This window comes from Dasypus novemcinctus, chromosome 9, assembly GCF_030445035.2.
Source record: "Dasypus novemcinctus isolate mDasNov1 chromosome 9, mDasNov1.1.hap2, whole genome shotgun sequence".
Lineage (NCBI taxonomy): Eukaryota > Metazoa > Chordata > Mammalia > Cingulata > Dasypodidae > Dasypus > Dasypus novemcinctus.
Window position 1 is genome coordinate 121,964,265 of NC_080681.1, and position 141,004 is coordinate 122,105,268.

General features: G+C 54.8%; 1 protein-coding gene across 2 annotated transcripts; it reads right to left on the reverse strand.

Annotated features, from left to right (window-relative positions):
* Positions 1-20,366: 20,366 nt before the first annotated feature.
* On the reverse strand, positions 20,367-69,608 carry DISP3 (dispatched RND transporter family member 3). 2 transcript variants are annotated; one of them, XM_058304417.2, is made up of 21 exons: positions 69,113-69,608; positions 51,506-52,598; positions 50,866-51,085; positions 39,671-39,807; positions 38,656-38,790; positions 38,059-38,219; positions 36,668-36,807; positions 34,900-35,048; positions 34,517-34,678; positions 33,560-33,721; positions 31,205-31,318; positions 30,355-30,491; positions 29,104-29,288; positions 27,120-27,250; positions 26,865-27,037; positions 25,892-26,018; positions 25,196-25,341; positions 23,425-23,584; positions 22,840-22,953; positions 22,334-22,500; positions 20,367-21,547 (listed from the first exon to the last, which is right to left on the reverse strand). In XM_058304417.2, the coding sequence occupies exons 2-21, from the start codon at positions 52,593-52,595 to the stop codon at positions 21,185-21,187; spliced, it is 4,173 nt and encodes a 1,390-aa protein (XP_058160400.1). In that variant the 5' UTR covers positions 52,596-52,598; positions 69,113-69,608; the 3' UTR covers positions 20,367-21,184. The 2 variants fall into 2 exon arrangements, with proteins under 2 accessions (XP_058160400.1, XP_058160399.1); XM_058304416.1 differs by having other exon boundaries at positions 23,421-23,584; positions 69,113-69,586.
* Positions 69,609-141,004: the final 71,396 nt, after the last annotated feature.

Sequence of the window (141,004 nt, forward strand, 5' to 3'; positions counted from 1 at the left end):
TTTCTTGTTGATATACTCTTTCAGTTTCTGTTTATCTGTGAATATTTTGAACTCTCCATCATTTTTGAATGCTAGTTTAGCTGGATAGAGTATTCTTGGTTGGAGATTTTTTTCCTTTAGTACCTTGACTATATCATACCACTGCCTTCTTGCCTCCATCGTTTCAGATGAGAAATCAGCACTTAATCTTATGGAGTTTCCCTTGTATGTGATGGTTTTCTTTTCTTTTGCTGCTTTTAGAATTTTTTCTTTGTCTTGAGCATTGGATAATTTGACAAGTATATGTCTTGGGGTGGACCTGTTGGGGTTTATGACCAGTGGAGTGCGCTGTGCTTCTTGGATATGTACATCTGTCTCTTTCAGTAGATTTGGGAAGGTTTCATTCATTATTTCCTGCAACACTCCTTCTGACCCCTTTCCCTTCTCTTCTCCTTCTGGAATGCCTATAATACGTATGTTTGAGCGTTTTGCGTTATCATTCAGGTCCCTAAGTCCTATCTGGATTTTTTCTACCTTTTTATTGACCACTTCTACTATCTGTTTGATTTCCAATGCACTGTCTTCTACATCACTAATTCTCTGCTCTGCCTCTTCTAGTCTGCTGATATTTGCTGCAAGTGTATTTTTGATTTCTTGAATTGTGGTGTTCATTTCCATCATATCTGTTATTTTTTTGCGCATGTCTGCAATTTCCCCTCCAAGTGTTGTCTTCACGCTGTTAACCTCTTTCATTACTTCATCAAATTTGTCAGTGATAAATGTTCTGAGATCTTTCATTGCTTGTGCGAAGTCCTGCCCCCCTTCCTGATTTTCAGTTTGTTGATTGGATTCAGCCATGTTTTCCTGATTACTGGTTTGGTTTGTAGATTTTTGTTGCTGTCTTGTCAACATTTTTTCTTGACGGGTTTAATCAGTTCCTTAGCTTCTTTGTCTAGTCTTGGAGATTAATTAGCTGTTGTTTTTGCGTAAGTGTTATATCTTCTCTTTGTCACTTTGTTCTTCTTATTCCAATTTCTTATTGCTAGTTAAGCTCACTTTAAAGGAAAGTATTAGTGCTGGGGAAAGTCAATTGTGTAAGGAAGGAAAAAGTGTGAAGTAGTATTGGTGATATATGTTTACAAAGCAACAATATGAGTTCTGGGAGGATGGAGGTTAGATCATGTAAATTGTGTAGAGTTATAGTAGTAGGAAAGTACCTATAATGAGGTAGACAACTGAATATGGGAGGAATGTGGTACGTACTAAGAGGCTATTGTTTTCGTGAGAGAGGGAAAGAGAAAAGAAAGGTAATAGTTTCAGGGACGAATACCAGATGGAAAACTAAACAAAGGTATTAGAAATTAAGAGTTAGACACTTTGTGGATCAAAGAAAGGGAGATGGAATATAGGAGAGATAGCAGATGGTGGAGGATATCAAGTTGTAGGGGAAAGGGGATAGTGTAGATAGGCTAAATCTATTCACAGAGAAATGAGGCAGTGGAGGGTGAGGAAACCCAGCAAATGTGAGGTATTTCCTGTAGGACCTATTGTATTGTTAAGGTAAAATAGTATAAGAAGAATATTGGGGACAAGAAAGAGAGGATTGAAAAAAAAAAAAAAGAACAACAAGAACAACAATGACAACAAAAAATAAAAAAATAAAAAATAAAAATAAAAAAAACAAAGAACAGAAACCCCGCCGCCAGGCTCGGCTGGGCTCAGCTGGGCTCCGGTCCCCCGCCCGCCACCCGCCACGGCTCGGCTGGGCTCGGCTGGGCTCGGCTTTCCCGCCCGCCGCCTGGCGCGGCGTGGCTGGGCTCGGCCCCCCCGCCCGCCGCGGCTCAGCCGGGCTCGGCCGGACTCGGCTTCCCCGCCCACCGCCCGCCGCTGCGGCGCAGCGCAGCTCAGCTCTCCCGCCCGCCGCCCGCCGCGGCACGGCTAGGCTCTGCTGGGCTTGTCTCCTTCGCCCGCCGCCCGCCGCGGAACAGCGTGGCTCGGCTCTCCCGTCCGCCACCCGCCGTGGTGCTAGCTGCCTCGGCTCCGCCTACCCAAGGAGGGAGTCCTCCACACGTAGCTGGGATCTCCGTGTATATTTCACAGATGGATCCTCTCTGTTACCTTCCCTCCAAATCGATGTCCAGACACCTCCGGACCAGGAAAAATCCCGAAACAGCCGGTCCCAAAGAGTCTCCGACGCCTCCCAGCCGATTCCCCCCAGGAGCTAGTAACCGGGAAGTTCACTCAGCCGCCATCTTGCCTCCCCCTCCTGAAAAGTCCCAAAATATATCTTATAGACCAGTCCTTTCCATTACCTTCCCACCAAATCGATGTCCAGACACTTCCTGCCCTGAAAAAATCCTGAAAAAGCCTGGTCCCGGAGAACCTCCAGCGGTGCCCAGCTGCCTCTTCCCAGGAGAGACGGCCAGGCAAGCTCACTCAGCCACCATCTTGCCGGAAGAGCCTCATTTCTTCTTATAGCAGCATAGTATTCCATCATATGTATATACCACATTTTGTTTATCCATTCATTGGTTGATGGACACTTGACTTGTTTCCTTCTTTTGGCAATTGTGAATAACGCTGCTATGAACATTGGTGTGCAGATGTCTGTTTGTGTCACAGTTTTCAGTTCTTCTGGATATATTCCTAGTAGAGGAATTGCTAGATCATATGGCAGTTCTATATTTAGCTTCCCAAGGAACTGTCAGCTTGTCTTCCACAGAGGCTGCACAATTTTATAATTCCAGTGAAGGAGTGTTCCTATTTCTCCACATCCTCTCCACACTTAACTGTTTTCTGTTTCGTTTTGTTTTTCATAATGGCCATCCTATGTGGTGTGAGATTATAGCTCATTGTCTTTTTGATTTGCATTTCCCTAATAGCTAGTTATATTGAACATTTTTTTCTTCCGCTTTTTGGTCTTTTGTATTTCCTCCTTGGAGAAATGTCTGTTTAAGTCTTTTGCCCATTTTTAATTGGATTGCTTGCTCTTTTATTGTTGAGTTGTATGATCTCTTTATATAGAATGGAAATCACACCCTTATTGGATATGTGGTTTCCAAATATTTTCTCCTGTTCAGTGGGCTGCCTTTTAACTTCCTTGGCAAAGTCCTTTGAATCACAAAAGTATTTAAGTTTGAGGAGGTCCCATTTATCCATGTTTTCTTCCATTGCTCATGCTTTTGGTGTAAGGTTTAAGAATTCACCACCTACCACCAGGTCTTGAAGAAGTTTTCCTACATTTTCTTCTAGGAACTTTATGGTTATAGATTTTATAGTTAGGTCTTTGAGTAATTTTGAGTTAGTTTTTGTATAAGGTGTGAGATAGGGGTCCTCTTTCTTTCTTTTGGCTATGGATGTCCAGCTCTCTCAGCACCATTTGTTCAATAGACTGTTCCATCCCAGCTGGGTGGGTTTGACAACCTTGTCAAAAATCACTTGGCCATAAATGTGAGGGTGTGTTTTGAACCATCAATTCGGTCCTACTGGTCTATGTGTCTATCTTTATGCAAGTACCATGTGGTTTTTACTACTGTAATATGATTTAAAATCTAGATGTGAGAGTCCTCCAATTTCACACTTCCTTTTTAAGATGTTTCTGGCTTCTTGGCAACCCTTACTCTTCCAGATAAATTTAATAATTGTGTTTTCCATTTCTTTAAAAAACACCAGTGAAATTTTTACCAGGATATTATTGAATCTCTTTACTGAGTAGAATTGATATCTTAATGATACTTAGGGAAGCGGACTTGGCCCAGTGGTTAGGGCATCCGTCTACCACATGGGAGGTCTGCGGTTCAAACCCCGGGCCTCCTTGACCCGTGTGGAGCTGGCCCACGTGCAGTGCTGATGCGCGCAAGGGGTGTCCCTGCGTAGGGGAGCCTCACACGCAAGGCATGCGCCCCATAAGGAGAGCCGCCCAGCGCAAAAGAAAAAGTGCAGCCTGCCCAGGAGTGGTGTCACACACACAAAGAGCTGATGCAGCAAGATGACACAACAAAAAGAGACACAGATTCCCATTGTGTCTCTGACAAGAATACAAGTGGACACAGAAGAACACACAGCGAATGGACACAGAAAGCAGACAGCTGGGGCAGGGTGGGTGGAGAGGTGTGGGCAAGGAATGGGAGAGAAATAAAAAAAAATTTATTGAGATCTGCTTTGTGATCAAACATATGGTCTATCCTGGAGAAAGATTCATTGAGCACTTGAGGAGCATGCATATCCTGCTGTTTTGGGGTGCAATGTTCTGTATATGTCTATTTGTCTTAGTTTGTTTGCCATATTATTCAAGCTCTCTGTTTCTTTATTGATCCTCTGCCAAGATGATCTATCCAATGATGAGAGTGGTGTATTGAAGTCTCAATCTATCATCAGAAATATCTATTTCTCCCTTCAGTGTTGCCAGTGTTCGCCTCATGTAATTTAGGGCATCCTGGTTAGCAGGAACAACCATTTATGGTTGCTATTTCCTTCTGGTGAACTGCTCCTTTCATTAGTATACAATGACCTTCCTTGTCTTAATAATAGCTTCACTTTCAAAGCCTATTTCATCTGATGTAAGTATAGCTACTCCAGCTTTTCTTTTCTTTTTTCTTCTTTTTTTTTTGGTTACTGCATGCGTGGAATATCTTTTTCCAGTCTTTCACATTCAATCTATTTGCATCTTTGGGTCTAAAGTGAGTCTTTTGTAGACAGCACATAGATGGCTTATATTTTCTTATCCATTCTGCTAATCTGTGTTTTTTGTTTGGGGAGTTTAACCATTAACATTTAATGTTATTACTGTAAAGATCACCCATTTTTATCTCCAGGTTTTATCTGTCATATCTTGTTTTCACCACTTTTTTTTACATTTTTACTGATGTAATCTTCATTTCTAGACTCTCTTCCAAACCTCTTTCTCCTGTCTTTTCTTTTCAGGATGTAGCACTCCCTTCAGTATTTCCTGCAAAGCCAGTCTCAGTTTCTGTTTATCTGTGACTATCCTAAACTTGCCCTCATTTTTGAAAGACAGTCTTGCCAGACATAAGATTCTTGGCTGGCAGTTTTTCTCTTGCAGTATCTTAAATATATCTTACCACCTACTTCTTGCCTCCATGGTTTCTGATAAGAAATCAGCACTTTACCTTATTTGGCATCCCATGTACGTGATGAATCTCTGTTCTTTTGGTGCTCTCAGGATTCTTTCTTTATCTTTGGTATTTGACACTATGATTAGATGTGTTTCAGAGTAGGTCTTTTCGGATTTATTCAGATGGGAATATGGTATGCTTCTTGGATATGGATATCTTATGTCCTCATCAGGATTGGGAAATGTTCCTCAAATATTCTTTCTGCCCCCTTTCCCTTCTCTTCTGGCACACCCATGACACATATGTTTGCACATCTCTTGTCATCATGTAGCTTCCTGAGACACTCTTAATTTTTCCCCATTCTTTTCTTTATCTGTTCTTCTGTATGTTTGCTTTCAGAAGCCCTATCTTCAAGCTCATTGATCCTTTCTTCCGCCTCTTCAAATTTGCTGTTATATGCCTCCAGTGTATTTTTTTAAAAGATTTATTTTATTTATTTCTCTCCCCTTCCCCTTGTTGTCTGCTCTGTTACCATTTGCTGTGTGTTCTTCTGTGTCCACTTGCATTGTCAGGTGGCACTGGGAAACTGTGTCTCTTTTTGTTGCGTCATCTTGCTGCATCAGCTCTCCGTGTGTGCAGCGTCACTCCTGGGTGGGCTGCACTTTTTTCACGTGGGGTGGCTCTCCTTGCAGGGCACACTCCTTGTGCATGGGGTTCCCCTACACAGGGGTGCCCCTGTGTGGCACGGCATTCCTTGCATGCAGCAGCACTGTGTGTGGGCCAGCTCACCACACAGGTCAGGAGGCTTTGGGGATCAAACCCTGGTACAGTGTATTTTTAATTTCATTTACTGTGCCTTTCATTCCTGTAAGACCTGCTATTTTTCTATGTATGCCTTCAAATTCTTCCTTGTGCTCACCCAGTGTCTTCTTAATGTCCTTAATCTCTTTAGCCATATAATTGAATTTATTAAGGAGATTTGTTTGGAAATCTATGATTAGTTGTCTCAACTCCTTCATGTCTTCTGGAGGCTTAGTTTGGCCCTTTGACTGGGCAATATCTTCCTGTGTCTTGGTATGGATTGTAATTTTTTGTTGGTATCTCAGCATCTGATTTGCTAGATGTATTTATTCTTGGGCCTTTTTCTCTCTTTAGTCTAGGGTTGTCTATTTTATTGGCTTTGTGCTTCTTTGATACTGGTTCAACTTAATTTGGTATGTTATAGTGACTCATATTGAGCCAACCTGAATTTTTTCAGCTTCTTTTCATTGGTTTCTTGCCCTTTCTCCCTTGCTGGTTGCAGAACAGGAGCTGAGGATGAGGTTGGCACTGTAAGCCATGGAGGCTAAAGCTGCCCACATTGCCCTAGGAATTGATGAAGCTTCTCCCACCTCTTTTCCCTGCCAAGAGTAGGGGCAGAGCCAGAGCCATGTGCAGTAATTCAAGCTGTGCAGGCTAAGTCCATCTATAGTTGCCCAGAGGGACTGATGAAGCTCCATGCCTCTTCTTCCCCTGCCTGGGGTGGGGATGGAGCCATAGGTGGGAGCAGCAAACTAAGCCATGAGAGTAAAAACTGACCACAGTTACCCAAGTGAACTGATGAAGCAGGTGTGGGAATGGAGACTCCCGTGTGCCCAGCAATCTAGTCCATGCTGGTCAACAGAGCTGCAGTTGCCTGGAGAGGCTAAGGGAGCACTGTCCCTCCTGCCCTGTCGGGGCAGGGGTGGAGCCACAGGAGTGCATGACCCTCTAGTCTGTGCAGGCTGAAGGTGCCTGTTTTTGCCCAGAGAGGCTGGTGCAGGTTCCCCCAGCTTCCTCCCTGCCAGAGGTGGAGCTGGAGCCCAGGCTAGGGCTGCAATCAGACTTGGGTGGAAAGAAGCTGGTCCCTACCTTCACTGTGATTTTCAATCAGCCCTGCTTCCCCTCATTTGGGGAGCAGAGCTAAAATGGAGGCTACCAGCCTCTTTCTGACTTGGACAGGTTCAAACTCTAGCTGTTCTTAGGACTGAGCTTTAGCCAGCCAAATTTACTAACCAGTAGCTGAAATCAGTGCCCAGCTGTCTCTTCCTCCCCCGTTTTTGGAAAAGGGAGCTTCCGACTTCAGTCAGGGAATAGCTCCCAAGACGGCTGGCTTGGGTCACCAGCAGGGAATGGACCCTGGCCTCCAAGGCATGGAGTCCTCTACTCACGAATATTCACTGCAAATGGGCAGTCTCCTCCTTCCTTTCTTCCACGGATATTGCAGGTTGCTCTTCTTGTCTCCTGGGCCCCCCAAACGGGTGCTTAAGATAACTCAGTGATTACTAACTGCACTGTAGGACAAGCTGGCTCTTGGAGTACTTACTCTGCTGCCATCTTGCCCCTTCCTCCAACAGCATGCCTTTATTTATTTACTTATTCCCGTGCCCCTCCCCCCCCTTGTCTGCTCTCTGTGTCCATTTACTGTGCATTATTTTGTGTCTGCTTGTCTTCTCTTCAGGCAGCACTGGGAACTGATCCTGGGACCTTCCAAAGTGGGAGAGAAATGCTCAATCTCTTGTGCCACTTCAGCTTCCTGGTTTGCAGTGTCTCTTATTGTCTCTCCTTTGTGTTTCTTTTTGTTGCATCAACTTGCTGCGCCAGTTCTCATTTGGGTCAAATTGCTGCATGGGCCAGCATTCCTGTGCGGGCCAGCACTCTGTTCGGGCCAGCTCACTGTGTGGGCCAGCACTCCATGTGGACCAGCTTGCCCTCACCAGGAGACCCCGGGAATTCAACCCTGGATCTCCCATATGGTAGATGGGAGCCCAATCGCTTGAGTCACTTCTGCTATCCCCAATACTATGCCTTAAGATTTACCCATGTTGTTGTATATTGGTGGCTCATTCTTTTATTACTGTTTAAAACTCCTTTGTTTGAGTAAACCATAGTTTATTTATCCGGTGATGAACATTTGGGTTATTTTCAGCTTGAGGTATTATGAAGAAAGCTGTGAACATTTTAAAAAAAATTTTTGTTATTCTTTTTTGTGTGAACATTCTTGTACACATCTTTTGATGGAGAAAACCCTCATTTCTGCTGGATATATACCCAGGAGAGGAATTGCTGGGTCATAGTGTTTATGTATTTCCAAAGTGGTTGTACTAATATATGGTCATTTTTAGAAAAAATTATTACTCTTTCCTGATTTTGTCTTTCTATATTCGTTTGATCAATGAAGATGATATTCTGGGTGCAGATTCTATTTCAATAAAATCGTGACTTCAGATTTTTAGGTTAGTCTATGGATCAGAATTGATTAGATGACTATTCCCCATTCACTCCTGCCTAGAAACAAGCATTTTTCTCTCTCGGGTCTTTCTTCTCTTTGTTTACCACCGTGATTGACGCCTGTACTGGAATCTGAAGGAGATGATGTGGGGCTTAGAATGAATACCCACCCTTCCTTCCTCCACACTTCAGGCTGGAATGTTCCAGAGAGAAGAAGCTGGCCCAGGGGAGACAGAGGCACGGACTTCACTCCAGTGCGTGGAAGAGACCTGGGAGCTCCAGACACTCACAGGCAGTTAAAAGTCTGCAAGAGGCTCGAGGCTCCAAAACTCGCGAGGGGCGTGGTGGAGAAAAGAGCAAGCTCCTTCTCTTTTGTTCTTCTCCCTCCTTGCCTTTTCTCCAGATTTTTGTGATTTATGGGATCGACTGCTCATGTGTAGTGTTTGGATAGTTTCAGACTGAGACTGCGTTGCAGACAGCTCAGCCACCTCCGGGCACACACGGAACCTTTTGCAGCCTGTCCCAAACCTCGATCCATGCATCACAGGACCCAGGCCCAGAGTTTGCTTCACATCGGGGCTCTCTTCTCTGACGCATGACACATGACCTTGGGTCGAGAGGTTTCCCGTTACAAGATGACCCTTCTCTCCTTTTATTTTTTTTTTAAGATTTATTTTTTATTTATTTCTCTCCCTTTCCCCTCCCTCCCCAGTTGTCAGCTCTCTGTGTCCACTCGCTGTGTGTTCTTCTGTGATCACTTCTATCCTTAGCAGCAGCATTGGGAATCTGTGTTTCTTTTTATTGCATCATCTTGTTGTGTCAGCTCTGTGTGTGTGTGGTGCCATTCTTGGGCAGGCTGCACTTTCTTGGTGCTGGGCAGCTCTCCTTACCGGGCACACTCCTTGCACGTGGGGCCCTGCGTGCATTAGCGCTGTGCATGGACCAGCTCCACATGGGTCAAGGAGGCCCGGGGTTTGAACCGTGGACCTCCCATGTGGTAGGCGGACACCTTATCCATTGGGCCAAGTCTGCTTCCCATCTCTCTTGTTTTTAATACTAGGTCACTGTCATTCATTTCTTTCCTCTGGACTGCCTTTTCCTTCTCTGCTTCTTCTCCTCCCACCTCCTCTTGTGTGCTATACTCTTTGTCTTTTTTCTCCCCCATACTCTTTAGAGAAAACATCTCTGGATCCAAAACAGCCAAATTGGCTTGTGTGGAGAAAAAAAAAAAAGAGGTTTCTGTATTCTCTTAACATAGAGCCAAAGGGCCTTATAGCCCCTTTAGAGGCAGCAACAGAGATGAGTAACACTTTGTGATCATGAACTGAGAGCAATCAAAGTTGTGCCAAAAGGAATCACAAACCTTCCACCCTGCCTTTCTGAGCTGGGGTCAGGGGTTGGACTCTTGGATGGGCTGAGGGCAAAAGCACTGAAAAATTAGAAAGAGGAGAGGAGAACGTATTTGTGGTTGTAGCTTTACTCGGGTCCTTTGGCCTGAAGAGATGGGGGTCAGGTAGGCACGGTGGGACAGGAGGGGGTGCAGTGCTCCCCCTGGGGCCCTGGGAATCTTGGAGGGTAACAAAGGTCCTTGGCCTGCCCCGAGGGGCTCTGAGTGCCACCTGCAGGCCTAGGGTTGAGAGCTGTGCTGGCCTCAGCTCATTTACTGCCCCATCCGCCATCGAGACTACCTGCAGGCCACGCAGGAACTGAGCTCCAAATTGCCACAGCTGCAGGATTCTCCCCTTGCCCACCTGCCCTTTGGCCTAAGGAGAGACACCATCAGCACTTTCCTTGTCTATGCAGATCAATAAGGCCGTTGGATATGACCTCAAGTTCAGTTATAGCTTCAATTATGGAATCAAGAGACCATTATTACACACCTCCTCTTACTTAAAACACTGGCTGGGGACTGGCAGAGACTGGACCTGGGGGAAATCATCAGCCCGCTAATTTGAAATCAATTTAAAGTGCATTTGCTTAACAGCACGAGCACCATGCATTATCTATAAATTGTTCATTTAGTTGAATGTCACACCAGATTTTCACTTTATAAATTGCGTTTTTGGGTTGCCAAATAACACTTGCTTGCTTTCTCTCTAAAACAAAGCTTGAAAATCCTTTCTTCCAATCTGAGCCTCCGCTACTCACAAGACTTGGTGTTAGAAATAACTGGGGCAGGAAAGAGAAGCCTCAAAGAGCTGGCACACTGCGGTCCCTAGAGCCTGGGACCACCTGCTCCGGTGACAATCTGGGGAGGAGGATGAAGCAGAGCGGTGGGCCTGGCAGAGCCGACCTGCCTCTGCTCTAGCACCACCTGGCCCGGGGCAGGAGGTGGCCGTGCTCTCTTCTCTGCGGGTCGCTGCCTTGCTCTGGACCAGAAGGCGAGAGCACGTGCCCGAGAAGCAGCTTTCCAGGATACGTGAGCTCAGCGTGGCTCAGAGCCTTTATATTTTCCACAGCAACTGCCATGGAAACAAGGTTGTTGGTGCACACGGCTGCCTTTTCACTGGGGACAGGGCACCCTCAGATGGGAGCCAGCACTGGGGGACCTTTGTGGGTAGGCAGGGACCCTCTACATCAAACCAGCCCAAGTCCATCAGCCTCACCTGAGCCAGTTCCCTGCCGGCGCCTCTGCCGGATACCAGTGCCCAAACGTGAACATGGACCCTCCCTCAAAATACGTGCTGGCAAATCAGCATGAGCATTTTTTTTTTTATTTTAATTTTTTAAAATTTATTTCTCTCCCCTTCCCCCTGCCGCCATTATCTGCTCTCTGTGTCCATTTGCCGCGTGTTCTTCTGTGTCCGCTTGTATTCTTATCAAGCAGCACTGGGAATCTGTGTCTCTTTTTGTTGCGTCATCTTGCTGCGTCAGCTCTCCGTGTGTGCAGCGCCACTCCTGGGCAGGCTGCACTTTTTACGCACAGGGCGGCTCTCCTTATGGGGCACACTCCTTGTGCATGGGGCTCCCCTATGCGGGGGACACCCCTGCGTGGCACGGCACTCCTTGCGCGCATCAACACTGCGCATGGGCCAGCTCCACACGGGTCAGGAGGCCCTGGGTTTGAACCCTGGACCTCCCATGTGGTAGGTGGACGCTCTATCAGTTGAGCCAAATCCACTTCCCATCACAGGCATTTTTTGTGCCCTCACTTTGTGCCCAGCTCTGTGCTCAGTGCAGTATCAGCCTTGCCTTACTGAGCCCCCAGCTTGCAATGCTGAGAGGTAGGTGGCCTCTATGGTGATAGATGGCCAATGACCAGAGTGACTCCCTTTTACAGAGCGACTTTGCAGCTCCTCTCATCAAGAGCAAGAGCCTGCTTCCCACCATTTCCGATTGGCTGACCCGCAGCTTGTTTTGACAGTGGAATGCAGGAGAAGCAAAGCTCTGCCAGCTCCAAGCCCGGGCTTCAGGAGCCCCAGGATTTCCACTTGCTCACCCGAGACCCTTGCCGCTGCCCTGCGACCAAGCCTGGGCTCGCCTGCTGGGGGACAGGAGACACGTGGGTCTGTGGCCCTGTCCCCCCAGCCGGAAGACCAGGCAAGCCTCCCCCGACGTCGAGCCAGCCAGCTGACCTACGGTTGCCCACAGACACACAAGGGGCCCTACCGTGATCAGGAGGACCATCCGGAGGGGCCCGGATTAACTGGTGAGCCCACAGCATTGTAAGTGAAACAAACGGTGCTTGTTTTAAGCCACTAGGTTATTTGTTTATTTATTTTTACGCTGCAGAACTTGTTTTTTGATTGTGGCATATCATACCTATAGCCTAAGCCACTAAGTTTTCAGGTGGTTTGTTACGCAGCCATAAATAACTGCTACACTGACGCTCTGAGATGTTACGTGGCTTGGACAAGGTGGCACAGCTGTAGGTGGGACCCAGGCAGCCTGATGGTCAATGTGCCATGTCATGGATGTGCCCCAAGGGTGTCAGGTTCTGTCAAGATGTCCCCGGGACATGGGCCTCAGAAGGCCCTGAGGTTCAGTGATCTAGGGGACACAGTGGGAGAAGACTTGCCTCAGCTTCGCTGCTTGCCGGGAGACACTGGGAGAAGTCACTTAGCTGGGCCGTGCCTCAGACTTCTCCTCTGCCTGGCGGGGTCGTGGTGGAACTGGTGAGTCCTGGATGCGCTCACCTCTTGTGAATTGCGGGGTGCTGTGTACATTTGAGGGAGCCTTTCTCCCTTTATTGGTATAATATTATCAATGCCCTCTGTCCCCTTGGATACCCCTGCACCACCGAGGCTCTCCAGGGTCACTGCTCCCTGCGGGGGCAGTTACCTGCAGTGGACACTGGCTTTGGAGTCAACCAGGCCTGAGTTTGAATCCCACTTCTGCGTGAAGGTGGGTGAGTCACGTCCTGCTTTGTAAAATGGCTCCACCTCCCTTCCAGGGTGGGAGGTGGGGCTGAAGTGAGCTCATGGACTGGGGGGGGGGGCGGGGTACCTCCCTCCCCTTGCCTGCCCCTCCCCTCCTGCCCCCTGTAGGTTTTCACCAAGACATCAGCCCTGGAGGCGGACAAGCAGGCAAGAGAGTGGAGTGGCTGGGTTAGCCCGGCCGGCAGCTCTTGCTCACCGAGCCAATAAGTACCCAGCATCTCCATCAGGTAGGCTTCTGCAGAAGGGAGGCCCCATTTGTCTGCAGAAGAGGGGGCAGGGAGGCTGGCCGGCCAGGGATGGCAAGGGAGGCCCATGGGAGAGAAAGGTGCTGGGCTGACCCCTTCCCCTGCAGTCAGGCAAGGCCGCCCCTCTCCCCAGTTGCGATGAGATAATCCCCACTCCAAGATGGGCAGACTGAGCCTGGGAGGGGTGGACAATGTATTCAGTCAATAAATATTTACAGTGAAAAGACTGTATGCCAGGAACTGGGACACCCAGTCTTTGCTACACAGAGAGCAGCTGGTGCGGAGAGAGAGACAAAGAACAGGGCATTAAAAATACAGCACTCAGGAAGTGCAAGGCCTGGCGGGCAGCCACTGCAGGAACTGAACGGAGTTCAAGAAGTTTGGCTAAGCTGAGGCCTGGGGCACGACGTGGAGGCGAGAGAGGCGGCCTGGAAAGTCGTCCGTGAGTTCCCAAAGGGCTCTGAAGGGTCTTAGGAGCCCCAACTTTATTCTGGGAGTAATGGGCGATGCTTTAGTCGGCCATTACTGCAGTCAAGCTACATAAGCTCCCCCCAAACGCAGTGGCTAAAGCACCACTCCCTGCGGGGCTGGCTGGCGGAAGCGGACCTGTGCCAGGACAGGCTGGGCTCCGGGTGAACACTGTCCAGTCTGTTCCACGCGTCTCCGGCCTCCAGGACGGGGCCCTCTGGCGCCTCCTGGGAGCATGTTTGCAGAGTGAGGCTTCTAGAAGCTCGAGAGGGCAGGTCCTATGGGCTAGGCACATTTCCAGCCTTTGCGGGCTCCCCTCCCGCTGACATCCCAGCAGCCAAAGCAAGTCACATGGCCAGGCCAACCTCAGCGGGGCAGGAAGACGTCTTCTGCCCACAGCGGAAGCGGGAGGGCAGGAAGAGCTCCTATTCACTGGAGGGTTTTGCGGCTCCAAACACATAACGGTGCCCAGAGTTGGACGAAATCGGTTTCATAGCAAAGGTGATAGCAGCGATGATGCTTCAGCAGGTGCACCCTTGGTAGACCTTCTCTCCTCTAAAGCAGAACAGTCCCGCACAATGGGTTTGGTTACTCTATTTAACAATGAGCAGGGAAGCGGATTTGGCTCTGTGGATAGAGCGTCCACCTACCACATGGGGGGTCCAGGGTTCAAATCCAGGGCCTCCTGACCCATGTGATGAGCTGGCCCATGCGCAGTGCTGATGCGCGCAAGGAGTGCCCTGCCATGCAGGGGTGTCCCCCACATAGGCTAGCCACACGCACAAGGAGTGCACCCCGTAAGGAGAGCCGCCCAGTGCGAAAGAAAGCGCAGCCTGCCCAGGAATGGCGCTGCACACATGGTGAGATGACACAAGCAGATAATGCAACAAAAAGAAACACAGATTCCCATGCCGCTGACAAGAATGCAAGCGGACACAGAAGAACACACAGTGAATGGACACAGAGAACAGATAACTGGGGGGGGTGGGGAGGGGAGAGAAATAAAATAAAAATAAATCTTTAACAACAAACAAACAATGAGCAAACAGGTCCAGAGGGTAAGTGTCTTGGCCATAATCACACAGCTAACAGGAGCCGAATTAAGACACAAACCCCCGTTTCTATGGCACCAATCCAGGGTGGCCGTGGAGCCCACGCTTCCCCTTACCCTGTGCCACCCTTGCCAGGGTCTGCTCTGCCTGCTCACCTCCAAGGGGGCAGGCAGCAGGCAGCAGCTCCCCTGATGCTCCCCGGAGGTTCTGGGTGGAACTCTCCCGCTGCAGAGCAGTTGACCACCCCATGCCCCTGCTCAGAGACGATGGGCAGTGGGGCTGGCACTGGCTTGGTTCCAGACCACTCCAGCAGGCACGGGCTGATGCCTCTGGGCAGCCCTGCCTCCCTGCTCTCCTCCTCGTTGCTCCCCCTGCCTCCGCTCCGCCCTCCTCCAGCCAGAGCGAGATTCCTAAGGAGCAAATGAAGTCCACCCTCCTCCAGCCAGAGCGAGCTTCCTAAGGAGCAAATGAAAGCCACGCCTCTCCCCTGCCTGAAAGAAATTCATCTAGATAATACATTTCTATGGACAAAAAAAATCCAAGAAGATAAGATTTCTAAGAAAAAGTCTCCCTCCTGCAGCCGCCCACCCTCTGCCTAATCCCCCACCCCCAACCTAGGCAAGCACTGTTTTGGTTTCTTTTAGTGTTTTTTGTGTTTCTTTTAGAGTTCCTTAAGGCATATACAAGCAAAAATGAAAATATATTCTTTCACCCACCCATCCTTTTACTTAGAGGGTAGCTTATTTTACATGCTGTTTGCAATTTTTAAAACCTTCACTATATCTTGGTGATTTTTCCATATCGACACACAGAAAGCATCTTTGTTCTGTAGTCCCTGCTCCAGAGTATCCTCTTGTCTGAATGGACTGACTGTAATTTAGCTCATCAGCCCCCATACTGATGAACATTTAGGGGCGCCAGTCCTTTGCTATTCCAGACACGGCTGCAGTGACAACCCCTACACTTTGTCAGCGTAAATTCATCTGTTGGAGAAAGTCCTAGAAGTGGGACTGCTGCCTCAAAGGGGTTGCGCGATTGTAATTTTGATGGTTGCTGTCAAATTATCCTCCCTCACAGCAGAACCAGTTTACCCTCCAGCCAGCAACGTGCAAGAGAGCCTGTTTCCCCGGAGTCTCGCCAACAGAAGATCAAACTTTCAGATTTTTACCAACTGGAAAGGCATAACATGGTCTCCTTCGCTTCCGCTGGGTCCCCATTCCCCTCGGGATAAAGCCTGGGCCCTTTGGGCAGACTGGAGCGAGAACACAGCACTGGACTTTCTCCAGGGCTTCTTGTCAGCTGGGGTGGTGGGCGTGGACACAGCTCACCACGGCGTGGGTGAGCTATCATGGGACTTGATGCTGCAGCAAAGTGCCATGAGAGGGAAGAGGGAAGCCTTCACGGAGGAGGCAGCATCTGAGCTGAACCTTGAAGAGCAGGTCAGACTATGACAGGTGTCACTAGGGGAGAGGTGAGGGGGGACATGAGGACATAGGCCAGAATGGGGAGGGGGAAGGGATGGGGAAGGGAAGGGGCCCAGGGTGGCGAGACCACTGGGTGCCTGGAGAACCAAGAGGCAGAGGAGACTGGAGGGGCTTGGGGCGAGGTCACCAAGCACCTTGGGTGTTGTGAGAAAGAGTCAGGGCTTTAGCCTCTAAAAGACAGGATACAGTGAAGCCTTTGCGGAGGGTACGTGGGCTGGGGGAGGGAGATGGTTTGGATAGGACTCTGGATTTCAAGTGAAAGAAAACCGTATTTAAAGTGGTTTAAGGAAAAAGGGAATTGATTGGCTTGTGTAAGTGAAAATTCCAGGGTGAACAGATTCAGGCATGGCTGGATCTAGGGGCTTAGGCAACGTCATCTTAAATATGCCTTTCTCCCTTGGCTCTGCATTCCTGTTTTGGGCTTCCTCCCAGGTAGGCTCCAGGCTCTCCTATAGCTTAGACATTTCAGCCAAAGGAGTGCACATTTTTCCCAATAATTCCAGCACAGAGTCCCCAGGGGGACACCGACTGGACAGAGTGGGTCAGGGGTCCAACACTCAGTCGTTTGCCGTGACCAGGAAGAGGGAGTGCACTGCTGGCCAGACCCGAGCCCGTGCCCCCCACCTGGAGGAGGTGTAATGGGGTGGGCGTGGCCACAGCTTCACCTGCACCACAAGGGCTGGGGAGGAGGAGAGTCCTCGAAGAAAGTTCAGGACGTACAGAGCAGAAGAAAGAAGAACAGGCTTGTGGGGGGACATTATAAAGGGGACGGGGGGGGCGGAGTCAGAGGAAGGGAAGCCAAACAGGAGGCCGGATAGAGTCGAGGAAGAGAGGGTGGAGCCTCCCTGCCTGGCAGCTGGAAAAGGCGCCCTTGGCGCTCCTCCCAGGAGCGGCGTGCGGCGAGCGCCCCCTGTGGCCGGAAGGTGCACTGCACGTGCTGCTGCAGCCTGCTCCCGGGGCTGGGGGCACCCCATCTGGGCAGACTGGAGGGCAGGGCTGGGCAAAGCCTCGGGCCCTGACGCCCACCCAGCCCCCGGGGCTCATGTTTTAAGTCCCCTCTGACTGGCTCCCGGAGCCTGGCGTTTCACAGGATTCCTTGAGCCTAGAATGTCAAAGGCAAAGTGTGCTGCCAGGCGGGAGGGAGCTCAGCTCTGAACGCTCTTCCCGGCAACTTCCTCTACGGGGACCGCATGCTGGTGTGAGGGCCCTGTGCACAAGAGCGCCCCACACGCTTTGCTTGGCCCTCTCTGGGTTCACCTGGTGGTGGTGGGTGTGTCTGGGTCCCGCAGGGAGGAGAGCCAAGCTCCTGGGGCGGCCAGATGGCCCTCGGCCCGCTAGTCAGCCCCTTTCCTGCCCACTGCCCCAGGAGGGTGCCAGCCTTTGGCCCCTGTAAGAGCAACGAGTGGCCTGTTCATCGCCTTCAAGTCAGCCTGCGGGGGGTGGCCTGGTGAGAATCAACTCCCCAGCAGCAAGGAAAGTTGTCCCCATCCTTTAAACCCTAGCGCCAAAGCCGCTTCCCGGGAGCCCTCTGCCGGCCCTGCCACGCGGCTCTGCGTCCCGATCCCGCACTGAGACCCCACCCCAGGTCCTCTGAGTGGCGGCTTCTTCTTCCAGCAATGCTTTCCTTAAGGTTCTTTGCCCACCTCGACGTCAGGTCTGTGAGGCTGGACTCCGGACCTGGAGCAGGGTCTGGCTCACTGAGGAGTCACGGAACGAATGAATGACAGCCCACAGCTCCAAGGGCAATGGGAGGCTGGTGGGACGTGGGTGATGACGAGGACCAGAGGCGCACGGGGGAGGGACAGCCTGTGATGGCAGCCCTGGGGGCACCAGGACTCCAATCCTGGCAGCTTGGCAGTGGAAGGAATCAGCCCCGATGGGGGACTTTACCCCCTGCCCCACTTTATAGTTGATTAGGTTGAGGTTCAGAGATGTTTGTTGACTGGCTCAAGGTCACCAGGCAGGGCTGGAGCTAAGACTTAGACACTGGGCTCCCCTTTCCTCTCAACATAGCATGCTGGTGGGTGGCTGCAGCTTGGGGAGAGCCTGGCCTCAGCCTGCCTGCAGCTGGTAGCTCCTCTTAGCATGCTGGGAGGCTGGCGGGGAGACCGCACAGGCTCAGGAGTCCTTGGCCCCCGGTGGCATGGGGAATCTCAGCTCAGTCACTCACAAGCTGTGTGACCTTGGGCCAGTTACATCACATCTCTGGGCTTTTGTTTCCTTAGCAATGAAACAGGACAAACTTCCCCCCTCTCTGAAGGCTGCAATGAGGATTCCTGTGTATGCAGAGGGCCTGGGACACTGTTGGCACTACAGAAGAACCAGCTCTCAGACTCCGAGGGAAAAGGAGAAGCGGGGCCTCAGGGGACCTCTGCAGGTGATGGGGACCCCTCCCGCCCAGCTCAACTCATGCCCTCCATGCAATTCTCCACCACTGCAGCTGGCTGAATGCCCGCACAATCTCACAGACTCCAGGTTAACTGCTGTGCCCGAGCTAATGAAGAGTGTCTCATTAACGCTGGGCAGAAGCTCATTAAGACTATGAGCTGTGCAAGGCTGCAGATGAAGGTCAAGGGTCTTTTCACGGAGTTAGTGGCTCTGGGACACTGCGGCACCAATACTCACAGACAAGATAAAGGGGACCTTATTTGCAGGCAAGTAGCAGCCAGTTGTGTGGCCACAAGGCCCCTGGGCTCCCAGAGCCTCCCACATCCTTCCCCTGGCAGGGTGCCCTTGCTCTCCCCTTCCCTCTCTGGGCCCTGGGGTGCTTCTCTGTGAAACAAGTGACCTCGCAGGGCGGTGATGAGGCCCGTGGGAGGTGTACAGACATGGGGGGAGGCCTGGACACCCTGGGGATGGCGACCGTGACCAAGGTCTCCTCCCCCACCCTCCATAGTCCCCGCTGTGGACAGGCCGCCACCTGCCCCCGCCCCCCAACACTGAAAAGACGGAGGCCAGAGGGAAGGAAGTCTGTTTCTTAAAAACAAGGAAATGGGCTAAGTGAGGTTGCTTTACAAATGGGCATGCAAATTATATGTAAATGCCTCACCTCCACATTAAAACTAGGTTACCCGGAGGGTCTCAGGGCAAGGACTTGGAGAGGCCAGGCGTCTTTTAAGCCCCTTCAGGGGTGTTTTGTTAATTTGCCAGTTCCCGCTCCTCTCCCTCTCCCTGCTGCTGGCCCCCGTCTTCTCGCCCCAGTCCTCCTAAAGCAAGTCATTTTGAAGCCCCTGGCAGAGGGCCAACCCCACAGATGTGGCCTCCCCGACAGAAGGGCTGCCTGAAGCCAAACCTCCCTTCAGCGGGCGGCTTCGCACTGGCGAGCCCTGAGCACGCCCTGGGCCCCCACCGGCCCTCTTTGCACATCCCACCCCTCCCTGCACACCCTGCCCCCGGCCCTGCCCTCCTTTCTGGGCCTCTGAGGGCTCAGGCTTCACAGATGAGGACTGGGAGGTACTTACGTATATTTCATCAATACAGGAGTTTCCATTTCAGATTTTCTAAGAACTGGCCTCCTGGATTTGACCACTGATCCTAAAACTGTCATCACGCTTGTTAGACTTGTGTCTAGTGGCTGTGCACCGTGATGGTGGAAGCTGGCTGGGTTGAAAGCCTGGACGCCCCTGATTACCAGCTGCGGCCTGGGCCAGTCGCCTAATTTCTCTGAGCCTCAGTTTTCCCACGACATCCAAAACAGGGATGGACAACCTATTCCTTAAGAAATGAGGGGAGCGGGTGTAGCTCAGTGGTTTGAGCGTCTGCATCCCATAGGTCCCAGGCTCATTCCCTAGTACCTCCTTAAAAAAGAAATGAGCTGAAAGGCAGTGGACTCTGCAAAGAACATCTGGCTGGCACAGGAAGCGCTACCTGCCACCTGCTACCACTAATTGCTGGGTTGAAGTCTGTCTTCTCCATAGCTAGTGTCCCGAGGTCTGACACTCCCTTGACAGGTGCTTCCTGAGCACCTACTCCATGCCAGGTGGGCAAAGGAGGCAGGGAAACAGTGGCACCACTCACAGGTGACCAGGCAGGAGACCTCCTTGACTTCTTCCCAGCTTTTGGGCCTGCCATGGCCCCAGCTCAGCCTGTGTCCAGCTCAGTAAAGCCCAGGGGGCCAGGTCTGCTCCCAAAGAAAAAGTCAGTGGCTGGCACAAGGCCAGGCACACAGGAAGTGCTAAGGGTGTCCCAGCCGTGGGGCAGGGGAGCCCCTTAAGGAGCGTCTGTGGAGCCCTGCCCCTGCAGTGCTGCCCTGGAGGGGGCCCTGACCTCACACAGGGTCCACAGAGCCCCCCACGACCTTGTTCCCAGGAGGGTCAGGCACCTCCCACCCTGCCACCTCTTTCTAGGCCCCGCTCCATGCTTTGTGCCAGGTTCTGGCCACGCAGCATGCCAACACTTGGTTGTTTCGATTTTAAGGACACGACAGAGCCAGCGGTGCTTCCAATGCTTGTGTTAATGGCGGCGGCTGCAGTTCCACATCACTTTGAAGGAGCATCTGCCGTGAGCAGGCAGCAGGCACAACCAGCTCCTCCCCCGCAAAGGCGTCCCAGCACCCCAAAACCACCTCCAGAGCTGGGTGGGGGCAATGGGGGCTCAGATCTTTGAGGAGGGTCTTCGAAGAGCCCTTGTGGCTGGGGCCAGGGGCAGGACATGCAGACCCCAAGCCGGGTCCCTCTGTCCTCCCTGGCCAGTTCTGAAGGGACCGGGAGGGCAACAGGACCACCCAGCGCTGGCCGCCATAAAGCTGAAGGGAAGGATGGGGTTGGGGGGGCAAGGGCTGGGGGCCCCTGTCCTGAACCCACTGTGCTCTTCCTGCAAAGTCCCTGGGGAGCTCGAGGGCTTGGACCCAGAAGCCCTGGCTCGGCCATCAGCCCAGCTCTAGGTCACATCGTTGCCTCCTGGTGCCTCAGTTTCCCCGTCTGTAGAGTGGGACCCCTGTAACACCCACACCAGAAGGCTGCTGTGAACACTGAGGCAGTGTGCCAAGTCCCCCTGGCTCTGTGGTGACAGGGTGGGAGACAGCTGGCCTCTTCTGTGAATGCTGCAGCCTGGCAGCTGGCATCCGCCCCAGGCCTGGCTTCACGGGGAAGGGACATCAGCTCCCACGGCGGGCTGCGGGGCGTCTCCCGGCCCAGGCCGGGCACAGACCTCGCCGAGCAGTGCAGGCCTCCGGGGCTGGGGACCGAGCTCCTCATCCCACCAGCTGGACCAAAGGTGCGGGGTCAGTCGCCAGGGCTGGACCAGTTGCCGGGGCTATAGGGAGGTGCCGGTGGGCAGGGGGATCTTGTAGCCGCTCCGGAGGAGCAGGAGGCAGGCGGCCAGCCCCAGGGCCACCGCCAGGAGCACGGCGCCCAGGGCCTTGAGGAAGGAAGTCCGGGTCCGGGTGAAGGCGCTGGGGGCCATGATGCCGAGCAGGGCGGTGCTGACCGTCAGCGTGTACAGGATGGAGACGCCCGTGTTCAGGGCGACGATCTTGCCGAATTTGGCAAACGGGGCGATGATGCAGAAGAAGAGGGGCACAGTGGCAATGACGGTGGTGAGGGCACTGGAGACGATGGCCACGCCCACGTGCCGCACGGCCTCCAGCGTCCGCCACTGGCGCTGCGAATGGTGGTCCTGGGGGTGGGGGTGAGAGCGCCAGCTGGGGGCCCCGGCGCCTGACACGCCAGCAGGACCCCGCTTCCCGCCCTGAACACAGCCCCTCCCGAGGCCAGCCCTGCCCGGGGGGCCTCCAGCTCCTCCCCCATGAACGGGCGAGCTGGGCCCGTGACAGCATCGCCCGCCCAGGGCTGCTGGGAAGAGGACCTGGCTCCCGTACAAGGACGCGTGGTGCAGTCAGAGCTACTTAAAGGCCGAGGCGACGATGGTGACTTACATAGCAGGTCCTTGTAACAGGGAGCCCCGTTTGAACTGACTTTGTTCTTTTAGCCAAAAGCAGTTGAATGTGTAACTCATTTAAATTTTACACATGTTTTCCTAGCAATACAACTCCAAACTTCGGGAGAAAGTCTTTTCCAGACCCGGGGCTGGTTTAGGCACTGAGTATTTGAGTGTGTCCTCGGAGTTCTGACGTGAACGGCCCACCCTGGTCCCCGGGCTGGAGAATGAGACACAGACTCGGGGGAAGGGAAGCAGGGAGGGCCCCTGGGTGCTGCTGGGTCCAGCTCCTTCATGGCTCACTTGGAGGGACTGAGGCCGGGCAGGGGTGGCATCCAAGGCCCCCCATGTTCTGTGGCCGAGTTGGCCTTAAAATTGGGGTCCCTTAGGGGCTTGGAAACTAGCCCTGCGGAACAGCGACTCCAAGTCCATGTCCTGGCTGGGGCCTGGTGTGGGGAGTCCAGCTGTCCTTGGGGGTCCCACCTGCACCGAGGACTGGGGGGAACAGGCAGGCAGGGAGCTCACCTCGGCCTGGTGGGGGGGCAGGTTCTCTCCGGCCAGCAGGTAGCCTTCGACCAGGTGGACACAGTAGTCCACGGAGGAGCCGACGAGGATGGACAGGGAGATGGCTTCCACGGCGCCCATCTCCCAGCCGCTCCAGTACATGATGGTCACCACGAGGCACACGATGCCTGCAGGGTGGCAGGAGGCAGAAGCGGGGTGCAGTCACCTCCTGGGGCTGGGTTAAGTTCAGAGGGCCCCAGGGGAAGTCAGGAGCCCCACCTCCGGTGACAGAAGGGACTGAGGGCCAGGACTGCGGAGGGGAGCCCTGGGGCAGAGAAGGGGGCAGCAACCCTGCAAACTGGGAGCTTCCTCCCAGCTGGCTTCCCTCGGGTGCACAGACTTGTGGAGAAGCCAAGAGCAGTCCTGAGCAGAGGCCTTTTTGCCTGGGTGAGGCGTGGCAGTCAGGGAAGCAGAGAAAGCAGCCTGTTCCTGTCCCCGCCGGCCTGATGTGCCCTCCTGCCACCTACCCAAGATGCTCAGGAGCACAGGGAGCAGGAGCAGGATGTGGGTGGTGAACACGGCTACCGCAGCCACGCAGATGAGCAGGGAGAGGACCAGCCCGTAGAGGGCGCTCTGCACCCCTGGAAGGTGAGAGAAGAGGGGTCCTCAGCAGAGCTGCGGGGTGCGCTGCTGCTCCTCCCTGGGCCCACAGTCTGTGGCCCTCTGGGTAAGCCCCCTGACCGCTCTGTGCAGGGGGCTAATACCTGTCCCCACTAGGCCTTGCCTGGAGTTCAGACGAGAATGCAAGTCAAATCCCGGGCACAGGGCTGGCCACCTAGAGGCACTCAAGAGACAAAAGCTGCTCTAAGGCCCTTTATTAGAACCGTTCGGGTGGCCAAATTCAAGATCGGAGAATGCAGCCAGATGCCCCTGGGTCGTCCTGGTTTCTCTGGGGCCCTTGGCCAAGGCCAAGGAGGCAACCAGCATATGGCTGGGACAGGTCCTGCCTGCTGGCCCTGCCTTCTGCCCCTGGTTCTGTCTCCCTGCACTGCCTGCCTGCCCCGCCCCCCAGGACCCTGGGACCCCAGAGTAAGGGCTGGGGGCTCACTGGCCTATGATCTCCATGAAGATCTGCTTCCAGTGCTCGCAGGTCTGGAAGCCATGGCGCAGGGCCGAGCCCTCGGGCACTGTCTGCAGCTCCTGCTGCAGGAAGCTCTCCCAGCGCAGGTAGTCCGAGTAGGTCTGGAACGAGGACTTGCCCTTGTACGTGGTCTGTGGGGGACAGGAGCCAGTGAGGCAGGCAGGGCGGGGCCGGTCTGCTCTGCAGCAAGTCCAGCCAACCCCCAGCCACCCACAAACAGAGGCGTGACAGTGAGTGGGTGTGATGGATGACCCCATCTCCCACCACCTCCCACCAGCCTCTGGGCGCGTCACGTGACACCTACAGCAGCAGCTGATATACGTGCAGCCAACGTCCCTGTCCCCAGCCCACGGAACCCTGCCCTAGTTCCCGAACGCCCACGCTCCCCCACCCCCTCCTCTGCACGGGCTGCATGCTCTCCCTGCACAGCCGACTCCTACACGTCCTTCAAGGCTTGCCAGGGTGTGGCCTCCTCCAGGAACCCTTCCTTGACACCTCCAGGCTGGGCCTCCCTGGGCTCTCTAAGCCGAGTGCTCCCATATAATAGCTCTTGTCATGCTGGGTGTTAACTGCCTGGCTGCCTGCCCGACTCCTGGCTGGACTGCGAGCCCAGAGTGCAGAGGGTGGCCTGTCTCAATACCTGCTAGGGGGGTGACCAGGGACGGTGGTGAAAGTGGCATTCACACACCCTGGAACTTTTATAGTTCGTATCTCACTACCCAGTTCTGCCCTGTCTGTGTATGTCTGAGTGTGTGGAGGGGGAGTCATCTTGGAAGGGGCTCGCTGAGGGTTTGGGGGTCTCTGGGACCCTCCTACTTGATGGCCAGTGGTCTGGTTGCCTGTGCACGAAGTGCCACAGGTGGCGGGAAGGAAGGCAGTGCCGGGGTCAGCCAGGAATCACCTCTCACTAGGAACCTTCTCATTATTCTCATTCTCAAGTGCTGTCGTGTGCTGGCGCATTGTTTCTTCTCAATAACTGCTAGAGGGAAGGCAGGGATCTTTAACCCTCACTTATAGATGCGGAACTTGAGGCCAGACGGATGCCCTTTTGCTCAAACAGCACAGAGGCGCAGAGCCACGACTAGGGGGTCCGCCTGGAGGCAGCAGGGGTCCACCTGCCAAGGCTCTCGGGGCCAGGCCATGCAGCTTCCTTTGGCAGAACCCGGGGAGTGTCAGGAGGTGACAGGGGCATCGTGTGGTGTGTGGAGCTCCCCTCCCCGCCCCCACCACCCTGGGGAAAGCCTGACATTGGGGTCCATGGATGAGAACCCAGGAGGTCAGGGCCAACGACAGCGTCCTCGGCTTTCAGCTGCCCCTAGAGTCCGGAGGCCACAAAACAACATGGAGCCTGGGGCCGGTGGGGGAGGGATGGTGGGGGGGACTGGCAGGGAGGGCCAGTGGGGGGCCTGCAGGGAGGGAGGTGGGGGACCTGCCTGGTGGGATGGTGGGGGGGCAGCAGGGGAGGAATGGTGAGGGCCGGTGGGGGGCCACTGGTGGGGAGGGCCGGAGTACAGCAGGCAGCCCGCGAGGCCAGGAGAGCCCTGCTCTGCCGCCAGGTCACTCTGGCTTAGCCCTGGATGCCGACATGCTCTCACTGTAACCTTGTGTGAGTCGCTTCACCCCTTCCGGCCTCGGTGCCCCTCTGAAAAGCAGGCCTTTGATCTGTGGCTAGGGTGGGGGTCCGAGGGGACAGGAGTGAGGCTGCACTGTGCACGGCCCCCGCCCAGGCCACCGGGGCTCACCGACTCGAAGGCCATGGACACCCAGTGCACGCGGCCCTCCTGGACGCCCACGGCGCCGTGGGACAGCTGCCCCGGGAGCAGGTTGGGCTCCGGCAGCGCCTTGCACTCAGGGTGCAACATCTGCAGGAAGGCGGAGATGCTGTAGCCTGCAGGGAGGAGGAGGTGCGGGTGGGGCCAGGGGCAGGGGGGCGGCTCCCGGCACGGTTCCCACCACTCACCCTCCACACGTGTGCTCACTCTTCATGAGTGAGTGAGGGGCACACGCCCTTCCCCCCCACCTCCCAGATTTAAAGTGTCGGCGGCCACTACCGACGTCACTGTGGAAGACCTACGGCTCCCATTTGTCCTCAGGGTCAAAAATGACATTCTGTGCCCTCAGGAAGCCCTGGTGGGGCCCCACCCAGGTTAGCTGGGGGCCAGGACAGGCCTGGCCCCGATTCTGGAACAGCTACTGCTGCAGGCATGACAAGCAGGTGCCCAGGTGGCCCCACGCCAATCCCCGTTCACGCACAGCCCACTCTCATGGGGGATATTCGTACCCACACCTGCCCCCGCCCCGCGCCTGTGTGGACAGCCAAGCAAAGACACGGGTCTGCAGGGCTGTGCACACTGGGCCGCGGCCTCCCCGACTGCCCTCCCTGCCTGAGGAACAGGCTACCCCTCCCCTCCAGGGGAGCACCACCCAGGCCAACTCACCTGAGGGCAGGCACTGGGCCCCACCTGGCTTCACCAGGTCCGTGTTCCCTGCGATGGCTTTGCAGAGGCGACACAGGTGCCCAATCTCTTTGAAGAGGTCAAAGCTGCTGTCGTAGATGACGCTGCCCTTTCCCAAGGGAGACACAAGCCGGCCCGGGCCGCTCAGTGAGATGGGGACTCAACTTTGGGCCCTGCCTCACTGGTGAAGAGCCTGCGGTGGCTCCCTGCTACCAATGCCGCCACCAGCCCGGGCCCCCCTGCAGGGGCCACCCACGCTCCCCGCCCTGCCCCCACTGGTACCTTCTGCTCCCATCACTGCCCACCCCTGCTCTGAGCTGCTCAGTCTCTCCCACGTGCTTCCCACCTCCTGTTGCCTGGACTGTCAGCTCGTCCCCTTCCCATCAGCCAAATCCTACCTCTCCCCTAGGGTCTGCCCCACCCTGAAAGCCTCAGGCTCCTGCCATCTTGATCGACCCACAGAGCCCCATGGGCAATTCCTCTACACCCGGCTAGGGCAGGAATGGCTTGCCTGTCCGTGTGCCCACCAGGCCTTCCTACCAAATCCTGGGCACTGAGGACAAGCTCCCTTCTAAACCCCCAAGTCCTCCCTCCCTTCTAAAACCCCAAGTCCAGCGCGGGACCCACGCATGCGGAACAGGGCGGGAGGCCAGAGTGGAAAGCACTGGAATGGAACCAAGGCCGGGAGCAGAGCTGTGGGCACATACCAGGGCAGACGGGAGGGGGAGGCAGGGGCCACACAGCCGTGGTTCCCGCATCTCTGCTCCAGCCCCTAGTGAGGGGCAGCCAGGCCGGGCCCACAAACGCACCCGGATGCCTGGGCGGTTCTCAGAGGTCAACCCTGCTCAAGAGCCCCGGGGCCCGGGCTGGGGGCGTCACTCAAGGGGCCAGGAGGGGCGGAGGGGCGCCGGGGCTGGCGCTGGCTCCACGTCGTGCCCGCGGCAGGCCTCCGTACCGGGTCCCCGAGGACGTGGTTGTCGGCCTGGCGGGTGCGGTTGAGGCCCGCGATGCCGAAGACCACAAAGACCATGGCTCCCGTGTCCACGAGCGGCCGCACGGCTGGCTTCCCGCAGCCCGTGTTCACGCAGGGGTTGAAGCCGAAGGTGGCCGAGAGGCGAGCCTTGGGCGCTGCAGAGAGGAGCCAACGGCTGTCAGGGGAGACGGGGGGCCCCGGCTCCCCGAGCCCCGCGGCCGTGCTCCCCACGGGTACCTTTCTCACTGGGCACATAGAAGAAGCCTTTGGTGGGCCCGTCGGGGTAGGAGCTGAGCAGGCAGCCCGGAGGTGCCACACACATGCGCCCGTGGAAGGGGGGCTTGTGGGACTGGGCAAAGTACAGCTTCCTGTGGAGGGAAGGGAGGCGGGCGCTGAAGTGGGTGGGCTGGGCGGCGGCAGCGCAGGCGAGGCAACCCTGGCCACCCCCAGGGAGCTGGGAGTGGGCAGGGGGTGGATGTGGTCTCCGGGCCCCTGGGGGATTCCGGCTCCGGCTGGGGCTGTGTGAAGTGCCCAGGGCTGGTGCCTGGAGCTTGGCCCTGGCAAGGCATTCCCCTTTCAGGGTCTCGACTTCCTGTCTGTGGCATGGGGCCTGAGGGAGCCAGCAGACTTCACTGTCTTCCAAAGGGTGTAAGAGTTCAGGGAGCGGCCCCAGGCCAGGCTTGGGGGGTCCCTGCTCAGGAAGTCCCAGTCCCATCTCAAACTGAAGAGTGGTGGAGCCTCAAGATTCTGTATGAAGCCAGGGTTCTAGGGCCAATACCTTGCTAACCACTGGACCTGATGGAGCTCAAGGTTCTTTCTAGAATGTTCTAAACTCATCCAGGCACTGTGACCCTGGTCCCTCCATGTGCACAGAGGGAGCCCAGCTGTCGGCTCAGGAAAGGGCAAGTAGAAGCGCCCACCCCCAGCTCCTAAATCAAGGTGCCCAGGCTACAAAGGGCCCAGAGAGCACAGTCTTGGCCATGTTGCACTCCTCCACCCCAAGCTGAGTTCAGCTTCATGTGGGTGCTTCGAGACCCTGAGGCCAGTTTCTGTCAGAGACGATACCCCTGCGCCCGACCACGGCATCAGTGCAGGGCCCAGCCTGCTGCTCCCCTCTTCCCCACCACTCTGACCCCTGGACCGTTTCCCTCGGAGAGCTCATCACTCTGTCATGCCATTGCTGTTTACTGGGGCGCTGTCTCCTGCTAGGCAGCCCGAGGGCGGGAACCCCGTCTGCTTTGTTCACTGCTCTATCCCCAGCACTAGCCTAGTGCCAGGGAAACAGTCGGCACTCAATGTTTGTTAAAAGAATGAACGGATGGAAGAGTATACACAGCCTCCAAGATAAATGAATGGAGAGCCGCATTTGGAATGTGGGGAATGAAATCTGAAGAAAGATGCCCCCGGCTGGCTTGGACACCCACCAAGGCAGCCCCTCATTCAAAAAATACTTTGGGTGCCCTTACTTCACGCCAGGCATTAGACAGGGTCTAGTGCGTAAAAACAACAGACGCAGCCCCTTGCCTCGTCACCCTTACAGACTAAAGGAGACGGGATTAAATAAATATTTTAGGATCGATGATAAATTCAAGTGTAGCTAAGTGCCTTGGACGGGAAGTGCCATGTGTGCTCATTCATTCTCAGCAGTTTACTGAGCAACTGCAACATGCCAGGCACTGTGCTAGGTGCTGGGGACACGGTGTCACCCAAAACTGCCAAGGTCCCCACTGCAGGAGGCGACTGTGCTCCTGGGAGAAGATGGATGTGATTTCAGAAGCAATGGGGTGAGGTACTTGCAGAGACTGGGCGTTGTTATTCTAGACTGGAGAGGGCGTTCTGGCCAGGGACAGCCTCTCCAAGGAGGTGACTGTGAGCTGAGACCTGAAGCCTGAGAAGAAGCCAGCCACATGAGTGGCAAAGAGAAGGGCAAAGGCCAAGATCTGAGATGGAAGTGTGCTTGAGGAGAGCAAGACGGCCACCATGACTGTGGCGGAGCCATCAAGAGGGAGAGGCAGGTGGTGGGTGGGGGGCAGATCACGGGCCTGTCATCTTTGCCAATGTCCCCCGCTCTCCAGCCCTCGGCTGAGAACTATCAGAACGGGCGTGTGGAAGTGGGAAGGGGCTTCTTCAAGGTGTCTGCAGGCCCCTCTCACGAGAAAGAGGAGAGGGCCAACGAGTGGGCCGGCTGGTGGAAACCGGCTTATCTGCAAGGCTCCGTTACCGGGTGTGCTGCTGCTCCTTGGCAGCCACGAAGAAGCTGAAGTCGAACCTCCAGCCCCGCTTGGCGTCGCAGCCCAAGGTCGTCACCATCCACTTGCGGGCGGGGCTCGCCGCCTGGAGCAGCCCTACTGTAGACATACAAGCGGTCAGCTTCCTGGTGAAGTTACCGAAAGGCGCTCTATACACCTAAGCAGTGGATTGACAGAGACAAGACATGTGACTCGGAGAGGCTGCCTCGGCCGGGCCGTCTCAGGCTCCATCCCCGCCCTCTCTGAGTCCCCACCCTGTCCCAGCCCTAGAAGGCCTGGGTGCAAGCTTAAAGAGTGGGCAAATCTTCCCTCTTTCTGAGCCTCATTCCTTCCTTAGTAAACGTTCCTTGCGCGTCTCTCCTGCAGCAGGCTTGGGGCCAGGCTCTGAGGGCCCAGCAGTGAAAAGCTGACAAGTGTAAGTCCTGCCCTCATGGAGCTGGCAGTTAGGGCGCTTCACATTCTGCTAAGGGCTTGGATTACTTAACTAGGATGATGAGACAGATAAATGGCTGGGGGGACGGGTCAAACTGAGCAAGGCGGCAGGACAGGGCTCTCTGCCGAGCTCTGAATGAGGACGAGGGGGTCAGCCACGCCCTGAGCTGGGAGGAGAGCTTTCCAGGTGGTGGAACAGCAAATGCAAAGCTCTGCGTCAAGAAAGGCCACTGAGAGAGCCTTTCAGATGGAAATAGAAGTGTCACACAAATAACATGAGTTGACCTATGCAACTGTCTTGTGGGGGGGGGTTCTTGGTTAAAAAATGCAAATGATCCCTGTGAGGGAAAAGCTGGAAGCCTGGGATGGCTCTCAGAGACCCTTTTCTGGGGCAGGAGCAGCTGTCAATCGCTACCATTCACTAAGAACTTCCAAGGTCCTGGATGTCACCCACAGAGCAGACCTGACCACACCTGCCTCCCAACAACCCTGGCTGGTGCTTCTCACAGCCCCACTTTACAGCTGAGAAAGCCGAGGCTCAGAGAGATGAAGTCATCTGCCCAAAGATACACAGCGTAGAAATGGCCAACCCGGGACTGGAGCCCAGTCCTCACCGCTGTGCGGCAGGGCCCTGGGATGGGTCTGGCTGATGGGGTGGGCTGGGGTCTCACCTGCCTGCAGCAGCTCTGTCCTCACACACCCTGCCTCCCCTGCCCAGCATGGCCCAGGACCCACCCCCGTGGCACAGAGCACCCTCGTAGTGGGGCCTGCTTCACAACAGTCCAGCTCACCTGGAAGGAGGGCACCTCCCCGTCCCCGGGGTACACGGTCTGCCAAGGGGCAGGCAGGCTGGCGTTGAGGGAGAACCTGTAGACAGCTGGGTGGCCCTTACTCTTCGCCTTGGAGACGTACACAGTGCCCAGGGAGTCTAGAGGACAAACGAGGGAAGGATGAGGGGCTGCAGTGGCATGGCCTCAGGTCTGCTGTCTGAGGAGCTAAGCCCTGGCCGAGGCTCATCTCGGAATGCTGGAATTGACGCTCTCTACCAGATCAGGCACATGGCGATGACAGTGGGGGAGCTGGTGGCGGTCGCCAGGACGGGGTGGTGGTGAGGATGGAGGGAGGGAGTGACGGAAGTCATGGTAAAGACACAGTGTGATGGACAAGGGTGGTGGCAGAAATGCCAGTGGCGATGGGGTCAATGGTGTGCAGGGTGGGGCTGGGGCTGGTAATGACAATGGTGGGACAGAGGTGGTGACAATGGCCACGGGGTGATGAGGACATAGAGAACTGCTGCCCCTGCATTTCCTTGCGGAAGACCCTGGCAGGGATATGCCCCCTCCCCAGGATGCTTGGAATGGACCGGGCATGCAGGACGGGTTCATGGAACGCTGGAGATGAGGCTGGGGGGTGCAAGGAGGGGATCCCATCGTCTGGCCCAGCAGAGCCAGTGGGACGGCAGGCTGAGACCCTGTGTTCACTCTGAGCTCACGCCCCCATCTCCCACCCGCTCACCCAAACAAAGGCTCGTCCTCTGTGAGGATGAATTTAATCTGCTCCCCCTACGTAGCCCCACACCCTAGCACCAAGGGGGATTTCCCCACCAGCCCCAGCCCCTGCCAGGCCTCGCTCCCCACTGACCCTGCTGCGTGGCCTCGGGCCGGCTGGCCCAGGTTACCCCCGAACCTCGCTGCTTCTTCTCCAGGGAGGTCCGGATGTTGCTCTGCAGGCTGTGGGGCTTCTCCTGGAACAGACCTACCCCCCGCGAGCATCACGGAGGGCGTCCTGAGGGCGGGGGCGCGGGGAGGGGGATGGGCAGAGGCTGGGCGCTGTGAGAGCCTGGCACCAAGGGCACTGTCAGGGCCTGGGGTCCGACAGAAACTGGACAGAAGTGAAGAAAAATCAACTCCTGAACGTACAGGAATCCTGAGCCGAAAGAAAGGCCCCTTTACCCCTACCCAGAGAAAGGTGCCCTAAAGCCTGCCTGCTCGTCCTCCCCAGCCCTCTCTTCTGCCAGTTGGGGATCGAGCCAGACCTCCCCCACAGGGTGGGTGAAGGGATAATGAGATGTGACAACTCGGGCACTGAGCAAGGGGCCTGGCCCGGGATGAATGCTCAACAAACAGAACAAGCAGGAGCAATTAGAAAGGGAGTGTCATCGCCAGCAGAGATGAAGGCACTCCTGTTTTGCTCTAAGCATTGTGGACCAGGGGCTTGGTTTTGTTTTTAATGAGGAAAACTTTACACCTTCAAAAATTTAATTCTCACCACAGTCCTAGGAGGTTGTTATTATTAATAACTCCATTTGACAGAAGAGGAAACAGGTTCAGGGAGGTGAAGTGACTAGCACAAGGTCACATGGCTTGGAAGTGAGAGGCAGAATGATCCCCAGGATCTGGTCTTGCCTGCCCTTACAGCTGAAGCGTTCTGCTACAACCTCAAGGGGTCCCGTTAAGAGGTACTTTGGAGAGACAAGACCCGTTAAGAGGCACTTTGGAGAGATAAGAGGTACGAGGGTCTGGGAACTGGACTCCAGCTGGGGTCCTGACTTCCCCAGACACCACCCAGGTGCTCCAGGACCATCCCAGGGTGTGTCCACCTAGGAGATGGGAGCGTTTGCGGCTGCCTGCCTCCAGGCCCTGAGGGATGGCGGGAGGCGTGGTAGCAATAGGGATACCTAGGTGTAATCCGTGTGCCCAGACAGGCAGGGAGAGGAGTTTGGGATTGGCCGGGGCCAGCCCCAATTTAGCAGAGCCTCTGGGGGCATCTCTCTGAGCTGCAGTCGATTATCATGCACTTGACTAATGCCATTAAAAGGGGAAGGCCAGGTTCATCCGAACACCACCCTAATTAAGTGCAGGCAATTAGAGCACTCGGCAGATCTCCCAAGAGCTGGAGGCACTCACCCAAGCATCTTCTTTTGGTTCCTAAATGCCCAGCAAGCTGTGTGCCCTTGGGTCAACCTTCCAGGCCCCTGCCCTGACCTCAGGCTCCCCCCTCTGCAAAACCAGGGCCTAGAGCAAACTGTCTCTAAGGCAGGGGTTTTTAACAAGGGGTCCGTGACTTGAATTAAAAATTTAAAAAAAAAAACAACACATTATTCTTGTGGGGATGTGTTAGTACAGGTGTGATATATTTATTAAATAATATACAGTATAGTGTGAAATTAGTAAGGAGTCTATGATTTTCACCTGAATGGCAAAGGGGTCTGTGGAACAAAAAAGTCAAGAACCCCTGCTCTAGGCAAGGATACACCTTTAATTCGCCCCCTGCTCATCCCTGACAGCCACCCCGACACTGAGTCCTCTCGACCCCACGGCCAACACCCGGACCCTGACCCCAGTCCCTACCAGCCCCCACCTAGACAACTGCACCAGCCTCTACCTGCTCCCCAGGTAGCCTCCACCCTGGTCCTCAATCCCCCTCCAACTAGCAGCCAGACAACCCGACCACAGCCCTTCTCTGGCTGCCAGTGACCTTAGACCAGCAGGCCCTGGCCCAGCCACCTGGCCAGCCTCGCCTCCTGCCACTGTCCCCTCAAACTAGGCCTGGGCTTTGCCAGCTCTGGTGCTTCCCTTGCTTGGCTCTTTCCCTTTCTCCCCTCCCAGCCTGGCTAACTCCTTCCCATTCTTCGAATCTCAACTTATATGCTACCTCTTCCAGGAAGCCTTCTGTGATATGCTTCCAAGGCACCCTGTGTTTCCTCCACCAAAGCTTGGATCTATTATTACCATAGCCAGTGTCTCCCACTGGAATGTGAACTTCTAAGCTCAGGAAGCCTGTCCCTCCTGTCCGCTGTGGTCTCCCCAGAGCCAGCACACAGAAAGCGTTTGTTTAAGGAACTGTGGAAACACTGAAGCTCAGAGGTTAAGTGATTGCTGAGGTCACACAGCAATGTGAGCCCAGGCTGTGCATCTCCCAGGCCAACAGTCCTGGAGGCCTGGACTTCAAAGAGGGTAGGGGACCGCAGGGGACACCCTGGCCAGAAGCCCTCACCTGAACAGGTGATGCAGGAGATGCCCTCGGCGCTCAGGTTGTACTTGAGGTCCAGCAGCACCTGGATGTTGGTATCGGGCCGGAAGAGCAGCGGGGCGCGGCTGGCGGGGCGGAGCCGGCTGGCGAACACCAGGGACAGGACGAGAGTGGTGACGAAGAGGCCTGCAAGGGCAGCAAGGTCACAGCCGGGGCCTCGGGGAGCCCTGGGAAAGAACTGTGCACTTTGTGGGGGGCAGGGACCAAAGAAGGGTGCCGCAAGGGCATGGGCCAGCCTGTGGGCGGAGCTTGCTAGGGATGGAACCTCCAGGAACAGCGTGACGTCACTCTGGGACTGGATTGGAAACTAACTCTCTGGACAAGAACCAGCCCCACCTCAGAGCACTTTGCGAAGGGCAGGTGCGTCCACTGGCTCATGACAGGAGCCCCTGAGGGAGGTGATGACGGTGGGGGTGGTGACGACACAGCTCACTGAGCACTTTCTGCATGCCGGGCACTGGGCTAGATTCTTTACATACATGATCTCATTGAGTCCTTCCAGTGGCCTAATTATGTATGTAGGTACTATTAGTACCCCCATTTACAGAAGAGGAAACCGAGGCTCAGAGTGATCAGTAAAGCCAAGTACGTGGTAGAACTGGGATGCAAACCCTGCCCAGCTGGCCTAATGGCAGGGCCCACGCATTAACCACTCTGCTCCATGGCTACTGCCCAGCACGACTAGCACACAGTAGGTGCTCAATGAGTAACATCTACTGCAGGACCAGCTCCATTCCCACAGGGAGAAGGCGAGGCTCAGAGAGAGGGAGAGACTCCACCCCAGGGCTCTGAGTTCTAGCCCATCTGCAGGAGCGGGCAGTCCCCCAGGCCTGCGTGTGCTTTGAGGGAAGCGGACCCCACTCCTCAGGCACTGGGGTGGAGCTCCGAGGCAAAGGGGAGGGAGAGGGAGAGTGCACTCACCCATGATCACCCAGCGGCTCTTGACGGCCGACCACAGGACCCAGTGGTGCAGCAGCTCCTGCAGCTGAGCGATGAGCTGGCCCCGGCTGCCCCTGTCGGGGGCAGGCTGCAGGCCCATCGGGGGCACAGACACCAGGGACACATCTCCCAGCTCGAGCAACACTGCCAGGGCAGAGCAGTGGCCCATCAGAGGCCCGGCCCAGGCCCGAGGCAGAGCCCACCCTGGTCTCCGCCCTCTCTGGGGAAGCCCACAGGCCATCTCCTCCAGCCCCCTGCCGCAGCACCAGCCTGCCTTCAGACCGTCATGTGAGAGCCACCTCCCCGGGCAGGAGCGGCCCCGGGGCTCAGCAGGGTTGGCAGGCCAGGCCTGGGCCAGCTCTCACCTGGATCCTCCTCTACGTTCAGCAAGGGGATGTCGTCGTCCAGGTAGGGCAGGGGGCCCTGGGTAGGGCTGCCCCCAGCCCTCTCCGGAGCGGCAAACACATCCCCAGGGAAGTGCAGGGAGCTCTTGCGGCCGCACTTCTGGTGGCAGCTGTGGAGAGGGGAGGAGGGGTGAGGCCAGAGGGTCCCAGGTATCCAGGAGGGCAGGGCAAGGTCCCAGCCGTGGACCCTGTACCCCGCCTCACACAAGGCCTTCACCTCGGCTTCCCGGTGGCCTGACCAGGACTGCTCTGAGACTGTCCGAGCCCGGGCCCTCGGGTGCCGTTCTTCCTCTGGGCAGATGAGTGGTGATAACAGCCACGTCCCAAGGAGGGCAGGGACGTGCAGGGGCCTGCGCCTGGGGGCGGCAGAGCTGCGGAATCCCCCTCTGCCGTCACAGGGCACCGCCTCGCGCTCTGGAAGCCAGCAGGAGGGGAAGCAGGCCCGGGCTGGGCGTGCGGTCAGTGTGGCCGAGGCCTCGGTGGGCGTGCGTATGAGGGGCTGAGTCTCGTCAGGGACACTGGGAGAATAACCCACGCGGCCTCCACCTGGCGGGCACAGCATGCCAGGCCACGCGCTACGTGCTTGACGTGGACCATCTCACTCCATCTGCCCGAGTCCTAACCTACACAGTGACTGTGCCCCTTTACAGAAAAGGAGACTGGCACGCAGAGAGGTCGAGGAAGCTGCTCAAGGTCCCACAGCTGCTAAGCGAAGAGGCGGAGCTTGGAGCCCATGCCCGAGAGCCTCTGTAGAGCACCCAGTCCACGGCCCTATCCCGGCTTGGTGTCTTTGTAGAAAGTGGAAAGGCGCCCCTTCCCAGGACGCTGCCCCTATGTCATGAAACCGTCTTGGTAAATACACAGACTTGCACGTCCACAGTGCATCGGCAGTGCCCTGGCCAGGCCCTCTGGTGCAGTGGCCAATCCCCACCACCCCACAGGGCCACCCTGAGCTGTGGAGTCAGTCCTGGGCCCATGTCTAGGCTCCTCACTGGGCTCCTGGCTCCCTCCTGCCCGGACATGGCTCACCCTGGTCAGGTGGACATCATCCCAGCCCTGCCCCCTCCGCTCGAACACTAGCGAGGTTCCTGCCACTGTGTGCCCTGCCCACGCCCATCAGCCCGCAGTACTCAATTTCCAGCGGCCACCAGGCCCGGCCACCATCCCTCTGTTAGGCCTTCTCTCCCTCCACACCTTCCCTGGGCACTGCAGCAGCAGCCCTGGGCTGATGACCTATTTACCTTGGCACAGGACGTCTACATCTAAGCTCATGTCCCCACCCAGACGAGAACGTTGAGGACAGTCGACGTGGTGGCTAAGAGCACGGGCTCGAGTCAGACGTCCTTGGGTGTAAACCCCAGCTCCGCGACCTACTCAATAGGTGACCTTGAAAAAGCTGCCAGCGCCGCTGAGCCCTGGTTTCCTCATCTGAAAATGGGCACGGGAAGAGGCCCGGCCCGGGCTCTCAAGGGGAGGGCTCAATAGGAGCTGGCAGGAGGTGCTCGGCCCACTTGCTGGCACGCGGTGGCGATCACGGATGGCTCCTGCCAGGCAGGATTAGTTTCTCTCGCCCCTGTCCGCTAACAGTGCTGAGCATGGAAGGGCTCAACGACAATCACAAAGGCTCTTGGAAGAGAGGGTGGAGCACTGAGCAGCCCGGAAGGGCTGTGGCTGGTCACTCAGTGAGGGTGGACCCGGCCGCACCACTCCCCGCCCTGCCCGCGCTCACCTGGTCTGGCAGGAGCTCTCCAGGGGCGCCATGTAAAGGCTCCAGATGCCCAGGGCCGCAGGCATGGTGAAGAGCACGGCCAGCCAGCAGCAGGACACGATGAGAGACATGAACAGGCCAAAGTCATGGACGGCCGGGATCTGGTGACGAGAGGTCAAGGGGGAAGTGGTACAGCTCAGGCCCGGAATCCAAAAGCACCGGGCCTCAGCCCATACCCAGGCTGCCGAGAAGGCCGGCCCTGGCCCAGAGAGGGCACCAGGAGCCCAGGGCAGGTGCCGTGCGGGCAGGGCAGTGAGCAAGGGTCTCTGCCTGTAGGGTGGAGGCTGTGGCCTGCGTGGCAGCGCACTGCCCGGACAGGGCCCAGCAGCAGGTGCTCAGTGACTGGCCCGGCATGCACAACGGAGGACAGAGGAGGCAACTTCCCATCAGACAGACCATGTGCTAGTGAGCGGGAAGGGGCCATGGGGTACATCCAGAGGTGTCCCAGGGACCTGCCAGGGATGCATCCGGGGGAAGAAAACTGTAACCAACAAGCAGACCAGCCCTTGCCATTTGTGAAACATATCCCAACCATTGTCTCGGGTCACCACTGAATAAACTACACGTGAGGAAATGAGGGCCTGGGAGGTCACACAACCTGCCTGAGGTCACACAACAAGTAAGTGGCAGAGCCAGGATCCGAACCCAGTTCTGCCTACTCTCAAATCCTGGGCTCCTTCTGGACTACATGGATGTGGTTCTCCAGGAAGGCCCGGATGATCCCCAAACATCTAGTAATTTCTAGATGGATATGCAGCCCGGGCTATGACCCTTCTCAAAGGCGCAGCAGACTCACTGCCTTCTGGGTTCTGCTGGCACCAAGGACCCAGCCCCAACTCCACGCCTTCTTCTGAGGCCAGTTCAGAGGCAAAGGAGTGATAGGGCCAGTGAGAGGACAGTGAGTGAGACACAATGCAGCAGGAAGGAGCAGGGTGGACAGAGCTCTGGGCCAGGGGTCAGGAGACTTGTTCTGAGCCAGGCTCACCACTTCCCAGCTGTGTGACTTTAAGGAAGTCACTGACCCCTCTGGGCTTCAGTTTCTGTGTTAGGAAAATAGGGATGGCAATTGTGCCTTTGTCATAGGTATGGTCTCAGGATTAAATGTGGAAGAACTTTGGAGCTGATGAATGCCCTTTAAGGTGGAGGTTGTGTTACCCTTAATGAATGTTAATAGTAAATACTGTATTATTAAAATTAAGTTATAGTAATGGATGATTAGTAACAAAGATGGACTTTTACGGGCATGGCAAGTGAAAGAGAAGGGCAGGTGGGGAGAGCAGAGACCAGGGGCCAGGGTTTGGATGGGAGGGATGGGGAAGGCCGGGGCAGGGATGGGGCAGTGGGGCTCCCACCTGGGAGAAGATGTTAGCTGCGTAGGCAGCAGCCGTGGTCAGGGAGGTGAAGAAGGTGGCCTTGCCAGCTGTTTGGATGGTGTGGATCATCCGCAGCTGCGGGTCTTGCAGGTGGGTGGCCTGGCGGTAGGTGTTGATGAACACAAAGACATCGTCCACACCTACAGAAGGGAGTCCCCGGAGGCTCAGCATCACGCCGCTGCCTCCAGGTCAGGCCCAACCTGGGCCGAGGCCACCCTCAGTGGTCCCTGGAGGCCAGGTTTCAGGACAGTCCTGCTGCTCCCTTGTTGTTTGGAAAGACCCATCCCCCAAAACTAGGCCCCTCCTTCCAAATCTCAGCCTCTGCCCCACCTTTCCTCGATTTTCCCTACCATTCCTTACACCTACCCAGCCTTCCTTCTTGTCCCCCCACCCTATGCCAAGGATCCATGTACCACTCAGACTTTAACCCCATACTCCAAGGCTCTGAGGTCTTTGAGGGGCTTTTTGGAGCCCCCATGGAAGCCAGGCTTTGCCTCCAGGGAGAAGGACCTCTTTGGGGGAAGGGACAGGGTTCCCAAGTGAGAGACCCACTGCCATGACAACGGAGCAACTCACCAATACCCACTATCACGAAGGCTGCCACCCCATTGAGGATGCCCAAGTACTGGATGCCAAAGACCACATGGTAGAGGAAGAGCGCCACCAGGCAGCTGAGGCCAATGCTGGCAATCCCAAAGAAGGACAGGAACACTGGCAGGACAAGAGGCACAAGGGATAAAATGGGGAGGACCCTGGGGGAGTACAAGCCCCCTTTAGGGTCCCTGAACTCAGCTCAGTCCTCTTTCACCTCCCATCCCCAGAGGCCCTCAGAGCCATCCTGTGTGTTCCCAGCATAGGTGAAGGGTTCATTCTTAGTTCTCTGTGCTCAAAGAAGGGGCCAGGCAGGTGGCCCGAGTGGCAGGTGGACCATCTCTGAGCCGCCAGACCAGCCAAGCTGCCCAGGTGACCTCATCTTTGCAGAACTTACCACAAGTGCTAGTACGAAATGACAGGCCTCATTTATGTCTGTAGACCAGAGTTCTGCAGCAGGTGAAAACTGTCTCCTATGTCCCCCATTGGATCTCTGGCACCTGAGAGCATCTGGCACACAGGTGGCACTCAGTAAATAGATGAATTGTTGTCTTTTTCGTCTCGGAAGGTGTTGCCATCTCTCATTCACTTGGGCAATACAGAGTGCCTACTGTATACAGCAGTAAGAAGCAGCTAATGTACATGGAGAATTGTGGTAGAAAAGTAAAATAGGAGACAAAAGGGCAACTGGCCTGGGATTGTAAAAGAGGCTAAAGAGTAACCTGCAAAGGGAAGTCCAATGCTCCAGACCCCCCCAGATAAGGTTATGAGCAGAAAAAAGATGGTCAAAGAGCAAAAGGGCAAACTGTGTGAGGGCCCGGGGGGCCCTGCGGTGTGGCTGGCCTGCCTCTGGACTTCTGCTTGCCTGGACTGAGAGGATGATTGCTGAACCCATCCCCCCAACCCAGCTCTGAGGCCTCTGGCATTCTTGTAGGAAGGCTGAGGTCAGAGAGGAGCGCACCAGGAGTAGAGAAGGGGCCTGGCCTCGCAGAGGCCCTACCTGAGCAGGAGGTGAGAATGTAGACCAGGGCGGCGATGCAGCTGCTGCTGACGAAGGCCAGGAGCATGTCGTTGTTGAAGGTTCTGCGCACCTCATAATCAAAGAGGTCCGTTCCCCCATAGAGAACCTGGACTTTGCTGGGGGACAGGAGGACATGGAGAGAGGAAGAGAGGGGGTTAGAGATGGCTGTTAACACTGGAGGAGAGCCAGAGCTCTCTGCCTCACCAGTGGTTCTTTCCCTTTGCTGCACATGAGTATTACCTGGGGCTTTCAAAGACCCTCATGTCCAGGCCACACTCCAGACCACATTATTTAGAATTTCTGAGGTGGGGCTGAATCAGCAATGTTTTCAAAATCTCCAGGGTGATTCAAATATATGGCCAAGGTTGAGAACCATGGCTCTAAACTGATCATAATCAATTAGAATCAAAGATTATGTCACCTGCCAATTCTCAATTATCCACAGCAAAATCCTAAATTCAAACCATCTTCCACATATTCCAGTGTCACACCATTACTCAGCATGCATGTAACACAACTTATTTTTAACAAGAAAAACATAGTCAGTCTGGTCAAACTGTGGTTTAAAATGCACACAGGAATAATATTTGCTTCTGGCCAAGATGGAATAAGAGATTGGATTTACCCTCCCACTGGAAATACATGAAACAGGTCTCTGGCATCAGACAACAGAGGACAGTAATTCCGAAGATATGGGCAACAAATAAAAGGGCCCTATAACAACCCCAGCTTGCTGCCTTAAGAGAGCTTCCAGGCTTTAGTGCAGCCTAATATATGGGTTACTGGACAATTCAAAGGAGTGTAATGGCTGAAAAATTTCCAAACTTTATGAAAACTATAAATCCACAAACCCCCGAAACCCAAGCAATGAACCCCAAACACGAAGAAACAAATAAAACTATAACAATCTCATCATAAATATAGCAGTTTTGGTATTGTTTATGAATTCCAAAAATAATACTGGATTATGTTTGTAAACTGGTCTGTTCCTCTGGGCATATCAGACTGTATTAGATTCAGAGGTTTCACTTTTACTTGATTAAATTATGATTAGGGCTTTGATTTGGCCATGTCAGTAGGAGCAGGGACTCACAGAGAAAGTAACAGGGCAGAGGAGAGAGTTGGAGTTTTGATGCTGGAGCCCCGGAAAGTAAACACACAGAGAAGCAGATCCATGAGGAAACAGAAAAGGTTCCATTAGACATGGCGGAGGCCCTAGGAAGAGGACGAGGTGTTCATGTGATAGTTTACAGCTGGCCTTGTGAGCGAGCAGAACAGCTAAGTCCAGAGAGGAATGAGCCCTGGGGAGAGAGACAAGTCTTACGATAACCTACAGCTGACAAAGGAAGGAGCTGGGACCATGGACCCTTAGGAGGAAGAGGAAGGCTGAACCCCCACAGAGACCAGCAGCCATCTTGCTCCAACACATGGCAAGAGACTTTGGTGAGGGAAGTAACTTATGCTTTATGGCCTGGTGACTGTAAACTTCTACCTAAATAAATACCCTTTATAAAACCCAACAGATTTCTGGTACTTTGCATCAGCAGGACTTTGGCTGACTAAGACAATAAACCAATTGCTCAAAATCAGAGATGAAAAGAAAATCTTAAAAGCAACCTGAGAAAACAGACACATTACATAGAGAAGAACAAAGATAAGATGATAGCAGATTTGTCAGAAACAATGCAACTGAGAGGACAGTAGAGCAACATTAAAACACTGAGGAAAAGAAAGCCCACAAAACTGTAAATCCAGAATTCTATACCCAGTCAAAATACATTTCAGAATCAAGAGCCAAATAAAGACTTATTCTGATATACAAAAGCTGAAAGAATTTATCTTTGGTATATCTGTGCTACAAAAGGTGTTAAAGAAAGTACTTTAGGCAGAAGGAAAATGATAACAGATGGAAATATGGTTCTACACAAAGGAACAAAAAGCACTGGAAGTGGTAATGAATGAATAAATATGTAAAAAATTTTTTCTTTCTTTAAATGTCTTTAAAAGATAATTGACCAGGAAAGCTGACTTGGCCCAATGGATAGGGTGTCCGCCTACCACATGGGAGGTCCACGGTTCAAACCCCGGGTCTCCTTGACCCATGTGTAGCTGGCCCATGCGCAGTGCTGATGTGCACAAGGATTGCTGTGCCATGCAGGAGTGTCCCCTGCGTAGGGGAGCCCCACGTGCAAGGAGTGTGCCCCATAAGGAGAGCTGCCCAGCACAAAAGAAAGTACAGCCTGCCCAAGAATAGCACAGCACACATGGAGAGCTGACACAAGATGATGCGACAAAAAAAAACAGATTCCCGGTGCCGCTGATAAGGATAGAGGCGGTTACAGAAGAACACACAGCAAATGGACACAAAGAGCAGACAACTGGAAGGGGGTGGGGAGAGAAATAAATTTTTTAAAAATCTTAACCAAAAAAAGGTAATTGACCATTCAAACAAAATAATAACAATACAGTATGGGGTTAATAACATAAAAATAAAATGAAGGGGAGTGGATGGGGCTTAGGCAGTTGAACACCTGCTTCTCACATGGGAGGTCCCATGGTTCCTGCTGCCTCCTAAAAAAAACCAAAAAACAAGCAACAAGCAAACAAATGAGAAAATCAATTCAGGGAAGTTGATGTGGCTCAGTGGTTGAGTGCTGGCTTCCCACATACAAGGTTCTGGGTTAAATCTCCGACCCCAGTACCTCAAAAAAAAATGTATGACAACAACAGCATAAAGGCTAGGAGGGGAGAAATAGTAGTATATACTAGTGTAAGTTACTTATACTATACAGGAAGTAGTACAGTATTGTTGGAAGGTGCACTGTGAGCATTTAAAAATGTATAAGCCCTAAAGCAACCACTAAAACAACAACAAATAAGAGTTATGATAAAAAGCCAATAAAGAAATGGATCAAAAACCTAAAAATAAAAGCAAGAACCATAAAACTTCTAGAAGAAATTGTAGGAAAATATCTTCAAGACCTGGTGGTAAGTGGTGGATTTTTAAAGGAGATAAGACATTGACTGAGATGGACTACTGATGTTTAATGGTTACAGAAGTTTTAATTAGCTTTATTGTAAAAGTGTGGGAATGTATAGAGTACATGGTAACACATAGTGGGTAACAGCTAGTTTATAAATGAGGATGTTGCTGAAAATAGTAGTCTAGGTATGTAAATGCCAATTGACAGAATGCTAGAGAATAATCTAGGAATTGAATAGCACAGTAAACCAAGAGGTGGATGAGAATTGTGGTTGATGGTACAGATGTAAGATTGTCCTTTGTGAGGTAGAACAAATGTACATCACTCCTGCAGGGTGTTGGGAATGTGGAGAAGCATAGGGAAAATACAGCTGGAATGACCTATGAACTGTGGTTAGCAGTAATAACATAATATTCTTGCATCTATGCCAAAGATGTACTGTTTTGATAATAATAGCGTTGGTTAGAGGAAAATATTTAGGTTAGTAGTAATATTTTCACAATATTCTTTAATCATTAGTTATAAAGGTTTAACAATGCAAGTTATTGGTGGTAGGGTAAGTAATGAAAGTCCTGTATGATGTTATACATGTTTGTTTTGGAAGTTCACAACTATTATTATACACTTACTGTTTATGTATGAGTGATATACTTCAATAAACTAATTTTTAAAAATGAAAAAAAAGAGAATATATATAAATAGACCCCAGAAATCAAACCAAAGAATTGTACAACACAAAAACTGAACTCTAATGCAAACTAGGACTTAGTTAATAGTATAATTATAATATTGGTTTATCAATTGTAACAAAGGTATCATACTAAGGCAAAATATTAACAGTAGGAAAAGTTCTGTGTGTGGGGTGTGTTTGTGCCAGTTTGAGATTATTTTATGAATCCCCAAAAGAGAAAGATTATGTTTAAAAACGAATCTATTCCTCTAGGTGTGACATCCTTTGATTACATTAAATTCAGTTGAGGGGCCTTTAATTGGATTACTTTATGGGGTTGCTTTGGAACTGTTGATGGACTCACAGGGACAGACAGAGGAAAAAGGAAGTCGCCATGTTTTGATTGTGCTGTGTAAGAGAGAGGATCGTTTCAGCACAAAGCCCCCAAGAGGCTGGGCCCATGGAGCAGCTTAAGAGGAGACCAGCCTTGCTATATGTCTAACAGCTTACAGCTGAAATTGGGAAGAGAGTGGAAGAGCTGAGACTGATACAGGCGGTCCAGACAGAGACAAGCCCTATGCCTGGTTCTCCAAGCTGAGCTCCAAGAGACAGTAGATTCTGGAGGGGAAGGCTGAAACCTCTGCAGAGATTGGTGGCCATTTTCCTTCACCACATGGCAACATGCCAGCAACAACAGTAGCTACACTTTGGTGAGAAAGCATCTCTGATGGTACCTAGGTTTGGCTTTTTCATGGCCCTGGAACTGTAAGCTTTTACTCCAAATAAACTCCCTTTATAAAAGCTAAAAAAAAAAAAAAAAAGCCAACAAAGGAAATAAAATAGAATAATTTAAAAAAAATACAATTTTCCCAAAAGGAGGCAGAAGAGGAAATGAGGAACAAAGAACATATAGGACAAATATGAAAAAAAAACACCAAGATGATAGACTTAAGCGTAACCATGTAAATAACTACGCTAGCTATAAATAGTCTAAACACACCAATTAAAAGGCAGAGACCATTAGATTAGATAAAAAAATCAAGATCTAGCTGCCTATAAAAAATACAATTTAGATATAAAGACAAATAGGTTAAAAGCAAAAAAAACTGGAAAAATATATATCATGCTAACACTAATTAAAAGTAGCTGGAGTAATGATATTAATAACTAACAAAGTAAAATTCATAGCAAAGAATATTACCAAGGATAAAAAGGTTACTTTCAAAATGATTAAGTGGTCAGTTCATCAAAAGGGAACACTAATCCTAAATGTTTTTTCACCTAATAGCAAAACTTTAAAATACATGAAGCAAAAACTGATGGAACTGAAAGAAAAAACAGACGGATCCACAATTATAATTAGACATTCCAATATCCCTTTTTCAATAATTGCTATAACAATTAGACAGGAAATCCATAAGGATTCAAAAGACTTGAACAACATAATCAACCAACTTAACAATACTGATAGGACACTCAACCTAACAGCAGCAGAATACAGATTCTTTTTAAGTACACAGGAAACAATGATCAAGACAGATCATATTCTGGACCATAAAATAAGACTCAATAAATTTTTAAAGAATTAAATTATTAAAAAAATATTCTCTGACCACAATAGAATTAAATAAAGAAATCAGCAATGGAAAGAGATCTGGAAAATTCTCAATTATTTGAAAACACACTTCTAAATAACACATGGGTTAAAGAAGAAATAAAAAGGGAAAACGAAGTATTTTAACTGATTGAAAATGAAAACACAACAAAACTTATGAGGTGCTGTTAAAATAATACTTAGGGAAAATTATACCACTAAATGCCTATATTAGAAGAAAAGTTCCAAACCTTAGCTTCCAGTAGAAAAAAAGAAAATTAAATGTAAACTAAGAAGGAGAAAGGAAATAATAAAGATCAGAGCAAAAATCAATGAAATAGGAAACAGAAAAACAATAGGAAAAAACTCAGTGAAACCAAAAGCTATTTTTTTGAGAAGATAAATAAAATGGAAAAACCTTTGGCTAGACTAATCATGGAAAAAAAGAGAAAAGACACATGACAGGTGACATCGCTACAACTTCTACAGATATTAAAAAGATAATAAGGGCATATTATGAATAACTTTATGCCAACAAATTTGACAATTTGGATGAAATGGAAAAATTCTGTGAAAGACATAAATACCAAAGCTCACTCAAGAAGAGATAACCTTAAAAGCACTATATATTTTTTATTGAGTTAAAAAATGTGTTTTTAAAAAATTTTTTATTGAACTAGTACTTACAAACTTTCCCATAAAGAAAACACAGGTCCAGACAGATTCATTTGTGAATTCCACCAAACATTTAAGGAAGAAATAACAGCAACTCCATGTAAACTTTCCAGAAAACTGAAGAGAAAAAAATGCTTCCAAATTCATTCTATGAGACCAGAGTTACCCTGATACCAAAACGAGATAAAGTCATTACAAGAAAACTACAGTCCAATATCCATCATAAAATACTGTACCCATGAACATAGTAAATGAATACACTTATATTATATAAAAAAGAATAAATCACTGATCATGCAACAACATGGATACATCTCAAATGAATTAGCCTGAGTGAAAGAAGCCAATCAAAAGTGTGCATACTATATGACACCATGTAAATAAAACTCTAGAAAATGCAAATCAATATATAGCAATAAAAAACAGATGGGTGATTGTCTGGGATGGGTGTGACAAGGCAAGAAGAGGCAAGATGGAGTGATTATCAATGGGGTGTGAGGAAACTTTTAGGGGTGATAGGTTCACTATCTTGATTGTGGTGAAGATTTCATGGGTGTATACATATATCAAAACTAATCAAATTGTACACTTTAAGTATGTGCAGTTTGTTGTATGTCGATTACACCTCAATAGAGGTGTTAAAAAAAATACAAAACAGGACATTTGAAAGCCAAATAGAAAAAAACTCTGTATTATTTACTTTGTTGGATTAAATAGGCTAATTGCCCTCTTATTAGAGCAGAAAATTGAAAGTTCAATTGTTCATTCATTCATTCATTCATTTGCACAGCATTTAGTGAGTGCCTTCTAGGTGCCATGTACTATTCTAGTTACTACTGGCTATAAAAAGGCACAGGTCCAAACTTTTACTATCAAGTGAAAAGGAATAGCTTGTACTAGACCAGTGTTCTACCTAGAAATACTAATAAGGTAAGATCAAATTTAGAAATCCTGTTTGGAGACAGCAGAGAGTTGCTAAGGCAATGAGAACTACAGGGCTAAGAGTCCAGAAGGGAAAACCCTAGGAAAGGTAAGCTCCCTGTGGGAGTTTGGGATTACTTATGAATTCTAAAAAGAGAGGTTATGTTTGTAAACTGGTCTGTACCTCTGGGTGTGAGCCCCTTTGACTGTATTAGATTCAGCTGAGATGTCTTTGATTAAATTATGTTTAGATTAGGGCTTTGATGCCACCACATCAGTAGGGTGTAACTCAGTTTACGTCTGTGCCCCCTTGGTGCACTATATAAATGGACACTCACTGAAGAAGACACATGGATGAAAACACAGAAGAAAGCACAGGAAGAAAGAGAGCTCCATAGACATGGCAGAGGAGAGAACTCTGATTCTGCGGTCCAGGGAAGACAGATGAGCCATTTGCCTGATAGTATGCAGCTGAAGAGAAGAGGTCAGCAGAGGTGAGGAAGCCCAGAAAGAAACAAACCCTATGCCAGCCTACAGCTGAGATCAGAAACTGTCCCCACCAAGCCTTAGGAGGAAGCGGGAAGGAGAGACCAGGCCCGTCATCTTACTTCAACATGTGGCAAGTGACCTGAGTAAGAAAGTACTCTTATGGTACCTTGAGTTGGACTCTTCAGGGCCTTGTAACTGTAAGCTTTTATCCCAAATAAATACCCTTTATAAAAACCAACAGATTTCAGGTACTTTGCATTAGCACCTCCTTGGCAGACTATTACACTGCCCTTCTATAGTCTTCTTGTTTGTTTTTAACCTCAGAGGCATTTGCTGATTCTGGACACAGGCAGAAGGTTGAAAATCTTGGCTGTAAGTTAGATAAACCAGCAGAGCTTTTGGTAGAAACTTGCAGACTAGCAGAACATATAGCATTTTCCCTTCGGCACTTTTGCCATATATTGGGGCTGCATGAGGCAAGAGGCTCAAAATCTAAGCAGAAAGCCTCTGAAAAAGCAGTGATATTTTCAGCAGTTATGAGAGACAAAGATTACAATTTGGGACCTGTCAGGGGAAGTGGCTCTGCAGAATAACCCAGGCTCTCCATTAAAAATTCTGGAGAATCAAGAGGTAGACAGAGACTTTTCAGGGCTGCAAACCAGCCTCATCTCAGTGGCAATGCTGGATATTTAAAGGTGATCAGTCACAACTCAATCTACTTAGTGAAGAGAAGGATAAATTTTTCTGGAAGAAGATAAGATCATCTGAATCTCTATGCTTTTATACACTAAGTTTGTCATTCAATAAAACTATTATAGGCATGCCCACAGTGAGGGTCACATGATCAAAAACCAAGAGAAAGAACAGACTATAGAAACAGATCTACAGGGGACCCATATACATAAAATAAGCCGATAAGGACTATTAAAATAACTATGATTAATATGTTTAAGAAAAAAAGAGGAGAATATGGACAAAATAAATAAAATTATGAAGAATTTAACCAATGATTTAGATCTATAACTCAGAACCAAATAGAAATTCTAGAACAAAAAAAAAATACACTTAAATTTAAAATTCAATAGACATATAATGACAGATAAGACATAAGAGAAGATAGGATTAGTACACTGGAACAAATAAACTAAAGCATAGGAAGAAAAAATAGAAAAAACCCTGATAAAAGCATTAGAGAGGCATGGGACTCAGTGAAAAGATCTAACATTTGTATAATTAAAGCCCTAAAGGGAGAGGAGTTAGAGAATAAGGTAGAAGCAATTTGAAGATATAATAGATTAATAAGTTCCTAAAACTGATGAATGTCTACAATCCACAGATTCAAGAAGCTCTGTACACTCCAAACAGAATGACTACAAAGAAAACCACATCTATATGCATAGTAGTATTCTGGGGGAATCCAAAGACAAAGAGATATCCTAAAAAAATTTCAAAGATAAAAAGACAATCCTTCAAAGGTGCTTCAAAAAGATTTACAGCTGACTTTTCTATACAAATGATGATAGTCAGGAGGCAATGGGTCAGCATCTTTATAAAATACTGAAAGAAAATAACTGTCAATTCAGAATTCTATACTAGCAAAAATATACTCTAAAAATGAAAATGGAATAAAATTGTGTTCAGACAAACAAAACAGATAATATATCACCAGGAAATGTGCATTAAAATAAATACTAAAGAGAGTTCTTCAGACATAAGGAAAATGAGCCCAGAGGGAAACATGAAATATTAGAAAGTAATGAAAAGCAATAAAATAGAACAGATAAATGAATAGGTAAATGTTTGATTAAATGTAAATGAATATCAATTCTGCAAAATAATATTGTAATATCTCACAGAGTTTAAAATAGAATTAAAATGCATGCAACAAAAATTCAAAAGCCTGAAGGGGAATAAATGGTAGAAGTCTTCTAAGATTCTAGTATTATCAGAGCAGTGGTGAAAGTAATAATTTGTATTATTCTGTAAAGAGTCAAGGATGCATGTTGCCATCTCTAAGGTAACCAATAAGAGAATAATGAAAAAGATTTTATTAATCAAAAAAAACCCACTAAAGACAAGCCAACAGAGGCACTGGTTGTCACCACTCCTATGAAGTTCTGGAGGGATGGGAAGAGGAAGAGAGGCTTTTTAACTCAGGGAAAGGGAGGTACCTTAGCAGCTAGACATATTAGGCAGAGGTGATCACTGGTATCTAAAATCCTGAAGATCCTTCTTCAGCCAGCCCCTCCCAGCTTCCCAACCCAAACAAGTAATTTTTTCCAGGGCATCTCCATTCATTGATTCATTCATTCACTCATTTCCCAGACAAATCCCTCCCTACTAATGGTAGCCTGGCACTGAGCTGGGGGCTAGGCTTATGGAAAGGAACTAGGCACAATCCCTGACCTCACTCTCTATGCAGCCAGATTGTTAAACCAGACCTTTCTCAAACTTTAATGTCCTAACAAATCACCCAAATACTGTAGGTCTGGAAAACAGCCTGAGATTCTGCATTTCTAACATGCCCCCAGGTGACACTGATGTGTTGGTTTGAGGACTGCACTCTGAGTGACAAGGAATCAAACAACTAAAATACAGAGTGACAAATCCTATGATAAAACTGTAGTTCAAAGTGATGAAAAAGCATGCTCAAGCTCCCGCAACTAATAAGTGGACTGACTGCCTATGTACAATCTTTCCTGCCTCCCCAAGGGAGAAGAAAGGGGACTGAGCAAACAGGCAGATGGGCAGTTTAATCCAGCCTCAGGAAAAAGTTGTCGAAGTTGGATCATAATGGATGTACGGGGGTTTGCCTGGCAAAGACATAGGGCTGGAAGAAGGTTCCCAGCATAGCAACTGGCATAAAAATAGAAAAGGCAAGGGCAATGGAGTAGAACCCCATTCTACCACTTAGGAGCTTTGTAATTGTAGACCACTTACTTACTCATGCTGTACCTCATTTCTCCAACTGTCAAATGGAAATAATCACAATAATCCCTATCTACTGGGGGTGATGTGAGCATTAAATGAGATAGTATATTTAAAGGGCTTCCAACAGTGTCTGGCACAGAGTAAGTGCTCAGTTAGGTCAGCCCTAATTATTAGAGTAATTGCTCAATACAATGGATGCTAATGGAAGGGAGGAGGGTATTCAGACAGGGTGCTCCCTCCTGTCCCTGGGATGGACCTGTCTCTTATTGTTCTGCACTTATTGTTCTGCAGGGCTGACAGATGAGCCATCTGCTACCCTTTCCTGCAGGGGAAGGGGGCCCAGTTTTATCCCTGGACATACCTTCCCAAGGATTAGATGACAACCAAAGCACCCATCACCCCAAAATGCCCATGCATCTGTTAGTTCATCTCCTAATGACTGCAGGAGGGTAACAGGATTCATCACCCTCATTTTACAAACAGGGAAACTGGGGCCCAGAAAAGTGAAGTGACTTGTCCACTGTGTTCCTGGGAAAGGCTTAGGGGGACTCCTTACTCCCTGGCTAAGAATATTTTCCCCAGGAAGTCTTCTAGCACCATCTCAAGAGAAAAATCAATACCCAAGGCCTTGAGGGCAAAAGTTCTGGGATTTCCTACCTCCTGCAAAGCTGTCATGTTCACTAACCACCGGCACGGATCAAGAAAAGGACTCTTTCACTTGCTAGAGTGACAGTGAGGATGTATCTGGCTCTGCATCTGATTTGGGAAGAAAGACTTCCTAGGGAAAAGGATACAAGGATCCGGGGTTCACAAGCAAAAGTCACCTGGAAACCAGCTCCCCTTCCTGATGCAGCCCCTTCCTGGTGCACACAGGGGCAGGCACACACCCGGGGGTGGCCAGACCTCCTACCTAGTAGACTGCTTGGCCAGCATGGCCACATAAGTGACCACGAAGCTCTGGAACTTGGCCCGCTGCTCCTCCCAGCGGTCGTCCACCGAGTAATAGTTAGGCAGGGGTGCCCCAAACAGGATCTCGCTGCGCAGGAGGGAGCTCTTGAGGTTGTCTGCGGAGAGGCCCTCATCCACGTACCAGTAGAACTCAGGGTGAGTCATGGCCAACTCTAGGGAGCCTGCAGGAGCAGGGGTGGGGCCCAATGAGCTCGGTGGGCCAGTTCCCACCAGGCCTCCCTCAAGGTCTTCCTGCGTCCTCCACACCTCACCCCGAGCCTCAAGTCTTCAGTTCCCTATAAGCACGTCGCGGCCTCCTGACGAACCTCCCGCCCAAGCCTCACCCCCTCCTTTAATTCCGGCCAAGCATATCTCCCCACGGCCACGTCCAGCTCTCCACCCCAGCCAAACCAAGGCCCACCCCGTTCTCGTTCTCCTTCAGGCGTGAACCCACGGTCAAGTCTGCCAAGCAGGACCCGCGTCTTGCCTCAGACCCCGCCCCTTACAAGCCCCGCCTCCGGCCCTTCAGACTCGGCCCCGCCTCCATCTCCTCAGCCTCGTTCCGCCCAGCGCAGGCCCCAGCCACCCGCGGGCCTCCTCACCCCGGATGTCGGCCAAGTCCTGGCCCATGCCATCATAGTAGATCTTGCCGCCCCTCTCAGTGGGGAAAAAGTAGGTCATGAGCGAGCTGGGTGGGGAGCAATAGGAGTAGGAGCCGAGGGGCAGGTCCTTGAGGACCTCGTGGGGCTTCCAGCAGAACTCCCGGAAGCCCGGGTGGTCCATGATCTTGCGCTCAATCTCGTGGATGGTGACCAGCCGCTCACTGGTGAAAATGTTGCGCTCCGCGTCGCCGCGCGCCAGGAAGATGAGCTCGATGCGCCAGTGCGCGTGCGTCTGGGTGTTGGCGCTCACGTACGCGCGCGAATAGTCCCACCGCGAGGCGCCCCGGCGGGCACGACTCTGATTGGCCGCGGCCGCCTCGGGGGGCGGGGAGCTGGACTGGTGCCGCCTGTTCTTGTCCGGCCCCCTGCTGGGCGGGGCTTCGCTCTGGTTGGCTGCGTGTTCCGCCAGGGGCGTGGCCTGGCGCCGAAGACGCCCGCTCCGATTGGCTGCTGGCTTTTGGGCTGCAGAGGGGGCCCACGGTAGGCCTGGACTGTCCTGCGGGAAGGCCCCTGGAACCCTGGCGGCCGGCCGCGAGCGGTTGCCCGGATGCAGCTGCTGCAGCTGCTCCGAAATGAGGCGCTGAAGCGTCTCGGAGGTGAAGTCGGCCAAGTCCCGCCGGTTGCGCCCCCAGGACCCAAACTGGGACTTGAGCGCCAGGGCGAGGGCGTCAAAACGCTGCGAGGCCTCATGGTTGCGGATCTCAAAGGCATTGTAGGAAATGTCAATGTCCAGCGGTGGGTAGTAGAGGAACATGAAGGCCGACAGGGCCACGGGGATGCTGCAGCCTAGGAAGAGCACCAGCCCCGCACAGCACGGATTGGTGAAGGCCCAGCCCAGGGTACTCCAGAAGCCCGAGGCTGGCGGCCGGGAGGGCAAGGTCCAGTGCCGCCAGCAACACTGCCTGCCTGCCCCAGGGCAGGGCCTGGGCTTCTGGGGCCCTCTGAAGGCCTGGCCCATAACTTCCTCTTCCTCCTCCTGCTCCTCTTCCAGCCACACATCCTGCAGCAAAGGGTCATCCTCGGAGTCCATAGCCTACAGGAGAGGAAGAGGGTCAGCAGGCTAGAGAGAGGAAGTGGGTGGTGTCTTGTGGCAGCGTTCTCCCAGCCCTTGGCATCATCTCTACCCACTCGTAATCAAGTACTACTACTAAGGGAATTGCATCAAGCAGATCTAGAATTCCCCCGAATTTAACATGTGCACAAGACACAAAAAATATTCCTGTTATTTGCCCATCACCTCCCCAACTAGATCTTGGCTTTTAAGGTCACAGAAAAAGGAGAATCACAGCCCAACTGTAAACAGAAAAAGATGTTACTCCCTGTGTAAGGGACATTGGAGGGGAATTTTGACTGCACTTAATTTCCCAATTTTTGCTGCATTCTTTGACTTTAGAACCCAAAGTCAGTGAAAGGTATGATTCCAGTGCAACCACTCTTATTAAATGAGCCACTGTAGAATAACTCCAGGAAGTATCAGGGTAGAGGGGAAAGAATGTGATCTTTGGAATTAGACAGACCGTGGTGCGGGTCCTGGTGGTGTGATTATTGGCCAGGCAGCAAACCTCGCTGAACCTCAGAGTCCCTCTCTATAAATTGGAGGTGGTCATTCCCGCCTCTCAGTTATGGGGAAGAGCAAAGGTGGAAGCACTGCACAGTCTGTGTAGTACTTTAGTTAGATTTCTTCGCTCCCCTCTGGGGACTCTAATGTGCTCAGCCATTGCCCACAGACTGTGCCAGGGCAAGTGCCTGTCATGGCTCCCTTCAAGAACCCTCAGTAGCTCCCCACCCTTCCTCTGGGACGCCGCAGCTGCAGCCACTGTTGTCAGGCTCAGATCACTTGATATGCAACTCCAGCAACATCAAACCTTTGGGCACAGGCAGGGGCCAAGCATCTGCCTCTCGGAGACTTGGGCACATGCAGCAGAAGGGCCTGGCAGGAGAGGGCAAGGCTGGGCAGCCTGAGGACTCCAGCAGGGCAGCCTGAGGGCAGGAGGAAGGGAGGAAGGCTTTCCGGCATCTCTGGCCCAGCCTGTCCCCCCTGTCCTGCCTGCCCTCTGTGTGAATGGAGGGACACTCATTATCCGGTTAGACGCTAGGCAGTAGGGGAGGGAGCTAAGTATGCTGGAGCTGACTAATTAATGCTGCCTTTCTTATTAGCATTCTCTAGAGTGCTCCATTTCAATTAGACAGTCTGTCCCGGAAGGGAGGAGGCTGCTGCCACCCCAGAGAAAGGAGGAGGAGAGAGTGAAGAGGGAAGCAGAGACAGAGAGAAAGAAATGGGAGAGTTGAGGACAGAGACAGACAGATGGAAAGAGGAGAGAGCCAGAGAGGAGAGCAGAATGGAGGGGAAGGAGACAGATGCAGATAGGAAAAAGAAGGAAGAAAGACTGAGCTTGGGGGAGATCAAGGAGGGGGGAAGGAGAGACATTCCCTGCGGAAGGCTTGGAAGGGATAGAGGCCTGGAAGGGGGAGCCACTTCCATCATCTGCCTGCGAGGGCCTTATCCAAATTCTGACCCATGGAACCCAGGCTTGGTGGATCTGATGAGCTGGTTGGTATGCATCACTAAGTTTTGGCCTCGTTTGCTATGGAGCAATGGCAACTGAAGCAGTCGTGATGGAGTCCCATGCTCTTTGTGTGACTCCATGTCCTGCAGGTGGCACTTGCTGAATTTAAGTGACCAGAAAATCAGACACAGCCGTTTCGCTTCCCAGGGAGAGCCCCACAGCCAGGCAGGCAAGCTCCAGGAAAGGGGGCTTGACTGTCATGTTCCCATGGCTTGAACTACTCCTGGATCAGGCAAGTACTCAGAAGATATTTGTTGAAGGAAGGAAAGAAGGAAAAGAAATCTCTGAAGGACTCGGGGTAGGTATTAGATAGAACGTAAAAGCCGGGCAGATACCAAACAATGTAAGCACATGGCAGAGAGCATGGGTGCTTCTGTCTGCCTGGGAAGGAGCTGGAAGAGCGTGGCATGGACAAGGTGGGATGTGGACTTGCTGAGTAGTTTGGCAGCCCCTCCCACACCACACCTGCCTTCTCAGACCACCCCTGAAAAGAAGAGTTGCCACAGGGAAATTACACCAATCTGCAGGGTCGGTGGACGTGGCTCCAGACTGGCTCAGCCACCAAGTTTCTGTGTGACCCTGGGCAGTTCCTGTCCCCTCTTGGGCCCCTATCTCTCCCTCTGGTGGTGCGACAGTAAAGCTCAAGCCCCACCAGTGACACCTCGGAATCTCCCGGCAGCCCCATACTCTGGGCATTCTGCTTCCCAGTCTGCGGGCCAAGGAGGATGGGGTGCCACCTGAGAGCCCACCCACCAAACCCAGGGAGGTCCTGCTGGCGGGTGGGGGTCTGACACCAGACGCCTCAGCCAGAAACCAGCTCTCCAGCCCCTGCCCCCCCGCCCCAGCAGCTGGGAGGGACAGCCAGTCGCAAATCTGTTTTCCTTTCTCAAGTGATGGGATGGATTGCTTAGCGAGGCATCCCAGCTGCTCAGTGGAAAAGAGCTCAGGGTGGCTCCTGTGGGTGCTGTCACTGCGTCAGACAGAGGATCCGAGGAGGAGGGCGATCACACCCTCGTGGCACCCAGTACGGGACCTTGGAGTGTTCCCTCTCTGACCAAGGCCCTCCCTCCCCACCCCCACATGCCTACTCAGATTTAAATTTTGGGGCCCAGGAACCAATGCAGACATGGACACATCCACAGATGCAGAGAGCAAGTGTCCCTCGTCTTGGGGAAGGCAACCGGGGCAGCTGCCTGAAGGGACCAGCAGGCCCCGGGCAGCCTCGAACGGAAGAGCCTCGCCTAGTTTCAAGGGCCAGGCTGGGGGCATCCCAAAACCACATTTGCAGCATAATCCCAATTCTATAACAGGAAAAAAAAATCTGCAGATATATGCATTTAAAAAAACATTAACAGTGGTTATCTGTTTGGGAGGATGATGGGTGATTTTTGTTTTCTCCTTTATACTTGTCTGTTGCCAATTTTTCTGCAATGATCAGGTACAGCCTCTCTTCAAGAATCAGAAATAAATGTTATTTAAAAATAGAATGTGTGTGTGTGGAAGGGATTTTGCTAACTCTTTGCGAAGTTACTGTAATAGGCATGTCCTCCGAGGCAAGAAAGCAAGGAGGGTTGGCTTAAGTTGCAGCAGGAGAGACCCCAGCTGGAAATCAGAAGGACCTCATGAGCAAGGGAGCTGGCAAATACCTAATGGGCAAGTGCGAGTGTGAAATCTGCCTTTCCCCTGAGATGAAAAGAGGGGTCTGTAAAATGAGCATAGCCCATAGGGCCCAGATCTCAGAGCCGACCTGGTTCAACGCCTTCCTTTTCAGGTGGGGAAACTGAGGCCCAGCAAGGGAGGAGATTCAACCTGGGTCATGTTGGTGGCACTCTTGGTTTGAAGGAGTGTTGGTTCTACAGCCTCGCCAGATTCTGGGGTGGTTTTTGGCAGCCCCCAGGGGACAGTCAGATCTGGAGAACAGGACATAGGGGCCCAAAGAGCTAAAATAGGGAAGCTGTTTTTAAGGTGGAAGCAAAGACGCACCCTTGAAATTCCCCATCCAGGCAGAAAGAGGCTGCAGTGGGAGGCATGTTGTGGCGAAGACCCTCTCCTTCCCCTCTGCAGCGGCTCCGGCGCGGCCCTGCGGCCCTGTTTACCACTTCCCTCCTTCTGGCGAAGAATGACAGAACCCTGCCTTCGTCATTCGCCCATCCCAGCCAGACTATTAAAATGCAATCAAAAAATCACATTAGACATGCAGATTCGACTTAAAATACGTATATGTATATATAATTTAACGGCAATTAGGAGCTAATCAGCCTTTTCTTCCTGGCTCGGGGTGTTTTGCTTCCTTGGTTCAGCTCTGGTCCTTGGAAACAGCTTGGGGTCCTGATCCTATTACCCTCAGGTATGAGCAGAAGTTGAAAATGAAGGGATTGGGGTTAACAGCTCCACCCCCGCCCCCCTCCCCCACCCATGCTGAGGTGGGCACTGTCTCCTCCTCTGCTGCTGGGCGATGGGTCTGAATTCGGCTTATCTGAAGTGGAGAACGGGGCACGAGAAGGAGGAGCCCTTTGTTGTCCTAAGCCCTGGTTCTCCTCCTGACAGCCTGCCACCCTCCAGATCCCCTGGTGGGGCCACGGGCCTGGCATCCAGAATCCCAAGCCCTCCTCCCAATCTGGGTAGTCCAGCTCAGGCCTGGAAGATGGAAAAGCACTGGAGACACTGTGGTCAAACAGAGGCAGAGTCACACCAGTGGGGTGAAGCCAAAAGTCCACCCGGCTCAACGTGGAAACCCTGGCAGCCACTAAGGTCATCAGAGCCCATCAGCTAGCCGTGAGCCTGCAGATGCCAAGCGCTCTTCATCCATCCTCTCTAGCCCTCAGTCAGCCTTGCAAGGGAGGCCTCGTGAACATCCCCATTTCACAGGAGAAGCAACCTGAGTCCCTTGTGGCCACACAGCTAATAAGGGGTAGAACTTGAGTCTTTGAACCTCAGGTTCTTTTCGCAGTGCCAGGCAGCCCTCCAGATTCCTTGAGGGCTGAGACAGCAAAAGTCCCTGAAGAAACCCCCTGCCCTTTCACGTGGTATGCACCTTCCATCAGACCTGACATTGCTGAGTTCGCAGCCCTCCTGCTTCCATGCTCAGGGCATGATATAAGGAAGTGGGCTCCACTGATCTTGGAACTTGGCCTTCCCCTCAATGGGAGCATGGCATGGAGCACTCCAGAGGGAAAGTAGGGGTGAAGCAGGGAGCCCATCCTAGAGGCTGGAACATAGGGCTCTCAAGAAGTCCCAAGTCTCACCCAGAATCTGACATGAAAACAGTAACAGAGCCAGGGAGTGCCCTCCAGCCCCACAGAAGGGGCCTGGCGAGGCGAGCTCCAGCACTTGCCTGAGCCCTTCCCAGAGCAAGATCTAAATCCACCACCCGTGTCTTCCCGGCCCAGTGCCAGGGAAACCTGGCTTTGCGGCTGCTGCCAAAGCAGGCACCTGCACCTGCCCCCCTGGGAAACACCATCCTTGTTGGCTCAACCTGCCAGCAGAGCAGAAGATGTAGAGGGACGCACACGACCACTGGCCCCAAAGAGAATCTGGGCCTATTTATTTGGAGCCCGGGTCAGGGAATGAGAGGGAAGGGAGATGGGTGGGAGCTCTAGTGAGGTTGTCAAAGCAGACCCAGAGAGAGGCAGGCTGCAGCGATGCTGGCCTCCCCAGGCTGCCTGCTGGCGAGGAAACTGTCGGCGCCGACTCGCCAGCCCACCAGCTCAGTGTCCAGTCACTAGATCGCCGTCGGCGACATCCCGGCCAGCCCGAGAGGGACCCGACGGCCACAGTTGCTTTCCCCTTCTGCGTGATCCCTCCCTGGAGGGCGCTCAGTGGAACAGAATGGCACCCCCAATGCTCAGGGGGTCACCGAGTACCGAAAGCAGCCGGAGCCTGCTTTCCCTGGAGGACAGAGATTGAAGTAGGGGGCAGCGGGACATGGGAGTGGAGGAGGGGAGAAGGGAGGAGGGGAGCTAGGCATAGATTTGGAGTCAGGTGGGCCTGGGCTCAAACTCTGGCTCTACCACTAGTCAGGTGCCTTAGCAAGTCGCCGACCCTCTTGGAGTCTCAGTGTCCTTGTCTTACTGCATCACGGCAGCTTGCCCCGTGACTATGAACTTCTCAGATGGGAAGAACCCTGGATATGGCCGCTGCTGGTGGGCAGGTCTGTGGTGGCTGGAGCAGCATCTTTGATCCTCTCTCGCAGGGGGCCTCAGACTTGAATGAGAATCCCCTGGTGCACTCATTGAAATGCTAATTCCTGGGCCCTCCACCAGATCCAACAAGTAGGCTGCGTGGAGGGGGGCCGATCAGTCTTTAAACCAGCTCCCCAGGTGATATGTGGCAGGTGGTTCAAGGGCCATCCTTTGGAGGCCCCCGCCGCCCTGGCCCCCCTGCCCAGTTCCCGGGGGCTTCCTCCAGCAGGTGGTGTGGTCACCCACCATCCCGCTGGCGCTCACACCTGCCTGCCCTCAAGGGCTCAGGGGAGGGCCTCTGGCTGCCTGGACCCCTGGGTGGGGCTCACTCCTTGTGCATCTCTTCCTCCAGCCATGGGGAGAGAAGAAATGATGGCATTTGGGCCAGGAACAGGATTTGGTCCAGTGAAGGGGACACAAACAGGCCACCCTGATCTGCCACCCGGCTCTCTCTGGCAGGCCTAGGCAGTGAAAGAAAATAGAAGGCCCAGTGCTTCCTGCATGCCAGGCCCTGGGAGAGAGGCTGGGGTGGAGGCAGGTGGAGCCACGAATGAGCGAATTCTGGTCACTGTCACTGAGCCTAAGTGTTCCCAGCACATGCTCGATGCTTTACTGGTTTGCATCTTCTCTGCTCCAACCTCAGCTCTGCCAGGCAGCTGGCATCGGCGCCTCTGCCGGCCAGCTCCGGAGCTCAGTCTTTTTAACCACTGTGCTCTTCTGCCCAAAGGAAATTCGGCCTGCCGGGCCCACCCTTGCCCCTGGAGGACAGACGTGGAGGCGGCCGTGCGGGCCCTTTCCCCCACCCCTCTCGGACAACCTCCACTCTGGCTGCCCAGTTCAGGCCACTCGACCCAGCACCATCGGGCCTGGCTTGTGGCACCTGCTGGTGAGGCACCCTGGGCATCTCAGAGGAAAAGGCAATAAGAGCTTAAGAAAGCCCACACTTAAAACAATACAGCCAGGCCCCCAGATGCCCCCCCGAGCCGCCCCCTCTGCTCCCCGTCTCCTGCCCCCAGCCCCAAGTCCTCTGGTGTTAGGGCCCAGACGACACATTGGCTCTGCAGCCAGTCCAGCTCCCCAGTCCCCAGACTGCCGGGTTAATAAAAAATAAAATAAAAAAGATCCCAGCACTATACGACCAATAACCATGGCCATAAAAGCCAAATTGGATTTCTTCCTGGCTGATGAGCTCAGGGCCTCTTTCTTTCTCTGAGACCCGATTAACAAATATGTAAAACAATCCTCCTTGCATCTCCAGCTCCAGCCAGCTCTTCCTGCAAGCTCGAGCTCTGAGCAGGGGAGGTGGGGGGGGGCAGGGAATGGGTGCCTGGGGCAGCAGAAGGGGCACCAGCCTGCTGTGTGACCTTGGACAAGTCAAGTAACGTTTCTCAGTGGGCTGTTCCCCCATTGGTCCGATGGTGGGATGGGAAAAGAAGCTCTCTAAAGCCTTCCTCTGAAGCCTTCCACCTCGATTCTTCGTGGCTGCAGGGGTGGAGGGGAGGAGACGGATGCCAGAAGAGGGCTCCCCTCATCCCTCCCCAGAGGCTACTGTATTATTGGCGGGGGGGTGAGGGGGTGAGTCCTGTGTGACATCATGCCAGTGGCAGGAACGACCCTGTGCTGGGTGTCCCAAGCTTCTTGGGGACACAGCAGTTGGTCACTGGCCAGTTCTGGGCTCTGGGGAAGGCTTTGGAGACACACACTACCCTCCCCCTGCCGCTGCCACTGCTACACACCCAGACCACAATGTGTGGGTCCAGGGACATCGCAAAACTCTTCTTGGCCCCATTACCACCCAAAGGGAAGCTTGAAGGTAAACGGGAAGCGAAAAGAAAAAAGAGAGAAACCTTGAGGCAAATCTCTCCCTCTGGGACCTGGGGGTGCCCCCCACCTCCTGCTGCAGAGTCCTAGAGCCAGCCCTCCCCACCCCCGCTGGCATGCACCTGCAGACAGACACACACACCCTGGGCCTCTGCTCCTGAGCCATTCGGGCCACAGCCTCGGAGCAGCCTTGGCTGGTGGGGTGGGCCCCAGGGAGGGAGGCGAGTAGAAACATTACCGGGATGATATCTAGGGGGTCCAGGGGCAGCTCGGCTTCAGTGGCTGCACGAGCCGGTGGCTCTGGCCCATGGCCTCCTGCCTACACTGCTGAGGGACAGCTCAGGCATCTGCGGTGGGAAGGGGCAGGCGAGAAGGTGGCCCAGCACCGTCAGCACCTGGGGCTGGCACAGAGGCCTCTGCCTACAAAAAAGGAGCAGGGTTGGGGCTGAGCAGCTGGAACAGAGGGTCTGGGATGGGGGGTCCCCAAGCATCCCGCCCCCAGCTCTGCTCAGTCATACAGTGTTATCCAAAGGCTACTAGGAACCCCCGCATCATCCCTCCAGGAGAATGGGGCTCTACCTCCTATTGCTGGTGACCTCAGGCAAGCCTTCTCTCCCCCCTGGGACTCAGTTTGTCCTTTTATCAAATGGGAGGGTTGGACTCAATGAGCTTTCGGATGCCCCCGGGTTCTGTCATTTGGAGTGCCCAAAGGGTGAGCAAAGAGAAGTGTGGCAAGAGGGAAGATGGGGTGGCAGAGGGCCAGGGGAGCCGGCTGGGAGAAAGAACAGGGTCCTGGGGCTGCAGGGTTCCTCTCCCTGACTTGACCAGAAGCCAGAGGGGCCCCATGCCCAGAGGGGCCTGCAAAATGGGGTGAGGGGGGGGACACAGCGAGAAGCCAAGGTTCAGGGATTGGGGCTGTCTCTCCTGAACCCCGAGGTGCTCTAGGGCAGGCGGACACCAGCCGGAGGGGTGGGGGTGGGGGTGCTTTCAAAGTAGGTCTGCGAGGGAGAAGAAATCGACTTAGGTCTTTCAGGCTAGTAAGGTCTTTTAAAAGACTTAGGTCTTTTCAGGCTAGGAATGAAGCTAATGGCTTCTTTTTTAAGTGCTATCCCAGGTGAAGCCAGGGACAGTGGGAGGGCAGCCCTGGCCCCAAGCCAAGCAGCCGTCTCTGCTGCACCCTCCGAACAACCGAGAGACCTCTTAGCAGCAGCAGCAGCCATCTCCACCCCAGACTTGGGCTCAGCCGCCTCAGGAGGGGCGTCTGCCAGCGCCTTCTCTCACCCAGAGCCAAGGCTCTGCCGCCGCAGGCTGCCCGCACACAGGCACCGCTTCTCTCAGGGTGGATGTGGTGGGGCAGGAGACAAGACCAGGACCCTGCCCCTCATCAGTACTGGGGGGTCAGACCCTGCCAAGTGGCGGCCTGGCTGTCAACCCCGCCAGCCCCATTTGCTAATTTACCCAGTTACCATTTATTCAGTCAGGGCCCTAATTCCTTCACTGGTTGGTGCTTGCTCTACAGATTAAGGACTTGCTGTTAAACCATCTTAATCCTAGCTTCGTGAGGTCTTGAAATCCTTCCCTACCAACGGTTTGGAAGATCTCCTCGGCCTCGATCTATTCTCATGCTCATTAGCGCCCAAGAATGCCTCTTGCTGGCACGGCCCTGCTCACATTTCCTGGCTGTTACTCTGGGGCCATCTGCTCAAAGGCTCTGGAAGTCCGGCTTGGAAAGTCAGGACCCCTTCCAGGGACGTGCACCAGCTACCGGCCCGCCACGTTTCCAGACAGCCTTTCCCTAGCTTCTCGGCCCGACGAAGGGAAGGAGGGGTGGTCACCGCTGGCTGCTGGCCCTTCTCGGAAGCCTGATTTCCTGCTGGCTTTGTCTAATAGTCTCTCAGGCCTGGATCGCAGGGAGGAACTAAAACCAACATCTTCCCTTTCTGCAGTCACAAAATGACAATTTAAAACCAGCCAATTCTTACGAACCAAGAATTTCCTACACCATCACGTCCAGAGGGGTGCAAGTGCCGGCGGTGTTGTATGGGGATGAGAAAGGGAAACATTTGAGAAACATGAGAAAGGGAAAGCCAGAAATGCCGTGCCAGGCTCCCAGGTGCTGCCCTCGCCGTACACTGCCGGGCCGCCTGATGGGCCAGAAGCAAACGGCCAGCCCACTTCGCCTTGCTGACCAGGGTGCTCCCAGGCCACGTGACCTCAGATTGCTGAAGGGTGCAAAAGGAACTGGGGCTTCAATCATTCTCCTCACTAAAGACCCCATTCAAGTAAAGGGAGAGGCCAAAGGCCGGGACTTCTCACGGCGTGGTCGTCGTGCTGATGAAGTCTAGTCAGCTTGCCTGGCTTGGAATCCCATCTCCACTGCTTGCTAGCAACTGGGCATGCTCCTGAATCTCTCCGTGCATCAGCTTTGCCATCCTTAAAATGGAGATAATAATGGTAGCCCCCTCCTAAGGTAGGCAGGAGGATGAAATAAGACGCCTGCAGAGCTCTGAACCCAGTGCCTGGCAGGCATTCAATATTCCCCACCATTCTTAAGGTGATTGACCTGGAGAAGCTCCCCGGCTACACCTGAAATCTTCCAGGACAGTGCAAAGGCCAGTGTGGCAGGGGCAGAGTGGGGCATGACATATCATCCTTCCCAAACATTCCAGGAAAACCAAGTTGCTCCAGGCAGCCCAAGCCTGGGCCCCATTTGAACCGCTTTCCCCAGATGAGAAAATCGCCACCTTCTCCTTCATGACAGGAGGGGCTGCAGTGGGCATTCTCCTCTCTTAACAAGGCTTGGCAAAGGACACGGTGTCCTGGTGCCCGCATATGTGTCACATGCCTCGGGGCAGGTGGCTGGGCAGGGAGGTGCATACCAAGCTGGAGAGGGCCCAGGACCTCTCTCTCCTCCTGACCCTGGTATGACACCGCACTGACCACTTGCTGGGATCGTGTCCTCGGAGTTCCAGGGGAATCCAGGGCCTCTTCAACTGCAGGCGGGGACCTGGGTGAGTCATCACTGCTCACCTATCACCTCTGTTCCCAGGAGGTGCCAGGGGCAGGGATGAGGGATTCTCAGGAGTTCTTCAAGGACAGAGACCAAGACTTTTCCATGTCTGCATGCCCAGTGCCTGGCACAGAGGGGTCCTGCTCAGGCAAATGCTTGTGGGATGGAAGACTAAGGAGAAGGCCTTTGCTGAGAGGAGGCGTCAGGCCCTGGACACTGCTCCCAGGACATCACTCGCTGGCTCCAAGGGGGGCCCCCGGCAAGGGACCTGGATGGTGCCTGCTGGTATCTAAACACCAGCCAGTCCTTCCCATGGTCCCCAAACATTAAACTTACTGCAAATGGCAAGACCCTAACCTTCCACCCTAGGGCCACTTCCAAATTGCCCACATTCCCAGTCTGGTTCCTTCAGAGGGAGACACAGAATCAAAGCACACCAAAGGGTGCCAAGGGCAACTGTAGCCCTCCTTAGTGGGTCCCTTTCCCTGAGCCCATCCCGTAAGTCTCAGCAACTCCCTCCAGGGGCTGGTCCCAGTAGCCTGCACTGGGCTTCTTGCATCCGGATTTTGGCAGCAACACAGCTTCTGCTGGCACAAATGCCAGCAAGCGTGACAAGGGCTGGAGGTGTGATATAAATAGCCTGCTGTTGTCCATCAGCTCCTTCCCGCCCTTGGTTTTGATTCCAACACCCCCCTCCCCTCCTCAGAGTAGCCTTGCTGGCAGGGGCTCTGCTGGGCTCCACCTGCTCCACCTGGACAGGTTCCTCAACCTCTCTAGCCTCGGTTCCTTCATTTGTGAAATGGAGTCCGAAGAACATCTACCTCTAGGGTAGCCGCGGGGATGATAGCAGTTAACAGAGGTGAAGCATTTACCACGGGCCTGGCACGAGGCACATGTTCCTGTGTGTACTAGTGTTGTTGATGACAATGATGTAGGAATGTGGGGCAGGTCAGCACGGTTAGCCTTGACATTGGAGGGTATGTGGAGGAGAGGGCTCAGGTAGCCAAAGCCAACAGCATGTCATTTCTGTGCTGGGAAGGGAGCTGCTAGGCTCACTGCTGGCATCATTCAGCGCCCTTCACTGGTGCCACTGGACGCTACCCACACGTTCAAAAGGTAGCCTGGCTCCAAGGAAGAGCCGTGGCCTGGGATTCTGGGCTATGGCTCTGGCACCCACATGCTATGTGAGGCCAGGCAACTCCCTTGCCCTTTCTGAGCTTCCCCATCTGTGATGCCCCTTGCATGGCCCTCACCCCCTATGAAGCCAACTTGTCTTTCATGGTCCAGGCCACCTGCCTGAGCCCATCCTCCAGACAGACAGGTCCAGACACCCCTGGATGGGTTCAGAGCCTGAGATGCAGAGGTGAGACACCCAGCCTGGTTCAGGTTCAGGTTCAAGTGAGATGACCAGAGCTACACTTTGGTGGCAGTATTGCCCCTCACCCTTGCCCAGGTCAGCAGAGGAAATTACATTCTTCTGAAAACCATCATGTAAATGGTTTTCTTGAAAAATATTTCTTGAATGAATGAATACATCTTCTAGCTTGGACAAGCTCTTCACTTCTCTGACCCTTATTTTCCCATATTTTAAATGGGGATGACAATTTATATGCTGTGAGATGGTTACAAGGATGAAGTGAGATAGGGTGTGTAAATGCTTCGAACTCTGCACACAGTAGGTATTCAACAAATGGTCCCTAGTATTATTGGCATCATTATTACCAGCCTGCTGCTCCCAGCAGAAGGTGGAAGGCCTGAGGCTATCAGCCTTTCCTGACACCCATTTCCAAAGAGTTTTGACGAACACAGAGACACACACTAATCGCAGTCCTCCCACCTCTGTGCCTTCCAGCCGGTGAGCAGTGGGTGCACGACCGTGTGGTCTCCCCATGGCCAGGCAGGAAGCGAGCTCGCTAGAAGAGGCTTTGCTACCTTCTCTGGACCAGTTCCAGCCACATCCATGCCTCTGGCCTTTGTCAAGCAGCTGGAGTGTGAGCCACACTGTCTGCCCGTGAAATGTGACTCTTGGAAAACATGCATATTTGTGAGTTGGTGCATGTTTCTATTTTGGGCTGCTGCTGCTCTCTTTATTTATTTTCCCTGGGCTTTGGTGCTTTGGAATCCAGCTTGGAAGGGTGTTTTGACAGACTTTGACACCTCTCCCAGCTCCTCTGGCAGGGAACATTCTCAGGTGGGGGAGGGTAGACAGAGATGAAGAGGATTTCAACTGACAAGCCTTCTTCCTTGGTAAGGACTCATAGGCAATTGGACACCCCTGCCTCACTGTCCCAGCCCTCGGTTTCCTCATATTTGGGTATGGGGGAATGGGGGATGAAGTACAAGAGGGGCTCGTGGGGAACCAGTTTCAAAGAGGGGCAAGGGAACCAAACAGGCTAATCATTGAGCTTCTGATTACAATAATGTGATTGTCATTATCAAAACAAACACATCGTTATTATAACCACCACCACCATTTTTGGGTGTCCACCCTTATGACTGCCAGTGGCCCGGCTGATTGCCCTTAGGGACATCACCTCATCTTTCTTCTTTTTTTTTAAAGATTTATTTATTTATTTAATTCCCTCCCCTCCCCTGGTTGTCTGTTCTCTGTGTCTGTTTGCTGCGTCTTGTTTCTTTGTCCGCTTCTGTTGTTGTCAGCGGCACAGGAAGTGTGGGCGGCGCCATTCCTGGGCAGGCTGCACTTTCTTTCGCGCTGGGCGGCTCTCCTTATGGGCGCACTCCTTGAGTGTGGGGCTCCCCTATGCAGGGACACCCCTGCGTGGCACGGCACTCCTTGCACGCATCAGCACTGCGCATGGGCCAGCTCCACACAGGTCAAGGAGGCCCGGGGTTTGAACCACGGACCTCCCATGTGGTAGACAGACGCCCCAACCACTGGGCCAAGTCTGTTTCCCACACCTCATCTTTCAGCAGCTCATTTTGCTCAGCTCTGAAGGGGATCTTTGCAAGACTCAGCTCATGGGACTCTAAGAAGAGGCTGTTTAGCCAAATGACGGCAACGACTGCCTTTCCCCCTGAATCAGATCCTGGCTAGGAACCAACAGACCATGGGCAGCCTCCTTGGTGGCATCTTAGGGACTTGGGGCTCATTACCAAGCCCCTCTCCACCAGGCAGGAACTCTAAAACTGCTCTCAGCTAGTCCCTGCTCTGTGGTCATTTACAACCAGCCCAGGGTCTGCCTCTTGGGAGGCAGGACATGGACTCGGACAACTCCATCTGCCTTTGAATGACTAGGCGCAAGGGAAGGGGGTGGGGAGACAAGGGAGACATGGCTAAACCAACAGAGAAAAGGGCTTACCCCATAATTCCAAGGCTCTGGGGGTCAGAAGATCCTGGTTTATGCCCCCACTCTTCTATTTGTTCATTATCAAGCAACTGCCAGCAGAACTAGTGGTTCATGCAGGGGCTACCCTGACAGTTGAATCAACCACTGTCCCCATGTAGCTTACACTTGAGCTGCCTGACCTAAAGGAAACCACATGACACCTCTGGTCCTATAAAGGAAATCATCTGAACATCCCTTGCTCAGGGGACTTTACCAGCGGTGGGTGCTTCAAGGAAGGGGAAGGGTGCCATATCTCTGAGGTTACAGAACCATGACTTTCAATCCCACCCAGACACAAAAGACTCACTGGAGAGTTAATGTCCCAGGGGAAAAAAAGAAGTCCCAAAGATCACCTCTTGCAGCTCTCTTTTTACGGACAGGTAGACTGAAGTTTACAGAACGGAAGTAGCTTGCCCAAAGGCATGCTGAGCCTGTAGTCAAGCTGAGACTAGCACCCAGGTCCCCCTACTTCTGGTCCAGTGCTCCTTCCACCACACATGCTGGGACCGTTCCTCTTTCCACCTCATTTCTGGATTTTAAGGGCATTGGCAGGAGAGGTGTCAAGAGGCAAGCCAGGGCATGGGTACCAGAACCTCCAAAAAGTCAAATCCCCAGGGAGGGAGGGGGCTTTGTGTGATCCCCAAACGCCCTATCCTCAGCTTCCTGGCCTCTTGGAGAGACTGCAGGAGTCCTGGGAAATGTCAGGGAGTGGGGAGGCTGTTGAGGTCATGGGGGGAGAGGGACTTGCAAAGAGAGAAGAGTGGAGCTGTGGCCCCTGTGCTGAGAAGGCAGGCCCAGGAGAATGGAGTCAGCTCCCCCTCAGGGCCAGCTGTGCCCACGTTGCCACAAGGCCTGTCTGGGTCAGACCCAGGCTGAGGGAAAGCTGGGTAAAGAGTGAGGGCAGCTGGGAAGCAGGACCGGCAAAGACAAAAAGGGGAGGGGGGAGTGAAAAATAAACATGGAGGAAGGGAACAGAGTGGGAAACAAGAGACAGAAAGTGAATGCAAAGAATACTGCAGAGAGAGATGGGGTAGACCCTGGTTGTGAAGGCAGTGTGTCCTTCCAGAGTAAGGTGTGAGGAAGGGGAGCTTGTGAGGGAGTGGTGAGCTGAGCAAAATGGACCTTGAGCTAAAAAAAAAAAAAAAGAAGAAGAAGAAGAAAGAAAGGGAAAAAAAGATTCTCAAAGACCTGCCAGGGCTGGACTCTGGCCAGCAACTTCCATTGGACTCTAGCCTCCCACCTCAGTTTGGCAGATGCCCTGCTTTCCCCCGTCTCCCCATCCCCATGTCTGCAGGAGGAGCAGGGGTTGCTCCGCCTCCCTGCTGCTTCTCCTGCAGGAATGGGACAGATTGTGTGTGTGTGTGTGTGTGCGCACACGCACGCGTGCGTGGGAGCCTGAGGGGCCCTGTGCATCACAGGGCATTGGCGTGGGCTCCGGAGTCTGGAGACAGCAGCCTTGAGTGAGGACCTGGGCTGAAGATGCCGCCTGTGGGAAGCTGTCCACGTGTGCATGCACCGGGTCTGTGTGTGCTTGTGGCCTGTGGGTGGGGTGCATTGCACGAACAGTGGGTTTGCGTGTGGATTGTTTGTATTCCATAGATCTGCGTGTGTGGCAGACTGTGACTGTGCGCGCGCGTGGACAGTGGGTGAGGGTGAGCGTGATCGTGGGTGCTTGCATCCCTGGGTGTCCGCGTGGCTTGAGATCTCCGAGGCGCTGTCCGCGGTGCTGACCCGGGGCGGAGCCCGGCGGGGACCTGTGCGGACCTGCGAGGTGCTGTAGCCAGCTCGGGAGCCAGGCAGCCGGCCCGGGCGGCGGAGCAGAGAGGACCGAGGAGAGGACTCCCAGCTGCGGGCCTCCCCGGGGAGTTGGGAAAAGTTCCCCAGCGGCGGGGCTGGCTCCCGGGACTCGGCGCCGCTCGCGCTGAGAACCTTCCCCCGACCCTCAGCGCCGCCCCTGCCGGCCGCCCACCCCACCTCCGCCCTCCTTCGCGTTCTCGGCAGAGCCCGGGGACCCTCCCGCGCTCGGCTTCCACTCCCGGCCCAGCCGGCCCCAGAGACCACGCGCGCCCTGCAGACCTGCAGCCAGGCTCCCGGGGCCGGCAGGACTCGGAGAACGTCCCGCCCCGAGCCTGATGCGCTAAGGTGGGGTAGGGGCTGGAAAAGGGGTAATCAACCTTTTCCTGCGCCCTCCGTTCGCTCTAGCCTGGCCTAGAGCTCGATCCGGGGCCGGGGGCGGATTAACGCTCAACTTTTAGGGAATCAGACATCCCCTCGCGGAGGCGAGCAGGGGGCTGGAGGTCAGAAGCTTCGCCATATCCTGGCATCAGACCCGCCTGTGCAGACCAGGGCTGCTCAGGCCCCACGGGGAGTTGGTGCGGAGCTGGGGTCGGGGGCGAGGGGCAAGTTCTGGGCTCTGCCCACCACCGGCCGGTTTTCCCAGGGGGGCTCCAAGGCCTGCGTCTTGGGCTGGCAGGACAGCGGGAGAACTCCGCACACAGCCCCACGCAGGCCGGTGTGGGGGTGGTGCGGGGGGGTTCCCCTAGTCCCCTACCCCGCCCTCCTCTCGAGGGATACATCCCCCAGTCCGGCCCCGGATGGCACCCAGTGGCCGTCGCACTCACCTCTGCCGTGAAGGCTGAGCTGGGCTGAGCCACGGGCGACCGGCGCCCTGGAGGGGGGCAGGACCAGATTGCAGCCACCCCGCCGCGCGGACTTGTCCCCTCGCGGGAGTAGCAGGGCGAAGCTCTCCCGCGCCGCAGGAGGCCGGAGCTCCCCGCTCTGTTCCAGAGCGCAGACCGCGGGCAGATTCGCGCGGATCTCGGTCTCCAGCGCGCAGTCCAGGGCACTCGGCGCCGCCGCTGCCTTTTATTCGCCGCCCGCCTTTGTTTGGGTCCCGGCTGCTACCACGAGGTATGGGGGTGGCCGGGGCAGGCTCTGTAGTCGCGCCCGCCCCCAGCCCCTGGCGCCTCGGGCTTCCACGCCATCAGGCCTTGTGTCAGCAGCCGGCGAGGGCCTGCACTCTGCCGCGCGCTGCTGTCCCCGGAGCCTGCCGCCAGGCGCCGCCGTGGCGGTCGCTCCCCCTGCGGGAGCCGCGCGGTGGTACAGCCGCGCCCCAACACCCGCGGGGGGAGGAGGGGGTGCTGCGAGGAGCGCAGCGACCCCTGGGGGTCTGTCCCCGCCTCTGCAAACGGCCCGGGCCGGCCCCCTGCCCTGCCCCTGAGTTTCCTTGGTCTCTTCCCAGCCTGCGCTCCTCTCCAGCTTGTCCTCCCAGCTTTGGCAAGTCACCAGCTTCCTGGACACTCGAGGGCATCCCCGGGTCCCCTGGGGAGGGAGCTGCCAAGTCCAGGCTCCTGGAGCTGGCCCTTCCTCCCTCCTCCATTCACCTCTCTGGCACCAGAACCCGGAGCCATGCCAGCCCCTGGCAGCGGGCAACTCTCCAGTTCTAGGGACACAATCTGCTTGACACCCTGGTCAGACAGCTGAGGAGGAGGGGGCCTGGGGAGCCAAGGCCAGTGTCCTGGGCCATCTCTCCCTACCAGGACTCTGAGGACACTGGCCTTGGTGTCACCTGGGGAGAGGCAAGGCAGGTGCCCCAAGAGAGCAGGGTGGAGAGGTTTTAGAGACAGAAGTCAGAAAGAAGGGAGACCCGTTGCCACTGCCATGTGCTGGGTCAACCCTGCATGTGCCATACATCCTCAGCATGTGTGCTGAGGGAGGGACTGGGAAGATAGAGGTGGGTGAGACACGGTACCTGCCTTCAGGAAGTTTCCTGTCTGCAGAAGACCTAAGAACCCAGGGCAGCTCTAAAATGAAAGACCAAGTCCCAAACCTGACGCACAGGAGGTGCTCGGTCCATGTCTGTTCCCTAGCCCTTATTTTTAAAAGAAAAAGATTGAAAAGAAAGAGCTCCTCTCTAACTTGCAGGTGCTGAGTGAGCTGGTAGCCCTTCACCCGCCGCTACTGCTCTGTCTCTGGTGTACAGTCTCTGGGAACTGGACCCACGGGCTGGCTGCCACCTGGACACTTTGGTATTTATGACCCTGGATGGCCAGAGAGCTCATCTAGGCAGAAGCAAATGGCCCGAGCCGGCGTCCCTGCCCTGGCACTCACTCCATGCGCTCAGGATCACTGCCAGGCTGGCCAGGTCTATCAGGGGACTCCCAGTCGCTCTGTCTGGCCTCAGAAGCATGAGGCTCCTGGCCTGCAGGGTTGTCACTCTGAGCTGTAACAGGAGAGAGAGACAGGAGACCTCTCCTGAAAAGTGGAGGGTGTGTGCGTGTGTTGCTGCCCAGCATCAGAGAGAAAACTGACACAGGAGTACAGAGGATGGGTCCAGCAGCCCCCTGCAAACAAATGGAAACATCCTAGGGGAAGGCAGCCTTCTCAGAAAACGTGGCGCCGTGGGGGAGGGTGGGAGGAAGGAGAACAAGGAAAAGACTTGTTTTTAAGGGAGCAATAGCGGAGACACAAAGTGTGTTCCCAAACCCAGCTGAGAGCATGGGTTTCTTTGCTGGGTGAATGGCTTGATTCTTTTCAGATGGCTTTCGGCTGCTCCCAGGAGCCTCCTCAAAGTCCTCTACAGCTCCTGCAGTATTCCTCTCAGCCTGACAAATCCCCAGGGAGCCCCCACTGATGTGCCCCTGGTGCTATGCCACCTTCCACCCATGCCTGGGGGCACAGCCCCCACTCCCTGGGGAAACCGTTTCAGTGCATTTGACAAGGTCCTGAAGAAATGCTCACCCACCTTCAAATGGTCCCAGCCTCCTGCCACTCGCTGGCCGTATCTGGGGCCACACGGGCCCACCCTCCTGGGAGGGGGCCTCCGGCTGGTCCCCAGTGGGGGCGGGGCTTGCCCTACCCTGGCTGGGGATCTTCCGCCAAGGGAGGCTGCAGAGACAGAGGCTGCGTGGAGTGGAGGAGGAGGTGGCGAGCGGAGACCCAGGAACACCGAGAAAGATGCAATTTTCCCAGGCCATCAGCGGGGTTTTAAAAATGCAAATGGAACCTGGTCTTTGAAATATGCCTGCCGTAAAGGGGAAACGGTGGTGGCGGCAGGAGCTGGCGCGGGCGTGGAGTCACGAGCGTCCTCCTCCCGGGCCCTCGTCCTCAGCCTTCCTCCCCCTCAGCTCCCTGCTCCGCCTGCAGGAAGCCTATTTACGGGGCCTGAGAATGCTGTGGACCCGACCTCAGGACACCTGCCGGGGGCCTCTCCCACCTCCAGGTGAGTATCAAAGGTGGCTCCACGTGCTGAATGACCCACCCAGAGAAAAGGATTCAGAGCAGGAGATTCTGCCCCTGCCCTGGTCCCCTATTCCAGTCCTGTTTGCTGGGAGGCCTTTCTGCATCTGATTTAAATGCCTCTTGGTGCCAATAAGCGGCCTCTCTTATAGTCTGTCTTCACTTCTAATTGAAAGGCCTTCTTTTGCAAGGGGTATGACTATAAAGGGCTGCTCTGTCCCTAGCTCCTGCCCCATTATTTCTACTTCTATTTTCTCTCCAATGGAAGCAGGGCCTCCGAGCCCAGCCTCTGATTCCCCCACTCCCAGTAAAGCCCTATTTCTGTTCCACCCCTTACCTTCTATGTGACCTTGGGAAAGTCACTTCACCTTGCTGAGCCCCAGTCTTCTCATCTATAAAAGTGGGATGGTAAAGGACCTATCTCATAGTAGTAGTTTAAGGATTTTATTAAATGAGACCATCTGTGTGCAAAAATAGCACTTAGCCCGTACGCGGTAAATATTAGCTTATTATTATCCTTGTTATTACCTGCTGGACAAGAGTTGACCATAACAGCCCCCCTTCTTTGCCCCAGTCCTGGTGAGGGGGACTGTGTGCAAATTAAATCCTCCCACCAGATGGCTGAGCAGCTGAGGGGAAGAGCACTTAGGGAGAGCTGGGGGTGTTTATCTTTAAAAAAACACAACAGAGTAAGGCAGTTCCCCCATTGTCCCAGCATCAGGGAATAGAGTAAATACATTTGTAAGTAATTCCCTCTTCAATCTGCTGTTAACACGCTGGCTCTGGAGTTCTTGACCCTCAAGCTCCAATTTTACCTTCTTTAGGAAGCCACCGGGTAGAGGCAAATGAGCCTGATGGTGTGCTGCAAAGAGCCCTAGGCTTGGGGAAGTGAACCTGATTTTTGTATGTATTTTTCATTAACTGGCTGTCTTTGGGCAAACCACTCCACTTCTCTGACCCTCAGTTTCCTCATCTGTAAAATGGGAGTGATAATGAATGCTGCCCACAATATGCCTGCAATTATCTTTTCAGCTGAGGTGGGTCACAGATTTATAGGTAAAAGTGTGAAAATCAGTATCTAGAGTTAGTTATATGTTAGACAGAATGACCAACCCCTGTTTTCCTGACTTTCCAGGTTGGCTGCACTTTATGTGACATAATGGATGCCAAAGGTCAAAAGGGCTCAGGAAACTTTCCCAAGTTAATGATAAATAAAGTCCCAACTCAAGACTACATAGCAAGTTAGTAGAAGAGCTTGGGTTGGACCCCAGGACTCACAGTTTCAAGTACTGAGCTTCTCCCCAAACCTCTCCTCCCTGAAACTCCATTTGTTCAGGAGAAGGTGGGTGCAAGCTTACGGGGGAAGAGGATGGCAAAGGGCTCTGTGGAAGGGTGACTTGGTCAGGCTGGGGTGGGGGTCCTACAGACAGGGCCTGGGAGACACTAGACAGATGGCAGTCCTGCTCTCCTGCCTCCCCCAGACTTCTACAGGCCTCCCAAGCCCAGCCCTCCATTCCCAGCCTCGCCTGCCTCCTCCAAGGAAGCAGGCAGCCTGTGCCAGAGTGAATACAATCCAAGTTATTAATTGCCTGCAACAATTAGCCCCAGCGCCTGGGCCTGCAGACGCCAGGGCTCTGAAAGAAGGAGCCAATTACAGCTTCATCAATATTCCCACTGCTACATAATCCTCCCCTAACAAGGCAGGGTCCTCACCCCCCCACCCATGTTTCCAGGGGACTTTGCTCTGACCCCCAACATCTGGAGAAGATGAAATATTGTTGAGGTCTTCTAGTGCAAATCCGGGGTAAGACCTAGAGGGGCATCATTCACATCAGGGCCAAGAGCAGGACCCTGCCAGAGAACAGTGGGGCATTAGCCAGAGACTGGCCTGTCGTGGGGGAAGAGACTATGGTCTCCAGGCTGAGTATTTTAAGTAGATGCACTGAAGGGCTCTTATTATTGGGACTGAATTGGAAGGGGGAGATCAGAAATACCTAAGAACTTCTGGTTTTAAGCTCAGTTGGTCACATGCTAGCTGTACGGCCTTGGGAAAACCACTTTATGTCTCTGAGCTCATTTCCTCACCTGTAAACTGGGGACAGTGACTATACCTCCCCATAAGGGGAGATTCGGGGAGACGTGCAGAAAGCACTAAGCAGCACAGTGAGCGGCTCAGGGTGAGAAGGAAATAAATGTTAACTGCTGTGTTCTCTCTGGAAAAGCCCTGGAAAGAGATCCCATGGCCCATGGGATGGCCTGTGAGTCCCTTTTCCCCTGGAGGGGGAGTGGAAATGTGGGGTGATGGGGATCAAGGCCGCCAGGCTTAGGAGCTCTGGATGCTCTGATTTACTCTGTGATCTTGGAACAACCCCCCTCTCTGATCTCTTGTTTCTAGCTTACAAATGAGGATGTGAGCTACATGTGTTGTGGTGTCCCTCTAACGTGATCTTCCAAGAAGGTAGTGGCAGGGGGATGGGTTTGGAAGGTGTAGGAGGCTGAAGGGAATATGGGATCCCCAACTTTCCAAATGAGTAAATAACAGAAGTGATACACGTGATGGAACTACCCAAAGAACATGACATCAGCTACATAAATAGTGATGCCCAAAGTTATGAATCTTTTGGTTCTGCCAGAGTACTTTTTCTCAAGACAGAAAATAAAAATCATCACCTGGTTCAGAACTCCCAGGAAAGCCTGGGTAGGAGTCACCCACAAGGTCTCGTCCCTGGAGCGTTTCAGGACCACGGACAGTGTCTGAGGCCTCCATCTAATCGCATCAGCAATGGTTGATTGAGTTCAACCCGGGAGGTGGTGTGATGATGCTCCTGAGGGGTGCTGAGCAGAACTCAGGTTCAGTTGCCCACGCTGCCATTAGAGGACAGGGGTCTTGCCTGAGGCCTCTGTCCCACCCTCCCCACAGGAATCCCTAGAGCCCCCAGTGCACCTGCCCGTGTGTGAGCTCTTCTGTGACTCAGCCTGGAATCCCAACCCCATATTCTCACCTTCATTCCCCACCCCCGGCCCTCTGGCCTCGCCTTCCCGGCACAAGCTGGCCAGCACCTCTCCCTGCCCCGACCTGTCTGGCTGGTCCAACGGCGCCAGGAGACAGCCCAGCTTTAACCCTGACCACCAGATCCCATCTGGCCCTCTGCAGTAACAGCAAGAAAGAGCTTTTCTGGCATTGTCCCAGGCAGGAATCTGTGCAGCTCTGATGGGCGGCCCCAGTTCCAGCCCGGTTCTGGCACATCCCGTGTGGGCAGGGTGGGAGGCGTTCCATGCCAGAGAACTCTGTGATCAGGGCAAAGCCAGGGCCCTGAGCTGGAATGAAGACAGATCACCAGTGCCCTGGCAGTTAAAATATCTTGTCGACAGCACAAAATGATACGGATAACCGCAATAACAATAATAATTAATAACTGCCATTTAGTGATTGCCAGAGCTCTTACACGCTTTACTTTATTTAAACTCACAGCCACCCCATGAGGTGAATCCTGTTATTATCTATCGTTTCCAGATGAGGACATTGAGGCTCAGGGAGGTTAAGTAACTTGATTCAGGTCACACAGCAGGATTCCAACCCAAGCAGTTTGACTCTATAGCCCAACCTCAACTACCACATTATTAGCTCCATTTTACAGACGAAAAAATGGTGTGTCCGAGAGGTTAATGGGCTCAGTTAAACTGACAGAAAGAGTCAGTGATGGAGAGAACTTGAACCAAGGTTTGTCTGATGTCAAAGATCCCCTGTTTGTCTGCTCTTCTCGACTGCACCCCGCTGAAGTAGGTCCCTGTTGGGTGCACACTCTCAAAGCCCCCAACTGTGCTCCCCTCTCATCCTAGATCTAAAACACATTACAGTCTCTCTATTCATCCTTTGGGAGGCCACTGCTTCTCTCAGAGCTGCAATCTACCAAGAGAAACATTCGAAAGCAGCGCTCACCTTCCAAGTCCCCGATTGCTTTGTGCGATGAGATCCTCCCTTGGAAACTAGAGGGGCCATCCTAAAAAAAAGTGGAGGTGGAGGGATAGTTCCCAGGACCCAGGAGGGCAGGCTCGTGCCCACACCTCCCAGTACTAGGCGTGGGGGCCAGGGTGGCTGGCCGCTGACTGGCCAGGAGACGGGCCTCCCCTGGCACGTAATGCCAGGTCATTCCCTAGCCCCTCATTTCACAAATGGGGAGACCCGAAGTGCAGGGCGGGTGACCATGGAGGTGTGGACGTCACTCTGCCAGCTGCCTCTTTAGGGCCACCCCTCCAAGGCCTCCGTGTCCTTCCTGACTCCTCTGGGCCCTCGTTTTATAGCTGGGCACGTCGGGAGACAGCTGTTCTGGTTGGCATCCAGGGCCACCACTGGCAGCGAGACGCAGAGGGAATGCACGAGTCTCCTTAATGACCTCCTGGGGGAGCTGCCCGGGCTCAGGCTGGCTCAGTCCAAGGCTGGAGCAGAGCCTGCGCTGCCGGCTGTGCCCGGGGAGCTGGGAGGTGGGGGGACCCTGCTCCACAGCCTCCTTCTCCTCCTTCCCCCCCTCCTCTCCCTCCTCCCTCCTGCTGCTCCCTCCTGATCCTCTTCCTCCCTTACCCTCCAAAACACCTGACTCCCCCTCTTTACACTTATTCCTTCCCTCAATAATAACCACAGTAACCATTTATTGAGCACTTACTGTGTGACAAGTCCTGTACGAAACGTTTTACAGGCACCCTCCTCTTTAATCGTCACAACCCTTGAAGGCAGGTACTGCAGTCCTCTTCCTTTTACATGTGAGAGAACTATGGCTCAGAGGGGCTGGGGTTTGCCAGCCCCCTGACTGCCAAGCCCACGTCCTCCTCTTGCCAGGAGCACCCGCTCACACCTGGGGCAAGAAGGTCAGAGGCGGGGAGAGCCTTGTTCTTTTGGCCTCAGGTGGATTGTGTGGACGGTGTTATTTTCTTTCCCTTTTCCTTTAAAACTCTAGGCTGCTTTCACTTCCCCACCCTGGACGGGGTCACCGCTGTACCCTCTAATCCTCCCCTTCCCCGTGTGTGCCTGAGGAGCCCAGAGGGTAAGCTGGTGCCCCTCGTATTTGCTGAATCAGAAAAACGGAACCAGACAATGATGCGTGGGGCTCGAGCACTACTGCACAGGGGCAGGGGGCTTCCCCCACCCCTGGGGATTTTTGTGGTTGTCATCACAGAATCGTCTTTAATCGATCGTTGGCTTAGGGGTCCACAGGGCGGGTGCCTAAGTGCGTGGGTCTGGAGTCAGGCAGACTCGGGTCCATTTATAGCTGTGTCTTTACCGCTGGGTTGTGCTGATCAAGTCGCCTCAACCCTCTGAGTCTCGGTTTTGTCACCTGTAAAACGAGGGTAGCATCTGCCTCAAGGAGTGGTTGTGAGGCTCAGATAAGAGAGGGCAAGGAGTAGGTCCTCGGGTGACGCTAGTTCCTTGCTCCGTCTCATTTGGGGTCAAAGGAGTTTCGAGAAGCACATCCCCCTCCAGCCCCAGGACTCACTTCTCAGGTGTCTGTTCTCCCAAATGTTTTTGTAGCATTTTAAAAGTAAGATAAGAGTCAACGTTTGTGTACGTGTGCTCTGTGTGGTGTACAAATTGCTCACGTTGTCTCATACGGAGCGTGTGGGTTCAGAACACAAACTCCCAAGTCAGATGTCTTGGCTTCAAATCCTGGCTCTGCTACTTACTAGCTGTATGACTTTGAGCAAGTCATCTCACCTTTCTGTGCTTCAATGTCCTCTTCTGTAAAGGCAGCTAATAATGGTGACGACCTCCTGCTGAGTGTTTAGGGAGTGCAAGTAAAGCAGTTATATCAGTGCCCGGATGTGACCAGTGCCCAGCCAAGGTCAGCTATTATTATTATTAATTTTCACAGCAATCTTGGAAAGTGGAGAGTATAGTTCCTGTTTAATAAAAGAGGTAGCCGAAAGAGGTTAAGTCACTTGGTTAAGTCCAAGATCCCATAGATAGTATGTGGCAAAGTCAGGATTTGAACCCAGGACTGATGGATTCTCAGCCCTCAGGGCATCCCCCTGCAGGCACACATCCGTAAGAGAGGGATAGGGTTCACAGAACACACCTGGGGCTCCGCCGGTTCCCTCCCAATGCCATGACCTGGAAGAGCTCTCCTCCCCACCCTTCTCGCTTCCTCTTGTCACCTGTCTTAGCTGGGAACTTGCCCTTTCACACTGAATCTATTTCAAAAAGACACCTCCTTACCTCCAGCAGAGTCCCTTGGGCAAGTGAGACCTGCTCACTTCCCAGAGCTCGGTGGGGTACAGGAGCATAGAGAGGCCCCGAATCCAGGCCTTGCTCTCCTCCTGGGCCTGGGGTGAGAGGCTGAGGGAGGCCGGAAGAGCTTGCAGGGCACCCAAGAAGCCCCTAGGGCACCCGCTGCCCCCATAGAAAGGCTGCTGCTCCAAGGGCTCCATGCCCCCACCCGTCCCCCTGCCCCCGGGACACAGGCTGCCACTGACTATGGCACTCAAGGCCCTTTATTCCTCAAGGGCCTCTCTCCAGCCTGGCCCACTGGCAGCCCCCTCCGCGCCCCGGCGACCCGGGCTCGGCCCCCGCCTGGAGAGCCAGCTCATCACAGCTCAAACATGCCAGCCTCCTGCATGCCTCCAGCCTTTACTCACATCGCCCCTGCTGCCTGGAATGCTCTTTCTCTCCTCTACCAGTGAAACATTACTCATCCTTAAGGACCGACTCATGCCTCTTGGTGCAGCCTCCCCCAACCGTACCCCACTCCTTCCCCTGGAGAGCCTTCAACTCTCTCTCCTCTTTGCTCCTAGAACAATTTCACACATCTATTTCTGCATTTATCACAGTCTGACTTGTTTTCTATATAGAGTCTGTTGCCTAAAAGTGAGGGTGCCGGGAGGGCTCTCGAGGGGAGCCACTTCCCAGGCAAGGGGTGGGGGACAAGGTAGAGGCAGATGGTACGCGGCAGAACCTGGAATTCTGGGACCACTGCTCACGACCTGGCTCCTGAGGGCAGATTTTGGGGACAGACATTCTTCTTCTCGTTTTAGAGATGAGTTCATTCAGGCTCATTGGAGGAGTGACCTGCCTGTGATGATGTGGCACTTTGAAGCGGGCCACAGAAGCTGGACTCCCAACTCCTAATCTCATAGGGTCTCCAAAGTCCCACTTGCCAGACTAGGCTGATGCCCACTTCCTTTGTTGCCCACAGCCTCCAATCCTCCTTCCTATCTTCATCAGTCAGCGGTTGCCACAATAACACTGTGTAACAAACAAACCACTCCAAAATCTCAGGAGCATTTAACAAAAACATTTATTTTTTGCTCATAAGTCTAGAAGGTGGCTGAGGAGTTCTGTTTTAGGTTGTGGGTCAGCTCACATCTGCTCCATTCTCATAAGCAGCCTTGGTAGCCTAGGGTAATTTCCTTCTCTGACTATGGTATAAATGCAAGAGGGCAAGCACATTTCAGGTCTCTTCTCTTATCATATCTGCTACCATCCCATTGGCCAAAGCAAGAACCCGGCCAAGTCCAGAGTCAAGTGGTAAGGAGCTAGACTCTCTTCCCACTATGCAGCCACAGCAAGGATGTGGATGTAAAATACCACCCCAGGGGAGTGAAAATCAGAGCCTATAATTCAATCTTCTATGATGTATTTATGCCTCTCCCTTCCCACTTACAGGTTCAAACTGATAACAAAGTCACTAGACAGGTTCCCCTAGCTTCCTTCTTTCTACTCACTGCCTGCAGAGCTGTTAGCTCACCTTCCCCATCTGAAACTTCACGACTCTGGTTGCAAAATAACATCAGAGATGCAAGATAAAGCAAACCCTCAGCCTTCAAGTATTGAAATTAAAAGAAGAGTGAAAGGGGTACATGGCTGTTTCAACTCTGGAGGAGCAGAAGGTTGGGGAGATTTACTTTTACTCCCACCTTCTGGCACCACTCATTGTCCCAACCTGAGTAGAGCTTTTGGGGTCCCTCAAAGTTTTGAGGTGAGTTCTCTTAGGATCACTGCCCTACAGAGCCTCAGAATCTCAGGGTGGGGACACTTTTTATCTTTGTCCTCCTACCTCTGATATCATTCTTTTAAAAGCTGGAAGCTGTCCCCCAATTTCCAATGAAGAACCACTTTTCCCCTTCAGCCATTCGGACTTGGAATCCTATAATCATAGCATTTGAGGCACACTGACCTATAAATGCTTAGAATCATAGATCTGTTGAATCTTAGCATGTTGAATCCCTTAGAGATCAAATCTGCTCAGAGGTACACGGGGAAGGGCCAACGCAATGGGCGTGGAGAGGGGAAGGTAAATTTGTGAAGCAGAGGACCTCAAATGCCAGGAGGAACTAAGGTGCCCCTATGTACCCTTACACTGCAGCGTATTTGTCCTGGGCCAGGAGTTCCTGCAGGGCCGAGCCCTTGACCACAGGTCAGCCTGGATGCGCCAGCAGCAGTGAGACCCATGATCCTAGCTCTTGGTCTTGGCATTGGCACCAACACATGAGCCCTCGCGAGGCTATTTCTCTACATGGCACCCTCTTGTCCTCTCATCCAAGGAGGATCTGGGACCGTGTGGGCAGTGTTGCTAGGACAAGTGCCTGGAAGGAATGCCGAGATCCTCAGAGGAAGAGGTGGGAAGGGAGGATGCCCGGATGAAGAGTGCCTGTGGCCAGAGGGGAAGGCTGTCCCAGCCTGGACTCTCAGCCAGGCACCAGGCCCAGAGTGCCAACCTCCAGCTTGGCATCAGCACCCATTCTTGTTGGCTGACCTTACTGAGTGGATATTTTGGGAAAGGGAATGAAGACTCACACTTCACCCTGGCTTCCCCATGAGGGCATGCTTAAAAGGCACGAATGGCTGACCTGGCTCCTGAGCCCCCACCTTCCTCTGCCAGGGCTGGGGCGACCACTGCTAAGTTCCTGTCCAGCCCACAGGACCTCCCCCTGGCCTCAGCTCCTGCATACAGCTTCCCTTCCAGCCTGGCCACTCTTGTCAGAACACAGATGGCTCCTTTGCCCTGAATGGAGCATCCTGTGTGTCATAGACTTGGGTTCCACTTCCACTTCCTCCAGTGACTTGCTGCTTGCTTATCTCAGCCTCAGGGTGTCCAGCTGTAAAATGGGGGCCTCCCCAGGCATGACAAGAAGCCTCACCACCCCCACTCTACAGGGAGAGAAACCAAGGCTCTGAGAGGTCATGACCTCATTCATTCACCAATGTCCGTTTAACAAATACAGTCAAGTGCCTACCACATCCTGGGCGTCCCACCTAGGTGACCAAAACAAGGTCCAGCACACAGGCTGCTCGGTCATGGTTGGTCACAGACTTGCCTAAGGTCACAGAGCAAACTTTCAGAGATCAGAGGGTGCTCCTGCAATTTTCTGCAATCCTCCCCACACACAGTAGGTGCCCAATCAATGCATGAGTTGGCTGAAAGCTCTCACAGGCAGCTGATAAGGAGGGCTCATTGGCGGAAAGACAGCGGGATGCAAAGGATGCCACAGGAGAAAGGGAGATGTCAGTTTCCAACCTCGGGGCTGGGTTTGCAAACAAAAAATTCTATCATCGCTGACGCGGTCTGCTGAAGACCAGAATGGAGATGAAGAAAATGAGCAGTGGCGCACAGCGTGCTTGGCTCCTGCCCAGGAAAGCAGCTTGTGACCTGCAGGGCAAGTGCTCAGGCCCTGAGCTCTGGAATGGACACCAGATCCCCCGCTCAGGGGCCCGTAGCGCCGAGGGGCGGCCAGCTGCTTGCACTGGTTACGGGGAGAGGGCTTTGCAGCGAGGAGGACAAACTCCTAACTGCCTGCGTAGGCCACTTTGAGCCGTGCCAGGCCCACGGGTGGTCTCCTCTGGGACCTTCCCTCTCAGAGCGTGGTCAGGGCATCATCGCCGTCGTCAGCCCCCGGGCCTTGGCTGACAGTGCGGCCCTCCGCCTACTGAATGGGCATCTGCAGTTTTCACAAGGCCTCCCTCCCGTGCCACTCACGCTGGTTCTCCAGCCTGCCATCCCTCAGGACGGACTGGAGAAGGCTAATGCCCAAGTTCCACTCCCAGAGACTCTGGGCATCTGGATTTTTTAAAGTTTGGTGATTCTCTCGAGCCCCTGGGGCTGAGGACCACAGAGAACCTTCCCAGCCCCGACGCTGCAACCCGAGGCCCTCAGGTGGGTATGGTTAGCCCCACTTGGCAGAAAAGGAAACGGAGGCGGCCTGTGCGTAGTGTCAGGGTGGTGCAGAGCAGCGGATCTCTGCAGGGAGCTCATGAGAAATGCCAGTTCTCGGGCCCCACCCCAGACAGACTGAATCGGAAGCTTCGGGAGTGGGACCCGGCCACCTGGGCTTCAGCAAGTCCTCCAGGTGATTCTGACGCGGGTTCAAGGTGAGGACTGGGAGACCAGGGGGCTCTCTCCTCCGGGGCTCTTTGTGACCTGGGGCGAGTGAGTCCCCCTCGTTGGGCTTCAGCGTCCACATCTGTGAAATGAGGGGTGAGCCAGATCAGGGTACCACCCTGCCAGGCAGCCATGGCTAATGCATCACACCGCTGCTTCTCCCTGCGCCCTGGGGCCACCCGAGACCCTTTCTCAGCGCGTCCCCGCACTCGTCAAGGAGCCGTTTCAAGGGGGCAGGTGACCCCACCCTCGCCTTCACGTCCTTTCACGCCTCCACACTTTGCCGTCTCGTTCCCACTCCTGGAGACGCAGTCACCTGCACCGGCGTCCTCTTCGCCTCCTCCTTCTCTAGAGCAATCTTGCAGTCATCAAGGGCCAACTCAGGGAAGCGGACGTGGCTCAACTGATAGAGCATCTGCCTACCATACGGAGGGTCCAGGGTTCAAACCCAGGGCCTCCTGGCATGGGTGATGAGCTAGCCCACATGCAGTGCTGCCACACGTAAGGAGTGCCATGCCACGCAGGGGCACCCCCATGTAGGGGAGCCCCATGCGCAAAGAGCGCGCCCCACAAAGAGAGGCGCCCCACATGAAAAAAGTGCAGCCCGCCCAGGAGTGGCGCTGCACACACACAGCTGATGCAGCAAGATGACGCAACAACAACAAGAAAAGACGCAGTTTCCCAGTGCCACCTGACAATGCAAGCAGACACAGAAGAACACACAGCAAATGGACACAGAAAGCAGACAATGGAGGAGAAGGAGAAAGAAAGAAATAAAATAAGTCTTTTTTTAAAAAAAGAGCCAACTCAAATATCGCCTCCTCGGTGAAGCCCCCCAGGGCGTCCTCGGGGATGGGAGCACCTATTTACACATCTCCACTATCATCTGTCTCCCCCACTAGCCTGAGACTCAGGGACCCTGAGGACCCCCAGCATCGAGCCGGAGAAATGATCAGGACTAATGGGATTGGATGAAGCACCCCAATTCTCAGTGTCAGGAGGTGAGGTGTCCCCGTGGGCTCCAGCGCCCTCTTGCTGGTGGCACATACCCCTTCCTCCTTACGATGGCACATGGGCCCACTGCCAAGCCTCCAGCACAGTGTCCGGCTCTGGTCCCGAGAGGCATGGGACCCGGGGGCTGCCAGGGTACCCGGCCCAGCCCAGCCCACCTGGCTCCTGCCCAGGAGAGTGGGAGAGATGGAAAGGGGGGAGGGATGGAAAGGGGGGAGGCAAGCAGGGAGGAGGCGGGAGTGGGGGCAGGGGCAGCAGCAGAGCTGAGGTCTCGAGGAAGGTGCTCATGGCAGTAAGGGCCACTCATCACTGACCCTCGAGAGTGGGGAAGGGGCGCCAGGACAGTCCCTGCGCTCACATGCCAGGTTGTCAGGTCAAGCTCCAAGGACGCGGAGAAGCCGCCCTCTCTCGGCTCGCCTGTGTCTCCCCATTCACTCTGCTCAGCCTGGCAGAGAGGGGGGAATGGCAGGTCCCTTCACTCCACATTTACTGCACACCTACTGCGCGTCTGCCATGGGCGTGATGCAGTGGGGTCTCAAGGAGTAGAAGACACCATCCCTGCTCTTCAAGAGGTGCGAGAAGCGGAAAGACACTGGCATAAACCTTACCATATGCCAAGGCCTGTGTGAGGGAAACATGCACTGAATACCTACTGTGTGCTGGGCCCTGTGAGAGGGGATGGTATATTGAGCGCCTACTGCATGCTGGGCCCTGTGAGAAGGGGGCGTTATGAGCACCTTCTACGGGCCAGGTCCTCTGAGAGGGGATGTGTATTACAGACCCACTAAGTGCTGGGCCCTGAGCAGAGAGTGTGTATTGAGCACCTATTATGTGCTGAGCCCTGCCGGAGGAACCTCCCACTCATTTACATTTTGCAAACCCCCTTCAAGGCAGTGTCAGGAAATGGGCTTTCATGCCTGGGCCTCCCTCCACTCCAGCTGTCCAGTTCCTCCTCTTCCAAGGCCCAGAGGCAGTGCCACCTCCTCTGGGAGGCCTTCTCGGATTTCTTGGGAGGAACTCCTGGCTCTTTCCTCCGCCCTCCCCCAGCAGCTCGTCCAGGTGGCCTCGTTTCCTCGGCCTGGTCTTCCTGAGCTTCCTGGCGTCCTGCCCCTCCCGTGGGCCAGCCGAGGTGGAGCACGGCCTGTGGGGGCTCCCTCAGTCCTCTCCACCAGCCTTCCAGGCAGGGAGGAAGTACGAGTACCCACTTCACAGCTGAGGACCCAGAGAGGCAAAGCAAAGAGTGAGGCAGCACAGCAAGGGACAGAGCCAGACTTTGAACCTAAGCCCAGTGGTTTCCTGGGTCCCTGGGTATGCCAGTCCCCAGAAGTCCGCTGGCAACTTTCACTGGGATAAGCTGAAGCCTTGTCCCCCTCTTGGCTGCCCGTCCCCTCGCTTCCCACTCGCGCCCCCCTGGCAGGAGGAGACCTCTCCCCGGGGCCTCACAAAGCCTCAGCACAAAGTGGGACACACACCGACGTTTCTGGGAAGAAAAGACCAATCTGGAGAAGTTGGGTTTTTGCCCTACCCCCTGGGATTCGCGCACAGCATTTACCCGCGATGCTCTCCCTGCGACTCGGCAAAATAATTGCGGAGCAGATTGCCTCAGAAGGAGAATTCCTGGATTATGGAGCCATGATTCTAAATGGCTGTTTAGCTGTGTTTTGCTTCATTTCTTTAAAAATATTGTTAAAATTTAGGTAAGCAAGCCAAATGCAAAGGAAGGGAAAGCTGCACCCAGGGCCCCACGGAGGGCAGTGTCGGGCACTGGGGGAGGGGCCTGGGGGAGGCCGGCTGGCCCCATCAGCTGCCCGCTGGCTTTCTGGACCCGCTCCCCCTCTTCTGCCTCAGCTTCCCTCCATGGCAGGCCCTGTTTTCCCCGCTGGCCACAGGAGGAAACGCGGGCCAAGGCCCCGCAGCTGGAAGGCGGCAGCCCTGGGTTGGAAGCGCCAGCTGGTCTGACCCCAGGGCCGGGCCTTTCTCCTCCCCTCGGTGAGGGGCACACTTTTCAGCCACCTCCCTGGGCGCCTCTCTGAAGCGCCGATCTGGTGTGACGGAGAAGGAAACAGAGGCCAGGGAGAAGAGACATGCAGCTGGGGCAGAGCTGTCAGAAATGGGTGGGGAGACAGAGGGGAGCTCAAGCCTCCCCTGCCCCCAGGGAGTTAAGACGACGGGTCCCCAGACGGTCCAAGAGCGAGAACGCCACAGGCTCAGCCCAGGGACACCTCTGAGCCCGGCTTCCCACAGCACCCTCCACCCCGCCCGGTCCTCTCCTGGGGCCCTTTGGGTGCACTGCCGCAAGGCCTTCCAGGCAGGGGTGGGATCTCCTTTCTGCTGCCTTACAGTGTAAATCAGTCATCAGACCTTGGACAAGGGTGCTACCACTCTGTGCCTCAGTTTCTCCATCTGTAAAGTGGAAATAACAATAGCACCTTCCTCTTAGGATTAATTTTTTTTCAAGATTTATTTATTTATTTATTTATTTATTTTCCCCCTTCCCTCCTCCTGCCCTGTTGTATTTCTAGTCTGTGTTGTCTCCTCTTCTCATTTTCTCTCCTCTAGGATTCACTGAGATTCGATCCTGGAGACCTCTGGTGGGGAGAGGGGTTCCCTGTCAATTGTGCCACCTCGGTTCCTGGTTTCTGTGGCGCTCCACCCTGACTCTCCCCTTGTCTTTCTTTTGATGTGTCATCATCTTGCCACATGACTCACCTGCCTGGGCACTGGCTCACCGCGCAGGCACGCTTTCTCTTCTTCTTCACCAGGAGGCCCCAAGGATCGAACCCAGGTCCTCCCATGTAGTAGGCGGGAGCTCTATCCCTTGAGCCACACGCACTTCCCCCTCAGGGTTATGGTGGGCATGAAACGAGTTGGCATGTCAAGGGCTCAGAACAGAGCCCGTGTTACGTCGTAAGTGTCCTGGAATTGCTGGTTGTCACCATTATTCATGGAATAATCCCCTGATGGGCCGCTCTGTGTCCGTGGCTAGGGATGCAGGATGGCCCAGAGACGTCCACGAGGAGCTTATAAGCAAAGGGGCCTGGGGAGAGTGGAAAAGGGCTAGAGACCACACTGTGGACTGAGAGTGGCAGGGCAGGTAAGCACGGGCGTCAAGAGGTGAAGGCTCCCCCAAGGAGGCGGCCCCTGAGCTTTGCGTTGGTGGACCAGGAGTCATTCCCCAGCTGGACGTGGGGACGGGGACAGTCAGACACAGGCCAGGCTGGCAGGCAGAGGACAGGGTGCACGCAAGGACGAGGAAGGGCTTGGCCGTGTGGAAGCTGGATGGGAGGGTGCCGGCGAGGCGGGGGAGAGAGACGAGAGGGGCGAGGCGGGCACGGCCCGACTGCCAGACGGCTCGGGTGCCAGGCGAACTCCGGCATAAAGGCAGCGAGGGCTCCTCCAGAAATCCATGGCCAAGGTCGCTTCTCCGCGTGCCCGCGCCCAGCCAGCACTCCCTGAGACCTGGCCCTCTTCCCCCCGCCCGGGAGCCCACTCCTCCTCGGCCTCCTGCGCCCTGCCTCAGCCCGGCCCTCGCTGCGGCAGGCGCTGGCTGAGACATACAGCCGGCCTCGGGCGGGTGGCAGGGTCCCACCGGGCTGACATGAGTCATGTTTATCACAAACAGGAAGCAAAGGGCCAAAAGCCCGGGAGGGGTGGAGGTGGGGCGGGAGGCACCCAGCGAGCACCCGGGGGTGGGGGCGGCGGAGAGGCGCTGCCCACGGGAGGCCCCATTCATTTCCTGATGTCTGCGAGGTTTATCTGCGCGCCTCAGCTGTGAAGCGTGCCGCGTGCCAGCGTTTGGGGCGCTTCAGAGATTTGCCAGGCCTGGAGGAGGCAGGAGGCGCCGATAGCTGCTTCCGGCCCATCCATTACAGCAGCAAAGGCCCGGCTTTCAGCGGCGTCCATGGGTGAAATTGCGTTACTTTCTGTCCGTAATGAGGTTTTGCGGGCCCGGCGGGCAGCCAAGGACTGCTCTGGCCGCCTGCCCCAGCCCGGTCACCCCAGCCGGGCCTGGCGCAGACCCAGGGAGCCAGGCAGGAGGAGGGAGTGAGAGACAGGAGGGTGGGGAGGAGGGGGGGACGGCGGCAGAGGGCCTGCACCGCGGAGAGGAAGGGAGCAGCACTTACGGAGCACCACTGTGTACAGCACCGTGCTCAGAGCCGTGCTGCCTCCCCAGATGGCCCCTGGGGAAGCACTCATTGCGCAGGGCTCTGCTGGGAACGCTCCTCCAGCCCTCTGGATCTCCGCAGCAGAAATGCGAGGTCCACTTGAGGGATGAGGCTCAGAGACAAGTCCCTCAGTCGTGCCAGGTCCCAAATGAGACTCCAGAACCAGCAGCGCTTCTGCTCACCACGCCCGCAGCGGGGCAGCTGCTTCCCAGAGCAGGGGCGGGTTGGGGAGAGAGCGAGGCCGAGGCAGGGGGTGTGGAGTGTGGGCTGGGTGGGGGGCATGCTCTGCACGGGGGGCTTCCGGCTCAAAGGGGTGCCCCTGGAGAGGGTGCGGCTGTGGCCTGGGAGCGGCCTCTGCAGCTCAGAGAGTTGCATTCCCACAGCCAGCTCTGGAGGCAGCCGTTTCCCAGACGGAGAGGGAGACCGAGGCTCAGAGGGGGGCGCCGCCTGCCTGAGGTCACACAGCCAGCCGGGCAGAGCGGACAGGAGCTGTGTGCCCTCAGGTGACCCCCCACTGTCCTTCTCCCCAGCACTGAGGCCGAAAGGGCCCGGGGCCCGGTACACAGGAGGTGCTCGATGGATGGGCATGACAGTGCTCTGGAAAGCACCGCGGTTCCCTTCTCACAGGAGGAGGAAGCAGGAAGGCCCTGGACCCCGGGGGCAGGGAGCAGGGCGTCCTAACCCCCCCGCGCCCCAGCCGGCCCCTGGTTCCAGTCCCTGGGTGCCCCTGACCGCTGGGTGAGCCTGAACTGCTGGGGACGAAGACCCCCGACGGGAGGCCCCGCTGCCTGCTGGGAGCCCCGCTGGGACCGCCGGGGCTGTTGAAATGCCCTCTGTCGGCGCCACTGGCCCCTGCCTGGTCCTGGCTCAACGGCCTCGCTCCTTCTCAGCTTCCCCACGAGTGCGGGAAGGGACAGCTTCGTGCGGAGGGGCCCAGTGCCGCGCGCCCGCCGGGGTCCATCCTGCTTATTCCCCTCTGGGTGACGAGGGGAAGGCGGGCCCCGGGCAGTGCAGACTTCCCTGCCCCTCCCCTCCAGCCCTCAGGCCTGGCCGCGGATCACCTTCCAGAGTCCTGAGCTGTCTGGAAAGGCCGCCGAGACCCCACCCTCCCCCTGGCCACCCTCGCCAGCAGTGGGTAGCCTTGGTCACTAGGAAATTCTCCAAACTGGAGTCAGCCTGACTCAGACTTTGGTTCTCTGCCCGTGGCTGACCATTCATTCATTCAGAAACAATGGATCACTCACCTACTAAATGCCCTGGGGAGACACTGGTGAGCAATAAGCACCCGTGGTTCCTGCCTTCACGGAGCGCACAGTTTAGGGAGGAAAATAATGCAGTACCCCGATAGATGGCACATGGCAGTGGTGGTAGGGGGTGGGAGGGTGTGTATCTGGAGCTCTGAGAGCATTCCATAGGGTCATGTGACCCAGACAAACAGGCCTGGGGGTCTTCCCGGAGGAGGTGCCTCCGACAGAGAAGCTGGGGGTCTTCCTGGAGGAGGTGGTGCAGGAGCAGAGGTCTGAAGGGTGGTAGGGTTTGCTGTTTTTGGATAGAAGGAAACTTGGACCAGAGAAAGGAAGGGCAGGCCCAAGGTCCCACGGAGAGGAGGGCTGGATGTGGGAGACGCCAGGCTCTGCACCCTGGGGTGAGACCCGGAGGTGCTGGTCCCCACTGCCCCACTGAAGGGCTCCTCGCCCGACTCCCGTTCCCCAGAGAGGGCCCTATGGTCTTGGCCATCGCCCAAAGGTCTTCGGGGGGCATGATGACAGGGCGGGGTCCAGCTCTGCCGCTTCCTAGCTGTGTCCCCTTGGGCCCCTTTGTCGCCTCTCTGAGCTCCTTAACGCATCACCTACTGAAGGGACCGAATAAGACGATAGACGTGAAGATGGTTTGGAGCCTAAAGGGCATTCTGGAAACATCGCCACTTCCTCCAGAACGCGTGAGATCCCATAACAAGGATGCCTCCCGGCCCCGCCTCTCCTGCACACCTCTGGCCCTCCACCTGCACGCACCACCTGCCCCTGCCCCCTAGCCAGCCCCCCCCAAGCGTGGCCCTCTCCCGCCTCTGGACCTTGACCCACGTCCTGCCCTCCACCTGTGGTGCCCTCCTCTCCATCCTTTGCCTCTCGGCCAACTCTCAGCTCTTCCACCAGAACGCCCACTCCCCCCGGCCCGAGAGGCACTGGCTCGCTTTCATCTGCCTCCCACCTCCCCTTGCAGCCTCGGAAGAGTGAGCGGCTGAGAGCTGGGGGGTGGATACTGGGCCGGTCACCAGGGAAGGGGTAGCAGCCTCCCAGCCAGTCGTCCCACCCCAGCTTCGCTGCGTCCTTCCCCACTGGACAGGCTCTCCCTCTTCCAGGGCCCCTGATATTTAAGGAAATTAAGGTCAGGCCTGGCTGCTAAATATTTGTCTAAGCTGAACGGAAAATGGTGCCAAAGAAGAGGGCCTTCAATTTTATGAGCAAATAAATCGTACGAGGGAGAGTGGGCTGGGAGAGGGAGGCGGGGCAGGCGCTCAATTATTTAGAGCATAGTCTGCCTCCTAACGTCTGCGGGGCTGTCCCAGGCCCCCCTTCGGTGAAGTCCGGCTGCTCCAACCAGCTCCGTGGACCAAGGCCGGGCAGATTTCTTGCAGGGTCTTCCCCGTTCCTCTCCTGGATGCAGAGCAGGCGACTGCAGGCTGCGCCGTCCTGGATGAGAGCTCGTGAGGACCCGCAGGCCAGCAGAGCGGAGCAGAGCTTGGCTGATGACCCCAGGCCAGCAGAGTGGAGCAGAGCTTAGCCTCGGCTCGGCTGGGTCCCAGCCATGACTAGCAGTGTGACTTGCCAAGTCTCAGCTTCCCCGACACTCGATTTTCTCATCTGTAAAATGGGAGTCACCTTGGCCCTGACCTCGTCGAGTGGCTATCAGCACGATGGATGTCCTACCTATTTGGCGCTCAGCGTGGTGCATGGGCCGTGGGGACGTGCCTGTGGTCGGCAGAAGGACGGTCCCTTGTGCCTGGAACATGTTAGTGTGCTGCTTTCCATGGCAAGGGGAAGTTTAAGGTTGCAGATGCAATTGAGATTGCTAATCAGTGGATACAGACACGGGAGAGATTACCCTGGATTATCTGACGGGCCCAGTGGCATCACAAGGGACCTCGGAAGTGGAAAAGGGAGGCAGGGAGGTCAGTGTCAGAGTGAGGCCATGTGGGAAAGCCTCGACTGCCTGGCTGGCTTTGGAAACGGAAGGGGCTGCTGGCCAGGGCATTCAGGCAGCCTCTGAAGCTGGAAAGAGCGAGAAAATGATTCTCCCCTAGAGCCTCCAGGCAGGAACGCAGCCTGCTGACACCTTGGTTTTAGCCCAGTGAGACCTTCTGGACTTCTGCCCTCCGGCCCCATGAGATGAGAAGTCTGTGTTGTTTTAAACCACCACGTTTGTGGGAATTTGTTACAGCAACCGCAGGAATCTCATACAGTGAGAAAGCATGACCACTATTATCACCTCCTAGCAGCCACCAGAAAAACCTGCTGATTAAATAAACAAGAAGAACTCTGGCCTGGGCGTCAGGAGTCTTGGATTCAAATTCCAATCCTGCCTCTCCTGGCCAGGCTACTTCAGACAACCGCCTTCACCTCGCTGAACTCAGTTTCCTTGTCTAAACGGAGATGATTGGATTATAAATGAGCTTCAGAGTCCCTCCCTCCCAAGTCTCAAGTTTTCTCATTATAACGGTCCCCCAGAAGGTTCTCATGCACCCTCGTGCCCGTCTTTTCCACCTGCAATCTGCTTCCTGCTCCGGGGCAGGGTCCCTGCCGGGGACGTAAGAGCCAGAGGCCCCCGGAGGAGAGAGTTAATAAAAGACGAGAGGAGGAGAATCGATGTGCGCCGACACCCCTATGACAGATTGGCGAGAGCGACAGATTTAATATCCTGCCGTCATCCTTCCCCAGCCCGGGGGCCGGAATTGATTAAATAAATTAAAGCTCCGCAGCCCTCGATGCTCTGAGTAAGGTCGCCCGTCCTCCCACTGTCACTGACCGCCGCCGAGCTCACCCCGCCCCGGCGCTCACCCCACCGGTCAGGCCCGGGTAGGCTGCCCAGGATGGAGCCCAGCTAAGAGCAGGTGCCTCGTTCTCTTTGTTGGGACCGTACAAGGTGGGTGATGAGACCCGGACCAGGTGGGAGACGTGGGCTAGAGATGGGGAGGTGGGGCAGGAAAGGGAGAAGAGGAGAAGGAGAGAGAAGCTGGGACCTTACCGGGGGCCAGGTGCAGGGGGTGCAGCAACGAGCAAGGTGGCCCGGGGCCTGGCTGTCGGGAGGCTGGGTCTGAGTCTGTGCCCGGGCTGGTCGCAGGGAGGGGACAGGACCTGCCCACAGGACGCTGTGGCCTCCCTCCCACCTGCGAGCAGCCCCCCTCGACACACACATCAGCACACGGCCTGGTCCAACCTCCTCCTTTCCAATTCCTGCCGTGACCAGCTCGGGCTCATCTGCTCAGCCTCCTGAGCCTGGAGGATTAGGGGATAACTGCGGTGGTAAAAATGACCCTGGGCTGTGTCCCAAGGCTCAGCCACAGGGACTGGCTCTCTGGGGACCATCCTTGACCCGGCTCCCTTTCCTGCTTCAAGTGGGGGCTCCCTGCCCCCCGTCCCACACCCTGCAGCCCCTCCTGGGAGCCTCACGGCCCGATACTGCGGGCAGCAGTAACTTGAGGCCCTTGTCCTGCCCACAGTGCTCAATTTTATGATCCCCACTGAGTCCAGGGCAGATCCGCACTTCACAGATGAGGAAACTAAGGCCAGATGAGGACACTGGGGCTGTCCCATGGCTGCGGATGCAGCCTAGACTGGAACCCAGGACACCTTGCTGTCTCCTGTATCACAGCCTGTTCCCCCTCAGCCCCTTGGGCTCCCCCAAATACGTCACCAGCTTCCCTTAGACCAGGTTGGCTGGTCTTGCCCGCTCACTGTGGGCCCTCGGACAAACAGCTTCTCAGAGCCTCAGTTTCCCCATCTGTGAAATGGTCATGATGGTGGCACCAACTCCACGGGGAGAAGTGACTGCGTCCAGGTTCTTGCAACTGGTGAATGGCAGAGACGAGATTAGATCTCAGGTCCGCATGTCGACTGACCGAACCCGAGACGCCTCCTGACATCCAGGGAAGAGAAGTGGGTCAAGTGCTCCCACAGACCCGGCGCGCGGCTAGGGCTCAAAGAGTCGGGAATGTGCAAAATCGTGCCCCCCGCCCGCCCCTGCCCCACCTTTAGCCCTTGCCAGCCCCTCCCAGCTCTTCCCTTCTGTGCTTTCACGGAGGAGACTCACGGCCCAGCAGCACCAGGTTGGTGCAAAGGGCACCTGCCTCTGCTTTGCTCAAAGCAGGGGCCCTGCCCAGCCCCAGCAAGCCACTGGGGGGCTAGAATCCTGAGTCCCCATTTTGGAAAGCAATGGGACTCACTTCCTGCGCAGCCTCTGCCAGGGGATCTGGGGAGTGGGGGATTGGCAGGAGCTGGAGGGCCAGCTTTTGTCGAGACGAAGCTCTGCCAGTGGCTGCACCAGATGGCCCCCACTGCCTCCTCCTCCGCATTAGAGCAGCCACCCCAGGGCCACTGCCAAGCCCGAGACGCAGGGGCAGCTCGTCCAGCCTGACCAGCCAAGCGGCACAGGCAGGCCATGCCCCCAAGCCCCCTATGTGCCCCCCAGGACTGGGGAAGTAGAAGGTGCAGAAATGTCATGTTCAGCTGGTAGACTTTGGCACAGGCCTGAAGTCCCCAGCTCTTGCAATGCTTGCTGTGTGACATGGAGGGAGTCTCCAGCCCTCTCTGGGCCTTGTTCCATGTCCCCATCTCTGCTAAGAAAAGGCTGGGCCCAGGCCCACCCCCTCTGGCTGTGGCCTCTGACTTTTTGACCTTGGGCTCGCAGCCTCCAGGGCATGGCTGGAGGAGGGTCTCCACGGCCTAACTCTTTTTGGCACCACATTTTGTAACATACATATGTGATTTCTTAAAATCCAATCAGTGTGAAAGGGTAGGCAGTGAGAAGTCAGCCTCCCCCTTCCCAGCCCCAGCCTCCCTTCTTGGGGCACCCGCTATTTCCAGTTCCCTGTGTAACCTTCTGGAGATACATGGGCGAATCCATAAATCCATTTCAGCGACCACGCGTGGCAGAAACACGCTCCAGCCCCGGGGGCTGTCCCTTGCCTACACCCAGGTCCCTGCCCTGAGCTGTTGTTGCCCCTCCGCCCCCCTCCCCCCGCCCCGTGGCTGTGAACCCTACCGCACCCTCTGCCACCCGCCTTTGTGCCCCCAGGGAGGCTCCCTGGAGGGTGGATTTCTTGGAGTGGAATTGCTGGATCAAAGGCTTCGTGCATTTTTAATCTTGAGGGACCCTGGGACTCCCCCTCCGGAGAGGCTGTGACAGTCCAGCCACGTGGTGGCCCTGAGGCTGCTCCAGGGGGAGGTAAATGACACCTTTAGGGGAGGGGGCTGAGGGACCCAGCCAGACGCAGCTTCCCCCAGGCCTCCCTGGCTTTGGGGAAGCTGGCAGGTGACTCCCTCCCCCCACCCCCCGTCCTCTTTGGTGCCACGGTGCCTCTAGATGTGCCCACACGCTCGTCTGGGAGCCACACGAGCAGGCTGGGAGAGGCACGGGTCCTCGGCCGGGGGGCCCTGGGGTTTCCCGCTGGTGGGGTCCCACCCTTCCCGGCCTGCAGCGCGGGTGCCCCCCTTGGCCGGGAGGCCTGGCTGAGGCACAGCCGTTCTTTCTCCAAGATAAACAGAAAATTCACAGCCTGCCGCTCTCCAGGGCCAGCTGCGAGAGGAGGGCCTTGCCGGCCTGAAGGAAGGGCCTGGGGGGCGCGGACGGGCAGCTGGGTGCTGTGAGGAGTGGCCGGCGGGGTGGGGCACCGGCGAGGGGCGGTGGGAGGCAGGGGAAGGGCCTGCCGCGTTCACGCTGCTCCCACGAGGCGGCCTCAGCTCTGCGCGACGCTGCGGCTCACCCAGCCCCCACGAGCCCCCCACAAGCGCCTCTCTGTATCTTCTCCCTTCACTCCGTCCCAAAGCCTGTACCCTAGGAATGACCCCATTTTACAGAGGAGGAAACTAAGTTTAGCCTAAGGGGCCGGCTCAAGCACAGACAGAGGGCAGAGCTGGGATTCACAGCCCCGCTCCTGGCTCCAGCGCGCCGTTCTTAGCCCTATCCTGCAAGGCGACGAGGGAACCTGCTCTCAGAACAGGAACCTGGGCTCTGGAGACCCCTTCAGCTGTCCTCTCCTCCTCTCCGAGACCCCCCTCTCAAGGCCAAACACTCATTACAGACGGTGAGGAGCGAGCTTCTGAACTAATGCAGGGGGTGCCCGCGTTGCCAGCGGCCATGTCCCCTGCACTGAGGCCACCCTTACGTCTCAGCCCTATAAGTCATGGACCCCCGGGACCCCCTAGCTCCTCTCCCCCAGCCCTAATCCTGCAACCTTCCAGGATTCGTTGCTGACAGTAATTAGGTCTCGCAAGGATAAAACGTAAACGAGTCCAAAGGCTTGGGGGACGGCATTAGAACGCTGACACTGTTTGTGGTTTAAATATTAATGTCAGAGTGTAATTACTACCCCTTCTGTCAAAGAGAGAAGCTTGGAAACGGTTCCAGCCCAGCAAATGGGACGCATCCATCCTGCCTGTGACGTGCATAGGGCAGAGTTGGACATTCTGGAGAGTTCTGGCACATTTAGAACTCAGGGCCCTGAGAGCAATGATTACAAGTCGACAGCCTGTGTCCCAATTTGGCAACCTGCATGCCTGTTTTAAAATGTTGGCCTGCTTCATGTTTAAACCCAAAGAATGAATCTGTCTAAAACCCAGAGTTATCGTTTCTCTTGGATCATGGAAAACCTTGGCCCTGCTGGACCATAACCCCGCCCGGCCAAAGTGAGCTGAGCTGGGTGGCAGCCGTCCCCTGGAGGTAGGCGCTCGCCTCTAGTTCTCCAGTCCTCACCCTCCCCTATTGTCATCCCCAGCCCAATTGGCCCATTTGCTTCACCTGTTGGGTCCTGTAGGTATTTGCGTTTGCAACTCCTGGTTTGGAATTTGGGAAGGTTAGACATGAAGAAGGTTGGCGTTGCGGAGCTAAGAACTCGGGCTTGGGAGCCCCAGAAGGGGCTGACTCTTGGTCCAGGAGAAGGGGTGTGCCTGGGCTAAGGGGTAGCTCCTACCCTCCCCTGTCCAGCCCCCATGCAGACCTACTGGGGGGAAGAAAACCGACACTGTGTGTTTTACCAAACACCAAAAATCACTCGTTCCAGAAATGAAGCCTCACCACCACCATGGTAGAGGGGCAGGGGCAGGGGTCTGGGGTCTTGCCGGACATTTTCCTGGCTAACGCGGTCCCTGACCTGCTACCACCACCACCATTCCTGAAACCTCCCACCTGGAGGGAGAGCCAGGAGTCATGGCCCCTGACTGGGGCGGGGCTCGGTCACCCTGGCTGACCCCTGTCCCCCTCTGGACCCCCGCCTGCCCGTGGGCTACTGCACTGCTGACCTCTGTGTCTCCCCGTTTCTCTCTCTGAGAGTGGGCGCGCCGATGGGCAGCACCCAGTGCTCTCCTGAGAAAGAGGGACCGGCGGTGTCCAGCAGGGGGCACCGTCTGCAGCCGGGGCCCCACGCGAGCCCCAGAGCAAGCCCCTGGCGCCTCCCCACTCACCTGCCCTGGGAGCTGGGCAGGTTGCTTAACCGTGCTGAGCCTGCCTTCCTCTTCTGTGAGTGGCAGGAATAACGCGGACCTCACAGGGGGGTTGGGAGGAATAAATGAAGCCCCGGGCACAGCCCCCTGCCCGCGCAGGTGCTGAGAAAATGCTGGCGGGAAGCTGCTCGAGGGAATTCAGAAGAATAAAGGTGTTGCCTAAGGAGCAGGGGGTAGGAGGCAGGACTTTGGAGGAGCAAGGAGGATGGGGGCCCTGCTTACCTGGGCACACGGGGTTATTATGAAGTTTTCAAGGGACCCCGAGGGCAGGTGGGGTGGGAGTGGGGGCTGCGTGGAGGAACAGCAGGATTCGAGTGGCCGTTCCGTCTGCGTGGCTGTTTCCCCGCCTCTGTCTTTGTCCCTTTCATGGTCCCACTCTGTCGCTCTGTCCCGCTGTCCTTTTGTCTCTCTCAGTGTGTCTCTGTCTCTGGGCTGTCCCTGACCCCTCGCTGTCCCACCATCTGTCTTTCTGTCCTCCACTCCCCGTCCTCCCCCTGGGCTTGCGTGTTTTCCCTCTTCGGCCCCTCTGCGTGGCCGGTTCTCCGCGTCCTCTCCGTGCACGGGCTTTCCCTTCGTTCCACGCAGAGCGCCGGACGTGGCCTCAGAAGCCCCGGCTCTGCGCCGCATCCCAGTCCAAGTGTCCGACAGAGACGGACTGGAATGATCTGGGACCCGCCTCCAAAGCCTCTGCAAGGGGGCTGCTGGGGCACGGGCTGGCCAGGCCCCCTCGGCCCCGGCCCAGCCCGGTGGCCTTGGCGGGGGTGCTCACAGCAGGAACGCGACACAGGGCTCACCACGCAGGTGAGAGGGCGTTTCTCGGAGGGATGGGCTGGGCATCCCCCCAAATTCATCTGCTCCAAGGCCGCGTGCAGCTGGGGTTGGGGGTCAGAGTTGGGCCTTGGCTGGCAGTGACCCTGGCATTTAGGGGGTACCTGGGGCCCAACTGTTCAGCAGCAACTACCTGGGCTAAGATCCGGGATGGGGACCCAGGCTACAGAGAGACTCCCGCCCTCACCCGCAGGGAAGTAAACGGGAACCAGGGCTCCTGGGGTCTTCCAGTACCCCATTGCCTGGCCCCGGCCCAGCCACCTCCCTGCCCAGGCGGGGCAATCGAGGGGACAGGTGGGGTCAGGGCCAGGCCAATGGCTTGGGGCACTTGCCCCAGAATGCAGCCGGGGCTCAGTGCGTGTTTCAACAGTCGGGAGAGAGGGAGCACGGGCGATTAGGGCCAAAGCCAGCAGAGCAGAAGAGAGCGCTGGGTGGGGGGAGGGGGGGAGGGGGGCAGAGGGGTCCTGGCGAATGCCAGGGAGGCAGAGAAAGCAAGACAGGGAGAGAACCAAGAGGAGGAAGGAGAGACTGTAATTCATTTTGCTCCTTCTCTGTTCATTTTGGACAAATAGAGCAGAAACTGCAGCCCAAGGAAGGGGGAAACAGGGCATGAAAATTGCGCTCTGCCTCCAATACTCTGCCAGCCAGCTGGGCCCAGCCTACCACCCCACACTGGGGCAGCCCCGACCCACCCAGAGGCTGGGGCCGGCGCTCTCACCCTGTCCTCTCCACCAGGTGAGAGCCTGCCAGTGCCCGGGAAGGGGGGCCAGGCTGACCGGCTCCTGTCTGGGAAGCTTCTCTCAAGTTCAACCGCCTTCTGTGTTCTGAGCGCCCGCAGAGCCAGGGCAGCTGCTGGGAAGCCGCGATCAGGGACGCGCCAAGGAACCCGGGGAAGGAACCTCCATTAGACATCAGAGAAAATCCCCGCGAGTTTAAGGGATTTGGTGAATTAATACAACCTGGATTTAGATGATCCAAAGCATTTCTTGAGGCAGTCATATGGAAGCTGCTGGAAGCTTCTAACTGTCTGGAAAGGCTTCCCCTCTCTCTGCAGGAATTTGTGGGGTGGGGGAAGAGGGATGGGGCCGGCTGAGGGCTCCCGGGAGGGCAGAGAGGGCTTCCAGCTCAGCTCGAGTGGGCCTGCTCCCCGCTGCACTGGGTTGCGCCCATCTGCAAAAGGCTTAGATATGGGGGAGGGGGAGCGGGTTCCCTGTTGGCAATCTCTGGGGCACCCAGCTGCCTGACAGACCCTCCCCTGAGGTGAGATAGAGGCGTGGGATGGAAGGAGGGCTCCCCAGCGTCCATCTCCTCCCTGCCAGATCTGGGCTTGGCCGAATGGTCTCCAGCTCCAGGGTCTGCCCCCTCTGATTCAACTTGCATCTCCCTGTCGACAACCTTCCAGTTGGACTCCAACCCCAGGACTCCCTGCCTTTGGAACAAATCATCAACTTCAGTAGCAAGTGCCGCCAGCCCTGGACATGCATTAGCCCAAACATGCCATCAACTCCTCACAACAATCCAGGTAGGATTGCCAACCTCATTTCAAAGATGAAAGCTCTGAGAAAACACAGAGACGTTAGGAAAGTTGCCCAGGATGCACAGCCAGAAAGTGGCAGAGCCAGGAATTGAACCCCAGCTGTCTGCTCCAGAGCTCATGTTCTTAACATGGGTTGGGTGATGATGGGCTGATGGATGTGGAGTTGGGTTGGGATGGTAGGTTGGGTGGGTGGGCTGGTTTGCTGGATTGGGTGGTGGTTGGAAGGGTGGTAGGGTGATGGGTTGCTGGATTGGATGAGTGGATTAGGGCTGGGTCGTTGGGTGGCTGGGTAGGATGGATGGACACAGGGTTCCCTGATCCTAGAGCACAGCGTACATTTTCTAACCTCCAAAGCTTCTTTTGCCATCCTTCCTTTGAGAACGCCCCTCCCCTTTCCTCCTTCCTCTGCTCTTCCTGCAAGAGATGGGCACTTCCCAATCTCTGCGCCACCTTCACATGCCACCTTCACACGCCAGCACAGCAAAAAGCAACTTCCACTGTGCAGGTCCAAGTTGTTCCTATCGGTACCATTCACCTAACACCCCATTGTCTGCTGTCTCTAGCCAAAGCCACTTTCACCTACCAGAGGAGACTGGAAGCTCTGCAAGGGCAAGCACTGAGCCACCTTCATCTCAGTATGTGCCAGGAACGTCACCGGGGCAACAACTATCTGGCCAGGTGAAGTCCTGCCCAGTGACTCCCCCCGTCCATACCAGATCCTTCTGAGGTCAATCCCCAAGCCACAGCGGTGTCAGGACTTTGGGTCTCGTTCCAGAAGCCCTCGCAACAGGGTTTCGCAGCCTGTGGCCGTATGCATCAGAGAAGGAGTTTGTGGCAGTAGGAGGATGCTCAGGGTCGGTGCCCAGCAGAGACGGGGCCAGGCGCAGAGTCCAGCCCTCCCCAGAGACCGATCCGAGAAGCTTCTAGCAGCCCCTGAGATCGGCTGGAAGGTGGAAGGCTCCATGGCAGGGGAGGGCTAGGCCAGCACTTCTGGCCGCCCTTGGCGAGGCCGGCAGTCACCCCTTCCCTGGCCAGGGTTCCAAGAGGCTCACTCTCCTCCAGTGGCGACATTCAAGTTCCCTCCTTGAGCTGCCACTGCAACCCTCCTGTTTGTTTACCTTCTTGGGGAGGCAGTAGGGGGGCACTAGAAGGAAAACCAGGCTCCCCCCACCAAGGCAAATACTCTCCTTGCTAATTGGTATTTGCATGGCAAATCCCCGGTAAAGACGTGATCATTTGCATGTTCTAGGGGTAATGATATTTGATGTTGTCAACTTATTACAACCTTAATCACCACTCAATTTCCTGCTTTCCAAGCTCCCAATCACGCTGCCACCTAAAATAACCACCTCTTTGGAACTCTCGCCGAACCCCACTGGGAGGGAGCCATGTGGGGATGCCCCAGCTGAGTGACACGCCCACCCTGCGGCGGGGCTCCCCCTCCCTTCCCCTCCCCTGCTCCTGCCCCTCTTCTCCTCCCCCTCCTCCTATTCCCCCTTCCATCCCCCTTCCTTCTTCTCCCCCTCTCTCCTCTTCCTCTCCTACCCCTTCCCTCCTTCCCTCCTCCTCTCTGCTCCCCTCCCTCCGCCTGCCGGAGCACTCACTGCGCTAAATCCACGTGTTCTCAGTGGGAAGCAGGACAAAGGAGCGGGTCACCCCCGCAAGGACAGGACGTTGCAATGGGGCATGTGTCTGATCGGGTTATTTGTCTCCAGGAGCAGGAGGGAAGCTTCTCTCCAAGGCTGCGCTGGAACCCCACTTGGCCCCTATAAAAAAAGAAAAGATGATTTCGTGAAAGGAATAACAAAGAACAGCGAGCACTCAGAGGCGCTCCTGCGCCCAGCACTTCGCCAGGCTTGCCTCCTAGGCGGCCTTTTCTTCTGTGCAAAGTCAAGGTCCTGGCAGAGGCCTCGAGGCCCCGCCTGGTCTGTCCTCATCTCTGCGCCGTCTCTCTCACTCGCTCAGCTCCAGCCGCACTGGCCCCTGGGGCCTCCTCCAACAGCCCTGCTCCTTAGGGTTTGCGCTGGCTGTTCCTCCATCAGGAACCCCGGTCCCCTGCGCCGTCTGCCCTGCCCACTGCTTGGCTCTCCTTCTCCAAGCCGCTGGCCCTGGCAGCCCCCTCCACGCCCGCCCCTCTGTAGCCCGGGCTCCAGCATGCGCGCACACACAGGCCTCAGCCTGCGGGGTCCCCCTTGCTTGCTCTTTTCTTGTCCCTTTAGCACTACGTACCATTAGCTTACTTGGTGGGTGCTTGGACTGCCTCCCGCTTGCTAGACCCTGGAGAGGATCTGCTCGGAACGTAAGTGTTTGTTGACTGAATAAGTGGATGTTCATAATAACCATAGGAGGTAAGTACTGTCACCATCTTCATTTTACAGATGAGGAAACTGAGGCAGAGAGAGGCCCAGGGCCCCACAGCCACTGAATGACAGAGCTGAACCCTGTCTTCCTGCCCCCAGGATGGGGCCTTCCTTCCCACCACTGAATGGGGCCTGGGAACAAGCTGGGCCCTACCTGAGTGGCTTTGGTGCAAACCTGCCCTGCCAGGTGTGTGACACTGAGCCTATCAGCAGCCTGGGTGTGGGCTCAGATGGACCTGGGTTCGAATCCAGACGTGCCACCTAATACTGAGTGGCTCTGAGCAGTTACGTGTTCTCAACACACCTCAGTTTACACACCTGCGAAATGGCCCCTCTCCCTAGAGTCAGGCAGCGAGTCAGCGAGCCAACGCTTGTGTAGAATTTGCACCGACATACGCCAAGTGCCCAGTGGAGGCGGGCTGCTCCTTGCGACCGCTAAGATGCCGGATCACGATTTCCAGGGTCTCGAGGGTGGCCCTGCCCCCACTGGGCGACCTGGCAGGGGAGATCCCCGGCTCAGCGGGTGGAGCTCCTCTCCTGATGAGGGAGCCCAGCGTGGCGAGTGCCCTCCCTGGGGGGCGAGGCCCCTGTTGCCACGGTCCGGGTGGTTTGATCCTGATAATCCTCAAGTTCCAAAGTCTGAGTGATTTGCTTCTGGTTCTGACTTGGCTTGCCGCGATGCTTCCCTGGGTGTTGTGCTTCCCTGAAAGGGAGAGAAAGGGGAGCTGGCGGTGGCCCTGCCTGCACCATGGAAGGCTGGTGCCTGGAGCAGCCTGAGCCACGGGGGCCAGGGACGGGAAAGACCTCGACTCCACGCACGTCTCGGGCGGGGACCGGCTCTGCTCCTTCCTCTAGCACAGCACAGAGGAGCCGGGGCTGGCAGGAGGCAGGGGGCCGCTTCTCCCCCCCGGAGGGGCTTGGCACAGGTCCACCCACCAAGCTCAGCCAGGCTCTTCTCAGGGTTCAGGAAGTGGGGGCAGGCGTTTCCGGGGAGTGTGCAGACAAGCCCATCCTTGGGGGCTGGGGTGAGCTGGTGGGATCGGGAGGGAATCGCCGCCTCCCCACGGGCTGGAGATGACCCCTCTGCAGGCCTGGGGGGCCGGGCCCTTCTAATCAGCCTCTGTCCCCCAGATGCTGCTCCCTCAGGTCCCTCCCCAAGACGGCCTCGTGCCCCCCAACCTGGGGGACCCGCAACTTCTACCAGCGCCGTGGGATAATCTCTGTCCTCATTTGTTTGTTTTTTGCCTTGAAACGGCCGAGGAAGCTGATCATTAAATACTCATGCAGCAACTCAGCACATCGTGGCCTTTCCAGCACCTCCAGGAGGACGGCTGGGGCTTGCACCCAGGTCGGGGCCTTCTTTAGGGATTCCTCAAGCCGGGTAACAAGCCCCCTGCAGCTAGCCGAGGCCCGGCAGGAAAGGCGGCTTGCCGGCTGCAACGAGAAGCAGGAGAAATGCCCTGGTGCCGGGAGGATGTCCCGGAAAACCGCTTTGAAGGAAGGACTCGTTGGGGGGAGCTCGGGGGACAGGCTCAAAAGCCATGAATTAAACATTCACCGAGCTCTTTCAAGGCAGCTGCTACCAAAGAGCGGGAACGTTTTAATTAATAAAGCACAGTCGGAAGAGGGAGTTGTTTTCTGACACCGCACCCCGGGGGCTCCGAGAGCAAGATCAACAGAGCAGAAACCGCCCCCCCTGCAGGGTGCATGCTGGGAGTGGCAGACGCTCCTCTCTCTCATCACGGAGGGTCTGGGTGAGAGGCCTAGAGTCGGCAGCTTGGGTGTCCACCCAGCCCCAAGGAGGGGGCGAAAGTCCTTTCTTTGCTCAGAGCCCTGCCTAGAGCTGAATCCGCCTGCCCAGGGCAGTGTCCTGAGAATGTGGCCAAAAGAGCAGGCTAGCAGTTGGGGGATGGCACTCTGTTTTCAGTTCTAGTCACTGTGTGACTTTGGGTAAGTCACTCGCCCTCTCTGGACCTTGGTTTTCACATTTGTGACATTACATACTTCCCTGAAAGTGTCGCAAAGGCTGCCTCTGGGGGCACGGGGGTGGAGAGTGGTACAGCAGGTGAGACTCTGCACCCCAACCCCAGCTTCAGCCAGCGCAACTTTGCCTTTATCTGCTACTCTCCTGGGCTTCTGGAATGATGTCCTTTGAAGAATGAATACTGCAGGTTTAAAAAAAAAATGCAAATAATTGGCTTAGATGTTTTCTACTGTCTCTTTAGGAGCCTGATCCTCAAAGTTGAGCAATTCACAGTGGGCTGGTTGGCAGACATCAGGCATGACCAAGCACCTCACGTGTGCCAGGTGCCAGGGGGCTGCCAAGGAGAATAGGAAGACTTCTTTCAATGGGGGGGGGGGGCTTCCCATCGAACCCAGGTGTGGCATGCATACTGTTCTGACTTTATGCCCTTGGCAGACATGACTAGTCGATCGCAGCCCTCTCGCTTGTAGAGGCTAAATGTGAATGACATCAATCCCCTTCTCAGCCCTGTGCTCCTGCAGCCACTACCAACCACTTGGCCTCTAACCAACAGAGGTTTCCCAAAATGCAAAGGGCCACCTCTCAAGGGAGTGGGGGGTCCCCTCAACGCACTGTTGGTCTGTTCATTCTCCAGGCACCCATAGAGCGCCTTCTAGACGCCAAGCCCTGTTCTAGGGATACAGCGGTCCTTGCAGATCTTATGGTAGGGAGCAAAAGGGATGAGAAACTTGTAAGCAAGTTAAAATCAAGAAACACCTCAGGCGGTGAAAAGGGATGCAAAGTGAGGGTGAGCTGGCCCACGCAGTGAGCTGGCCCACCCGGAGTGCTGGCCTGCATGGGAATGTTGCCCCATGCAGGAGTGCCGGCTGATGTGGAGAGCTGGCACAGCAAGATGATGCAACAAGAAACACGAGAAGAGAAAATAAGAAGACGTAGCAGAACAGGGAGACGTGGTAACTCAAGAGAGTAATCACCTCTCTCCCAGTCTGGAGGGTCCCAGGATCGGTTCCCAGAGGATACTGTATAATGAGAATACAAGCAGACACAGAAGAACACACAGCAAATGGACACAGAGAGCAGACAACGGGGGCGGGGGGGGGGCGGGTTAGGAGGGGGGCAGAATAAATAAATAAAAATAAATCTTTCATTTAAAAAAAATGAGAGGCAAAGTAGAATGATGCACACGTTGGCTACTGCCCCCTGGGAGCACAGAGATGGCCTCTAGGAGGAGGTGACATGTAAGGAGACATCTGAGCAATGGGAAGGAGGTGGTCATGCCAAGGTCTGGGGAAGGCGCACTCTTGATAGAGGGGACAGCCAGTACAAAGGCCCTGAGGCAGGGCAGAGCTTGGTGTATTCCAGCAAGGAGGCCCGGGGCCGGAGGGGTGGGGGGAGAAGAGTTATGGGACAGGGAAGGGGCGGGTAGGGGCCGAAATCTCTGGGGGCCTGAGGACCTTAGTCTGGCATTGGTTTCAGCTAAAGACCAATAGAAGCCCTCGGAGCGGGCAGCAGAGCCCTGCAGCAGCAGCTGGACAACTCCCTATCCGAGGGGAATTTCCCCGGAGGATGGAATTCAGGTCGGGGAGCCCAGCATCACGATCCTGACTTCTTCCCGGCGCCTGGTCAAATACTGAAGAGAGCTGAATCTCAGCGTCTTTCCACCGCCATTTCTGGCAATTTCCAGCTGGTGAGCACCCCCTTCATTTCAAAGACTGTGATGCCCCCCGCAGCGCCCTGCCCAGCCCACGCTCTCCTAGGCCCTCTGCGCCTGCATCCTTTCCAACCCTCACTCGTCAACACCGACCTTACCTGGGCCCCCTTTCCCCAGCTCTCCTACCAACGATGAAGCATTCATCTGTGCCTTAGTGGGTGGATGCTGAGAGGTTAATGGGTTACCTGCCCCAGGTCGTTCCTGCAGGTGAGGAGGGGAGAGATCCCGAGATGTCATCTGTACCTAAGGAAGACACCAAGACTCGGAGGAGGGGATTTGGAAGCAAATGGAGCAAATCGCAAATACTTCTCAAGTGGCAGAATCTACATGCAGGACACGCGGCAGGTCCCAGCCCTTCCCTCCCTGAACCCCTGAGCGCACCCGGGCCCGTCTCACCAGCTCCTCCCAGCTGAGCATGGCAGGTCCCCAGGGGCCACGAGTGCATTATAAGCCGTGCACACGCACATTCACGGATTGCCTGCAGATTAAATAAACACCGCGCCTTGCCCATCTTCAAGGACATGCAGATGCTGTTGATGCATAAAGGATAAACTCCTGCGTGCATGTTGACGGGATTCACAGTCGCTTGTCAGACGGAGTGTTCTCAGCCAGTGAGTGGTGAAGGCACAGCTCGGGGCCCCCGGGGACCAGTTGGCCACAGCACCGGGGGCTTCGCAGATGCTGGTGGTAACACGCTGTTAGGTGGTGAGAGGCATGGACAGTAGCAGCCCGTGTCTGTAAATACAGAAGGAGAAAGGCCCAGAAAGCCACAGCACACAATAGCGCGAGGATTTATATGTAATTTCACTTTTTTTCTTTGTGCACCTATCTTCTCTCAAAATTCTGCCACAAACGTGTATCACTTTTGCAACAAGAGAAAAGGAGAGGGGCCCTCAAGTTGGGAAGACTGAAAACTTCAGAGGCCCTGGAGAGAGTTCTGGAAGCAGCAGAGGCAGCGTCCCCGAGCCTCTAGCCTAGGCCTGCCTGGCACCCGGACCCCGCGCCCCACCCCCCACCCCGGTTCTGGAGCTGAATGGGAGGGGCTGGACAGGGGAGGGGGACGGCAGGGAGGCCAGGGGACGGGAGGCTCCCAGAGGCTGCCCAGAGCAGCAGCTAACGCAGACAGAAACGGGCAGGAGCCCCTCGGCCACCAGGGTCCCCAGCCCCCATCTGTCCCCCCAGGCCTTTCGGGCCATCAAGGCTTTGGCTCAGAGGACCAAAAAACCCTGTGTTCTCGTTCCAGTCCGGGGAATGAAAGTCTTGATAAAACAGCTTCTTAGCGGCAGCTCCGACTCTTTATACCTTCAAGGCTCTTTATGTCACTCCGCTGGCAAATTTTTCCCGACAATTACTGCCTTTGACGAGCCTGCCGGGCTGCAGCCGGCGGGCAGGCAGGCGTTAGTCCTTCCCCTCCTGCCTGTGGGAGCCACAGGGCCAGGCATTCCCCCACCACCACCCCGGCCTCAGGACAGACAACGGGAGAAGGAGAAGCCGCCTGGGGTGCCGGGGTCCCCCAGGGAGGGCTGCGCCCTGCCCGCTGCCCAGAGGAAGAGCACATGCTGCCAGGACACTGGCTGGGGACTTCGTGTCCATAGATGGATTCTGAGCCTGCGGCTGCCTGGGAGGAAAGAGCACCCCATCTCCTGCCTGAGTCCTCAAGGGCATCAGCTCTGGAATGTGGACCTGGGACGCCTCGGGGAGCGTCAGCCTGTGCCCCAGCCATGGGGCTGGAACAAGGCACCCAGCCGTCTTCGCGAGCTGCTGCAGACGGTCCCTGGGGAGGCGGGTACAGCCGGCAGCCAGCAGCAGGGCCAGGTTGGAACTGCAGGTGGCAGAGGGGATGACAGATGACGTGATGATTTGTGCGTTCCTAGGAGAGAGGCTCGGCCCTTAATGGATGACATGCCCTTCGAGCTGGCGTCCCTGGCTCAGCCACCCGGCGAGCGTTCGCGGAGCAGCACCCTCTGCAGGAGAGAGTTCCAGGGCCACGATGGCAGGGGCGGGCACCCTGCCGGTCCAGGGGTCAGCGAAGCCTGGGGGTCTGGTCTTGTCAAGGGCCAGCTCCCCACACCCCCCACGGCGGGGCCGGCGTCAGCTGGTTCTCAGGAGGCCTTGCTGCCGTGACATTGAGCGGGCCCCGCATGTAGCTCGTTGTCCATCCTATGTCCCGGGCATGGGGCTTGCCACCCGCCCCGGGGCCCTCTGCCCAGGCATCCAGTGTAACAGACCGAGGCTTCCACTCTGGGCCAGTCCTCAGCCCCCACCCCCTTAGATTGTCTCAGATTCAGGGCAGCCGTGAGTCATTCATTCGTCCAGCAAATATTAGCTGAGCACCCAGGAGTGCCGACAAACAAGGCGGGTGGGGCAGGTGCCCACGTGGGCCGCTTCTCATTTGCTGCGGAGGACCCCGCTGCAGCCCCGGGGGCTGGCTCGAGGGAGGTCCTCCAACAGCCGTGCTCAAGCAGATGAAAGCCCCCCGCCCGCCCCCCGCCGGAGCATCGCCTTCCCCGCAGCACCCCGAGGAGCAGAGGGCCAAGCCTGCGCTGAGGTGCCCCCTCCGTCCCCACTGGTGAGCGCGGGGCTCGGGGGGACACGTGCATTTTGCCACCACGCAATTTCCAGCACAGCACAGGGAAGCACACACTCATTTATCGGACAGGTGTTTTTTGAACACCTACTGTGTGCCAGGCACTATTTTAGATGCGGGGACAGATCAATGAACAATGTAGATCAAGGCGCTGCCCCACGGAGGCCCGTTCTCCTGCGGGGAGAGACACGGTAAGAAAATAAGCAAAGCGATCCACGTTAAGGGCAAATAAGTTCTTCCAGGAAAATAAAGCGGAAAAGGAGGGAGGGTGTTTAAATAGGGTACCAGAGAAGTCTTTGCTGAAGCAAAGATTAGAAGGAAATGAGGGCGCCAGGCTGTGAGGCAAATGCAAAGGCCCTGAGGCCGGAATGTTTAAGGAACGGCTCCCGCAGGGGCCACCGTGGCTGGAGCGCTGACGAGGGGTGGGAGGGACTGGGAGGGAGGCCCCGGCACCGTGTCAGCGTTCACTGTGAAATGGGAGCCAATGGAGGGCGCTGAGCATGAGCTGGTGTGTATTTTAAGGCCCCTCTGGCTGCCATCGAGGACAGATGTTGGAAGCAGGGCAAGGAGGCTGTGGCAATTACCCGGCAGGTGCTTGACAAACAGGTACTGAATGTTGACGGTGGGACACGTGCTGACACTGGGGGGAGGGGGACACACCAAACGTCCCAGGACCTGCCCTCAGAGAGCTCCAGGACACGACATGAGAAGGAACCAGAGAGGCAGTGCTGCTCGCCAGTGGTCCAGCTACCGCTGAAGTCGGGAATGCACAACAGACAGACGCCGTGATCGTCAGAGCCGAGGGCGCCACCCACGCAGGAGAAGCCCGGCACCGTGAGCGGAGCTTCCCAGGCTCTTGCTCGTTTCGGCCTCAGAGAAACTCTAGAAGGTGGGTCTGTTGTTCCCATTTCGCAGATGAAGACACTGAGGCTTGCTCAAAATCCTTGTGCAAGTGAGGGGCAGAGCCAGATTTCAGCCGGCTCTCTGAGGCCGAAGCTCGGTCTCTCCTGGGTGTGGAGCAGCAGCAGAGGCAGAAGGGGAAGGAAAGGACCTCAGCAAGGTCACCCAGCCAATGGGCAGCAGAGCCAGCCTCGAACCCCAGACAGTCCGGTTCACAAGCGCAAATTCAAGTGCACGCCAGCTCCTGTGGCTGTTACCCGCCAGACCAGTAGGAAACACGGGGGTTCAGAAGCAGGGGCATGGCCAAGGGGAGGGGAGTCCTCTCCAAGCCTATGGACTCAACTCCCGGGTCACCATGGCGGTGCGGGGCACGGGCACCCAGATGGAGGAGGGGAGGCCGCACGGGTGGTGCCTCCAGGCCAGCCTCCTGCCCATGGGCCACCAGCGGCCTTGGCCACCGGCCCAAGCTGCCTCCACCCCAGGACCTGGGCCAATAAAAGGCCGGGGGCGCTCAGCTAAAGCCCTGCAGGTGAGCCAGAAGGCCGCCGGGCCTTGGTGACGGGCACGGGCCCCCCCACCCCACCTTCACCTCCCCTTCTGGATTAATCTCATCGTCGCGTCCTGAGCAAAATTAGCCTTGCTGGCAGCTTGTTTTTAATTGTTTCCAAATACGCGTCCTAATTATCATGCAGTTCTAAATAGGAAGTGAAGGCGGGAGTGGAGAGCGTGTTTCAGGGACACGAGGAATGAGGGACTGACGCGTTCTCGGCAGCTGCCTCGGGGACCCTCGCCCCCGCCCTCCTGCCTGGTGTTTTGTCTCCTCTCCTAGCTGCTCCTAATAACCACGTCAGGCCAGAGAGTGGAGCGGGGAGCTGACACCTTCCATAAAGCAAGCGTGGCGATCGGGCCCCGGGGAGGCTGGCTGATGGGCAGGAGAGAAATGGAACATGGCGTGGAAGCGGGCGGCGAGGCCAGCCTGCTGCGTGCGTGGGCCGCGCGGGCCCGCGATGGCCACGGGCCGCCAACGTGGGAGAGCCTGCTGGCTGGGGACCTCGGGGGCAGCGCGGGGAGAGCCGGCCCCGCCCCAGCCGCTCCATCCCACCCACCGTGCACACCCACCTGCTTACCACACCGCCCCCCTCCTGACTCCGCTCCCCTCCACCTCCGTCCCCGTGAGGAACAATCCAAGTGTGTCATCCCAAACGCTCTCATGGGGAGTTCTAGACCCTAGTGAGACTCTGATCCAAGTTACGAATCCACTCCCCTGAAAAAAAGCACAGGCATGCGATTTCAGGGGGCTCCCAGCCCCCTCCTGAAGCCTGCCCAGGTCCCCCAGATTTAGGCTGAATCAGTGACGCAGGGGTTAAGAGCACGGGAGGGGGGCTGTCTTTCACCTGGGCTGGAGTTTTGACTCCACCATTTACTGACTCTCGGGGCTTCAGGCGAATTCTGCCTCTTCTCCGTGGGGATGATCATTTTTAATATCTTTCTTGAAGCGCTGTGGACAGGTTAAATGAGATCATGTGTCTCGAGTACTGATACGGGGCCAGAGGTGTAAAGAGATGCTCAGTAGATTTTGGGTGTTATCATCCATAGAGGAAAGGACCCTGGAGAGAATGTTCTAGGCCTGGTTGCACCTGTGACCTACTGTGTGTCCTCAGCAGCTCACTGCCCTTCTCTGGCCCACAGTTTTTCCCTCCAATGAGGACATTCTGTGATTCTCTAATCTGTTGATCGCGGCCATGCGGGGCCGTGTGCTTCTGAGAATAAAGAGAAACAAGAGCCCTGCCCCCCCAAGTCCCTTCTGGTCCCTCTACGGGCATCAGCAAACAGCTCCCACTGTCTTTGATTTGTTGCTCAACTGTGTGGACAGGAGGAGAGGGAGGGGACATGTGAGCTGGGCTAATCAGGGAGGGCTTCCTGAGGCGGTGTTGCCAGAGCTGGGATGTGGAAAGCAGGAGGCCTTTGAGTCATAGGCGAGGTACTGAGCGTCCACGGCAAACAGCATCAGGCCTGGGGGGCGCCTCCTGCCCCACTTCCTGCCTGAGCTGAGTGCCTGGGGAAGAGGGTCCATGCCCTATTTATTGCAGCCTCCCGGGCCCATTGCAGGGACCTGCACACAGTAGGTGCTTAAGCAATGCTCGCGGGCAGGCAGGCAGGGCGCTGTTGTGTTCCCAAGCAGCCAGCTCCTGCCTCCCTGAGCGCTGGTCCAGGTCTCCAACGATGGCCCCTCCCGTGGAGGTCAGGGCCCCCACCCACCCCCCGCCCCCCAGCAGAAGAAGCCAATGGACTGGGGTGCAGGGTTCTCAGAAAGTGTAGTCTTTAAAAGCCAGGTGACAGTGGAGCTAGCTTCATGAAAGTTTCTGTTAGTCTCAGAATGAACGCTGCAGATAGCAGGGCCGGGGATGCTAGACACTCAAGTGCGGGGGGGAAAAAACGGCTCCATTCTGTCCCCAGCTTTGACCTCCAGAGGCTGCGACCTCGGGGACTGGGTCCTGCAGGCGAAGGGTCTGAGGCCCTGTCCTGAAGAAAAGCTTCCCTTGGTTCCGGCCAGAGGGCACATCTGGACAAGCCTGTGTCCCCCACCCCCCTTTGCGGGGCGAGTCTCTGCTCATGAATTGCAAGCAGAGGGCAGAGCGGGAGCGGGCGGGATGGGGGGCAGGTCCCAGGTCCTTGGGAACTCAGTTTTCCCAGCTCTGAAATGGAAACACGGCATCACCAGTTCTAGAGACCACGGGTAGCAGTTATTATGGCTAAATCCCATCCTAACAGCCCCTGGGGGGCAGAGCCTGGGGGCACCAGCGTTACTCTAAATCCCAGCAGATGGGGGAGCTTAGGGTGACGGGAAGAAGGGGAGGGCACTCCTGTTATTTGGGCCTCCTGACCCCCTAAGAAGGCCTGCTATAGGGTTCTATTTGCTTATATTAGGGCCCTCCCTCCATTAGTTATTCTGAACCACATGATCCCGTTCAGGAAAAACACATTAGCCTCAACCAAAGCTAGCATTGGACCCTTGTGGAGTTCCCTGATGGATCCACTTGCGAAAAGTAGGCAAGGAAAATTGACCCAAATATACCCATTAATCCTGGGCGACCTCGGGCCTGCAAGTGCAGGGCACAGCTGGGAACAGAGCGGCACCGACTCAGTCCCAGGTTGCCGGGCCTGCCCGCTTCAGCGCTGAGAAGCCCTGCGCCCAGGACGCCCACCCCACCCCAGCTCCAGGCAGGCCGGGACGGTTGGTCACCCTGTTTCCAGATCACCGTGCACGCGGTCAGCACGTGGTCGCGTTGTGGCCCCTTGTTGCTAATGGGCCCCGAGAGCCCATCTCCAGTGACAGCGACACACAAGGACCCAAAAGACGCCGAACCTCAGACTCCCCAGCCGGAAGGGAAGCCTGTGCCCTGGCAGACAGCTGGAAACAGGGCTCTGGTGACCCCCAGACCTGATGGGGAAGACCCCCGAGAGGGGCTGGAATAAAATAATTTCACGACACGTGCTTAGTGAGCACATCTTATTTTAGAGAATGCGTGATTTTGAATAGATGCATGTAATTAAACTAATAAAGTACATATAAGCAGATATTTAACTATTTCTTCCAAAGACACAAGAAGATATATGGGAAACGGACTTTGGCCCAGTGGTTAGGGCGTCCGTCTACCATATGGGAGGTCCGCGGTTCAAACCCCGGGCCTCCTTGACCCGTGTGGAGCTGGCCATGTGCAGCGCTGATGCGCGCAAGGAGTGCTGTGCCACGCAAGGGTGTCCCCCGCGTGGGGGAGCCCCACGCGCAAGGAGTGCGCCCGTGAGGAGAGCCGCCCAGCGTGAAAAGAAAGAGCAGCCTGCCCAGGAATGGCGCCGCCCACACTTCCCGTGCCGCTGACGACAACAGAAGCGGACAAAGAAACAAGACGCAGCAAATAGACACCAAGAACAGACAACCAGGGGAGGGGGGGAAATTAAATAAATAAATAAATCTTTAAAAATAAAAAAAAGAAGATATAAATGAACATTTTCAATGGTCTCATTAGGAAAACAAGGACTCCCCTTACCTCCAGGGCCTGCTTGCTGTCTTGGGTGCTCTGTGGCTCACAACCTTTGCCCCTCCCCCCCCCACCCGGGAGACCCGAACGTGGCTGGTCATTTGGCTCTCTCCATGCAGGGCAGGCGGAGGGATTTGTCACTTGTTCCCTAAACACAGATTCAATGAGCACCTACTATTGAGCTTGGAATACCATAGTGGGACGAAAAGCACAAAAGTCCCTGCTTTCATGAGTTGACATTCAGTGGAGGATGCAGACAACAGATACACAAATAAATGAAACATATATCCTATTAGATAGTGGCAAAGAGGAAAAAAACAGAGCATGGAAGAGGCATGGGTGCCACAGTGGAGGCTGCATTTTAGAAGGGGGCCAGGAAAGGCTCCAGGGCAAAGGGACATTTGAGTATATACCTGGAGGCAGCGAGGGAACGAGCCACGTGGAAAGACCAGAGCAGGCAGAGGGAGCCACAGGTGCAAAGGGCCTGGGGCAGGGGTGTGCCTCGAGCGTTTGGGGAACAGCAAGGAAGGAAGTCAGGGGCCCTGTGGGAGGAGATTCCATCAGAGAGGAAACCGAGGCCAGAGCCTGGAAAGCCCGGCGGGTGCTCCTACGACTTTGGCTTTCATTCCGAGGGAGATGGGAAGCCACTTGAGGGCTTTGAGAGGAGAAGTCGCAGGCTTTGACGGATGTTTGAACAGGATCCCTCTGGCTATTGGGCCGAGGATACTGCGAAAGGGCGAGGGCAGAAGCAGGGGAGCCGTTAGGAAGTGATTGCAACAAACCAGGCGAAAGATGACGGATGCCCAGAGGGCTGTGATGGTGCAAGTGGTGAGAATTGCCCAGATCCGGGATGTATTTTGAAGACAGAGCAGACAGGTTTTGCTGATGGCCTGGCTGTCGGGGGGAGGGAAGGAGGAGGCAGGAACGGCTTCGAAGCTTGTGGCCTGGGCCCTTGGAAGGCCGCAGTTGCCGTCAGCTGGGAGGAGGAGGTGGGGGTGGGAGCGGCGGCGCAGCTCAGCTCTGTTTCTGGCAGGTGGGGAGGACGAAGATGGTGGACGGGCAGCCGGGTGGATGCCTGGAGTTCAAGGGACATATTGGGGCCAAAAATAGTTATTTGGGGGTTGTCTTCGGCTCCCAGAGCTCCCATATCAAAGTTCCACAAACTGGGCAGCTTAAAGCAAGAGAACGTGATCTCCCGCAGTGCTGGAGGCTAGAAGTCCAAGATCAGGCCCCCCGGGGCCTGCAGGAGCGGCTCTTCCTCGCCTCTGCCCGCTTCTGGCGGTGGCCGTCTTTGGGGCTCCCTGGCTCCTGGCCGCGGCGCTTCCCCCTCTGCCCCCGCCGCCCGGGGCCTTCTTCTCCCGGGGGTGGTGTCTCTTCTCCCCTTCTGAGAGGGACACGAGTCCCCTGGAGTAAGGGCCTGTACCCCAGGAACTAAGTCCACCTGCAAGACCCTCTTTCCAAAGCCGTCACATTCCGAGGGCCTGGGGCTGGGGCCTCGCCGCCTGCTTGCAGGGGACAGTTCAATCCGCAGCAGAGCCCATGCGCCTCGCGTGGAGTTGGGGCTGGGAGAGCGTCATCCAGGGAGCCGAGGAGGAGTCCAAGTCGAGGACGAGGTCAGCTGAGGAGGACGTGTCGGCTGAGGGGGCAGCCCGAGAGCCCGTGGAGGAGAACCAGGGGACGGGCCTGCCAGAAGCCAACGGTGTCCAGGACGAGGGAGTGGCTGGGGTCACAGGTAGCAGAAAGGACAACGGCCAAGAGGGCCAAGAACTGAGCGTGGAATACAGGGGCGAGAAGGTCGCCGGTGACCTTGACAAGAGCAGCTTTGATGGAGAGGTGAGGGTGAAAGCTGGCCCAGGGCGGATTCAGGGGCACTGGAAGGAAAGGACCTGGGGCAGCCAGCAAGGTGGCTCTTCAAGGCGCTCTGCTGCGAAGGGAAAGAGAGCTGGGGCGACACCGAGGAGGAAGCCTCGTGAGAGCCGAGTCTTAAGACGGGAGAAATAATAGCATGTTTTATGGCGCTGGGAATGACCCATTAGAGAGGGAAAAGTGATGAAGCAGAGGAGAGAGAGGGGATCATCGCTGAGTACTGTCCTTGAGTGGGGAGAGAGGACGGGGACCGGCACACGGGAGAACAGCAACTCTCCACGGGGGGGACAGGGCCCCTGGGGGCCCCTGGGCTGGCTCCCTTGGCGTATCTTCTGGTGTCCCTGGGGTCCCAGCACAGTGCCCAGCTCACAGATGGTGGGTGAAGGGCTGGGTAGGAGGCAGCTTCATGTACTTCTTGCAAGAATTTAAAAAGCAAACTCTGGGCACAGATAAACCTGGGTTCAACTCCCGGCTCCACCACCTGACACCTGTGTGACCTTGAGCGAATGTCTCAACTTCTCTGAGTTTCAGTTTTCCTCTCTAAAATGAGATTAATACTAGAGCCGGGAAGCGGACTTGGCCCAGTGGTTAGGGCGTCCGTCTACCACATGGGAGGTCCGCGGTTCAAGCCCCGGGCCTCCTTGACCCGTGTGGAGCTGGCCCACGCGCAGTGCTGATGCACGCAAGGAGTGCCGTGCCACGCAGGGGTGTCCCCCGCGTAGGGGAGCCCCACGCGCAAGGAGTGCGCCCATAAGGAGAGCCGCCCAGCGCGAAAGGAAGTGCAGCCTGCCCAGGAATGGCGCCGCCCACGCTTCCCGTGCTGCTGACGACAACAGAAGCGGACAAAGAAACAAGACGCAGCAAATAGACACAGAGAACAGACAACTGGGGGAGGGGAGGGGAATTAAATAAATAAAAATAAATCTTTAAAAAAAAAATACTAGAGCCTACTGCATGGGCTTGTGGAATGAGCAAGACAGTAATCTCACACACGGAGCTGGGAGCAATGTACCTGGGGTGTGGGAAGGTGCTCCAGCGGGGTAACTAGCCTCATTATAAGCAGTTCAACAAATCCTCCCATCCCAGCTCACCTGGAGTGGCACAAAGTCTAGCTTGTAAGAGAAAATGGACGGCACTATAAAATCGCAATGTGCGTGCCCTGAGATTGCTCGCGTGTGCCCCTTGGTATAAGATGCCCGGAGGCCAGGCAGTTCCCAGATCCAGTGCCTCCCTTCTGCCCGCAAGGATGCTCATAGGATGAGTGCCAGTGACCTTAGTAGAGAGATAGCATGAAATCCACTCTATTTGTGTTTTTTTAGAGCAAATTACTCACAAGGGCTGACACTTCAGTGATTATTAGTGACATGTTGCTTGAGGGTATGCACAAATGAATCACTTATCAGGCTGTCAAGCAAAAGGCTGCATGTTGCAAGGAAAAACAAACAAACCCCACACCCGAGTTGACCTTGAGCAATCAAGGAGGGCTTCCTGTAGGAGGCAGTGCCTTAATTAAGTCTTGACAATAGGAAGGCTTTGGCCAGAGAGGAGAGATCATGTGGCCCTGTTCTTTTCTTAGCAAACTGTGTAGGTGGATTTAATTTGATTTGTCCTGTGGGACTACCTACCCAGTTACCCAGAGCTGCTTTCCTCCTCCCCTGGGGCCTGGCCTGTGTCAGGGGCCCACACTGCCAAGAGTTTCAGGGAGCTCTGCCCATCACCCCCCAAAAAAGCCTCACCAGGCCCTGTCACTGCCCTCTGCCCTATTGAGTCACCCAGAATAAGGGGCCTGGGGCAGAGAGAGAACTTGAGCAATCTACAGCCACAATTTGAGAAATGTTTAATAATTCAATGCCAGTGTCGGCTCAAAGCTGTCTCCAGTTAGGCTGTGGGTTATCAGCCAGAAGGAGGAAAGGGCAGAGAAGAGGCCGTAGTGGCAGTTGTAGCAGCAGCAGCAAGTGCACGCAGGGAGTGCTTTCTATGTGTGGGCTTTGGGCTGGCTCTGTGTTGCAGAGCTTGAACTTGCATTAGATAATCCCATTTAAGCCTCTCAACAGTGACTCCCAGGAAGACACTATTATAAGGGCCAGAGAGGTTAGGTGAACTGTTCAATGTCACCTAATGAGAGGCAGAGCTAGGATTTGAACTCTGGTGTGTCACACAATGTAAAAGTCCAGGAGCTGGGGGACGATGGTGAGGAGAGACAGGAGCCTGGAGAAAGCAGGCATTCTTTTCCCTTCTTGTAAGTCAAGGCAGAGGCAAGGGTCCACATTCTTCTAAGGTGGCTTCTTGAACTGCAGAGACCACACAACTAAAAAATCGTATTTCCCAGACTCCCTTGCAGCTAGGGTTCTGGGTATACTCATGCGAGAAGTGAAGGCAGATGAGACAGAGGTCCACTTCCTGCTCCCGTTGGCTGGTTCTGCTGGCAGCAGGGCTGCGGGGACCTTGCATGTATGTCGGCATGCCCAGGCCTGAGCTTCCAGCTTTAGGAGGCTGTTGCAGCGGCAGCTTCCTGCCGCCTGGGGGGCAACTGCCGAGTTTCGCCCATGAACTTGACAACTGGAGTGGCAGCAGCTCCCTTAGCTCAGGCACTGACTCTGGACAGGGCATCTCATATGGGGTGATGTGAGTACTTGGCCTACCGTCTTCACGCCCTCCTCCCTGCAAGGTGGGGTGGTTTCCTTCTCACAGGGTGAGGCTTGGAGGGGCACGGCTGGCAAGCGGTGGAGGCAGGAGAGAACCCTGGACACTGAGGCCCCACACTGCCTCTCCATGGGCCACACGAGGGTCTCGGGGAGCCTGTGCAGAGGTGTGGGCTCCTCGGCACCAGAGAACCGGCAGCAAATGGGGGTCCCCCCTCACCACCCTCTAACCCCGCAGATTCCCAACTTGGAGTCAGGCTCCTGCCGCTGGCCACCAGGTGAGTGTGAGCTGGTTCCTTCCCGTCTCTCTGCCCCGTCCAGCCTCCCCCCAGTGCAGCCCGAGGACCCTCCTGTCTGAGTCGTCGCCGCCGGGGCAAGGGGGACCGGCCCTTCCCGGGAAGGGGATTCTACCCATTAGGCCTAGGGAAGACACTTACATCTGCAATTCATTTGGAGTTGGGACAATTGCTGCTGTGGGCTAAAGACGTGCCAATTGATTACCAGAGACATATGTGTGCAAAAGGAATCGTTCATTAGGCACGAGTTGCAACTCCTGCTCATCCAGCACAGACACCCAGCAGCTGTTGGCGGTTCCACCCCCTGACCTGGCTTGCTGGAGTTTGGGAAGCTACCAGGACGCCATTGCTTAGGAAAATGAGTCTCCAGGTCGGGCTAAGGGTCCCAGGTCTCACTCCCTTCACAGCTTCACTTTCCTCCTCTGTAAATGGGGAAAACAGACCCCACTTCCTATGGTCAGATGAGTTCACAGATAGTCAGTCGACAAACATCCAGTGAACACCCACTCTGAGCAAGGCTGAAGATGCAGAGAGAAATAAGCTATAGGTCCTGCTCTCAGGGCACGCAGACCTTGGTGAGAGCTGCAAAAACAGCAGACCCACGGAGCCATGGCAGCTCAGAGGAGGGGCTCCTCCTGGAGACTGAATGGGGACAGAGAGGGCTGGGAAGGCTTCCAGGAAGAGGTGACATTAAGCCAAGTCCCAAAGCGTGGATAGGAGTTGGCCAGGAAATGAAGGGCCTTCCAAGTAGCAGAACAAGCCCGGGCAAAGGCTTGGAGGCCAAAGAGGGTCTGGGACGTTTGGGAAATCGGAAGAGACTCATCTGGACGGGAGTACGGGGCACCTGTGAGTGGCTGAAGCGGAGAGGTCGACAGGGACCCGATCACAAGGGACCTTGTGACCAAGGGGAACTTTCACCCGCGGGCTGCTGCAGAGGGTTGCCTGGGGAGTCTCTGGGGAGATGCACCTGAAAGGAAATGAGGGCAACAGGTGGGGAGAAGGTGGCCTGCAGTGCAACAGCAACTGAGGCCTGAACCACCTCTGGGGAGTGCTGGGCCCCAGATTGTCCTTTCGAGGGATTCCAGAGTGAGGCCAGCAGCCCAGACTTGCACCCCCACATCAGCCAGCCATTGACAGAGGCCGGCGCCTGTGGGCTGGGGATGTAACCTTGACCGAGGCAGTTCCCTGTGGCCAAGGGCAAGGCCGAGCGAGGGGCACGGCTGGGAGCCGCCAGCAGCCCATCATCCCAGTCCCTGGGGGTGGGTGCACGGCCCTGAAGCGGGAATCCGGCGAGAACTGCAGGACCCACCGCGCCCCATCTGACCTTGGCGAAGGTCGCTCTCCGCTCTGCATCGCAGGGCCCACATCTGGAAGGTGAACTTTGGAGGGCAGGATCATAGTCCCCCCAGATGCCTGCCTCCTACTCCCTGGAACCTGTGGCTACATTACCTGCCAAGGCACGAGGGGTGTTGCAGGTGTGGTTAAGGGTACGGGCCTGGAGAGTGGGAGCGGGCCCTGGATTGTGCAGGTGGGTCCAATCCAGTCACACGAGTCCCTGAAGGCAGAGAACGCTTCCCAGCCACGGTGAGAGCGAGACGTGATGACGCCGGAGCTGCAGCTGGAGGAGGGGACCACACGCCAAGGAATGTGGGCAGCCTCTAGCAGCTGGAGAAGGCAAGGATTCGCTCCTGGAGCCTCTGGGAGGAACGTAGCCCCACGGACACCTGGATTCTAACCCGGTGAGATCAGGGCCAGGCTTCTGCCCTGCTCTGCAAGGCTATACCTGCATGTTGTCTGAAATCACTAAGTTTGTGGTCATTTGTTATGGCCACGATAGGAAACGCATACAAGGCCAAACAAAAAACGTTTAATCCAGTTGTCTGTGGACAGCGCACCGGAGGCCCGCAAGCCTGCGGACACCAGACCACGCTGCCCAACGGAGCTTCCCATGACGAAGGAAACACGCCGGGTCTGCTGTCCTGGTGACTGTTGGGCCCTTGGAACGCGTCGGAGGGACTCGTGTATTCAATTTCTTTCATTTTAATGAATTTCCATGTAATTGGTCACACGGGGCCCGTGGCGACCTCATTGGACAGCGCAGGGACAGACCATTTCCATCATCCCAGAAAGTTCTATTGGCTAGTGCTGTCGAGAGGCTGCAAACTAAATCCTGGAGAGGACACAGGCAGCGCAGAAGGCGGCAGGTCCTCCCCTCCCCTCGCCTCCAGGGCTTCAAAGAGCCCAGGCGTCGGGAAAGAGGCTTCTTGGGGCCCTTCTGTCGATCCTGCCGGTTGTGTGAGGACCTCCCTGTGGCCCCCAAGGGCCCTAGTAGAGCCGGGCTCCCCTCTGCTGTGTAGACACGGACACCTTGCTGCTTTCAACAGAGAGGTGAGAGTCTCGACTGCCCGGGGTCTGGGCGGACCGTGGAGCAGCTGGCAGCAGACAGCTCTAAGGCACTGCCTTCTTCTGCTGAGCTGCTGGAGCAAAGAGCCCCAGAAGCAGGGAACAACAAGTCATCTGGCAGCTTGGGAGGCTGAAGTCCAAAGTCGAGGGGTTGCCAGCCTGGCTTTCTCAGAAGCCCTCAGTGTCCTTGCGGTGGCTTGAGGCCACGCCCCTGTGTCACACGGCGGCGGTCTGTCTTTGGACTCTGGTCATATGGAGTTGAGCTCACCCTGATTCGGTTCTGCTTCGTCTTAACCCATAAGATCTTCAGATCCACGTGAGTTCACACCCACAGGACTTGCACGTGGCTTTGTCGGGCAAGATTCAGCCCATCCGGGAAGATGAGGCTGCCGCAGAGCTGCCCTGGGCCAGGCTGCCCGTGCCCTGGACAACTCGGGGGGTGGCTTCTCCTGGAGCTGGGCCGTGGGTGGCACCGGCCCGCAGCAGGGCACCCCGGTTTCTCCAGGAAGGAGGAACACCCCGGTCACTGTGAACCGGCCCTGTCTTCTCCTTTCCGAGTCATCTGGGACCCTGGGAAGCCAGAGTGACGGCAGAAAGGTCTCGGGACAGTAACACCCTGCATTGTCGTCAGATGCAATGGGTGCATTTTTCCGGGGTACTCAGGCGCTTTCATCAGATTCTCGAAGGGGTCCTTGGTCCCCTAGAAAGGTTAAAAACGCCCGGCTTTCTCGTGGCCTTGGAGAGACCTCTCTCTGCTGCTCGGCCCTCCCTCCACTTCCCCACCTCTCTCTGCCACTTACAAGTACCCCCCCAGGCCGGCTCCCCCCCCCCAGGACGTCTTTCTCCCCACCCCCGCCCTGCCCCTCCCCACCTCTACGAGGGCGACATCCAATGTACTTCTTGGGGGAGAGGAAGCTGGACAAGAAGGGGGAGCGCCTGTACAAACAGACCGCTCTCCAGAAGAGAGGAATTACGCGAATTACAATTGATTTTCCACCGTTAATGAAGCATGAACCCGTGTGATTGCATCTTGAAAAGATTTATAATTATTCATTGAATCTTGGAAGATAATTAAACTTCATTAAACGCAGACATGACAAGCCTTCAGAGCAAGCCAAGACCTCGGCGCTGAGTTCCAGATCGGAGCAGGGGATGTGAGACCCCGCTGAGGGGGTGGGGCGGGGAGGGGGAGCTGAGGAGGAGGAGGAGGAGGCAGAAAGGGGAGGAGGGGACAGCTCGGGAAAGAGCTTTCCCCAGGAAAACTCAGCCCCTCTTGAGCTTTCTGGGTTCTCTCCCCGCACTTTGGGGACCCCTCCCACCCCCCATCTGCGCCTTCTGGTCCCTGCCCCGGACCCGCCTCTTAGCTGAAGAGGCGTGCTGGGATGAGGGCGGCACCCTGCATCCTGCTCAGAGCCCCTGCTGAGCTGGGGGCCCCAGGGGTGGGGAGGAGGAGTATTGGGGTCCCAAAGCAAAGGTGGGGGTGCAGAGACGCCAGTGGTGTGTGTGCTTGCACATCGGGGTGTGTGCTGCGCATGCATGTGTGCAGGGGTATGGTAGCCTGCTCTGAGAGAGCACAACTTCCTGCCTTCTAGAAAACCACCTGGCAGGAGACGCCCCACTTTCCTCAGTGTTTACCTTTGCGAAGGGACGAGAAGGGAGTGGGATTTAGGACGGACTTCGCTTTCTACCCTATAATCTGCTTCTTTATTTTCATTCTCTAATGCGCTTGAATTCCATATGATGGAACATATCCGGGTATGATACATGTAATTTAGAAATTTAAAGAAATGCGTATCATCCTGATCCACCCAGCAGATACTTATGGTTGAGGGCAGGCTCTGGGCTAAATGTGCTGGGGACAAAGAGCTGGCACAGACTGTCCTGGTGTTTCCTTAGGAAGCACACGGCTGTGTGTGTGTACATGTGCAGGTGTGCATGCGCACACACAGACACACGACGGGTCAGCTGGTTGTGAAGAATGTCCCCCACCGATCCAGGCTCAAAGGAGGTGGCCCCGCTGGGAGCTGGCCTGGGGATGGAGGAAACCGGTGCCCGCCCCTTCATCCCATCCAGACCCAAACTCCTCGCCCTCCGGGACCCCCTCCTGGCGCCCCCTCCCGTGCTGACCCCTCTGCCGGACTTACACTCGCCCCACACTGAAGCCACCGGATGCCCCCTCCGGCTCTGGGGACCACTCTCCTCTCCAGTTGCTCACTGTTCCCTGCCAACATGACAGAAGGAAAGAGCAGTCATCGGTCTGCCCTCTACCATCCCTTTTCACCGAGCTGCCGCTTGGCAGAGGAGGGAAGGACAGGCGGGAGGCGTGCCCAGCCGGGGGCTGCCGCTGATTTCCTGGCAGGCCTGGGAGGGCACCGATGGGCCAGGTAGTTGGGGTGGGGCGAGGGGGAGGGTTTGGGGGAGCTGGGTCCCTAAGGCAGGACGGGGGACGGTAGGAAACCAGCCCTTAGCACAGAGGTGAGGAGCCAATCCCCAGGGCAGGCTGCCACCTTGTAACTCTGTGACCCAGGCAAGTTACAGCTACTTAACCTCTCTGCGCCTCAGTTTCCCCCATCAGTAAGTTAATAATAAGGCCTCGGGGCTGGGGAATAGGGGAATCCCCCTATATTTTCAATGTAACATTAATGTAATCTAAAGCTTCTTTCAAAAAAATAATAGTGCCTCCTCATGGGGTCGCTGCAAGAAGTTGATGAAATGATACACAGAGACCTGAGCACGTGGAGCTCAGTAAACGGCAGCTGTTTCATTTGTATTATCACTCTTCTTGAAGGGAAGTTCAAGGGCAGGAACTGTGTCTTATTCTCTGTATCCTTCTGTCCTAACCCAGGACTTGGCTCCTTGGAAATGCTCAAGGAAATGTTTGCTGAATGAAGAAGAATAAATAAAACTGGGCCATGTGGCTGGCATCTAATCTGGGGGATATCTTGCCAACACGGGACACTGAAAAACTGCGTATGAACTTTTTAGAATAGCTTTTTTGATTGTAAAGTTCTGGTAAAGGATGGTGGTGATGGTAGCAAAACACTGTGAACATAATTAACAGCACTGGATTATATTTTTGAATGTGGTTAAGAGGGGAAAGTTTAAGTTGTATAGATGTTGCTATAATAAAATTTTTTTAAAAACATAGAACTGTAAAACACAGTGAACCCTACTGTAATTGATGGTCTATATTTAGTACAATTATAAAAATGTTTTTTCACTGGGAAGTGGACTTGGCCCAGTGGTTAGGGCGTCCGCCTACCACATGGAAGGTCTGTGGTTCAAACCCCGGGCCTCCTTGACCCGTGTGGAGCTGGCCCATGCGCAGTGCTGATGCGTGCAAGGAGTGCCCTGCCATGCAGGGGTGTCCCCCGCGTAGGGGAGCCCCATGTGCAAGGAGTGCGCCCCCTAAGGAGAGCCGCCCAGGGCAAAAGAAAGTTCAACCTGCCCAGGAATGGCGTCGCCCACACGGAGAGCTGACACAGCAAGATGACACAACAAAGAGAAACACAGATTCCCGTGCCGCTGACAAGAACAGAAGCAGACAAAGAAGAATACCCAGCAAAAAGACAGAGAGAGCAGACAACGGGGGGCTGGGGGAAAGGGGAGAGAAATAAATAAAAAATAAACCTTAAAAAAAAAAGTTTTTTTAAGAATTGTAACAAACATACCACACTCATGCAATGTGTTAATAATAGGGTGGTTTATGGCAACTCTGTACTTTCAGCATGATTTTTCTATAAACCTACTTCTTTATTTTTAAAAATGGGAAAAATAGCTTTTAATGCATGGATAGGTTTGTGGGAAAGTAAAGTAAACCCACAGAGGTCCGAAAGAAATGCAATTCCAGAGAAGCCAGTGAGCTAGCGCTAAAGGCAGCCTTTCCCCCAGGCACCAGCCAGCCCACGCCTGCGCTTTAACACGCTGTGTGAGGGGGCAGGAGTCAAAGTGGGGGTGCGAGCAAGGTGGGCAGTCAGATTTGCCAATCCTGTGTAAAATGGGATCCTCCACAGGTGAACTAAGAAAACCTGCTTCCAGAGATAGATAAATAGCTCCATGGAACAGAATTCAAAGTTCAGAAATAGACCACAAAAATTGTTTTTTGACAAGGGCACTAAGTACGTGCAATGGGAAAAGAACACTCTCCAACAAATGGTGTTGGGCAAACTGGATATCCACAAGCAAAAGAAACGAAGTCAGGCCCCGACATCATGCCGTCTACAAACATCAACTCAAAATGGATCTGGGACCTAAATATAAGAACCAAACCCTAAAACTCTTAGAAGATAACATAGTGGCAGATCTTCACAATCTGGATTCCGTGGAATCAGCGGATTCTTGAGTATGACATTCAAAGCACAAGCAACAAAAGAAACAATAAATATGATTTCATCAAAATGAACTACTGTGCATTCTAAGGAATTTATCAAGAAAGTGAAAAGACAACCTACAGAACGGGAGAAAAAGTACCAAACCATATATCAGATATGAGTTTAAGGGAAGCGGACTTGGCCCAGTGGTTAGGGCGTCCGTCTACCACATGGGAGGTCCGCGGTTCAAACCCTGGGCCTCCTTGACCCGTGTGGAGCTGGCCCATGTGCAGGGCTGATGCAGGCAAGGAGTGCCGTGCCACGCAGGGGTGTCCCCCGCGTAGGGGAGCCCCACGTGCAAGGAGTGTGCCCTGTAAGGAGAGCCGCCCAGCACGAAAGAAAGAGCAGCCTGCCCAGGAATGGCACCGCCCACACTTCCCGTGCCGCTGAGGACAACAGAAGTGGACAAAGAAACAAAGACGCAGCAAATAGACACAGAGAACAGACAACCGGGCGGGGGGGGCGGGGGAATTAAATAAATAAATAAATCTTAAAAAAAAAAATATGAGTTTAATATGCAAAAATAGAAAGAACTTTTATAATGCAATGACAAAAGGACAACCCAATTTAAAAATGGACAAAAGGGGAAAGTGGCTGTGGCTCAATCAGTTGGGCTCCCATCTACCATATGGAAGGCCCTGGGTTCGCGTCCTGGGGCCTTCTTGTGCAGGCAGGCTCACCCGCATGCTGCGGAACACCACCCAGCCCGCAGACGCCACAGAGCGCTGACTCAGCAAGGTGACATGGCAAAAAGAAGGGAGACAAGCGAGAACACAGAAGAGCCCGCAGCAAAAGGACACTGAGAGCAGACAGCAAGCAAGCCACAAGAGGGGGAGGGGAAATAAATAATACAGACACGGAAGAACATACAGTGAATGGACACAGAGGGCAGACATCACACAAAAAGCCACAAAGGGTGGGGGGATAGTGTTTTTAAAAAATGGACAAAGGGGAAGTGGGTGTGGCTCAAGTAGTTGGGCACCTGCCTCACACATGGGAGGTCCTGGGTTTGGTTCCCAGTGCCTTCTAAAAAAAAATGAGCATGCAGTGAACAGACACAGAGAGCAGACAGTGAGCACAAACAACAAGGAGGAGGGAGAAATAAATAAATAAATCTTTTTAAGAAAATGGGCAGTAAGCAGATGTGGCTCAGGCAATTGAGCTCCTGCCTACCACACAGGAGGTCCAGGTTCAGTTCCTGGTACCTCCTAGAGAAGATGAGCAAGACAGCGAGCTGACGTGATGGGCTGGCGTGGCAAGCTGATGCAACAAATGATGTAACAAGAGACACACTGAGAGACATGAAACAAGGAGCAGAAGTGGCTCAAGCAATTAGGTGCTTCCCTCCCACATGGGAGGTCCCAGGTTCGGTTCCTAGGGCCTCCTAGGAAAAAAAAGACCAACAAACGGACACAGCAAATGCAAAACAACAACAACAACAAGGGGGCGGGGAGAAATAAAATATTTTTTTTAAAAAGGGGCAAAGGATTTGAATAGACATTTCTCCAAAGAAGATATACAAATGGTCAATAAACACATGAAAAGATGCTCAGCATCTGTAACCATTAAGGAAATACAAATAAAAACCACAATGAGTTATCCTTCATACCCACAGCCCAGGTATGATTAAAAAAAAAAAACAGAAAATAATAAGTGTTGGAGAGGATGCAGAGAAATTGGAACGCTAGTGCATTGTTGGTAGGAACATAAAATGGTGCAGATCACTGTAGAAAGCAAGATGGTGATTCCTTAAAAGTTAAGTATAGAATTACCAAATGACCTGGGAATCCCACTTTCTAGATATATATCTAAAGAGAGTGAAAATAGAGTCTCAAACAGATACTGGTACGTCAGCATTAACAGCAGCATTACTCACAATAGCCAAAAGATGGAAACAACCCAAAAGTCCATCCACAAAGTAACATAAACAAAATGCAGTATATACATAGACACAATGGAATATTATTTGGTCATAAGGAAAAATGAAGTTATGAGACATGTTGCAACACGGAAGAGTCTTGAAAACATTATGCTCAGTGAAATAAGCAAGGCACGTAAGGGCAAAAATCATATGGTATCACTCAGAAGAGCAGAAATAGGAAATTTGCAGGGAGAGAAAGCAAATAGAGGTTGCTGGGGAAGGAAGAGATGGAGGGAGGGGAGATGTTTGTAAAAAAATTCGTTTTAAATAAATAAATAATGAAAACCTGCCTAGACTGGCAAGAAGGAAAAAAACAGAAAGAAAGAAAAAATCCCCTCCCCCACCTATAATTTTTTTTTTTTTGAGGTCCCGGGGGTCCGGGGATTAAACCCAGGACCTTGTGTGTGGTAAGCCAGTGCTCAACCACTGAGCCACATGGTCACCCTGAGTTGGTTTTTCCGTTTGTTTTTGCTTGTTGGTTGTTTTTACGCGGCACCAGGACCTCCCACGTGGGAGGGAGGTGCCTAATCTCTTGAGCCATCTCTGCTCCCTCCCCGCACGCAATTCTTAACCACAGTTTGCTCTCATGAGGGTTCGGGGTCAGAATCTATTCTACCTGTGAGGCCTAAGACATCAGCAGCTGAAACTGTCCGAGCATTGGTTCTGTCTCTGGCACGAGGCAGAAGTAAACGTGACTCGTCTCTAAAGAAACACCCTATAAACCCAGACCTCAAAGAATTCCCATGGAAAAAAAGTTCCAAAGAAGATGAGTGAGCAATGAAAGAATTCAGAGCATGCAATGCAACAAGCCATTATGAACAAGACGTAGCAGAAACAAGCACTGCACATCAGACTTTCGAAGACTACAAATACTGGGGTTATCAGAGAATATAAAATAAGTACATATGTTTAATACAGACTATAAAAGTAGGTATTGAAAGTATGACAAAGGAAAGTGAGAGTATGAAAAATTACAGCAAGGTTTTTAAAAATCAAATACCTAGAAATGAGAAGTATAATCATTGAAATTAGACTCAGTTTATGGGGTAACCAGAAGATGAGACACAGCTGAGAAAATAATTTGTGAATGGGAGAAGAGATAAAAATACATCTCTCAGGAGATAGCAGAGAGAGACAAAGAAATGAAAAATATGAAAGAGATAATAGGAAGCCTGAGGGATAAAATGAGACAATCTAGCCTGTGTCTAATCAGAGTTTCAGAAGGAGATATTCAACAGACTAGAGAAACAAATGCAAATAGATCATGGCTATATGTTTTCCAGAACTGATAAAAGACTGCAATTCTCAGATTCAGAAAGCTCAATGAATCCCAAGCAGGATAAATAATGAGATTTGCACCTAAACACACCGTGGTAAAACTACAGAACATCATAGACAAAGAGAAGATCTTAAAAGCAGCCAGAGATTAAAGAAAGATTACCTGAAAGGAACATCAGACAGACAGCAGAGTTCTCAAAGAAATCAGAAGCCAGAGGACTGGAGAAGAGCACCCTCCAAGAGCTGAGACAAGATGACGGTCACCGGAGAATTCTATAACCTCTGAAACTTTTCAAGAATGAGAGCAAAATAAAGACATTTTCAGACACACAAAACTCAGAGTTTTATAACCAAGTTCCTCATTAAAGGAAGGTCTAAAGAATAGCGTCAGGTAAAAAGAAAATGATCCCAGCCGAAAGGTTTGAGATAAAAGAAAGAAGAGCAATTAAATTTTTTAAAAAAGGGTGAACACGTGGGTAATTTGAAACACACATTGTCTATTTCAAATGTTTAAGTTGTAGGGTTAAAAACAAGTAAGAGAATTAAAATGGGTGGGGTGGTCTGAAGCTGTATGTACCCCAGAAAATATGTTCTTCTTTTTTTTTAATTAAAGATTTTTTTTTTTAAGATTTATTTATTTATTTTTAATTCCTCCCCCCTCCCCCGGTTGTCTGTTCTCTGTGTCTATTTGCTGCGTCTTGTTTCTTTGTCCGCTTCTGTTGTCGTCAGCGGCACGGGAAGTGTGGGCGGCGCCATTCCTGGGCAGGCTGCACTTTCTTTCGCGCTGGGCGGCTCTCCTTACGGGGCGCACTCCTTGCGCGTGGGGCTCCCCTACGCGGGGGACACCCTTGCGTGGCACGGCACTCCTTGCACACATCAGCACTGCGCATGGGCCAGCTCCACACGGGTCAAGGAGGCCCAGGGTTTGAACCGCGGACCTCCCATGTGGTAGACGGACGCCCTAACCACTGGGCCAAGTCCGTTTCCCAGAAAATATGTTCTTAAACTGCATCCATTCCTGTGGGCGGGAACCCAGCGTGCACAGGACCTTTAGTTAAGTTCAGACCCGCCGCAATCAGGGTGGGTCTTAATCTTCTTACTGGAGTCCTTTATAAACAGGATGAAATTCAGAGAGAGCGAGAGAGGAAGAGGATGCTGCAGAGGGAGCAGCCGGAAACCAGACAGCAGCAGAACCCAGACAAGAAAGGAAAGGCCAGGAGACACCGCCTCTTGCCTTGCCGTGTGACAAGCTAAGGACCAAGGCTTGCCAGCAGCCAGCCTCAGGATGCCACCATCTTCGGGAGAAAGCACCGCTTTGATGATGCCTTGGTTTGGACTTTCTCTTAGCCTCAAGACCGTGAGCAAGTAAGTTCCCATTGTTTAAGCCAAACCATTTCCTGGTATTTGCTTGAGCAGCCAAAGGAACCTAAAACAGAACAACAGTTGCATATAAGTTGGAAAGAGATGGGACCAAACTTGGAATTGTTTGGGAGGAGGAAATCATCGTTGAATATTATAACCTAAATTTTTCTAGGATAATTACAAGAGAGTAGAAAAACATATAATTTCCAAAGTAATAGAAAAAACAATATGAGAAGGAAAACTCTTCAATTAATACAGAGGAAGGGAGGGAGGGGGAGAAATTTGATTCAGATAGAGATAGTGACTTGTCCAAGGTCACACAGCAAGTTGGAGGTAAAGCCATGCCTAGAGTCCAGGTTTCCTGACCCAACTCCAATACTTTTTCCCCCAAACCATGCAGCATCCCTCAGTCTAGATTGGGAGTATCAGAAAAGGAATCTAAATCCTGGCACTTTTCCCAAGTTTTCTCCTTGCCTTTCTTTCTTCTTTCAGTTGTATTAATTGGAACCACAGTGGAACCACACTGCCTGCTGCTCGGTAAGCTCATGGAAATGTATATGACAAGAAATGCTTTGATCAACAGATACAAAGAGTAATGGTTGTCTCTGTGACAAAAATCACAGAAGTATGCCCAGTGACTTACCATATAAGCCCCGTCTGCTCTGACCACTTTATCTGTGTTCATTCATTTGAAGCTTACTGTTGCCTGTGAGGCGGACACTAGTAATAGGCTCATTTTGCAGATAGAGCACAGGAAGGTAGAGTGGCCTTTCCAAGGTCACACAGTTGGAAAGTGGCAAAGCAGGGATTTGAACCCAGAGATTGAGCCCCCCAACCCTGCACTATTTTTTCCCCATCATTCAAATTTATTAAATGAGTAAATTTATGGATTTATTAAGTGCACAAGAGAAAATAAAATACATACAAAACAGCTGTGCGCTGAACGTCACTTCCAAAAACTCAGTTACCTAGAAATAGTTGCCTCCAGTTTGACACATTCAATATTCGGACATTTAAAATGCTACGTTGGGAAGTGGATGTGGCTCAAGCAATTGGGCTCCTGTCTACCATATAGGAGGTCCAGGGTTTGATACCCAGGGCCTCCTGGTGAAGGCAAGCTGGCCCGTGTGGCAAGCTGGCCCATGCGGAGTGCTGGCCTGTGTGGAGTGCTGGCCTGCACAGAGTGCTGCCCTGCACGGAGTTCTGGCCCATGCATAGAGCTGGCACAGCAAGATGACACAACAAAAAGAGACACAGAGGAGAGACAGTAAGAGATGTGGCAGACCGAGGAGCTGAGGTAGCACATGAGAATGAGAGCCTCTCTCCCAGTCTGGATGGTCCCAGGATCGGTTCCCAGAACTGCCTAATGAGAATACAAGCAGACACAGAAGAACACACAGCAAATGGACACAGAGAGTAGACAATGGAGGGAGTGAGGAGAAACAAATAAATAAATCTGTTTGTTTAAAAAATGCTATGTCAAGTCTCTGTTTATAATGACTAAATAGGAAGCCAGGTGGAAAATTATGCCACACACATTCTGTTCTTACCATTAAACATTTAACCACAGGGCTTTAGCTTGGACTACTTTGAGCTCATCAGTAGAGGTTCATGAGTCACCATCTTGTTTGGATCCCTAGCAGTCCTCCTCTTCTTCTGCCTAAAAGTAACATTATATATCAAGCCTGCACTCTTAATGCCTCCTAGCCTTTGTTCTCACACTGGGCTGACAAACATCAGGAATAGGATTGTGGAAATGGGCAGTGTTCTGGAATGATTTTTTTTTTAAAGATGTATTTATTTATTTATTTATTCGCCCCTGGTTGTTTGCGCTCACTATCAGCTCTCTGTATCTGTTCATTGTGTGGTCTCTGTGTCTGCTTATCCTTTTTTAGGCGGCACCAGGAACCGAACCTGGGACCTCCCATGTGGGAGAGAGGCACCCAATCACTTGAGCCCCTTCTGCTCCCTGGAATGTTCTTAAAGCCCACATTTAAACCAGTAAAGAAGGCACCTATAATGGACATTTCTGGAAGATCAGATGTGGCAGTTTGAGGTTATTTCATGAGTCCAAGAAAGAAAGATTATGTTTGTGAACTAATCCATTCTATGGGTGTGAGACCCTTTCAACTGCACTACGTCAGTGAGACGGGACTTGGGCTCTTGCTGGGTCTGATAAAAACAGAGACACAGAGAGAGACACAGACACAGATAAAGGAACCTTTCCTACCATGAAAGAAAGGACTCCAGTTTCACCCACAGTTGAGCTGTGAAGAGAGAAGCCCCAAGAGGCTCAAAGAGCTGAGGCCCAGGGAGAGACAAGCCATATACCTGATAGCTTGCAGCTGAACTCAGGAAGAACGTGGAGCAGCCGAGACTGACAGAGGAGACCCAGAAAGAGACAAGCCCTATGCCAAGTGCCTGGTTGCCCATGGCTGAGCTCAAACCTCTGCAGAGGTCGGCAGCCATCTTGCTTCACCAAGTGGCCGCTGACTTTGGTGAGAAAGCACCTCTTCTGGTGCCTTCAGTTGAACTTCTCATGGCTTTCGAACTTTGTTCCCCAAAATACATCCCCTTTACAAAAAGCCATCCCATTTCCAGTACTTTGCATCGGCAGCCCTTTCGCAAACTGAAACATTGGGGAAATTCAAATATATGACTCTATATTAGACAATAATGTTGCAAAAGTATTAAGTGTCTTGGGTGTGCCAGTGGTTTTGTGGTTCTATAGAATGCCCTTGTTCTTAGGAGACAGGTGCTAAAGTATTTAGGGTGGACATGCTCTGACGTCTGCAACGTTCAAATGTGTCAGGGAAAGAAGTATAAAAAGTGACCAACCAAATATGGTCAAATGCTAACAATAGAAAATCTAGGCAAAGCAACCTGGGTGTTTATTGTCTGATCAATATATCAGTTGTTTGTGTCAACAAATTGCCCCAAGCTTAAAAGAACAGCTATTTACTCTTTCTGGCAAGCTTACTGCTGGGCGGTTCTACAAATCTGGCCTGGATTACACATGAGTCCGTCGCCAGCTGGTGCATGGCTGGGGCCTGGCTGGTCTAGGGAGGCGGTGGTTTGGACAACTGAGCTCTCTTCCATGTGTCTCTCACATAACCTCGAGCAGGATGGCCTGGAAATGTCCCCAGGGCAGGATCAGGGGCCCAAAGCCGGGGAGAAAAAAAGTGAATGCACTTCTTCAAGCTGCTCCTTGGGTCAGTTATGCTCCTGTCTCCTTGGCCAAAGCAGTCTCAGCCTGGAGTCAGCGCCAAAAGAGACTTCTGAAAGGCGTGGCTGCAGGGAGGCCTCGCAGTCGGGAGCTGCTAATGCTATCATTTTGCATAAATTTATCACCATCCTAACTTGTCAATAAGTTCAAAATCTTTCAAAATAAAAAGCTAGAGAGTTAAAAGTTGCTTTTTTAAAAAAGAAAAAAAAGCTAATTTTATGTAATCATGTCACTCCCATATTTAGAATTCTTCCTCATGTCCACTGAAAGACACATAGAAGAACGTTTGCTGCAGCTTCACTAGTGACAACCCCAAACTGCAGACGGTCCATCAACAGCAGAATGGACAAATAAATAGTGATACACTTGAACAGTGAAATAATAAACAGCGATGAAAAAGAATGAACTCCTATGCATAGCAACATGGTGAATCTCACTGATAACGAGCCAAAGAAGAGACTCAAAAGCACGCATACTGTGTGATTCCAAAGATAGGAAGTTCAAGATGAGTGAAAAAAGAATTTAAGGTGGTTATTCTTGGGGAGTCTTTACTGGGAAAGGGCATGAGAGAATGTTCTGGAGTGCTGTAAATGCTCTATATCTTGAGCTGGATGGCGATTATATGTATGCAAAAACTTACTGAAATGTACACTTGAAGGCTGGTGCACTTTATAAATTATATCTTAAAACACACACATATAAACACACAAACTCTTAAAACTGGGTTCCCTGGTGCCCCTTAGAAAATGCCCAAATCCCTTAGCGCTCAATTCAATTTAATTTAATCAAGCCCATGTTTATTATACTATCACCTCTGTGCAGGCCCAGCAAGCAGGGCAGGCTTTTTGCCTCATCCTGGCCTAGGGTAGGTACAACATGTGCATTGAATCCATGCAAGGACGTCAGGTTTGCGGACCTCAGTGGTACCCAGGCATCAGATGAGCTGGGAGGTGGTACTGCTGGTCCCTGGGTCGCTTCTAGGTCCACATTGGTGGACGCACGTCTCCTCCATCTTGTGGGAAGTGCCCCTTCCCCCTCTCCCGCCCAGGCCCCGGCCGCCGACACCACCCCTCACTGCTGCGCACTTTACAGCGATTGTCAAACATAATGATTCTTACCCTGGAGAGAAATTGGGTTCCATTTTATATTTTATTGCCTCAAAAAGGACATTTTTTACCTTCCCACAGTCCGCAGCCAGCAGGAACAGGACAATAAATCTCAGCAAAGGTTTCCGCTGAGATAGATGGTCCAGCAAGGAGACTGTTGTGTTCCAGGCAGGGGAGAATAAACATGCAGTTGTACCTGCTTCACCATCTCACACCCACGCCCTGGCCCCAACACCACCTGGCAGCCTCCGGGGCTGAACACGAGATGGGGAAGGGGCTGTGCCCGCAGCCCCAAAGGGAGTGCCAGGCGGTAAGAAAGTCCAGAAGTCTGAACTCGCCCCTCTCCAGCCTACCCAACTTCACTGGCAAAATGTCCCCTGGTCCCCAAGAGAGAAGACACATGGCTTCCCACTGTCTGCCACCCTGTGTGGAGACTGGCTGCGTGCGAAGCGCATGCTTTTGTTGTCAACACCCTGTGACGTAGGTGCGTGTGTCAGCCCCATTTTACAGAGGAGGGGACTGAGCTTCCCCGAGGTTAGGCTTGTGTAAGGGGCAAGCTGAATGTGAACATGGGTTCTGGGGGGAGCCCAAGTGTTCAGGGTTGAATCGTGTCCCTCCCAAGTTCAAATCCTAACACTCCTCCCCACCCCATCCCATGAACGTGGTCTTCTGTGGAAATAAGGTCTTTGAAGATGTGATCAGTTCAGAGAAAGCCGATGAGGGTGTCCTTGGGAGAAGGGGAGAGGAGGCCAGACACAGGAGGGCAAGGCCACGCGGGGACGGACGTGCCACCGAAGTGCCGCAGCTACAAGACAACGGCCAGGAGCTGGAAGAGCCTCCCCCACCGGTTCCGAGGGACTTCCGGCCCCGGCACTGGAAGGCAACACATTTCGCTTGCTTCAAGGCCCGGGTTTGTGGCACGAGGACCCGGCCCACGTTCCTGCCTCGCCTTCCCCTCAGTTCCCGAGGAGCTGGCCGGGCAGACCAGAGAGACTTTGGAGCAGAGGGCGGCAGAGGCCGAGGGCCGCCGCTGGGCCAGCCTCGCCGTGCGCCCCCTCCTGGCCGGAGGCTTCCTGCGCGTCCTTCCCCTCCCGCGGCGGGCCTCGGACACAGGGCGCCGGCCCCCCAGGAAGCCTGCTGGCTGGCGCGGGGCCCCGCCTTTAGCCAAAGACTAGAACGCAAGCTCCTGGCCTGGCCCAGCGTCCTGCGCAGCATCCTGCCCTCCCGCCTGCTTTCCGAACGCTCGCTTTCATTCCTTCCTAATGCATTTGAAAATGTGTAATTTACCCATTGGCTAGTTAATAACAAGATCGGGGAATTGTAAAATCCAGCACTCACAAAGAAGCCCGTCATGGTGCATGGCTCCATTTCTATGAAATGTCTCGAACAGGCAAATCCACAAGACAGAAAGTAGATTAGCAGCTGCCCGGGGCTCGGGGAGGGGGTCTGAGGGCAATGAGGAGTGGCTGAGTGCTCGTGGGTACAGGTTTCTTTGGAGAAGGATGAAAATATTCTACAATTGACTGCTTGAGGTGATGGCTGTACAACCCTGTAAATATACTAAAAAACATCGACTCGTCCACTTTAAATGGCTGGATTTCGTGGTATGGGAATTATATTTCCACAAAGCTCTTGTAAAAGCAATTTGTCAGCCTCTCTCAGTTTCCTCACCTGTTAACTGGTGATTTTGAGAACCATCTAGAATCACTGTTGTGAGGTTGAGTTCCTGTTTGAACACCGCCCCTCCTTTGAGCATGACACTCTCAAGAGCACCACCCACTCTTTAACCCCCTCCACAAAAATTCACCGAGGGCTGGTGCACCCCCTCAGCAATGCTGGCCAATAGAACTTTCTGCAACAAAGGAACTATTTTCTTTTTGCACTTTCTAGCATAAAGCCACTAGCCCCAAGTGGCGACTGAGCACTTGAAGTGTGGCTACTCTGGCTGAGGAACCGGATTTTATTTTATTTTAATGGAATTAATTTGCATTTAAATAGCCCGCCTGTGACTCGTGGTACTGTATTGGACCGTGCGGTTCTATGCAATAGAAATGAAGCATGAAGCAGCACATAAAATAATAACCCTGTTCTCATGGAGCTAATATTTTATTAAGACAGACAGAAAAGTATTTATAAAATATAAGGTTGGCTCGAGCTATGAGAGAACATCTAGCAGGGTGAGGGAGTTGAGAGGGATGGGGCAGGGCTATTTTACTAAGGGTGGCTGATGAGGGCCTCGTGAGAAGGTGACTCTTGAGCAGGACCTGAAGGAAGGAGTGAGCTATGCAGTGATTAAGAGGAAGCACATTCCAGGCTGAGGGCACAGTGAGAGCCAAGGCCCAGAGGCAGGAGCACAAGGAATAGCAGAGAGGCGGGAGTGGCTGGAGGGCAGGGGACAAGGGCAGCAGAGGAGGTCAGAGAGGGACAGGGGAGCGGAGCCTGCGGGCCTATGGCCGGGTGAGGGACTTAGGTCGTGAGCAGAGAAGTGAATTCACCTGACCTAGGTTTTAGCAGGACCCCTCTGGCTGCTGGGTTAAGGGTGTCCTGGAGGGGCCAGGGTGGAAGCAGGAGGCCGCGCAAGTCCTCCAGGCGAGAGCCGGGAAGAGCTTGCACGGGGCGTGGCGGCGGCGATGGTGAGCAGCTATTGGGTTCTGGTTAGTCTTTGAAGGTAGAGCCAACAGGCTTTCTCGATAGATGGGATGTGTGGGAGAGCAAAGGGGCATTGGAACGACTCCAGGGTTTTAGGGCTGAGCTCCTAGGTGATGGGTGGCTCCATCTGCTGGGACAGATGAGATGGGGGGCGGGGGAGCGGGCATGAAGGTTTGGGTGAGGAGGCTAGCTTGGATCTGTTAAGTTTGGGGAGGCTGCTGGGAATCTTGGGAGGAAGGGAAGTCGCCAGCATCCCTGCTCCATCCTCCCAGGACACTGGAGGGCCCAGAACATGGTGGCAGATGGAGGCAGCGTGGCTGGGCTGGGAAGGACAGGGCCGAGCTGGAGGCTGAGGAGTAAGCCCCCGCTGAGAGGTCCCCAGAGCGGGGCAGCCGTGCTGGGTGGACATGGACAAAGGCCTCCAAGGAGCTGACAGCTGGGGCCTTGACACGATGGCTGCCAGGAGGGGGACACAAGCCAAGCACGCACTTCCCCAGGACGCCTGGAGCCGGGTGGACCTGCCCCGCTGGGAGGAGGATCCCTGCTCACGGGGTGCCGGGCCGGCTGGAGGGCGAGGCTGCCTCCTGAGAGGTGACTGGAGGCAGCACAGCTGGGAGAGGATGAGAAGTGGGTGGGTGGCCTGGGGAGAGGGAGGAGCCCCCCCCCACCCGCCCCAGTGCCTGGCGCCCAGCAGCTCCCCGTGTGTGCGCAGAGGCTGCCTCCCACCGGGGGAGAGAAGGGACCTGCGGGAGAGGCGCTGCCCTCCCCAGGGTGGCCTCAGCTCCACCTTCAGCTTTGAGGGTAAACACTTCATACGGTCATTTGCATTCAGTCAACAAACACCCCGGCTAGGCCGGCTGGGCTGCAGGGCCTGCAGGGCCAATCCTTAGGGGCTTTTGAGCTCCGTTTGTAGACAAAACACATTCCAGTGGTGATAGTGGGGAAAGAGGAGACAGATGACAAATAATAAACAGAATGATTAAGTAAATGGTCCCCTGTGTTAGCAGAGGATGAGGGCTCCACAGGAAGAGAGGAGCCTCGGGCTTGGAGGTGGGCTGAGCAGTTGTTTTAAACAGCGAGGTGGGGGAAACGGACTTTGGCCCAGTGGTTAGGGCATCTGCCTACCACATGGGAGGTCCGCGGTTCAAGCCCCCGGCCTCCTTGACCCGTGTGCAGCTGGCCCATGCGCAGTGCTGATGCGTGCAAGGAGTGCCCTGCCACACAGAAGTGTCCCCCTACGTGCAAGGAGTGCACCCCGTAAGGAGAGCTGCCCAGTGCGAAGGAGGGAGCAGCCTGCCGAGGAATGGCGCTGCCCACACTTCCCGTGCTGCTGACGACAACAGAAGCAGACAAAGAAACAAGATGCAGCAAAAAGACACAGAAAACAGACCCCCGGGGGAGGGGAGGGGAGGGGAATTAAATAAATAAATAAAATAAAATAAAATCTAAAAAAAATAATAAATAATAAACAGGGAGGTGGGTGGACCTCATGAGAAAGTGGCCCTTGAACAAAGACGGGAAGGAGGTGAGAGAGGTGAGCCCTTGGCCCCACGAGCACCCTTCCCTTTCCTTTCCTCCACCCCTTCCTCCCCCTCTCCTCCTGCCCGGCCCAGAGATCCCCACCCTGCTCTCCTCCCCTGGCTTTTTCTGCCCCCTGGTTCCCTCCCCGTCCTCCCCATCCAGCTCTCCTATTAGCTGCCTCGCTGTCCTTACCCCTTATTTTCCTTCGCCCAATTTTTTTGGTGGGGTGGAAAGGTCAGATGTCAACTAGGATGGAGAGATGGGGGTGGGGGACAAAGAGAAAAGGCCGGCAGAGGGGAGTGGGTCTCTGGAGGAGCCCTCCAAGCTGGGCAGGGGGCTCCCACCTGGGCAGGGGGCTCCCACCTGGGCAGGGGGCCTCCACCTGGGCAGGGGGCTCCCACCTGGGCAGGGGGCTCCCACCTGGGCAGGGGGCCTCCACCTGGGCAGGGGGCTCCCACCTGGGCAGGGGGCTCCCACCTGGGCAGGGGGCCTCCACCTGGGCAGGGGGCTCCCACCTGGGCAGGGGGCCTCCACCTGGGCAGGGGGCTCCCACCTGGGCAGGGGCTCCCACCTGGGCAGGGGGCCTCCACCTGGGCAGGGGGCTCCCACCTGGGCAGGGGGCTCTCTGTGCAGCCCGAGGAAGGGGAAGGGGAAGGGGCTGGAGCAGCCTCAGAGGCCCTGGGGTTCCCTGTCCCCAGGGGGATCAGAAGACCAGAGAGGCTGGGCGGGGAGCCACAGACAAGCCGAGGGGGGCTGTGGGGAAAGGGAGGCGAGCGGCCTGTCAGGACCCACCCCCTCGACGGCAGGGCCAACTAGAAAAATGGAGTTGAAGCCCCAGGACTCTGAGGCGGGAGCCTCATGGGTTGGCTCGGCCGCGTGGATTGTTGGGCGGGACTGGAGGGGCCTCTGGGGGAGCCGGGTTGTCTGGGGCTTTGTCCCAGCCCTGCCACGGAAGCAGCAAAACTGGGCCTCCCGACTCGGAAAGAGTAACTTCCCAGGTGGCCCCTCCCCTCTCAAGCCCCAGCCCGGTCAGGACCACCAAGGCTGGGGGCAGGGGCCGGGAGGCCGCGGGACACCCCGCGCAGAGGCAGCCTGCGCCCCCCGCCTGCCCTCGGCGTCCTCCGGCTTCGCAGCAGCCACGGCAGCCAAACCGCCAAAGTCCTCCAGCGCCCACTGTACAGACGAGACAGGCTGGGGGGCCTGTCCTTCACCTTTCCCACCCGAAGCAGGACCCAAGGGCCGGGCGATGGCTTAACTCCAGCCCCCGCAAGGGAGGCGGCCTCCGTGCGGGCGGAGGGCCCAGGGTGGGCTGTGGCTTTCGGTGGCTGCGACAGCCCCCCACTCAGCCATCTCCCTCTGCAGGGGCCGGAGGGAGAAGGAGGGGGCAGCTGGCCACCATCTGCCGCGGAGGAGCCCGTGCCCGGCCGAGGCACCGGGGGCCGCACGCGGTGGGGACAGGACCGTACGCTCCCTCGGAGCATGACGGCACGGCAGCTGGAACCAGCTGCGCTCAGACGTGCTGCCCAGCACCCGCGGGGACCTTGACACTCGCCCTGCAAAGGGAGTTTCAGCGCCGGGAAGGAAGAGGGGACGAAGGGAGCCGGGTTTCCTGAGCCTCTCCTCTGGCCTAAGGGTCCCCACCCACATAGTCCCACTCCACCCTCTCCCACCCCCGAAAAGCAAAGCGCAGAGGGGGAGGGCATTGTCCAAGTCACAGGAGGTTGAACGAATGGCTCTGATATTCCAGGAGATGAACGTGAGGGGAAAAGGGCTGAGCCATGGGCCAAATTGGGCAAAGGGAGTGGAGGGGTCACCCAGGCAGAGGCAGGCTCCCGGCATGAGGGGGTCAGCAAGGCACCTGTGGAGCGAGATGTGCACGTGGGGTCCCGCACCCCTGGGGGTTGTGTCGGGAATGAAGCGCGGGGAGTGGCCATTGGGTGTTGGGTGGGCAGCGATGGCTGTGCCACAAGCAATGGTGCAAGAACTAAGCTCAGGCAACATGCTTACGCTCTCAGCGACTCTCCTCATCCATCTATAAAGCACGGATAACAGTACACACGTCCTAGTTTATAAGAATTGAGTTGATTTTTCTAAGTTCCTAGAAGGGTGCCTGGCACTGAGTGCCTGGTTAACCGCAGCCACTACCGCGACGATTACAGTAATGAGCTGTGCGTATCGCAATGGACGCATCGTTGGGGTGTACGTTGCATCTGGCACGCGTGTGTTCTCGGTTGTGTGCGGAACAGTAGATGTGTGTGTGTGTACAAGTGTATGTTGCATAGTGCCCATATCGTGCGGCATGTGTGGGGTGTGCACGGGTTTGGTGGGTGTGTGCTGTGGGGGTGGGTAGAGGTGGGTGTATAATGTGTGTTGTGCATGCCTCATTGGTGTCCCGTGTGAACTGCATGCTTTGTGGGTCAGGCTGAGTGCGGGTGTGCATTTAGAGCTCATTGGGAGTGCATTGGGAGGCTCTGCCCTTGAGTAAGTTTCAGGCCGCGGGGAGACCTGCTCCTGGCCCCCCACCTGGCTCAGGGCAGAGGTCAGCCTGCTCTCGGGGAAGTCCTGACTTGTCCAGACCTTTTGGCAGAAGCCTCTGGGGGCCAAAACGGCCAGAACGGCTGGCTCTGTGGGGCGGATCTGAGGGCCCAAGGCCTCCAGTAACCAGTACCTGAGGGGAGACGCCCCGCCCAGGGCCAGGGGGCAGGAGGAGCTGCTGAGGAACTCGGCTGCACAGCCAGCCCTGGCAGCTCTCCCCCATCCCCAGAATCCTGTTCCCGCTCCCCGCCCTAGCCAGCCTGGACCCCCCCTGGCCTCGGGCAGGGTACTCCAGGCCTTGCTGAGACGCACACCCCAGAGACCTAGAAGAAAATGCCCCGGCGCCTCTGGAGGATGATGAGCATGGAGAGGGATGGAGAGAGGTGGCGTATAAACTGCTCGGGGAGTGAAGCGGATGTGGCTCAAGTGAGAGGGCTTCCACCTACCATATGGGAGGACCCAGGTTCAATCCCTGGGGCCTCCTGGTATAAAAGAAAAAAAGAGAGAGAGAAAGTGTGTCTGCACGGTGAGCCCGTGCCCACGTGGCAAGCCAGGGCCCGTGTAAGTGAGTCATGCAGCAAGATGACGATGTAACAAAAGAGAGACGAAGGGGAGAGTCAAGGCAAAGCGCAGCAGAGACCGGAAACTGAGGTGGTGCGATTGACAGGATCAAATCCTAGTGAATCCTAGAGGAGAAAGACAAGAAGAGAAGACAAAAAAAGAAATAGATACAGAAGATCACACAGCGAATGGACACAGCAAAAACAGCAGGGTGGGGGGAGAGGGGAGAGGGGAAATACAAAACAAAACTGCCAGGGGAGCCACCGGAGGGGGCCTAAGCTGATGAGCTGTGATGCAGGTTGGACTGCCCAGGACAGGCAAATGGCCCTGCTGCTTCCTCCAGCAGGACGGGCCAGGGGAGCGGGAGGCCCTGCAGAGAATTTGGGGTGGGCTGGGCCTGGGGCCAAGGTCAGGCCAGAAGTCAGAAGACTCGGCTGCGGCTGCAGTGGGCTTTGGGCCAGGCCGCTCACCCTCCCTGGACCACCATGATAAAGAGACAACTGAGGGTTTCCTCCTGCCCAGCTCCCCGGATGAACCAAGAGCAGGCGAAAGCCTTCCCAGGGAAGACGCTGTGAGCCTCTCAGGTGACAGCCCTGCGGCACCACCCACCGCAGCCCTGGCTGCTGGCGGCACCCTTCACGCCTGCTGCAGCCGCACCCAGCTCTGCAGTGCGGTGGGCGCGCCCCACTCCGGCCTCCAGGCCCTTGCCTTGTCTCCCCCTCTGCCAGGTATGCCCTCCCCTCCTCGCACCCGCCAATAGCGCCCACTCGTACCACAGGCCCCCTGGCTCCAGCTGGGGTAGCTGCCTCCTCCCCGCCGTGCCCCCCCAGACCCCTGAATTCTCTGCTCCGGTGGCACACGTGGCCCATGTTGAATGTGCCTGCTTACCTGTGGGCTCCCGGAGGGCGGGGACCATCTCTTCCTTATTTCTTTATCGTCAGTCCCTGGCCCAGTGCCTAGAGCATGGAGCCTTCAGTAAAGGTGGCTCCGTGAACGGATGGATTTCTGGATGGAGGTCGACGGATGGGTGGGGCATGAATGGATGGGTATGGTCCTGAATTCCTGCCAGGTGGGAAACTCGCTTTCAGCTTGAAGCCGACAGCATCCGCACCAGCGCCTGTATAATGCCCCAGTTGATGTTACCAGAATGTGACACTGAACCGCCCTTCCCCGCATATTCCAGAGAAAGTTAGCGCCAAAGTCAGAAGGAAGGACTGGCACTTGGGAGCTGGGGAATTGGCAAGTCGCACCTCAAAGCCTTGAGCTCCCGGGAGCACCAGCCAGATTAGGAAAGGGGGCCGAGCTGGGCTGCCCAAACCAGCCTGGCCCCCGGG

Bases quoted from the DNA above. Each gene is read 5' to 3' on its own strand.
- DISP3 (XM_058304416.1), bottom strand. From the start codon at position 52,595: ATGGACTCCGAGGATGACCCTTTGCTGCAGGATGTGTGGCTGGAAGAG. The intron at 38,791-39,670 runs GTAGGGCCTCTG...TTGTCCTGCCAG, and splicing joins CATTCTCACCTCCTGCTCAG to TGTTCCTGTCCTTCTTTGGG. The intron at 23,585-25,195 runs GTGAGCCCCGGT...TGTCCCCCACAG, and splicing joins TGTCCATGGCCTTCGAGTCG to ACCACGTACAAGGGCAAGTC.